The 104810-nt window shown below is 43.8% G+C and overlaps 5 protein-coding genes and 1 long non-coding RNA gene across 14 annotated transcripts; 2 read left to right on the forward strand and 4 right to left on the reverse strand.

Annotated features, from left to right (window-relative positions):
* Nucleotides 1-32489: 32489 nt before the first annotated feature.
* On the reverse strand, nucleotides 32490-34895 carry org (oogenesis-related gene). 4 transcript variants are annotated; one of them, XM_021603825.3, is made up of 7 exons: nucleotides 34340-34895; nucleotides 33828-33908; nucleotides 33385-33610; nucleotides 33144-33292; nucleotides 32878-32979; nucleotides 32735-32773; nucleotides 32490-32583 (listed from the first exon to the last, which is right to left on the reverse strand). In XM_021603825.3, exons 1-6 carry the CDS (start codon nucleotides 34388-34390, stop codon nucleotides 32753-32755), a joined length of 630 nt encoding a protein of 209 aa, XP_021459500.3. In that variant the 5' UTR covers nucleotides 34391-34895; the 3' UTR covers nucleotides 32490-32583; nucleotides 32735-32752. The 4 variants fall into 4 exon arrangements, with proteins under 4 accessions (XP_021459500.3, XP_021459501.3, XP_021459499.3 ...); XM_021603826.3 differs by having other exon boundaries at nucleotides 32726-32773; XM_021603824.3 differs by having other exon boundaries at nucleotides 32871-32979.
* Nucleotides 34896-39021: 4126 nt separating this feature from the next.
* Nucleotides 39022-50125, forward strand: peak3 (PEAK family member 3). Its single transcript, XM_021603827.3, has 4 exons — nucleotides 39022-41145; nucleotides 41379-41548; nucleotides 42449-42993; nucleotides 48530-50125. The coding sequence occupies exons 1-4, from the start codon at nucleotides 41063-41065 to the stop codon at nucleotides 49646-49648; spliced, it is 1917 nt and encodes a 638-aa protein (XP_021459502.3). The 5' UTR covers nucleotides 39022-41062; the 3' UTR covers nucleotides 49649-50125.
* Nucleotides 49643-54778, reverse strand: oaz1a (ornithine decarboxylase antizyme 1a). The gene is given in 6 exon segments (XM_090235544.1): nucleotides 49643-50948; nucleotides 51047-51132; nucleotides 51346-51521; nucleotides 51617-51703; nucleotides 51705-51762; nucleotides 54556-54778. Coding segments are annotated over 6 exon segments (654 nt in total). The 5' UTR covers nucleotides 54675-54778; the 3' UTR covers nucleotides 49643-50820.
* A 13444-nt stretch (nucleotides 54779-68222) lies between these two features.
* Nucleotides 68223-70053, forward strand: LOC110524307 (uncharacterized). Its single transcript, XR_002473571.3, has 5 exons — nucleotides 68223-68464; nucleotides 68851-68892; nucleotides 68989-69123; nucleotides 69213-69298; nucleotides 69430-70053. It is a non-coding gene; the product is annotated as an uncharacterized LOC110524307 (long non-coding RNA).
* amh (anti-Mullerian hormone) lies at nucleotides 69635-74463 on the reverse strand. Its single transcript, XM_021603833.3, has 7 exons — nucleotides 72792-74463; nucleotides 72110-72436; nucleotides 71838-72007; nucleotides 71391-71502; nucleotides 71195-71303; nucleotides 70656-71089; nucleotides 69635-70564 (listed from the first exon to the last, which is right to left on the reverse strand). The coding sequence occupies exons 1-7, from the start codon at nucleotides 72931-72933 to the stop codon at nucleotides 70143-70145; spliced, it is 1716 nt and encodes a 571-aa protein (XP_021459508.3). The 5' UTR covers nucleotides 72934-74463; the 3' UTR covers nucleotides 69635-70142.
* Nucleotides 74457-104576, reverse strand: dot1l (DOT1 like histone lysine methyltransferase). 6 transcript variants are annotated; one of them, XM_021603830.3, is made up of 29 exons: nucleotides 103849-104576; nucleotides 95161-95204; nucleotides 94967-95041; nucleotides 94509-94572; nucleotides 94093-94321; nucleotides 93858-93952; nucleotides 93688-93750; nucleotides 93533-93588; nucleotides 93311-93390; nucleotides 92847-92915; nucleotides 89630-89736; nucleotides 88896-88937; nucleotides 88636-88722; nucleotides 88312-88534; nucleotides 88039-88152; nucleotides 87842-87933; nucleotides 87461-87562; nucleotides 87212-87349; nucleotides 86953-87078; nucleotides 86367-86782; nucleotides 84982-85087; nucleotides 84707-84856; nucleotides 84310-84352; nucleotides 83650-84209; nucleotides 82417-82619; nucleotides 82240-82313; nucleotides 81453-82112; nucleotides 80022-80723; nucleotides 74457-79718 (listed from the first exon to the last, which is right to left on the reverse strand). In XM_021603830.3, exons 1-28 carry the CDS (start codon nucleotides 103927-103929, stop codon nucleotides 80164-80166), a joined length of 4659 nt encoding a protein of 1552 aa, XP_021459505.3. In that variant the 5' UTR covers nucleotides 103930-104576; the 3' UTR covers nucleotides 74457-79718; nucleotides 80022-80163. The 6 variants fall into 6 exon arrangements, with proteins under 6 accessions (XP_021459505.3, XP_021459504.3, XP_090091671.1 ...); XM_021603829.3 differs by having other exon boundaries at nucleotides 93311-93393; nucleotides 103849-104374; XM_090235545.1 differs by lacking the exon at nucleotides 80022-80723.
* Between the last annotated feature and the right edge of the window lie 234 nt (nucleotides 104577-104810).

Consider the following 104810-nt stretch of genomic DNA (forward strand, 5'->3'; position numbering starts at 1 on the left):
GCACAGAGAGCGCGTTTTAGAACAGAGAGAGACATAACTCCAAAACAGAGCGACACTGCCTCAAAACATGTGGATATTGTGGATACAAAGTGCATGGCGAACAAGGAAATTGCCCAGCTAAAGGCAAACCGTGTACAAAATGTGGAAAATGGAATCACTTTGCAAAAGTGTGCAGAGCTTACCGTGGAAAAACTGTACACACAATGAGTGAAGATGAAATGTCAAATCAAAGAGTCAAACGCTGATGAACTGTTTATTGATTCAGTGACACAGAAAAGTCAAATATCAGAGACAGAGCAAGCCTTTGCTGACATTGAGATAGGAACACAAGGCACAGAGCTAAAGTTCAAACTAGAAACTGGTGCACAAGTAAACATTATTCCTCTGAATAAGTACCACAGCTTGACATCTGAGTGCGAGCTACAGCCCACCACGTGCAGACTGACTAGTTATGGTGGTGAACAGCTCCCAGCAAAAGGCACATGCACTTTCAAATGCAAATACAAGGAAAGTGACATGATGTTGGACTTTTATGTTGTTGACACTAGAGCACCTTCAGTGCTTGGTCTTAAAGCATGTTTAGACATGGACCTCATCAAGCTAGTTTTACCAGTGACAGCACCAGTAGAGACAGACAATGTACTGGAGGAGTTTGCTGATGTTTTTACAGGAATAGGATTATTCTCAGGAGAATGTACCATTCACCTTGACCCAGACGCAACCTCTGTGGTCTACCCACCGAGAAAGATTCCCCTTGCACTCTGTGCCCATCTGAAGAAAGAGTTGGAGAGCATGGAGCAATCTGACATAGTCACCAAGGTTACAGAACCGACTGACTGGGTAAACGCGTTAGTGGTGGTGGAGAAACCACGCACAGGCAAGCTCCGAGTATGTCTCGACCCAAGAGACTTGAACAAGGCCATCAAACGCCCCCATTACCCTTTACCGACGCTAGATAGCATCACACACAAGCTAGCGGGAGCACACTACTTCAGTGTCATGGACGCTAGATCAGGCTACTGGGCTAGCAAGCTCACAGAAGAGTAATCTAAACTCACAACATTCAACACACCGTTTGGACGCTACAGGTTCCGTCGCCTGCCTTTTGGGATTCTCTCAGCCCAAGACAAGTTTCAGCGAAAGATTGACGAAGTGTACGATGGCCTCTACGGAGTTGTGGACATCCTTGTCTATGGTCGAACCAAAGAGGAGCACGACCGAAACCTCCGCGCGATGCTGCAAAGGTCCCTCGAGAGAGGAGTCCGGCTCAACCCCGAGAAGAGCACAGTCAGCGCTACAGAGGTTAGCTACTTCTCACAGCGACTGGAATCAAGCTAGATCCACAGAAGATCTTAGCCATAAAATAAATGGAGCCACCAAAGAACCGTGCAGAGCTGGAAACAGTGCTTGGCATGGTCAACTACTTAGCCAAGTTCGCACCCAGCCTCTCCAATGTTAATGCACCCCTGCGTCAACTGCTAAAGCAGTCCAGTGAGTTTCTCTGGGACAAGCAACACGACATTGCTTTCCAGAATGTGAAAGACTTGATCACAAGAGAACCGGAACCAATCCTTGCCTACTACGACCCCAACAAAGAGCTCAGACTCCAAGTGGACGCGTCGAAGTATGGACTAGGTGCAGTGCTACTGCAAGAAGGAAAGCCCATCGGCTACGCTTCCAAATTTCTCACAGACTGTGAAATCAACTACGCTCAAATTGAAAAGGATCTCTACGCCATTCTGTTCGGATGTAAACCTTTCCATCAGTACATATATCGACAACAAGTCATTGTGGAATCCGACCACAAGCTCCTTGAGTCAATTATGAGGAAACCACTAGCCGCAGCCCCGCCAAGGCTACAAAGAATGATCCTTCAACTACAAAAATACGACTTCACAATCCCTCACTGTCCAGGCAAAGACATCCCTGTCGCAGACACACTCTCCAGGAAGTTTCTTACCTATAAGGACAGCAGCCTCAGTGAAGGCATGGACATGCAAGTGCACACTGTGTACAGCAACTTACCAGTTAGTGACACAAAACTGAAGGCGATCCAAGCAGAAACAGATAAGGACTCGCAACTCACACAGATGAGGAAAGTCATACAGGATGGATGGCCTGAGGAGAGGAGAAAATGCCCTCAGAGTGTCTCAGAATTCTGGAACCATTGTGACGAACTATCACAGAACAGAATAATTTTCAAAGGAGAGAAAATCATTATTCCTACCAGTCTCAGAGAAGAGATTTTGACAAAAATCCATGCTGGACACATGGGCATGGAAAAGTGCAAACAGAGAGCACGGGACATTTTGTTTTGGCCCGGAATGTGCAAACAAATAAAGGACATTGTTGGTAAATGCGCCATATATCTTGAACGACGCCCCTCAAACACCAAAGAGCCAATGTTACCTCACTGTATCCCAGACCGACCCTGGCAGGTCGTGGCAACCGATCTGTTCATCTGGAACAACGAGGACTACATCGTAACAGTGGACTACTACAGCAGATACTTCGAACTCGACAAGCTTCACAGCACCACATCTGCAGCTGTGATACACAAGTTGAAAGCAGCCTTTTCCAGGCATGGCATTGTAGAGACTTTAATATCTGACAATGGGCCCTGTTACAAATCAAATGAGTTTGAATCCTTCACAAAAGCATGGGAGTTTACACATGTCACCACAAGCCCACATTACCCTCAAAGTAATGGCCTTGCTGAAAAATCTGTGCAGATTGCTAAATCACTCATGGACAAAGCAAAAGCAGACAAGAGAGACCCTTACCTCAGTCTCCTTGAATACCGCAACACTACAGTTGACAACATCAAATCACCAGCCCAGCTATTGATGAACCGCAGACTTCGCTCAAATCCTTCCCAGCACCAACCAGCAGCTGCAACCTGAGGTAGTCAGCTACAAGGAAGTGCATGAAAAACATGCACAGAGACAACAACAACAACAAAAGCGATACTACGACAGGTCAGCTAGACCACTGCCACCACTGATCGACGGAGAGTCAGTTAGAATCCAGGAGCATGGCCTCTGGAAGACAACAGTCGTCATCCAGCCAGCTGACACTGAACGTTCATATCACGTCCGCACCACAGAAGGAGCGGTGTACCGCCGTAATTGTCGTCACCTACTGAACACAAAAAAACAACACACTGATGAGATGAACTGTTCCCCTGTAAGAGAACGTGATGGACTAAACACACAGGACAACATACACCATACTTACCTGCAACACCACAAGAACTGTTGACTGACACAGAAGCATGCTCCGCATCATATCACACAAGGTCAGGAAGAGAGGTCAATCCCAGAGCTGTCCTAGTACTGTGAAATGTCAAAGGGTGTAGACAGATCGCTGCCCTAAAAGAGTTCCAGACTGTAAACTTGTTATTTGAAAGTTCACTTGAAATGCTTTGGTATTGTATTTGTTTGAAATGTTAAGATGTTATTTCTGCAGTGAAAGCTGAGTTGCTGAGAATCCCTTGTCTGAAAAGTATCAGTATGTTGGATCATTGTTTCAGAGTCTATGTTGATTCAGTTGGTGTAGTATGCAATATAAATGGTTACCTACCTTGAGTTCAAACTACAGAGCATGTATTGAAAAGAAACCCTTAGAATAGGTAAACATTTGTATTTTGTTTTAAAAGAAGGGGGATGTAATATTAATATGTGTAAACATACTGAATTGTAATTGGATGCATTTTACCGCCATATCATACTGTGCTATGATTGGTTAAGACCACCCAAATGGTTAGGTCATGGGCAGTTTGATCCTGGTTGGCGATATGTGAACATGCCAGTTATAACTAGCTAATAAAGAGCTACGTTAAGAAATATCCTGTAGTACTGCATTTTATTATTTTATACAAAGTGTGTTATGCACGTGAGTGAGGACCCAAAAGCGGTTTAACAAAAACAGAGTCCTTTAATGTCAAAACACAGGTAAGACATAGATCCTCTTCAAATCCACTACGATGGCAAAATAAACAACCCGCAGAGAGGGCGACAAATGAAACATAAAGTACTTCTGAATATCACAGACGAGTTCCCCTTCTAGCAGCAGAGGAGAATAGCTGGGTTAGAGTCCCCTTCTAGCAGCAGAGGAGAATAGCTGGGTTGTAGAGGACAGAGGTACCTGATCACACGTAGCCTCAGATGAACAGGCAGATTCCGACAGGACAGGACAAGGTTGAAGCAAACAAGACGATAGTTTGGTTCTGGCATGAGAAACTCAAACGAGAATCTGACAAAGACAGAAGCAGGAACAGAGAGAGAAATAGAGACCTAATCAGAGGGAAAAAAGGGAACAGGTGGGAAAAGGGTGAACGAGGTAGTTAGAGAAGATGAGGAGCAGCTGGGGGAAGGAGAGGGAGAGAAGGTAACCTAATACGACCAGCAGAGGGAGACGGAGTGAAGAGAAAGAACAGGAACAAGACATAATATGACAATACATAACAGTACCCCCCCACTCACCGAGCGCCTCCTGGCGCACTCGAGGAGGAAACCTCGTCCAGCACGTCCCGAGAGGGAACCCAACTCCTTTCCTCAGGACCGTACCCCTCCCAATCCACTAGGTACTGATGACCACGGCCCCGAGGACGCATGTCCAAAATCTTACGGACCCTGTAGATAGGTGCGCCCTCGACAAGGATGGGGGGGGAGGGAAGACGAGCGGGGGCGCGAAGAACGGGCTTAACACAGGAGACATGGAAGACCGGGTGGACGCGACGAAGATATCGCGGAAGAAGAAGTCGCACTGCGACAGGATTAATGATCTGAGAAATACGGAACGGACCAATGAACTGCGGGGTCAACTTGCGAGAAGCTGTCTTAAGGGGAAGGTTCTGAGTGGAGAGCCAAACTCTCTGACCGCGACAATATCTAGGACTCTTAGTTCTACGCTTATTAGCGGCTCTCACAGTCTGCGCCCTATAACGGCAAAGTGCAGACCTGACCCTCTTCCAGGTGCGCTCGCAACGTTGGACAAAAGCCTGAGCGGAGGGGACGCTGGACTCGGCGAACTGAGACGAGAACAGCGGAGGCTGGTACCCGAGGCTACTCTGAAAAGGAGATAGCCCGGTCGCAGACGAAGGAAGCAAGTTGTGGGCGTATTCTGCCCAGGGGAGCTGTTCTGACCAAGATGCAGGGTTACGAAAAGAAAGACTGCGTAAGATGCGACCAATAGTCTGATTGGCCCGTTCTGCTTGACCGGGGGTGAAACTGGGGGTGAAAGCCAGAAGAGAGACTGACGGAAGCCCCAATCAAACGGCAAAACTCCCTCCAAAATTGAGACGTGAGTTGCGGACCCCTGTCCGAAACGACGTCTGACGGAAGGCCATGAATTCTGAAAACATTCTCGATGATGATTTGTGCCGTTTCTTTAGCAGAAGGGAGCTTAGCAAGGGGAATAAAATGAGCCGCCTTAGAGAACCTATCGACAACCGTAAGAATAACAGTCTTCCCCGCTGACGAAGGCAGTCCGGTGATAAAATCTAAGGCGATGTGAGACCACGGTCAAGAGGGAATGGGAAGCGGTCTGAGACGGCCGGCAGGAGGGGAGTTACCGGACTTAGTCTGCGCGCAGACCGAACAAGCAGCCACGAAACGACGCGTTCGCCACCAAAAACGCTGGCGAATGGAAGCAAGCGTACCCCGAACGCCGGGGTGGCCGGCTAACTTGGCAGAGTGAGCCCACTGAAGAACGGCCAGACGAGTAGGAACGGGAACGAAAAGAAGGTTCCTAGGACAAGCGCGCGGCGACGGAGTGTGAGTGAGTGCTTGCTTTACCTGCCTCTCAATTCCCCAGACAGTCAACCCGACAACACGCCCCTCAGGGAGAATCCCCTCGGGGGCAGTGGAGGCTACTGAAGAACTGAAGAGACGAGATAAAGCATCAGGCTTGGTGTTCTTAGAGCCCGGACGATAATAAATCACGAACTCGAAACGAGCGAAAAACAGCGCCCAACGAGCCTGACGCGCATTAAGTTGTTTGGCAGAACGGATGTACTCAAGGTTCCTATGGTCAGTCCAAACGACAAAAGGAACGGTCGCCCCCTCCAACCACTGTCGCCATTCGCCTAGGGCTAAGCGGATGGCGAGCAGTTCGCGGTTTCCCACATCATAGTTACGTTCCGACGGCGACAGGCGATGAGAAAAATACGCGCAAGGGTGAACCTTGTCGTCAGAGAGGGAGCACTGAGAAAGAATGGCTCCCACGCCCACCTCTGACGCGTCAACCTCGACAACGAACTGTCTAGAGACGTCAGGTGTAACAAGGATAGGTGCGGATGTAAAACGATTCTTGAGGAGATCAAAAGCTCCCTGGGCGGAAACGGACCACTTAAAGCACGTCTTGACAGAAGTAAGGGCTGTGAGAGGAGCTGCCACCTGACCGAAATTACGGATGAAACGACGATAGAAATTCGCGAAGCCGAGAAAGCGCTGCAGCTCGACGCGTGACTTAGGGACGGGCCAATCAATGACAGCTTGGACCTTAGCGGGATCCATCTTAATGCCTTCAGCGGAAATAACAGAACCGAGAAATGTGACGGAGGAGGCATGAAAAGTGCACTTCTCAGCCTTCACAAAAAGACAATTCTCTAAAAGGCGCTGGAGGACACGTCGAACGTGCTGAACATGAATCTGGAGTGACGGTGAAAAAAATCAGGATATCGTCAAGGTAAACGAAAACAAAGATGTTCAGCATGTCTCTCAGGACGTCATTGACTAATGCCTGAAAGACAGCTGGAGCGTTAGCGAGGCCGAAAGGAAGAACCCGGTATTCAAAGTGCCCTAACGGAGTGTTAAACGCCGTCTTCCACTCCTCCCCCTCCCTGATGCGCACAAGATGGTAAGCGTTACGAAGGTCCAACTTAGTGAAAAACCTGGCTCCCTGCAGGATCTCGAAGGCTGAAGACATAAGAGGAAGCGGATAACGATTCTTCACTGTTATGTCATTCAGCCCTCGATAATCTATGCAGGGGCGCAGGGACCCGTCCTTCTTCTTAACAAAAAAAAACCCCGCTCCGGCGGGAGAGGAGGAGGGGACTATGGTACCGGCGTCAAGAGCTACAGACAAATAATCTTCGAGAGCCTTACATTCGGGAGCCGACAGAGAGTATAGTCTACCCCGGGGGGGAGTGGTTGCCGGAAGGAGATCAATACTACAATCATACGACCGGTGTGGAGGAAGAGAGGACCGACTGAACACCGTGCGCAGATCGTGATATTCCTCCGGCACCCCTGTCAAATCACCAGGCTCCTCCTGTGAAGAAGAGACAGAGGAAACAGGAAGGATAGCAGACATTAAACATTTCACATGACAAGAGACGTTCCAGGAGAGGATAGAATTACTAGACCAATTAATAGAAGGATTATGACAAACTAGCCAGGGATGGCCCAAAACAACAGGTGTAAAAGGTGAACGAAAAATTAAAAAAGAAAGGGTTTCGCTATGATTACCAGAGACAGTGAGGGTTAAAGGTAGCGTCTCACGCTGAATCCTGGGGAGAGGACTACCATCCAAAGCGAACAAGGCCGTGGGCTCCCTTAACTGTCTGAGAGGAATGTCATGTTCCCGAGCCCAGGTCTCGTCCATAAAACAGCCCTCCGCCCCAGAGTCTATCAAGGCACTGCAGGAAGCTGACGAACCGGTCCAGCGTAGATGGACCGACAAGGTAGTGCAGGATCTTGAAGGAGAGACCAGAGTAGCAGCGCTCACCAGTAGCCCTCCGCTTACTGATGAGCTCTGGCTTTTACTGGACATGAAGTGACAAAATGACCAGCGGAACCGCAATAGAGACAGAGGCGGTTGGTGATTCTCCGTTCCCTCTCCTTAGTCGAGATGCGGATACCCCCCAGCTGCATAGGCTCAGCACCCGAGCCGGCGGAGGAAGATGGTAGTGATGCGGAGAGGGGGGCAACGGAGAACGCGAGCTCCTTTCCACGAGCTCGGTGACGAAGATCAACCCGTCGCTCTATGCGAATAGCGAGTTCAATCAAGGAATCCACGCTGGAAGGAACCTCCCGGGAGAGAATCTCATCCTTTACCTCCGCGCGGAGACCCTCCAGAAAATGAGCGAGCAAAGCCGGCTCGTTCCAGTCACTGGAGGCAGCAAGAGTGCGAAACTCAATAGAGTAATCTGTTATGGATCGATTACCTTGACATAGGGAAGACAGGACCCTGGAAGCTTCCTCTCCAAAAACAGAACGATCAAAAACCCGTATCATCTCCTCCTTAAAGTCCTGATACTGGTTAGTACACTCAGCCCTCGCCTCCCAGATTACCGTGCCCCACTCACGAGCCCGTCCAGTAAGGAGAGATATGACGTAGGCGATACGAGCTGTGCTCCTGGAGTAAGTGTTGGGCTGGAGAGAAAACACAATATCACACTGGGTGAGGAACGGGAGGCATTCAGTGGGCTCCCCAGAGTAACACGGCGGGTTATTGATTCTGGGCTCCGGAGATTCGAAAGCCCTGGAAGTGGCCGGTGGATCGAGGCGGAGATGGTGAATCTGTTCTGTGAGGTTGGAGACTTGGGCGGCCAGGGTCTCAACGGCATGTCGAGCAGCAGACAATTCCTGCTCGTGTCTGCCTAGCATCGCTCCCTGGATCTCGACGGCTGAGTGGAGAGGATCCGAAGTCGCTGGGTCCATTCTTGGTCAGATTCTTCTGTTATGCACGTGAGTGAGGACCCAAAAGCGGTTTAACAAAAACAGAGTCCTTTAATGTCAAAACACAGGTAAGACATAGATCCTCTTCAAATCCACTACGATGGCAAAATAAACAACCCGCAGAGAGGGCGACAAATGAAACATAAAGTCCTTCTGAATATCACAGACGAGTTCCCCTTCTAGCAGCAGAGGAGAATAGCTGGGTTAGAGTCCCCTTCTAGCAGCAGAGGAGAATAGCTGGGTTGTAGAGGACAGAGGTACCTGATCACACGTAGCCTCAGATGAACAGGCAGATTCCGACAGGACAGGACAAGGTTGAAGCAAACAAGACGATAGTTTGGTTCTGGCATGAGAAACTCAAACGAGAATCTGACAAAGACAGAAGCAGGAACAGAGAGAGAAATAAGGTAACCTAATACGACCAGCAGAGGGAGACGGAGTGAAGAGAAAGAACAGGAACAAAACATAATATGACAATACATAACAAAGTGTGCAAAACAAGACGGTACTGATTTGTGTGTGTGGTGTGTGTGTGCAAAAACAATGTTGCCTCACCCTATTTGTAGAGAAACGCTCCTCTTTTATGTTGCCTAAACAGTCTATGACTCTGTCATACAGTACACACTTAGTTTTTGTTGTCCTTGGCTGCATGACTAAAATACTTTCTCGCTAGCATATCTTCCTTTCATGGGCAGCGATGCTGCGATTCCGTCTCTCACAGTTGAAGTGTACCTATGCTAAAAATTACAGACCTCTACATGCTTTGTAGGAAAACCTGCAAAATCGGCAGTGTATCAAATACTTGTTCTCCCCACTGTACATGCCCGTCTGAAGTTTGCCAATGAACATCTTAATGATTCAGAGGAAAACTGAGTGAAAGTTTTGTGGTCAGATGAGACTAAAATGAAGCTCTTTGGCTTCAACTCAACTCGCCATGTGTGGAGGAGGAGGAATGCTGCCTATGACCCCCAAGAACACCGTCAAACATGGAGGTGGAAACATTATGCTTTGGGGGTGTTTTTCTGCTAAGGGGAGAGGACAACTTCACCGCATCAAAGGGACAATGGACGGGGCCATGTACCGTCAAATCTTGGGTGAGAACCTCCTTCCCTCAGCCAGGGAATTGAAAATGGGTCGTGGATGGGTATTCCAGCATGACAATGACCCAAAACACACGGCCAAGGCAACAAAGGAGTGGCTCAAGAAGAAAGCACATTAAGGTCCTGGAGTGGCCTAGTCAGTCTCCAGACCTTAATCCCATAGAAAATCTGTGGAGGGAGCTGAAGGTTAGAGTTGCCAAACGTCAGCCTCGAAACCTTAATGACTTGGAGAAGATCTGCAAAGAGGAGTGGGACAAAATCCCTCCTGAGATGTGTGCAAACCTGATGGCCAACTACAAGAAATATCTGACATCGGTGATTGCCAACAAGGGCTTTGCCACCAAGTACTAAGTCATGATTTGCAGAGGGGTCAAATACTTATTTCCCTCATTAAAATGCAAATAAATTTATAACATTTTTGTCATGCGTTTTTCTTGTTTTTATTGTTATTCTGTCTCTCACTGTTCAAATAAACCTACCATTAAAATTATAGACTGATCATTTCTTTGTCAGTAGGCAAACGTACAAAATCAGCAGGGGATCAAATACTTTTTTCCCTCACTGTACATGTTAAACTTCCATTCTCTTAGGCCAGGGGCAATGTATGAATTTATGGTTGGATCAGAATCACCATTATAATCATTGGCCAGTACAGATAATTAAGTAAAATCACAAGTCCAAACCCTTATTTCCATCCATGGCTAATTTAGGAAAGGGCTCATTTTAGCTAGCTAGCCACTGGAAGACAACACAACAATTCAAGTTTTTTTCTGTCAATAATGACATTTGGCTTGTGATATGATTGGACTGAAGCCAAATCCAAACTGGCATCCTTGACACTTTTTTTGGTGTGCCAGGACTATTCACAGCTGAGCTCACTCAGTTTAGCTATTCTTTTTTCATCAAGGGAGGCCAAATGCTTGCTGGCTTCCCTTGCATTCAATACTACGGGCAGCAACAATATCATACTCTTTATGACCATACAGCATCAGATACAGTACATTCAGCCTTGTGCAAATTGAAAGGAATTTATGAAACACAAACATGAAGTATACATTTTCTTTTTATGTTCTTATTATCAATTTTTGGGAGAAGCCTGGCTTCTCTTGGCATCCATGAATACACTTCACTGAGTTGCAAAAATAGCTCTTTGGCCACGCACACCAGTGGAAGGTTTGGTGTCGAAGAACGGAAGCGTATGCAAGACAGTACCTCAACTACATTAAAATATGGTGATGCATCTTTGATGGGGCTATTTTGCTTCCACTGGTCCTGTGACCCTTTTTAATTTCAGTGGTATCATAAACTTTATCAAGTACCATGACATTTTAGCCAAAAACCTGGTTGCGCTCTGCCAGGAGGCTGACACTGGAAATGGCCATCTCAGTCTCTGGACTTGAAACTCATTTACAACCTGTGGTTTAAATTGAAGAGGGCAGTCCATAAGCACAGACAAAGAATATCAAGGATCTTGAAATATTCTGTATGGAGGAATGGTTTATGATCCCTCCCAATGTGTTCTCCAATTACATAAAACATTTAAAAGGGCTCGGTGTGTTTATCCTCGCAAGGGTAGGATGCTGGAGTACTGAAAACAGGTGCCAATAATTTTGAACCTTATCCTTACCCTACATCTCTTTCTCTGCATTATTATAAAATAACACTTTCAATTTTGGGGGGGGCATACAATACAGCTCAGTATTTGTATAATTTTATTTTATACAATCCTTTTTGCACATCTTTATCAAGGGTGCTAATAATTATGGGCATACAAGCACATTTCAACTTGAGTGAAGGTTTCTAATCAATTCAGTCAACAAGCACATACAGATGCTTGCAGTATGTTCATGCCCACCCACTCATTATTTTGTAATAGTCTATCTACTGGCCTTGAGCAACTTTAAGTACACTCACTCACAAACATCCTCCCACACCAAATACAAAAGACTGAGAGAAAAAAAATGAGAGACAGAGAGAGACTGGTGTGAGAGGAGTGTGTAATAAACTGAGAAAACTCATGGGACTGTATGAGACAGATAGACATAGTGCACAAAAAAAACATCAGAAATAGCCTAAATGGAAATTTTGCTAACCAGACATCAAAAGTGGTGGGTATGAATGATGGTGGATTAGACCCAGATGCCCCTGTAAATCACAGATAAGTGCAGCTTTTATAGTAAGATGCACTGGAAATTGTATGTTCCCATGTGTGCTTGCGCACGTTAGCCCAAACAGTGAGAATGCTGTGATCATCTGTATGTCTACCTTAGGGACGGTGCTGCTGTGCTCATCTGTATGTCTACCTTAGGGACGGTGCTGCTGTGATCATCTGTATGTCTACCCTAGGGACGGTGCTGCTGTGCTCATCTGTATGTCTACCCTAGGGACGGTGCTGCTGTGCTCATCTGTATGTCTACCCTAGGGACGGTGCTGCTGTGCTCATCTGTATGTCTACCCTAGGGACGGTGCTGCTGTGATCATCTGTATGTCTACCTTAGGGACGGTGCTGCTGTGATCATCTGTATGTCTACCCTAGGGACGGTGCTGCTGTGCTGGGGTGGTAAACCACTTTTGCGGCCTCACTGCAGCTGTGACTTGGGCTGAGAAATCCTGCCGCTCTCTCACGCCCTGCGGACCACGCCGACCTGCAGCGGCACACAGCAACACACTCACAGGACTGGGGAGTTGGGTGAATGCTGTTATCCACTAGTGTTTATGTGATAGTCCAAACACTGCCACATCAGGCAGTGTGGGAGGAGATGATTCTTACTATGAGAAAGAAGATCATTATCAGGTCACAGAAACACATGTATGCCAAGACAACCATTCAAATGTTTGGAGCAGAGAGGTGCAGTATCCCACACCTGTGAATTGCCGTTGTCCCCTGCCTCATGCATGAACTCATATTATACTGAACACATTTGTGTCTGCTCAACCACAAACCTCCCCTTGTAGGTGCTCTGGACCTGGTGATGAATGATGACTTATGATTAAATGCATTTCTATAACTCCTTGACTCTCAAATGCTCCCAGTTCACACATCTGTGAGTTTCTCTACTGCACCTCTGCTGCAGAATACTGCATGACGTCACCATGGAGAATGGTGTGCAGAGTCATGGTGACAAACGTGCCAGTGGAGGGTGTGTGTGTGTGTGTGTGTCACATGGTGGTGATGTGTGAAAGAGGGCTCCAGAGCCTCCTGTGCCCCTGGGCCCGGACATGGAGGTGGTGACTCACACTGGCCTGAGCTGATGCTGGAGACCCTGTGGTCTGTGAGGGGGGAGGGGGAGAGAGGGAGTGAAGAGTGGGTGTACCCTGTAGCCTCCATAGAGTCTAGGAGAGAGAGGTGATATGAGAGAAAATGGGAATAATGGAAGACAAGGGAAAGAGGAAAATATATGGAGAGTGGGAGGTGGATCGAAAGCTGAATGAAGTGAGTGCTGGAAGAGAGAGAGATGATAGAGAGGATAGTCTGTGGGGAGATAGTGGAGTCTATGCAACCTGCAGCATCCACAGAGACGGGTAGCCTGCAGAGAGAACGGAAGGGAGGTCTGTGGATCCTGTACTGGCAGAGCAGGCAGTGCTGTGGAGGGAGACAGACAACGCTAGCTAGATGTACCCGCAGGCCTACACGCTGAAGGAGGGCACTACGTGGGCGGGGGCCATGTTTACTGGTGTAAATACAGATCCCTACTGGGAGACCGTCTCTCTGTGTGTGAATGTGATTGCATACACCGTTTACCAACAGCAAAGCCCTATCAATACTGAATCATTTCTACTGCAACTGGAACACAGGGAGGATGAATGGCTACAGGTTATACTGACTGACTATGTTCTTATATTCATAATGAGGGTTTGCATGCAATTAGATGCGATTTTGTTGTAACTTATTATTTTAATTGGAGTTTTAAATTTGTGAAGACAGTGAGAGCAAAATATACTGTTCAACTACTCTTTACCTTCAGATAGGCCATTCCTACACAGGCACATAACCACAACTCTCTGCCAGCAGTCCACATGTAGCAGCTGCAGATCAATACGCCTTCAGTCCTCTACTCTGTGTGTATGACACTGGGATAACGTCAAGCTTGCTCTTGTGTGACAGTCCGTAGTCTGGAATTGAAGGTCAAAGGCATGCACAAATGGCCCAACCTTATGACAGCAGCATTATGCCCCCATAGCAAGGACACATGGCACACACATTTTGGATTATGTAAAGTGAGTGTGAAAGAGATGAACAAATTATTGCGTCACAAAACTTTCACACCTCGGGAAACTTAACAGGTAAAATATGTGGTTGATGCTTCAGAGGGGGTGGTGTGTATGTGTTGCCTTCCTCAGAGAACTTTATAAGCTTCCCTGAAGCACGTTTGTGTTGTACCTACTCCCAAATGAATAGGGAGGGTTGTGATTTCCCATTCATGTGTAAATGCAGGCTAGCGTACGCCAGTGTTTTCCATTGAGTAAGTGTATTAAAGTCTGAGTGGTTGGCAACAGCATGGAGGCGCCATGTGGACTCATCAATCATCTCATAGCTTGATAAGTAAATTATTTCCCATTTAGAGATGATTTCCCTGCAAGGGCACATAATTAAGTAATGCCAATTAATTAGAAACTACCCCAACATCCGTATGATTTGGTAACGAGGGTATGTGTAGACATGCACATACAGTACATACATATCTGTGATTTACTGTGGAGGAAATGGGGAGAGAGTGAGAAAAAAGGGAATTTCCCCATATTTCAATTTTGACATGGATATCCTCACTGCAGACATGTACATTATTTTGTTTCAATTATGGATCTAAAACATGACTGCAGCTATACATTCACACAACAGCATGAAACATCCATCACCTACAATTTTAGCGGGAAACGGCTGACCCAGCAAATAAAGGTGGAGGTGAATTTCAGTCAGTAGAGTGTTCCCCCGATAATGCTGAAGTCTACAGAAAAGGAAGAGGAAGGAGAGGGGCTGGAAAATGAATTGCACCAATAATACAAACACACTGAGACCACCATGAGAAATAGCCTTGATACCTGGCTGTATCTGTATTCAACAAGGCTACATAGTAACTACCATGCAAGACAACCACTGGCATAAAGACCACATGGGAAATAGGTTGCACTGTTTTGGTCTGTGGTTCTCCAGTCCCTGTGCGTGTCAGTAAGAGGGTGGATAGTGGCTGGAGCTTACTGGGTCAGTAACATCATCATCACACCTACCCCAGTCAGATACTGCCTGTCCCTTATCCCTGGCTTAAAACACAACTAAACTTGGCTCTGGCCAGCAAAGCCCTGTATTGGTAGTGGCTAACCCACTGGATCTCCTGCCCTCCTGCTCTGCTCAAGACAGTAGGGACAGTTCCAACCGGACAGCCGTGGCATTTAGATAAGCTAACATGGATTCTGTATAATGCCCATAGAGGATACACAGTTTCTCAACAAATCCCCAGCTAAGTGAATTATACAAGTGGACAGTGCCTTCAGAAAGTATTCACAACCCTTGACTTTTTCCACATCTTGTTGTGTTAGATCGTGAATTTAAAATGAATCAAATTAAGATTTTGTGTCATTGTCCTAGACACAATATCCCACAATGTTGAAGTGGAGTTTAGTTTTTTCTAAATCTTTACAAATTAGTAATGAATGAAAAGCTGAAATGTCCTAACTCAATAAGTATTCAACCCCTTTGTTATGGCAAGCTTAAATAAGTTGAGGAGATAAAGTTGCTGAACAAGTCACATAATAAGTTGCATGGACTCTGTGTGCAATAATAATGTTTAACATGGTTTTTTAATGTCTACCTCATCTCTGTATGCCACACAACTAACTGTAAGGTCCCTCAGTAGAGCAGTGAATTTCAAACACAGATTCAACCACAAAGACAGGGAGATATCCAATGCCTTGCAAAGAAGGGAACCTATTGGTAGATGGGTTTAAAAAAAGCAGAAGTAATATCCCTTTGAGTATGGTGAAGTTATTAATTACAGTTTGGATGGTGTGTCAATACACCCAGTCACTACAAAGATACAGGCAAATATATATAACTAAACCAAGATAGACCACTGCCTGCTTCCAATGGGAACAAATGAGTCATAGTGGGCAGAACAAGCAAGGAGGTGGGCAGAGCCAAGCACACGCTAGCTAGATCCTATTGGCCATTCCAGCATGTACCTGCATTTTTCCGTTAGGGAATGCCTACTCTGGGATGTGTGCATGTCCAATAACTCATTTCACCTTTGCACTCCTACACAGTGTGAATTTTTACAACTTTTGCAAAGGGTAAAGTCTACAAAACTTAGTCCACTCTGTTCATAGCAGATTTTAGTTTTGGGAACAGAAAACTCAATTGAGAGCAAATGTTTAATCAATGAGAAAATGTGCAGAATGTCAGACAAAATCCATCTGGTTCAATTTTCTTCCACTACCCGCCAGTGGGCTTCCTCTCACTGCAATATTTGGTAGTGAGTGGAAACGCCAAGCGGATGCTTCACATTTATACATCCAGTGAAATCTCTGTCTGATTGTTCTATCTGTGATACAGGCGTCCATCCTAAATCAGTTTCCGGAGAGGAAGGAAACCCCTCAGGGATTTCACCATGAGGCCAATGGTAACTTTAAAACAGTTACAGAGTTGAATGGCTGTGGTAGGAGATAACTGAGGATGAATCAACAACATTGTAGTTACTCCACAATACTAACATAAATGACCAAGTGAAAAGGAAGCCTGTACAGAGTAAAAAATATGTTATGCATCATGTTATGGGTATGCTTGTCATGAAAATAAATGGAATAGAGCTAAGTACAGGCAAAATCTTAGAGGAAAACTTGGTTCAGTCTGCTTTCCAACAGACACAAGGCCAAATATAAGCTGCGTATACAAAACATTAAGAACACCTGCCCTTTCCATGACAGACTGACCAGGTGAATGCAGGTGAAAGCTATGAACCTTATTGATGGCACTTGATAAATACACTTGAATCTGTGTAGATGAAGGGGAGTAGACAGGTTAAATAAGGATTTTAAGGCTTGAGACATGGATTGTGTATGTGCCATTCAGAGGGGGTATGGTAGTAGGTGCCAGGCTCACCGGTTTGTGTCAAGAACTGCAATACTGTTGGGTTTTTCTGTCAAGAATGATCCACCACCCAAATGAAATTCAGCCAAGTTGACATACACTACCGGTCAAAAGTTTTAAAACACCTACTCATTCAAGAGTTTTTCTTCATTTTTACTATTTTCAACATTGTAGAATAATAGTGAAGACATCACGATGAATAACACATGGAATCATTTAGTAACCAAAACAAATGTTAAACAAATCCAAATATATGTTATATTTGAGTCTTCAAATAGCCACCCTTTGCCTGGATGACAGCTTTGCACACTCAGCATTTTCTCAACCAGCTTCATGAGGTAGTCATCTGTAATGCATTTAAATTAACAGGTGCGCCTTAAAAGTTAATTTGTGGAATTTATTTCCTTCTTAATGCGTTTGAGCCATTCAGTTGTGTTGTGACAAGGCAGGGGGAATACAGAAGAGAGCCCTATTTGATAAAAGACCAAGTCCATATTATGAGAAGAACAGCTCAAATAAGCAAAGAGAAACGACAGTCCATCATCACTTTAAGACATCACCTTAAGACAGTCAATACGGAAGAATTCAAGAACTTTGAAAGTTTCTTCAAGTGCAGTCGCAAAAACCATCAAGCGCTATGATGAAACTGGCTCTCATGAGGACCACCACAGGAGTGGAAGACCCAGAGTTACCTCTGCTGCAGAGGATAAGTTCATTAGAGTTACCAGCCTCAGAAATTGCAGGCCAAATAAATGCTTTACAGATTTCAAGTAACAGACATCTCAACATCAACTGTTCAGAGACTGTGTGAATCAGGCCTTCATGGTCAAATTGATGCAAAGAAACCACTACTAAAGGACACCAATAAGAAGAAGAGACTTGTTTGGGCCAAGAAACACAAGCAATGGACATTAGACCGGTGGAAATGTGTCATTTGGTCTGGAATCAAAATGTGATATTTTTGGTTCCAACTGCAGTGTCTTTGTGAGATGCGGTGTGGGTGAACGGATGATCTCCGCATGTGTGGTTCCCAATGTAAACCATGGAGAAAAAGGTGTTATGGTGTGGGGGTGCTTTGCTGGTGACACTGTCTGTGATTTATTTAGAATTCAAGGCACACTTAACCAGCATGGATATCACAGCAATCTGCAGCGATACACCATCCCATCTGGTTATGGCTTAGTGGGACTATCCTTTGTTTTTCAACAGGACAATGACCCAATTCACCTCCAGGCTGTGTAAGGGCTATTTTACCAAGAAGGAGAGGGATGGAGTGCCGAATCAGATGACATGGCCTCCACAATCCCCCGACCTCAACCAAATTGAGATGTTTTGGGATGAGTTGGACAGCAAAGTTAAGGAAAAGCAGCTAACAAGTGCTCAGCATATGCGGGAACTCCTTCAAGAATGTTGGAAAAGCATTCCTCATGAAGCTGGTTGAGAGAATGCCAAGAGTGTGCAAAGCTGTCATCAAGGCAAAGGATGGCTTTGTTTAACACGTTTTTGGTTGCTACAAGATTCCATACAGTGGGGCAAAAAAGGACTCCAATGCGTCCCGCACTAACACTACCAGTCAAAAGCTTTAGAACACCTACTCATTCAAGGGTTTTTCTTCATTTTTACTATTTTCTACATTGTAGAAAATAGTGAAGACATCACAACTATGAAACAACATACAGTGGGGCAAAAAAAGTATTTAGTCAGCCACCAATTGTGCAAGTTCTCCCACTTAAAAAGATGAGAGAGGCCTGTAATTTTCATCATAGGTACACTTCAACTATAACAGACAAAATGAGAAATAAAATCCAGAAAATCACATTGTAGGATTTTTAATGAAATTATTTGCAAATTATGGTGGAAAAAAAGTATTTGGTCACCTACAAACAAGCAAGATTTCTGGCTCTCACAGACCTGTAACAACTTCTTTAAGAGGCTCCTCTGTCCTCCACTCCTTACCTGTATTAATGGCACCTGTTTGAACTTGTTATCAGTATAAAAGACACCTGTCCACAACCTCAAACAGTCACACTCCAAACTCCACTATGGCCAAGACCAAAGAGCTGTCAAAGGACACCAGAAACAAAATTGTAGACCTGCACCAGGCTGGGAAGACTGAATCTGCAATAGGTAAGCAGCTTGGTTTGAAGAAATCAACTATGGGAGCAATTATTAGGAACTGGAAGACATACAAGACCACTGATAATCTCCCTCGATCTGGGGCTCCACGCAAGATCTCACCCCGTGGGGTCAAAATGATCACAAGAACGGTGAGCAAAAATCCCAGAACCACACGGGGGGACCTAGTGAATGACCTGCAGAGAGCTGGGACCAAAGTAACAAAGCCTACCATCAGTAACACACTACGCCGCCAGGGCCTCAAATCCTGCAGTGCCGGGCGTGTCCCCCTGCTTAAGCCAGTACATGTCCAGGCCCGTCTGAAGTTTGCTAGAGAGCATTTGGATGATCCAGAAGAATATTGGGAGAATGTCATATGGTCAGATGAAACCAAAATATAACTTTTTGGTAAAAACTCAACTCGTCGTGTTTGGAGGACAAAGAATGCTGAGTTGCATCTAAAGAACACCATACCTACTGTGAAGCATGGGGGTGGAAACATCATCAAGGGCATTGAAGATGAAACGTGGCTGGGTCTTTCAGCATGACAATGATCCCAAACACACCGCCCGGGCAACGAAGGAGTGGCTTCGTAAGAAGCATTTCAAGGTCCTGGAGTGGCCTAGCCAGTCTCCAGATCTCAACCCCATAGAAAATATTTGGAGGGAGTTGAAAGTCCGTGTTTCCCAGCAACAGCCCCAAAACATCACTGCTCTAGAGGAGATCTGCATGGAGGAATGGGCCAAAATACCAGCAACAGTGTGTGAAAACCTTGTGAAGACTTACAGAAAACGTTTGACCTCTGTCATTGCCAACAAAGGGTATATAACAATGTATTGAGAAACTTTTGTTATTGACCAAATACTTATTTTCCACCATAATTGGCAAATAAATTCATTAAAAATCCTACAATGTGATTTTCTGGATTTTTTTTCTCCCTCATTGTGTCTGTCATAGTTGAAGTGTACCTATGATGAAAATTACAGGCCTCTCTCATCTTTTTAAGTGGGAGAACTTGCACAATTGGTGGCTGACTAAATACTTTTTTTGCCCCACTGTATGTTGTTTCATAGTTGTGATGTCTTCACTATTTTCTACAATGTAGAAAATAGTAAAAATGAAGAAAAACCCTTGAATGAGTAGGTGTTCTAAAAGCTTTTGACTGGCAGTGTTCGTGCGGGACGCATTGGAGTCAACATGGGTCAGCATCCCTGAGGAATGCTTTCGACACCTTGCAGAGTCCATGCCCCCAATGAATTTGAGACTGTTTAGGGAAGGGGGGGGAGGGGGGGGTGCAACTCAATATTAGGAATGTGTTCTTAATGTCTTGTACCCTCAGTGTATATATGTAGACTAGAAACACAATAAGGCCATATTGTCTTGCCCAAGGTGTTATTATGTATAGCAATGCCCACGGCAATACCAAAGCAACCATTGTAAAGTGATTTAGTTGTGCTCTTGGGTGACATGAGAACAGTGTGGAACTGAGCCAGCAACCCTCTGCTTAACGCCACACCACCTAATCTGTTCTCATGTCTTGGCTGGAGCACTAACAGGGTTAAATGAAATGAAGCAGTGGAGGAGGGGGGGGGGGGGTCTAGTAATTATTATGTCTAGCAATTATCAACATCGAACTTAACAGAGCTTGAAGACTATTTAAAAGATCAATGTGCAAATATTGTACAATCCAGGTTTGCAAAGCTCTTAGAGACTTACCCAGAAAGACTCACAGCTGTAATAACTGCCAAAAGTGGTTCGAACATGTATTGACTCAGGGGTGTGACTATTTATGTAAATGTGATATTTCTCTATTTCTCTATTTCATTTTCAATACACTTACGAACACGTTTTCACTTTGTCATTATGGGATATTTTGTGTAGATGGGTGAGAAAAAAATGATACTGTATTTAATCTATTTTGAATTCCGACTAACACAACAGAATGTGGAATAAGTCAAGGGGTATGAATACTTTCTGAAGGCACTGTATTTGCCAAATGTACACAAAGTGTGCAATTCTAGGCAATTCACATTCACACACAGCAATTCTCTATTGAAATGAGAACATTTATTTGGATTCAAAAGGTCATTAAAAGCTCTGTGGTAACGACTAGGTGTTGTGGGTAGTGAGCTAGATTTGTAGCACCGACAAGGAACAATGGCATACAGAAATTGATTATACTTAAATGAGGGAAAAACAGTCAACGTTAATTGGTTGTTTGTTTGATATGCAAATTTGCAGCATGTGTATGACAGAATGATTATTGGGCCCCTGGCAGCACAAAACCGCAGCATTATTAAAACAAACAAGCTTGACATTCAGCGCTATGGGAACGTTTCACCCCTTTCTCATTCCCTGCAGTTCTGCAACAGCAGTTCATTAAAACCTAATGGGAACAGCGATATCTTGGCAAGCTGGGGAGCACAGGCATGGCACAATCAACATGAATTAAACTCCACATACATTAACATAGGAGAACAGGATGAGGACCTCACCATATTTGCCAGGGCCCAGCTCACGCTGTCAACGCATGTTGTGATTGATTTGAGAAAAATATGTTGGCTGTACATTTCGTTTTTTTCCCTAGCACTACACATCTGATTCAAATAAATCTAAGCTTGATGATTAGCTGATTATTTGAATCAGCTGTGTAGTGCTAGAGCAAAAAACAAAATGGGCCCCAAGGGGGGTCCCAAAGCTGTGTTTGGGAAACCTGTACCATGAGATACAGTGGGGCAAAAAAGTATTTAGTCAGCCACCAATTGTGCAAGTTATCCCACTTAAAAAGATGAGAGGCCTGCAATTTTCATCATTGGTACACTTCAACTATGACAGACAAAATGAGAAGAAAAAAAAAAATTTCAGGAAATTACATTGTAGGATTTTTTAATGAATTTATTTGCAAATTATGGTGGAAAATAAGTATTTGGTCAATAACAAAAGTTTATCTCAATACTTTGTTATATACCCTTTGCTGGCAATGACAGAGGTCAAATGTTTTCTGTAAGTCTTCACAAGGTTCACACACTGTTGCTGGTATTTTGGCCCATTCCTCCATGCAGATCTCCTCTAGAGCAGTGATGTTTTGGGGCTGTTGCTGGACAACACAGACTTTCAACTCCCAAAGATTTTCTATGGGGTTGAGATCTGGAGACTGGCTAGGCCACTCCAGGACCTTGAAATGCTTCTTACGAAGCCACTCCTTCGTTGCCCGGGTGGTGAGTTTGGGATCATTGTCATGCTGAAAGACCCAGCCACGTTTCATCTTCAATGCCCTTGCTGATGGAAGGAGGTTTTCACTCAAAATCTCACGATACATGGCCCCATTCATTCTTTCCTTTACACGGATCAGTCGTCCTGGTCCCTTTGCAGAAAAACAGCCCCAAAGCATGATGTTTCCACCCCCATGCTTCACAGTAGGTATGGTGTTCTTTAGATGCAACTCAGCATTCTTTGTCCTCCAAACACGACGAGTTGAGTTTTTACCAAAAAGTTATATTTTGGTTTCATCTGACCATATGACATTCTCCCAATATTCTTCTGGATCATCCAAATGCTCTCTAGCAAACTTCAGACGGCCCTGGACATGTACTGGCTTAAGCAGGGGGACACGTCTGGCACTGCAGGATTTGAGTCCCTGGCGGCGTAGTGTGTTACTGATGGTAGGCTTTGTTACTTTGATCCCAGCTCTCTGCAGGTCATTCACTAGGTCCCCCCGTGTGGTTCTGGGATTTTTGCTCACCGTTCTGGTGATCATTTTGAACCCACGGGGTGAGATCATGCGTGGAGCCCCAGATCGAGGGAGATTATCAGTGGTCTTGTATGTCTTCCATGTCCTAATAATTGCTCCCACAGTTGATTTCTTCAAACCAAGCTGCTTACCTATTGCAAATTCAGTCTTCCCAGCCTGGTGCAGGTCTACAATTTTGTTTCTGGTGTCCTTTGACAGCTCTTTGGTCTTGGCCATAGTGGAGTTTGGAGTGTGACTGTTTGAGGTTGTGGACAGGTGTCTTTTATACTGATAACAAGTTCAAACAGGTGCCATTAATACAGGTAAAGAGTGGAGGACAGAGGAGCCTCTTAAAGAAGAAGTTGCAGGTCTGTGAGAGCCAGAAATCTTGCTTGTTTGTAGGTGACCAAATACTTATTTTCCACCATAATTTGAAAATAAATTCATAAAAAATCCTACAATGTGATTTTCTGGATTTTTTCCCTCATTGTCTGTCATAGTTGAAGTGTACCTATGATGAAAATTACAGGCCTCTCTCATCTTTTAAAGTGGGAGAACTTGCACAATTGGTGGCTGACTAAATACGTTTTTTGCCCCACTGTAGGTGTTAAACCTGCTCATTGTCTCCTCCATGAACTAGGGTGCTGTGCTGAATGACCATGCAAATTAATAATACTCCTCTAGCTAGTTATTAGTCCTCATCAGAGGCAGGTGAATGCAACAGGTTGAGGTAGACTAATGAGTGAGGAAGCTCTGATGCAGTCCTGCAGTGTAGAGAGAGGGAGGAGAGGATTTCCTCTTGACAGCTGTGCTGCCTGTCTGTTTGCAGCCTGCCTTAGAGTTGGCATGTGTGCCATTAGGGCATCTAATGAGTAAAGACAAACACGCTGCCCACTTCCACATGCTAGTGCAGGCCTCAGGCCAGCGCTCACAAACTGTCTGTCAAGGCCACCCAGATTATGCTCAACGAACAGGCCACGGCTGTGTATACATTGTGTCATCCCATTAAGCGAGAGTGGGTGTGTGTTTAGGCTGGATACACTAGGCTATAGTATAGTATTTGTTCCCATAGATACTTCCTAAATCTGAGCCTGGCATAAATCTGCCACTGTTTACACCTAGGGGTGGGCAATTCCAGTCCTCAAGGGCCTGATTGGTGTCACAGTTTTGCCCCAGCCACATCTAACACACCTGACTCCAATAATCACCTAACCATGATCTTCAGTTTGATTAATCAGCTGTGTTTGCTAGGGATGGAGAAAAGTGTAACACCAATCAGGCCTCCGAGGACTGGAGTTGCCCACCTCTGGTTTACAATTTAAACCAACTGTTCCACTAACACCACCAAAGATAGAGTGGCAGGACAAATGGCTATGGCTCTTCCCAGACACGGGTTCTCTTCCTCTTTACCTGCTATTAAATGGGAAGACTGGTTGTAGCCTTCAGAAAGAGAAATAAACCAGCACAGTGGAGGTGTGTTTCATTCCATTCCATCTACTCCATTCCAGCCATTACTATGAGCCATCCTCCCCTCACCAGCCCCCACCGCACCACCGGTGACTAATCCACCCCCACTGCACCACCAACACCGCAGTCCTCCATCTTAACAGATGAAGTCTTCTCCAAAGACAGCGAGAGGGAGAACAGAGAGGCATTCGGGTCAGATATTGATAGGGCCCTCAAGGCACATAGGCAAACAGCCAGGAAGAGAGAATGTGAAAATGTGACTTCTGTGTGTTCGGGAAGAGAGCTTATAGATTGAAGGTGGGAATGAGGGATGGATGTGTAACAAGTGATTACAGTTTCAATTTGGAGCTGTCAGGAGTAAATAAGGAGTGCATGGGTGGGATTAGTGAACCCCGCCTTGCCTTCTGAGGCAGCTCTTTCCGCGTGGAACTGGAAAGAGATGTCCAAAGGATGGAAACATATGAGCCAAGTGTGGATTTTTGGAAGAAATATATTTCATGAGGATTGTATTGCGTAAAGGCGCTCTGCTCAATCCAGATACAAAGCACTCTCTCTTATTATCAGCGCTATAGGGCACACAGTTAATGTGTTGTGAAATCTGTCAATGTCTTGTAATGTTTTTAAAATTGTATAATGCCCTTCATTTTGCTGGACCCAAGGAAGAGTAGCTGCTGCATTGGCAGCACCTAATGGCGATCCTTAATAAATACAAATAGCATCATGCCTGCAGTCAGCTTCTCAATTATACCATTCCTCCTCATTCCCAAGAACTTCTGTAGTCTGTAAAGAATCCTAAAAATTCTGCTCTAATATATTCCAGCGGCAGATGTGTCAGAGAATTATACTCAGCAGGAAGGTAAAGTCATACAGGAGCTTAGAAGAAAAGGGAGATGGGCTATTCCCAGCAACAGTTTTCTACAGTGACTAAAATAGATGGCTGTTTTTTCCGTAATACAAACTTTCTCTCAGTAACATGTGTATCCTTTATTTGAAAATGTTAGGTCAAGCATCATACTGCAGCTACAGTACGAGATGCAACTGGAGGGTAAGAATTGCTCATGCTGCCCACTCCTCCAGGGTTTATTTCAACTGTTAGAATGCTAATATCAACAAGCCTATTATGTTAAAAACTAGCAGAAATACATTAAAAAAAAAATGTTTAACTAGGCAAGTTAGTTAAGAACAAATTCTTATTTACAATGACGGCCTATTTACAATGACGAACAGTGGGTTAACTGCCTTGTTCAGGGGCAGTACAACAGATTTTTACCTTGTCAGCTCGGGGATTCGATCTAGCAACCTTTTGGTGACTGGCCCAAAGCTCTAACCACTAGGCTACCTGCCCTAAACAGCAATGGCATCTTACAAGCCTCAGCCCATGGTGGTGTGAGTGCCTCAGAACATGTAAAACAGAAACATAAAGAATTGTGCTCAATGTGTTTGGGAAATGAATCATTTGAAATTCCAATGTGCTCTTAGAACACAGGCTATCTATATGTACTGCATTAGATATCCTTAGCCTATGATATTTAAGGCTAAATATGCATGTTCTCTGTTTTGTAATAGAAATGTATCACCTTGATTATGGCTCCTAGTGTGTGTGTGTCTGGCTGTGTGAAAATCTACCTGAGAGTAATGTAACGATTTACATGGATCAGCGAGGCCACACAATGGCCACCCACACAGTATGCAGATTGAGGCAGAGCTGAGACAAGAGGATGGTGGGTGGATTAGAAAGCGTCAGCGACTAATTTCTCTGTGTTTTACAGGAGGATTTCACACGAGGACAGGAATTCACATGATTTCACATAATACTACTACCAAATGACTGAGGCTGATACAATACAAACCAATCAGATGGACACAAAGAAGACACGCTCTACAATCTGCATTTACTAGAGCAATGGTATCACTGGGTGTACAGCGCTGAAATTGGTTTTTATATTACATTAAAACTTCTTCAGGATTGGTGGGTCCCCTGCGGTACGGTTGAGCTAACGTAGGCTAATGCGATTAGCATGAGTTTGAAAGTAACAAGAATATTTCCCAGGACATAGACATATCTGATATTGGCAGAAAGCTTACATTCTTGTTAATATAACTGCACTATGCAATTTACAGTAGCTATTATAGTGAAATAATACCATGCTATTGTTTGAGTAGAGTGCACAGTTTTGAACATGAAAAGTTATTAATAAACAAATTAGACACATTTAGGGAGTATTGATACAAAATTTAACAGAAATTCAATGGTTTATTGGATCAGACTAAAAATGTGGACATACACTGCTGTCACCTAGTGGCCAATATCAAAATTGCACCTGGGCTGGAATAATAAATTATGGCCTTTCTCTTGCATTTCGAAGATGGTACAAAAAAAGACAGAAACTTTTTCTTTGTATTATCTTTTACCAGATCTCATGTTATATTCTCCTACATTCCTTTCACATTTCCACAAACTTCAAAGTGTTTCCTTTCAAATGGTACCAAGAAAATGCATATCCTTGCTTCAGGGCCTGAGCTACAGGCAGTTAGATTTGGGTATGTCATTTTGGCCGAAAATTGAAAAAAAAGGGGACGATCCTTAAGAGGATTTATTAAGTAGGATTCATGAGAATGAGAAACCATCTCACTTGCAGAATGCTTACTTTCTCTCTATGGATATACGCTGATACACACACCCATGCATGTACCGTACCGTGCACTTGTCCTCACACAAATGCACATGCTCCCATGCACTCACACATGTGCACTCACATGCAATATCCCTGACTGGCTTTTTTTGTGAGAGAATGTGTACTGTAGAGTGTGCTGACCACTGCTACATTTAATTTAAGCCTGTTAGTGCTGCAGCCAAGCCATGAGAAGAGATGAGGTGGTGTGGCATTCAGCAGAGGGTTGCTGGCTCAGGTCCACACTATTCTCACATCATCCAAAAGCACAACTAAATCACTTTTCAATGTCTGCTTTGGTATTGCTGTGGGCATTGCTATACATAATAACACCTTGGGCAAGACAGCTTTGTGTTTCTAGTTTATATACACAGTGTACAAGACAATAAAATCACATTCCTAATACTGAGTTGCACGGGAAACTGTATGAAATACCGAGTAGAGCTGCAGTTCTTGACACAAACAGGTGCGCCTGGCACCTACCATATCCTCGTTCAAAGGCACTCAAATATTTTGTCTTGCCCATTCACCCTCTGAATGGCACACATACACAATCCATGTCTCAATTGTCTCAAGGCTTAAAAATCCTTCTTTAACCTGTCTCCTCCCCTTCATCTAAACCGATTGAAGTGGATTTAACAAGTGACATCAATAAGGGATCATAGCTTTCACGTGGCTTCATCTTGTCAGTCTGTGTCATGGAAAGAGCATTCTTAATGTTTTGTACACTCAGTGTATAGTTTATATCAGCTATTGTATTGTCATAGCACAGTGCTCTGAATGACACCAACCTAAGAATACTACATTTAATAGAAGAAAAAGGAAAACAAACATGAAAGTAGCTGCTTGGAGTCAGAGTACAGAAAAAGCCAGTCTGATACCTCAAACTCCTCCTTCTGTCTCTCTATGGTCCACTGTGCTTCAAAAACACAATGCTACACTCAGATAGGTCCCTGGTTCTGAAGTCTGTAGTTTAAGTCTTAGTATCTGTCATAATTTTCCCATTCCAAAACAAATAGCATGACTGGCAGAGCATTAATTATATTCAAGATGACAAATACCAATGTTGGGAGCACACAAGCATAGATAACAGATTGTCTTGGCCTTCCAGAGTATATATCCATCACGCTTTTAGGGAGCCATGAATTCTCTCTTGGCTGCACAATGAAATAAATAGCTGTTATTATGTCAACTGCTAGCCAAAGCAGGGCAGGATGAAAACTTAAACACACAAGTCTTTTGGTGAACAAATTATCAAAAGGAGATCTAAGCTACAAAGCAATAAGGCTGTGGAATATTTCATTTTCCGATGGCAGAGGCCTACGTCCTTTGAAATGATTGTCAGAAACAGAAGCTGTTTCTGCTTGCTTCACAGAGAAACATCCTCACATAAATCTCACATCATCCAAGTTTAATTTCCTGTTGGCAGACCAATCAGAAATCTCATCTCCAGACCCTAGGGCAGTGAAAACCAGCTCTCGATGAGGTTATTGAAACATGAGTGTAACACTCCACTCCTCCACATGCTCTCCCCCAGCTCCATCAGATAAAACTAAGGCGATGCTCTCATCTCAGACACAAAACTTTGGGCTGTCACTGTGTGTACTTTGTGTGTACAGGGCCACAGGGGAAATCCATATTTGTCATGAGTTGAATCATTTAATCGATTGTCTCCCAGCATCGCTCAGGCAACTGGGAAATGGCCAGTTCTACCTCCTGTGCACAGACAGAACAGGGGTTTCAGGTTTCATTAGTCGTATGTATGTGATACACATGGTAAACACCATCCAACTAAATGCTTACTGGCAGGTTCCAACAACAATAAGAAATAATAAAAGATAAGAATACAAACAAAGTAAATAGCTCAGTAGAATAAATATTTTAGCATAAGTCTAATACAGGAAGGAAAAATGTATAGTGCAATATTTAAGTGTTTTGAGAAGGGGGAATTGGGGGGCTAGTTTTAAAAATGCACAGTATTTAGCAATCATAATATGAGTCTGGTAGCAGCAGTTGTGATGTGTGTGTGTGTAGCATTAATGTGTCTGTGTAGCATGAATGTGTGTATGCATGTGTTGTAAAGGTGCAGAGAATCAGAGCAGGTGGTCAGTCCAGTTCAGGCACATTAAGGCACCAGTTCAAGTCCTAGGCTGTAATCATCACCTGCTTCAAGGAGACCACCATCATCCCAGTGCCCAAGAAAAACAAGGTGACACGCCCATGGATTGATGTTTCAGCATTGTCTCAATGAAGAGTTCGGCGTTCGACTAGCCACGTGTGACATGCACGCGCAGTTACAAGTTTGCTAGAGTGAGCGGCAGGCGGACTAGCAATTTCCACCGTCGTAGTACGGCTGCACCCTGAGCTGGGATATGAAGCTAACTGAAGCTGTCTAACTTCGGAAAACCCTGAGTAGATTGAGCTTGAGTTCTAGAATACCCCACAGGCATTGCATTACCTTTGTTTATATTGCATAGACCCCATAGACTGAGGAATATGGCACTTCATGACAAATGGTCATAAACTGACAGGCTATCGACATCAGTATCCACCCCATTAATACTGCATTACTAGCATCCTACACCGGGCTGTCACATTGGACATCAATTAATCATATTCTATTATGGGAAGAAAAATAATTAAAGTGAGGGAATGAGATCTTCTGGATGATGCATCTCTACCCGGCTCTCCCTTCATCTTTCTGTAATGCATTCTGGAGTGAGGAGCACCTTCAAATCACTAATCCATAAGCAAGGGGCATATATAGTATGAAATTGTAATCTAGTAACTAATTGGACAATTGGATTGCACTCTGTGTGGTGCTGCGTATGTTAATCAGTGTAAGCCCAGAAAAGCCTGTCTAAACGCAGTTTTAAAATGGCTGTAATTGGCCATCAGATTAATAGGAGCTATTTTGGTGTTTGGATCCAGAGGCCAGAAGTTGTAAGCTACAAGCAAATGAGGTCTCTATACATTATTCACGGTAAAAATTCTAAAAGAATGAAACAGAAAGTAATTGTTTAAGGAGGTACTTTTTTCTTTTACACCAGGTTAAATGTACAATGAATAAAAACAGCAACATGTCATAAATTGTAATGATAAAATCAGCATGATGTAATCAAAATGACATGTAACTGCAGGTGTTATGGGCATACTGAATCAAAGAGTCTGTCCTCCACTCAAGCAAATGACAATAACAGGCCATCTGGCCCTAATTGGGAAATACAGGGACTTTACAAGCCATCTCCACTCTCAAACTGAGTTTGAGTGTGTGCTACTGCTCAGCCCTTCAAAACAGACAGTTTAGACATTATCCATGCATTCATACTTCACTCATCAACTTGAAATAATCTCAGTCTGGAATGTGTGCAGCAGGTGCACAGTGTCCTCTTATGATCACGGAGTCAGGCTGAGGAGGAAAGGTGTTACTGACTACATTGGATCAGCTACTTTCAGGACTGAAAGTACAACTAGACCTTTTATTCCTGTTTGAAGGTATGATAGCCACTAGGAGCACGTGGCTAAACCAAACCCAGACAGTCTAATGGCCTTCAGTGGATCCAGATGATTTTGTTTGGATTTCATTACAGTTTCTCTAGCTGGAATAAGGGAGACTGGGATTAAATCAAGGGCACCGCCATCTTTGGTGGCCTGATTGTGAGTGACAGGGCCCTTAGGTAACCGTGCTAGTCATCTCTGGAGGGTCCCATCACGCAAGTGCACTTAAATCAACATTGATGGCCGAAAATGTGAATTCTCTGCATTTATCCCGGTCCTTTTTATCCAGCCAGTGCCATTCCTAGCCTCTGGCCCGTGTACTTAGGGAAGACGGTCTCTGTCCCTCCTTACATACACCCAATAAAGCAGTCACACAGATGATGGATGGCTGCTTAAATCCAAGGGGACTGCTGGTCAATAGGGGGAGGTGAAGCCCTGTGTGTGTGAGAGGCATAGGGAAAGACCAAAATAGTGAGACAGGGAGAGTAAGTACCAGGACCTTTGTGGCCTGACAGAGTCACATTGTAATCCAGCAGATAATATCCTACAGGTCAGAGTGCATGGGGAGCAGGTAGCACCTGCTGTCATTCAGTCAAGGTGACAATGTGCAGATGGCTGCAGTGTGCTGTGCCAAGTTACAGGGGGCCTGAACAGTGCCTCTACATTAAGCATACTGTATGGAGGTTAGTGTGGGCATCTGGCTCATGTAAGACACAACACCACAGCAAACTGATTATCCTTGACACTGCATGTCATTAGAGGGACAAAGTGTCACAAAAGCACACAAAAATTGCCCACAACCTTGCACAGCTGATACTATGCATGGACTTTCACACATGACCCTTCCCAGTGCTGTTTCAAAGCACATTGCAGTTGAAAGGCAGGGTGAGAGTGCTGGTGGTGTAAAGCCATGCAGACTCCATAGCTGACTAGAAGCACAGGTGGAGCCCAAGACTGAGCAGGCGCTCCTGCAAACACCCAGAGAGCCAAGGGAATCCCCAGGGACCAGCAACATCTGCTTTGTGTTTAGCACGCATTGCTCGCAGCAGCAACCCCACCATCCTCTTCCTACCCACATCCAAAAAACAGCTTTTAATTCATTCCAATTCTCAAGGTCATGTCTAGCTCTATTTTGAAGATCACTGGGGGGGAGGAGAAGCCTTAGTGAGGCAATCTAAAAGGTTCTGTCAAACATATGTTAAACGTACAGTCTACATTTCACTAGTAACTAAGTTGAATACAAATTTGGTTCTCGGTTTCATATTGCATGTTACGTGTGCACTCACAGCTCATGTTTGATTAGACAGAACGAAGACTAACCCACTAGAGTCGGCGAACAGATGAAACGGGCAAGCACCTGGAATACATTGAAGGGGCTTCAAGTGCTCTACACCTCCTACCCTCCTTTTGCATTGACCACAGTCCTCTTCAGCCTAGAGTGTGGCACCCTGGATGGGCATGTGCCCTTTACTGACCCCCTCTGTCCTGTCAGACAAGTACCACAGAGCCATGTGGCTTTCCTCAGAGACTGGGATACTTTCTTAGCTAACCAAGCTTGTATTTTAGCAGGGACACAAAGCAGTTTAGCTCCTTCGGTTTAGCATCATGAATATTCGAAGCATAAAAGGTGATGGGCAAAGGTATGAATGCGCAGTAGATTGTCAAAGTAGAGGTTAGCATAATGAGTGGAGTCTTTAACCAATGGGTGGTAGTGGCATCATTACATGCACTGAACAGTTCTGACAGCCAACCTAGAAACTAGCCACAGACATTTGCAATTATATAGCCATTGGAAATATAAACTGGTTGAGATGAGGCTACAAAGTCACCAAGTACATGTACGTTTTAATATGCACATGTAAGTAGACTGAATGGAACAGGCCTTAGTCAGTGTACAAGTCCATTCCTGCAGCTCAACTGGGATCTTACTTGACAGAGACTTAAGGGGTCAAGCAGCAACTCACTGTACAGGTGTTAACCATGAACCTCTTATGTTTCCATACATATGGTGACAACCATCAAATCATCCACTTGTCAACACTGCTAGATGTTTCAAGGATAAAACAAGAATCTAGTATTGCCATCTCCTGGTCAGTTATTACACTGCATGTCTGAAGCTACTAAGCACAATAAACCTGCACATAAAGATGAATGTTTTATTTAGTAAATTACAAAGCAAAAAGTGAATACTGGCATTGGAGGCTTACAGGTGGTGATAAAACTGAAGGCGGCGCACCTAAGGACCAATAAATAGTACTGTGTCAATTTACAAGTGGGCCATAGAAGACAATCAATATAAATGGTCAAACATCATACCAGGATTACAAATAGGTTGACCCTCAAGCATGTTAAAAAAAAAAAGTAAATGTTTGTCACACCAGATGTACCTGAAATGCCACCTTCCACTATGCCGTCTGAGGAACATTCTGCAAACAAGGCAAAAAGACAACTAGATTCAATGCCAATCTTCTATAGTCAGAGTACTTGCAGAATGATGAAAGGCAATGCCAACGAGATGCTCACTCTGTACCGTTTTAAGGTCATCGATCACAACCTTCCCTGAAACATCAATGTCACTTTCTGTGTCATTTTGAGAGTTATACTCCTCACTGTCAGTATCCACTGCACTCAGCTGTCAAAAAAAAGAAAGGTCTGGATAGTCAAGTATCAAATCAATGTGCCACAGGAAACTGAAGAAATGAGTTTAATGCGTGCATGTATTTTAGAGACCATATACTACTCATGTGAGATGAAGGGTTAGGCCTATTCAAAGGAAACCATAACAGGAGAACCCACCTCATAGTCAGGATCAACAGAAGGCTCCTCATCCTCTAGTTCCTGAGAGAGTGCCTCGACCCAGGTCTGCTGCTCCTCATCGTCATCAATGTCATCCTGCTTCCTCTTGTTGCCTTTCCCACAGAGCTTAGTGGGGGAGCAAAGCACCTCTGAAAAACAACCCAAATGAATAGTAGAATTCCCCCATACCATTTCAAGCACATGTCTCAATGCTGTATATAGAAACCATGACTATACATGCCTGGGGATACAGCACAGCCGATGCTGGTGCACACAGGGTAGCCCAGGGCGCTCTGCAGACGGCGAGGCAGGATGGCCAACAGGATGCGTGTGGCTCGACGCAGACGCTTGCGGCCTGCTAGACAGTGGCGGGCTGGACTAGGATTGTCATCCTCTTCTGGAGGAACAAAAGCCTCATCTGAAGGGGAGAAACCCAACAGCCACCAAAACCCACGGAGAGCACGCATCTGCAGACAGGAAGTATAATCACTGAGCTTTAAAAGCCATAATTCACATATCCAAGACAGATGCAAAGTGAGGACAGGTGCTTGTGGGATTAATATGGTGGCACATTTATGGAGGCCAATTATGGACACAAACTACTGAAACACAACCATCCCATGTCCAACATGTAAAATTCAAACTAACCAGTGAAGATAAATGAAGCTTAGGGAACATGCTTACCGCTAGTCTGACAGGCCAAAACTGTGACAGGCGACAGAGTACAGTGGTTAACACACTGTCTCTCTTCACCACAACTTTGTCCTGTGAAGGTAAAAATGGGTCAGTTATATATATATATATATATATATATATATACACAATTTTAAAAAACAAGCCACAAGGTAAACATAAAATATCAAGGTGTGCAGACAGATGGCTAGTTAGCGCATTGATGAAACACTTCGATATGAAATGTACTTTCATAGCAGGCTAGGACAATTAACGTAGGTTAGGAAATAAGTTCGCGAAAACGCTGTCCTAACATGCTACGAAAGTCACTTCGTGTCGTGAAAGGAGTGTCACAGAGCATTTCGTTAGTGTGCAGCCACTTGTGATGACAGATGCAACAGAAGCTAGCAGGCGTTCAAAGTTTCCCGCCGCAAAGAGCTCAATGTGTTAGCAAGTTAAACAACCTCAACAATAAAAGTTGCCGTCAAGTTCATCGGAGTACAAACATAATTTGCCCATATTACCTCAACACCGTCGTTGTCCTGTTCGATGGCGACGCTACATTCAGAGGTCATACTGCTCAATGTGGCGATAGATTGGAAGGAAGCTGATAACAGCGGTATGTGATCAGTGTTCTTATGAACCCCGGAATAGCAGAAGATGAGCCAATCACCCCACACAAACAATTAGGCTAACCGTGACCATTTATCGAATCACTAATTAGCGAAATTATGAATTATGGCAGCATCTGTAGAAAGGTATGGGCCAACATCAGATAGGCCGACAATAGCCTGTCACATTCGGTAGGCAAAATGTGACTAGTTCATATGCTATTCGGAACTAAACTCAGAAATGTCAGACTTGCTAACTCGTTGAATGCGGCATGTGTATAACTAGGTAACCAGTTAGCAAGTCGGACATTTCAGAGTTACGACTAGCACATGAACACAGCATTACACAGGCAAGGCAAAATAACTGATCTGTCTGGTCAAAAGAACAATTAGTGGAATAATAATCCGATTTGGGCTGCCTGTGTAAACACAGCCTAATGTTATTGAAAGTGAGAATTGAATAAATATAATAAACTGAACGAAAATGACAACTACTAATTATAATATTTACAAGGGAAAATATTGCTTTGTTTTGTTTTATTTTGTAAACAGTAAGGTGTTTATTTTATTTTGTGGTGTCCATCCATCTGAACAGGGATAACCAAACTTGGTTAGAGCTTCCGCCACTAGGCAGCACGTCACATTTACGCACGCACTTGCCACGTTCAAAACAACTGGGAAGTCGAAGACAAGAAAACAAGCGCCGACTGCGAAAATCGTTTTGGACGGTCTTCCAACTCGTAATTAAAAGTCGGAAACTCTGGCATTTTTCGATGGACCGAGTTTCCGACCGGAAGATCACTGATGTCATGATTTGACCTCGTTTTTCCCCCAAATAGTTGTCTTGAAAGCACCAACGGTACTCCAGGGGGAGTCACAGGTATAAAGCCCCACTGTTTTCTCTCCAGACCAATCTAACCTACCCAAGACACAAACTAATAGCACTGCTGAAAGGGAGAGAGAGAGAGAGACACATAGGCTAGCCTACACACACACGCACACAAACAACAGCCACAACGAAGAGAAACATGACAGCACCATCAGCATTGGAACTATTGGCAGTAGCACAAAACACTTTAATGCTGCAGAAATGTGGGATTTCTCCACACTGTGCAGGCACAGTTGCGCTCCAGCATGCGCTCTCTTGGGAGTTCCAGTTTACAATTCCCAGTCTTCACCATTCCCACAGCAATGATGGAGAGGAGGCATAGGAAGGCTTTGGGGGCCCTGAAGTGGACACCTGCTGTCTTCACCTGAGCGAAAAGCCCACTGGACCATCTCAGACCCCTTCACCTACAAGCGTTCTCCCCTCCTGTCCAACGCCTGTCCATAGAATATAGTATCTCACAGACTGAATCAGCACCAAAGGAGGAGATACTATGAACCATCTCCTCAGGCTCATCCTCCACCTCCTCATTGAAACATTTGTATGAATATGAAAGCTGATCCTTTCATAAACATTCTCCTCTAAAGACAGTTCAATATCTCATGAAATCCAGAATACTATACTGTAGATCCCCGCTATGGCTAGCCTTACATCTGTATGTTTTATTTAAGGGGCGTAATCTAAACCTTAATCCTCTCAACTGAATTTAACAGAAATCCTAATCCACCATACACTATCATTAACAACACATATGATACCTGAATATATTCAATGGTGTATTACACGCTTCAGATGACAATTTAAAGTTACATATCATAAAAGGATGATGTATTTCAGCATGTCCAACAGTCTGTAAAGCTTAAGTGCATGTTATTCAATGTGTGCTGATGCAACATCTGCTGTATGTGAGGTAGGGAGACCCTGTTCTCTGTGGCTCTTAGCATATGAAGGGGCTCTTAAGAGAAAGGACACTAGGGCCTAATTATGTTTACTCTGCAACCTTCTACTGATACTCATTATGCCTCCTCTCTCATAGATCATGAAGAGGAATTGTGCCTCACTGTGGAATAAATACGAAACCTACTTCTAAAAATAGATCACAAAAACCTTTTTGTCTGAAGAGCACTTGACCTAATATATTTCAATAATATAATGGAATAAGATATTCATATTCAGAATAATGCTTACCGCAAAGTAAGAAAGTATGGTAGCAGGAAGCCTAGCGTTGGGCAAGTAACTGAAAGGTTGCTGGTTGGAATCCCTGAGCTGACTAGGTGAAAAATCTGTCAATGTGCCCTTGAACAAGGCACTTAACCCTAATTGCTCCTGTAAGTCGATCTGGATAGGAGCGTCTACGTAAATGTAGGAACTTACAAACCTTATTGTTTAAATCTATTCATGCTAACCAATAGGCCTACAGTGTGCTATTATTATAACTGTATGAATTCTAATCCCTCTCTGCACAACAACAACCTTCCACGTCCCAAAGACTGAATGTCCAAGTAGGGTTTAACGCCTCCTCTCCTACTCAGCCTCAGGTTTGGGCCAGTAACTGTAAAGGTTGCTGGTTCGAATCCCCGAGCTAACTAGGTGAAAAATATGCTGATGTTCCCTTGAGAAAAGCACTTAACCCTAATTGCTCTGATAAGAGCATCTGCTAAATTACTAAGATGTTAAAATGTACTCACCTTACCTGCTGCATTGTTACTTTGATCCCACATGGCGATCTTTTCCCCGACATCTGCCCTGGCTTGCCCCCGCCACATTCCCCCCTCTCTCCTGAGCTTTTGTTTGCCTCCAGTGCACATACAGTGGGGCAAAAAATATTTAGTCAGCCACCAATTGTGCAAGTTCTCCCACTTAAAAAGATGAGAGAGGCCTGTAATTTTCATCATAGGTACACTTCAACTATGACAGACAAAATGAGAAAAAAAATCCAGAAAATCACATTGTAGGATTTTTAATGAATTTAATTGCAAATTATGGTGTAAAATAAGTATTTGGTCAATAACAAATGTTTATCTCAATACTTTGTTAAATGCCCTTTGTTGGCAATGACAGAGGTTAAACGTTTTCTGTAAGTCTTCACAAGGTTTTCACACACTGTTGCTGGTATTTTGGCCCATTCCTCCATGCAGATCTCCTCTAGAGCAGTGATGTTTTGGGGCTGTTGCTGGGCAACACGGACTTTCAACTCCCTCCAAAGATTTTCTATGGGGTTGAGATCTGGAGACTGGCTAGGCCACTCCATGACCTTGAAATGCTTCTTACGAAGCCACTCTTTGTTGCCCGGGCGGTGTGTTTGGGATCATTGTCATGCTGAAAGACCCAGCCACGTTTCATCTTCAATGCCCTTGCTGTTGGAAGGAGGTTTTCACTCAAAATCTCACAATACATGGCCCCATTCATTCTTTCCTTTACACGGATCAGTCATCCTGGTCCCTTTGCAGAAAAACAGCCCCAAAGCATGATGTTTCCACCCCCATGCTTCACATTAGGTATGGTGTTCTTTGGATGCAACTCAGCATTCTTTGTCCTCCAAACACGATGAGTTGAGTTTTTACCAAAAAGTTATATTTTGGTTTCATCTGACCATATGACATTCTCCCAATCTTCTTCTGGATCATCCAAATGCTGTCTAGCAAACTTCAGACGGGCCTGGACATGTACTGGCTTAAGCAGGGGGACACGTCTGGCACTGCAGGATTTGAGTCCCTGGCGGCGTAGTGTGTTAATGATGGTAGGCTTTGTTACTTTGGTCCCAGCTCTCTGCAGGTCATTCACTAGTTCTGGGATTTTTGCTCACCGTTCTGGTGATCATTTTGACCCCACGGGATGAGATCTTGCGTGGAGCCCCAGATCGAGGGAGATTATCAGTGGTCTTGTATGTCTTCCATTTCCTAATAATTGCTCCCACAGTTGATTTCTTCAAACCAAGCTGCTTACCTATTGCAGATTCAGTCTTCCCAGCCTGGTGCAGGTCTACAATTTTGTTTCTGGTGTCCTTTGACAGCTCTTTGGTCTTGGCCATAGTGGAGTTTGGAGTGTGACTGTTTGAGGTTGTGGACAGGTGTCTTTTATACTGATAACAAGTTCAAACAGGTGCCATTAATACAGCTAACGACTGGAGGACAGAGGAGCCTCTTAAAGAAGAAGTTACAGATCTGTGAGAGCCAGAAATCTTGCTTGTTTGTAGGTGACCAAATACTTATTTTGCACCATAATTTGAAAATGAATTCATTAAAATTCCTACAATGTGATTTTCTGGATTTTGTTCTCATTCTGTCACAGTTGAAGTGTACCTATGATGAAAATTACAGGCCTCTCTCATCTTTTTAAGTGGGAGAACTTGCACAATTGGTGGCTGACTAAATACTTTTTTGCCCCACTGTACACACACTGTAGACTTTGGACTGATCATAATTGTATGTAGGTGAATTAACTTGTGATGCTTATTACATGAGCTTACTCAGAAACACTAACTACTATAGGCCTACTATTTTTTTTTTTTAAATCTCAGACTTTTATAGCATATTGGACTCATAGAGAGCTACTCTCAAGTTATCTTGTTGAGGCGAGTGACTCTTTGAACTTACAATGGGATTGCCCCAAGCTGTAAACATTTTTTCTTGTGCTTTATCCTATTTGCCCCATGACTTTTGCGTGCTTTGTTGACTATGAACTTAATCGTTTACCCAACCATGGGACTGAAGTTTTTTCCCCCCACACTCGCGACACAGACTCTATTGGTTACATGAACTCTTGGCCTCCCATCCTATTCTAACTACATCTCGCCAGCTTTGTATTCATGTTACCTGATGAAATTGCAGTACAATAGGATCTTGTTGCCATCTGATGCACATTGAAATATCGTAAAAAATCAACACTCTCTCCCTGTCCTCTGCCGTGCCCTGATTGGATTACTGCTGATGATAACTGGAAATGTGCATGTACACCCTGGCCCGTCTACTGTTGCTAGCCCCAATTCTTACTTGTGCTCTGATATCTTCTTCACTGATTTCTGCTCTTGTAAAAGCCTGGGTTTTCTGCACGTTAACACTAGAAGGTTATTACCTAAAATGGATCAATTGAAAGCTTGGGTTCACAGCTCTAATCCAGATGTGTTGGTCATTACTGAGACGTGGTTAAGAAAGAGTGTTTTGAACACTGATGTTAACCTTTCTGGTTAGAACCTTTTTTGTCAAGACAGATCTTCCAAAGGTGGTGGAGTGGCAATCTTTACCAAAGAATGCCTTCGGTGCTCTGTTGTCTCTAACAAGTCTGTCCCCAAACTATTTGATAGCTGGTTTTAAGCATTAAGCTTTCAAATAGCTCTTTGTTGACTGTTGCTGGGTGTTATCGTCCTCCATCAGCACTGGCCTGTACCCTACCTGCCCTAAGGTCTCTCCTGGCCCCTTACACATAGTCTGAATTTGTCCTGCTAGGTGACCTAAACTGTGACATGCTTAAACCACCTGACCAAGTCCTAAAACAACTCCCTAAATCCTTCTCAGATTATTACCAATCCCACAAGGTATGACTCCAAACACCCAGAAAAGGCTACTCTCCTTAAATGTTATCCTCACAAATAATCCTGATTAGGTATCAGTCTGGTGTTTTCTTTAATGACCTTAGTGATCACTGTTTTACAGACTGTTTTCGTAATGGCTTCTCAGTTAAACGACCTGTCCTGATTTGTTATAGACGCTTGCTTAAAAACTTTAATGAACAAGCCTTCCTTCATGACCTGGCCCTCTGTCAAAGACACTTGGACCTTCTTTTTTGATATTTTCAGTGGTATTGTTAACAGACAACCCCCATAAAGAAAATGAGAATTAAAAACAGGTTCAACCCCTGGTTTGACCGTGATCTGGCAGAGTTACTCCACCTCAAGAACACCATTTGGTGAAAGGCTCGGCACACAAATGCTCAGGCTGACTGGCTCTCGTTCAGGTAAATGAGAAATAAGTGCACTCAGGCTATCCGGAAGGCCAAAGTTAGTTACTTTAAATAGCCGTTCTCTCTCTGTGGGTCTAACCCCAAGAAGTTCTGGAGAATGGTGAAAGACCTGGAGAATAAACCCTCCTCCTCACAGCTGCCCATGTCCCTCGATGTTGATGATGGGGTTGCTACTGACAAGGAGCGTATGTCTGAGCTGTTTAATCACCACCTCATTAAGTCAGGATTCCTATTTGACTCAGCCATGCCTCCTTTCCAGTCCAACATTTCCTCATCTCTCAGCCCTTCTAATGCAATTAGATTGATCACACGTGTTTGACCAAGAAGATGCATCATAAAGCAATTGGGGGCTAGCACATTGAAGAAGAAAAATGTGATTTGAGATCCAATCCATAAAAGACAAAGTACCAGGGAGGCAGAGACCAAGTGTGTGATGGATGTAACTTAAAAGGAAAGTGAGAGAGAAAAAAAAGAGTGTGTGAAGTTGGGTGTCTTTTTTGGTGTTCTTCCTCATTTTGTAGTTGAGGTTACTGCATAAGTACTGATATGCCCTCACACAGGCACTACTTTTCCGGTACCAACCTCAGACTGCAAAGATCAGAACAGCAGATAATTACATTCTCACAAGAAAGAGAGACAGAGATAGACAGACAGACAGTAAGAGAGAGAGAGCGAGCGAAAGAGAGGGAGAGAGGATATTAACGTGAACCTAAGCAATAATATTAGAGACCTCAAGTTCCATTTGAGTTTGACAGACTGCTATTTTGAGTGAGAGACTCCGTAACCAGGCAATGGATTGTGCAGCGATGGATTGTGCAACTCAGGGAGCAGAGAGACAGAGTGGACCCCCAGTGTTGCCTATCAAACAGCGCAGGTAAAACAAAAACATACAGTACAGAAACTGCATAGCACTCAGACTCTATGCAGCGTCTTGACAGTTTGACTGAACCTTTAAATGTGAGCTTCGTCAGAAAAACAATCAAGACACTGCATAGAGTCTATCTGAGTGCTATGCAGTTTCTGTACTGTAGGCGCTTATTTTAGGTAACTAGTTCAAAGGACAGCAGATCAATTAATGAATCTGATTGTGTGTGTGTGCGCGCTCAGGAGTCTCTACTCGCGAGGCTCTAGTATGGGTTCCAGTGTGGACCTGGAGTTGGATGGGAGTGTCTCTAGCCCATTGGGGCCCCATCAGCACCAGGGCTCTACCTGTACAGATGTGTTCTCTGCAGCCACTGATTGCCATGCACTCCAGTGTCCCATTCACCAGCGCTATGGTGAGTACAACACACACCTTTATCAGACACTGTAGTATTATATTATCCTGAAGATTTCAATTATAAAATGGATTAGGATATAAGTTCTTTAGGTATTTGCTTTTTCCCAGCTGAAATATTAAATAGAAAGTACTTGTATTTTACCCTCTCATTTTCCTGCTTCCCTTTTCTCATGTGAATTGAATGGGAGGAAGTGACACCTGAAACCAGGCCTATGCTGATAAATAACCACAACGTTTGTGTCCACATGTTTGTCACAAGCTCAACTGAATACAGTAGCTCTTGTCAAATATTTATTTATTTTTACATTTTACCCCATTTTTCTCCCCAATTTCGTGGTATCCAATTGTTTTAGTAGCTACTATCTTGTCTCATCGCTACAACTCCCGTACGGGCTCGGGAGAGACGAAGGTTGAAAGTCATGCGTCCTCAATCCAACCAACCAACCTTGGTTAGCGCACACTGCGCCCGGCCCGCCACAGGAGTCGCTGGTGCGCGATGAGACAAGGATATCCCTACCGGCCAACCCTTCCCTAACCCAGACGATGCTAGGCCAATTGTGCGTCACCCCACGGACCTCCCGGTCACGGCCGGTTACGACAGAGCCTGGGCGTGAACCCAGAGTCTCTGGTGGCACAGCTGGCGCTGCAGTACAGCGCCCTTAACCACTGCGCCACCCGGGAGGCCCCTCCTGTCAAATATTTAATCTACGTATCCAACAACAGTTTGAGATAAACATTGGCCGAAATGTTTTTGTTGTTGCAGAGTATTACTATTCTGTAATTTCTCTACCTTATTCTAAAGAAGTTCTCGATAATCATAGAGATTCAAAGCGTGGAAATAGGCAATGACTTCTCTGGAAAGTCTATTACATGTTCTGTATTTCCCTTTATCTTTCAGACCCCTCTTACTGTCATCAAGAGAGGTTTTTCTCAGATAGCACCACCCCTCCACCAGTGCCCAAGAAGAGGCTGGCTCGAACCCTTTCCCTACCAGGGGTCTATCTGTGTCCCCTTTCCCCACTACCCTGCAGTCACCAAAACTATGACAACCCTCTCTACATGCTGGTCCCCAACGCAGGCACTCAGCCCCATGTAGAGATAGACGAAGAAAGACCAGTCCAGAAGAGCCCTCTCAACTTGCAGCCGCTGTCTCAACTGGACTTCGATACACCTGATGAACAGCTTACCTACTTCTTCAGCAGTTTCTACAACCAAGGGGACATTTCTCAAGGTATTCAGCATCGCCACCTACTGTTCCTGAGGCGTATGGAACAGCGCATGGAGGCTGGGGTTCTCCTGATGAGAGAGTCTGGCGAAGGCCTTGTTGCATTTCAGCCCCAAGATTTCCTACTGTGTGAAAACTACCAGCCCAAGCAGATAGCAGGTTCACTGTACTACAGCCTGCATAGCCCAAAGTTTCCAGGGAGGATAATCGCAGCTAAGGTAAGGTTATGCTCATGATCTCAGGGCATTAGTGATTTAAGCGGCCGCTAGGGGGCCCTCGACCCAAATTATTTTAAATGTTTTTAGGAACTCTGTTGAGAGTTAGAATAGTAGAATACCCAAGGTGCAGTTTCACAATTCATGTTTTTCATTAGATTATAAATTAGTCTGACCAGTTATCTAAACTTGTAGCTAGTAATCATGGTTTATTACTGACAGGGCACACGGGGCACGAGCCCAGGGACCGTGACCACCAGTGGGCCCCCGTTGATTTTGTTAGTCACTCTCACTCAGATATCATAAGTCATGGCAAAATGTGTAGAATTGCAGAAATGTGGTTTTAAACTGCTCAAATATCTCTCCACCCTATGGTTCAATTTGTAGAATTGCAGGAAGTTCGCTGTAAAACTGCACATTTTTTTCTCCGCCCCATGGCACAATTTATAGAATTGCATAAAATGTGTTAGAAAATTGCGAAATCTTCTCTCCACCCATGGCAAATTGTATATAATTGCAGGAAATTAACTACAGCAAAAACTCTGAAATCGCGAGGGGGGGCCACTTAAATGTTTTATCCCTGCCCCCAAAAGCCAAGGGCCAGCCCAGCCTACTCTATGCGTAAACCAGTTTGTGCATCATGCTCAAGCAGTATTCCAAATCAAATCAAAGTTTATTTGTCACGTGCGTCGAATACAACAGGTGAAGAAGACCTTACAGTGAAATGCTTACTTACAGGCTCTAACCAATAGTGCCAAAAAAAGGTATTAGGTGAACAATAGGTAAGTAAAGAAATAAAAACAACAATAAAAAATGACAGTGAAAAACAGCAGCGAGGCTATAACAGTAGCGAGGCTACATACAGACACCGGTTAGTCAGGCTGATTGAGGTAGTATGTACATGTAGATATGGTTAAAGTGACTATGCATATATGATGAACAGAGAGTAGCAGTAGCGTAAAAGAAGGGTTGGAGGGTGGTTGATGCAGATAACAATGCAGATAGCCTGGTTAGCCAATGTGTGGGAGCACTGGTTGGTCGGGCCAATTGAGGTAGTATGTACAGTGCCTTGCGAAAGTATTCGGCCCCCTTGAACTTTGGGACCTTTTGCCACATTTCAGGCTTCAAACATAAAGATATAAAACTGTATTTTTTTGTGAAGAATCAACAACAAGTGGGACACAATCATGAAGTGGAACGTCATTTATTGGATATTTCAAACTTTTTTAACAAATCAAAAACTGAAAAATTGGGCGTGCAAAATTATTCAGCCCCTTTACTTTCAGTGCAGCAAACTCTCTCCAGAAGTTCAGTGAGGATCTCTGAATGATCCAATGTTGACCTAAATGACTAATGATGATAAATACAATCCACCTGTGTGTAATCAAGTCTCCGTATAAATGCACCTGCACTGTGATAGTCTCAGAGGTCCGTTAAAAGCGCAGAGAGCATCATGAAGAACAAGGAACACACCAGGCAGGTCCGAGATACTGTTGTGAAGAAGTTTAAAGCCGGATTTGGATACAAAAAGATTTCCCAAGCTTTAAACCTCCCAAGGAGCACTGTGCAAGCGATAATATTGAATTGGAAGGAGTATCAGACCACTGCAAATCTACCAAGACCTGGCCGTCCCTCTAAACTTTCAGCTCATACAAGGTAAAGACTGATCAGAGATGCAGCCAAGAGGCCCATGATCACTCTGGATGAACTGCAGAGATCTACAGCTGAGGTGGGAGACTCTGTCCATAGGACAACAATCAGTCGTATATTGCACAAATCTGGCCTTTATGGAAGAGTGGCAAGAAGAAAGCAATTTCTTAAAGATATCCATAAAAAGTGTTGTTTAAAGTTTGCCACAAGCCACCTGAGAGACACACCAAACATGTGGAAGAAGGTGCTCTGGTCAGATGAAACCAAAATTGAACTTTTTGGCAACAATGCAAAACGTTATGTTTGGCGTAAAAGCAACACAGCTGAACACACCATCCCCACTGTCAAACATGGTGGTGGCAGCATCATGGTTTGGGCCTGCTTTTCTTCAGCAGGGACAGGGAAGATGGTTAAAATTGATGGGAAGATGGATGGAGCCAAATACAGGACCATTCTGAAAGAAAACCTGATGGAGTCTGCAAAAGACCTGAGACTGAGATGGAGATTTGTCTTCCAACAAGACAATGATCCAAAACATAAAGCAAAATCTACAATGGAATGGTTCAAAAATAAACATATCCAGGTGTTAGAATGGCCAAGTCAAAGTCCAGACCTGAATCCAATCGAGAATCTGTGGAAAGAACTGAAAACTGCTGTTCACAAATGCTCTCCATCCAACCTCACTGAGCTCGAGCTGTTTTGCAAGGAGGAATGGGAAAAAATGTCAGTCTCTCGATGTGCAAAACTGATAGAGACATACCCCAAGCGACTTACAGCTGTAATCGCAGCAAAAGGTGGCGCTACAAAGTATTAACTTAAGGGGGCTGAATAATTTTGCACGTCCAATTTTTCAGTTTTTGATTTGTTAAAAAAGTTTGAAATATCCAATAAATGTCGTTCCACTTCATGATTGTGTCCCACTTGTTGTTGATTCTTCACAAAAAAATACAGTTTTATATCTTTATGTTTGAAGCCTGAAATGTGGCAAAAGGTCACAAAGTTCAAGGGGGCCAAATACTTTCGCAAGGCACTGTACATATGTACATGAATGTATAGTTAAAGTGGCTGTGCATATATGATAAACAGAGAGTAGCAGCAGCATAAAAAAGGGCTGGGGGTGGCACACAATGCAATTAGTCCAGGTAGCCATTTGATTACCTGTTCAGGAGTCTTATTGCTTGGGGGTAAAAAACTGTTGAGAAGCCTTTTTGTCCTAGACTTGGCAGTCCGGTAGTAGAGAGAACAGTCTATGACTGGGGTGGCTGGGGTCTTTGACAATTTTTAGGGCCTTCCTCTGACACCACCTGGTGTAGAGGTCCTGGATGGCAGGCAGCTTAGCCCCAGTGATGTACTGGGCCGTACGCACTACCCTCTGTAGTGCCTTGCAGTCAGAGGCTGAGCAATTGCTGTACCAGGCAGTGATGTAACCAATCAGGATGCTCTCGATGTTGCAGCTGTAGAACCTTTTGAGGATCTCAGGACCCATGCAAAATCTTTTTGGTTTCCTGAGGGGTAATAGGCTGTCTTGGTGTGTTTGGACCATTCTTGTTTGTTGATAATGTGGACACCATGGAACTTGAAGCTCTCAAACTGCTCCACTACAGCCCCATCGATGAGAATGGGGGCGTACTCGGTCCTCCTTTTCCTGTAGTCCACAATCATTTCCTTAGCCTTGGTCACGTTGAGGGACAGGTTGTTATTCTGGCACCACACGGTCAGGTCTCTGACGCCTCCCTATAGGTTGTCTCTTCGTTGTCGGTGATCAGGCCTACCACTGTTGTGTTGTCTGCAAACTTAATGATGGTGTTGGAGTCGTGCCTGGCTATGCAGTCGTGGGTGAACAGGGAGTACAGGAGGGGACTGAGCACACACCCCTGGTGGGCTCTAGTGTTGATGATCAGCGTGGCAGATGTGTTGATACCTACCCTCACCACCTGGGGGCGGCCCGTCAGGGAGTCCCGGATCCAGTTGCAGAGGGAGATGTTTAGTCCCAGGATCCTTAGCTTAGTAATGAGCTTTGAGGGTACTATGGTGTTGAACGGTGAGCTGTAGTCAATGAATAGAATTGTCACATAAGTGTTTATTTTGTCCAGGTGGGAAAGGACACGGTGGAATGCAATAGAGATTGCATCATCTGTGGGTCTGTTTGGGCGGTATGCAAATTGGAGTGGGTCTAGGGTTTCTGAGATAATGGTGTGGATGTGAGCCATTACCAGCCTTTCAAAGCACTTCATGGCTACTGACGTTAGTGCTACGGGTCGGTAGTCATTTAGGCAGGTTGCCTTTGTGTTCTTGGGCACAGGGACTATGGTGGTCTGCTTGAAACATGTTGGTGCTACAGACTCAATGTTGGACATGTTGAAAATGTCAGTGAAGACACCTACCAGTTTGTCAGCACATGCTTGGAGCACACGTCCTGGTAATCCATCTGGCCCCGCAGCCTTGTGTATGTTGACCTGTTTAAAGGTCTTACTCATGTCGCCTACGGAGAGTGTGATCACACAGTCGTCTGGAACAGCTGATGCTCTCATGCATGCCTCATTGTTGCTTGCCTCGAAGCGAGCATAGAAGTGATTTAGCTCATCTGGTAGTCACTGGGCAGCTCGCGGCTGTGCTTCCCTTTGTAGTCTGTAATAGTTTGCAAGCCCTGTCACATAAGACAAGCGTCGGAGCCGGTGTAGTATGATTCAATCTTAGCCCTGTATTGACGCCTGTTTGATGGTTCGTCGCAGGGCATAGCAGCATTTCTTGTAAGCTTCCAGGTGAGAGTCCCACACCTTGAAAGCGGCAGCTCTACCCTTTAGCTCAGTGTGAATGTTGTCTGTAATCCATGGCTTCTGGTTGGGGTATGTACGTACAGTCACTGTGGGGACGACGTCCTCGATGCACTTATTGATAGAGCCAGTGACTGATGTGGTGTACTCCTCAATGCCATCGGAAGAATCCAGGAACATGTTCCAGTCTGTGATAGCAAAACAGTCCTGTAGTTTAGCATCTGCTTCATCTGACCACTTTTTTATAGCCAGAGTCACTGGGCTTCCTGCTTTAATTTTCCTGCTTGTAAGCAGGAATCAGGAGGATGGAGTTGTGGTCGGATTTACCAAATGGAGGGTGAGGGAGAGCTTAGTGCGCGTCTCTGTGTGTGGAGTACAAGTGATCTAGAATTTTTTTCCCTCTGGTTGCACATTTAACATGTTGATAGAAATCTGGCAGAACTGATTTAAGTTTCCCTGCGTTAAAGTCTCCGGCCACTAGGAGCGCCACATCTGGGTGAGTGGTTTCCTGTTTGCTTATTTCCTTATACAGCTGACTGACTGCGGTCTTAGTGCCAGCATCTGTCTGTGGTTGTAAATAAGTTCATGCAGTTTATGCATCATGCTCAAGCAGTATTCATACTCGAGTCATGTGCACAATGCAAAAGTCAAGCAGAATGCAAACACAGCTGCACCAAATGTAAAAAGCCACGATAAGGCCAAAAGCCAAAGATAGAGATAGAGATAGAGATAATCAACAAAAGGGCTCATTTCTAAGCTCTACCTCAAGCAACAGTCATGTTTTGCACCATTATATAGCAAGTTTGGCAACCCCCGACTCCAGTGACACATTTCCTCTGAACTGTCAACAGGTGTTGAGCAACCCAACAGACTGTACAGACAACAGCAAACATCCATGTCTTAGAAAGGCTTATTAGCATTAGGAAGAGTAGCTTCTGTTTTAGCAGCAGCTAATGGGAATCCTAATTTTAGATTAGGGGTCTTTTGTTAGACTGTGAATGAATCATATATGACTGTACAATAGAGGAGAAAAACAACTTTTAATGTGACTAAGCCTTGTTAAGGAAGTGAAAGGGTTTTTTTTGTTCTAATTTCCTCCCCGGTTTCATTCCCAGGTAAGCAGTGAAGTTGGCCCCTTGTCTCAACCTACCTCAGTGCCGCCCAATGTCAACATTCAGCAGGTCATTGTATCTTTCCCATTATGCCCAGCACTGGAGAAAGAACCTGGAACCAAAAACACAACCACTTCAGACTCCTCACAGTCTGATCAGACAGGGACAGAATCACCAGATGAGAGCAGAATTGAGGCAGACCAAAGTCAAGCGGAGTCTGAGGAGAGCAATGGACCCACAGTTGCTTCACTATTGCTCAAGGGATATGCAGTGACAATTGAGAGAGACTTACCACAGGCTACTTTGGAAGACTTTGTACAAGAGGGAAGGTTCCTGCGGAGCTTTAAACCATTAGTGTATGAAAGGCAACTGAGTATTCTGCTGCTACAGTTAGCCTTGGGGTTACAACACCTGTGCAGTAATGCAGCCACCTGCGCTGAGCTGAAGGCTCAAGGCATCTTGCTGGTATGGCCAAGGGAGAGAGGGCAGGAAACAGAGGCAGACAAAGCAGAAGAAAGTGGAAGAAGTGAAGAAATTGAGTTATTGGAGAATGAAAAGATAAAAGGAGAGATTCAGGAGCTATGGAGAAAGTGGGGAACCCCTCGTGTGGCGTTGACCAATCACACCAGTCACAGTGACCCCAGTCTCTTTCAGCCTGCTCATGCACCTCCATCCATACAGTCTCAGTTCGGAGTGTTGCTAGAGTACTGCCTGTACCTCTCTGACAATGCTCCCTCTCAACATACACAGAGTTCAGATGGCGCCATCCAGAGCTCCCCATATCTACCAGGGCTTCTCCAACTAGCCTCCTGGCTTCAGGATGAGGGTAGTGGGCTACAGATAGCAGACGTAGTGGGGGTCCTGCAGGCTCTGCTCTGGGGTCCACGTGTTGAGCTCTTCAGGGTAAATGCCAACGTGCCTTCCACTCTGCACAACTGGCTGTCAGTCAAGCAGGCCCTTCTGATGCTGAAGCTGGCAGAGAGAGGGCTGATCCAGGACCTGCCCAGTCTGGACTGGGAGCACTGCCTGTGTCTACAGTACATCTCCTTCACTGACTCTGAAACTGTGATGAGGGCCACAGCTCGACTAGGACTCCACAACACAATGGACAAGAAGTTGTGATTACTCATATCTGTTTATTGAAGTTAACACCGCTTGAATTAATGATTCTCCAATCAAGGGTTTCCCAAACTGGGTCCTGAGCCCCCCCCACCCTGGGTGCACATTTTGTTTGTTACCCTAGAACTACACAGCTGATTAAAATAACTACTCATCAAGCTTTGATTATTTGAATCAGATGTGTAGTGCTAGGGCAAAATACTAAATGTGCACCCGGGTGGGGTCCCAGGACAGACTTAGGGATACCCTGCTCTAATGTAAAATGTGGATGATATTTAACGTTCATGTTGTCAGAATCTATCTTGAACATCTGGAATGCATTAAAGGTTTGCTTTTTTATTAGACATTTTTCCACAGTATTGCTTTCCAAGGATATTGAGCAAATTACATATCAGCTCCAAATCAAATGTATATGCACTGTGTTCTATAATTAACATTTCATGGATCCAAGGAGCCCCATTAAAGATTTTAAAAGATCAACTTAAAGTGCATTATGTTAAATTCAACACAGAGTTTAAACAGATACTTCTACAACTCTGGTACGTGTGCCCACAAAATACAACGTCTTGTAAATCGTTACACATATTTCAATGCCCTTTCCCCAATTCCTACACACATAACAAGTGGATTTATGCCTTATGGTTAAGGTGAGCACTTTTATTCGGGCACTTGTTACAACATGCAGATTTCAGTCAAGTGGATCAAAACTAGAAATCAAAGTTCATGCACACATTAAAATCAAATCAATATAAAACATGAAAATCAACTTGAAATACCCAAGGAAACATAACTAACATAACATGAATATGCAGCATGGACATTTTCACCATAAATTGTACAGCCTAGAGATGATCATTGTAGTGGATGGGGAAGGAGGAAATCAGTACTACACATGGAAATTAGTACAGTGTTGAGGAAACATTTCCCAGATTTAATAAGGATACATTCTTGGTTTAACATTACACACTAGTTCAAATGTCATTGTAATACATCACATCAAAGTAAATCAACTATTTCACAGGAAATCTTGACCTTAATGAATTTTGATCATATTTATTTTCCCTAAGTGATGAAGTGGGATGGGGAAGGGTATGTAAAAGCTAACGTGTGTGTGTGTGTGTGTGTGTATATATATATATATATATATGCATTTGTGGCATGTGCATGACCCATTATTAATCGTCGAAGGAGTCTCGTTCGATTCTGTAAGCCATGAAGAAAGCATCGGGGCGGGTAGGGACGAGTGGATGACCCGGTCTCACAATCTCAAAGCCCAGGAAGCTGAAGGTACGCAGCAGAGATGCTGAAGAGAGAAAAGGACAGTGAGAGAACTGCCTCATAACAAAGCACATAAAGTATTAACAGAGGTGTTTGACTGAAAGCAGACACACAGTGACTTACCTCTGTCGTCTCGGTTCTTGTGGAAGCAGATGAAGACATGGTCAACCTGCAGCTTCTCTTCCGCACATTCCAGCAGGAGAGCGAAACTGGAGAGATTAAGTAAGTCAATGAGTTATGAAGGTAGTGCATTGCAGTCAGCAAGTTTAGATGGTACAATGACTCTCCACACTAGTTGTAGAATTTTACACACCGGCAATGGCAGAGTGATTTCTGCACATTGCGCCTTTAAAAGACAACAAAAACAGTGTAAAGTAAAACCAGAGGACAACGAGAGGTTGTACTTGCATTGGATCACTGACCTGTCTTTGCTGCCCTCGGGCAGAGCTCCAGGGGGGATCTCGATGTAGATGTTCCCCCCTTTCAGCACCCCCCTCCAGACACAGTGCTTGCCCTCTGAGCAACGAGGCTCAAAGAGCAGCAAACGCACTCTGCCATTGGCGGGGGGCGGCTCCTCAAGAACCAGCAACCGAGCATCCTGCAGGAGAATGGAGAAATTAGCAGGTATGAAGAGAGGTTTGATACAGGTAGCTTAACACCAGATGATGGAGAAAGAGAAGAGAGTGGCCTCACAGAGTAGAATAGCTTAGCTGAAAGATTGCGATCCCGCTGGTCATTCCCTCGCCCACCTGGGATCTTTAGGGGTGGGTGAGGGGCATCAGGAACACCACAGAGGCCCCGGACACGGGTTACTGCAACAGCGGGAACACCGCCTCGGACTGGAGGACACAGAAGAACTGAGCCATTATTCCTCAAGGATTCACTGACTATGAGCTAGCCTAACTGGAGACCAGGAAAAATGTCCCTTTGGAAGTCTATGTATCATCATTCTAGTCCATGTACCTCACATGACTAATATGGTAAAACATTGTCATTTGAATAGGTACCCTAACCAGGACAAAGGATTGAAGTTCAAACTGTTCCACTGACTAAATCTTTACATGTCTGAATGGAACACTTTGCTTGAGGCTAAATAAGTAACAGGCAGGAGATATTTTATTTGCTTTGTTGGCAACAAAGCACATTCGGTAACAGGATGTCCCAATGAGTTATGACAAAATGACTGCCTTCCCTCAGGTTGCTACCTTTGTAATGCTACCTTTGTAATTGATTCCCAGTTGACATCACTGATTAATCAGAGAGGACTGTCACAGTAGGAGTAGCCTATGGGGAGAGATGACTGCTACGTGTGGCAAAAAAGGTGGTGACAATGTCAATGGAAAAATACTGAGAACAATTTCAGCTAAAAATGGTGGTAAAAATAGTGTGTCGTTTTTTGGCCTAATTTAAGTCTGCACGGAGGACAAAAACACTGACCTCTTACGTCATTGAGACATGTGCCAGATTACCCACTCCACCGATCAGCCATTTTGCATAAGCCACAACGTGAGTGTGTGTTCTAGTTAAGATTCAGAATAAGCTTTTGTGTGGGGGTTGCGCTAGCAGAGGTGAATATGCCAATTCTCAGAGGTCGAAAAGTGAACAACCCCCATTAAGGGTGGCATACTGCTCACGGACGCGCTCTTACGCAAACACCACTCCAGCGTTATATGTGGAGCAGGCATGTGAAAGCAAAGTAAGAAGCATTGTGTCAACCTTGGAGCTCAACCTCTGAGTAACAGTGATATACCTCAACCATCGTCAAGATGGCGTCATAGGCTCTTCATTTGTGCGGCATATTGACTGGAATCCCTAATAAGTGGTCCTAGTGAATAAGGTTCCTTTGGAAACTGCATGACCAGATCGCAAATAATATCCAACTAGCATCCTTATGTCAAATCCCTGTCCGTTCGCATTCCACCTGCACGTTGTTCCCGCAGATTCAACAGCACTGCTATTCTATGCCAAGTTAAGCCTCTTCACAATACTCCTTAAAATCCCCATTACACTCTGCTACACAGTAGGCAATATTCATGAAGAGGCTTAAATTGTGACAACTGGCTTAGTCAGGTGGGAGATGAGTCTCCACCACTTGCGTAAGAGCCATTAACAGTTGAATGAATGCGATGTGGAAAAATACTGTCTCGCAGAGAAATACAAATAGATATTAGGCCAAAGGGAAATAATTTTGAGGCATTCATGGACACCTAACCTCTACTCAAATCACTTAAAATGGTGGGGACTAAGTTTCAAGAGGCCTCTTCATCTAGTAAACAGACTGCTGCTCAATGTCCCACCAACATAACAGACCATAAATAACAGCATTTTACACCCATTGGGAACAGACTTGACCAAAACAAAATGTGCAAATAGCTAGGTTGTTTTTAGCTAAATGACCTACCTTTAGAGACTGTACATCCGGTACTTTGGTTTTTAGGCACAAGTACTGACTGGGAACTGACCAATAGGTAAGTTAGCTAGCTGTCACTCATGTTATTCTTAAACTAGGATAACAGTCATTCAAGCCATCAAAGCTATAAATTGGCCAAACAATTATTGGCTAATAAATCACATTGAATGTGAGTGAACAGATATGATCTTGATACCGGCAGGTGAGCAGCTAACAAGTGTTGAAGGGTTGCAAGTTAAATATTTGCTGTAATGGCTAGTAACAGTAGCTAGTATCCTTTTCATATACAGACAAAAAATCTGTATTTAGTGAGTCTGCTCGATCATTAAGTAGGTGAACTGGACAATTTTCTTGTCCTGCTTTCAAAATGTAACGAGTACTTTTGGGTGTCAGGGAAAATGGAGTAAAAAAACAAAAATGTATTTAGGAAACATTGCCTTTTTTTTAAATATTTTTTTACTGGTAACATACCACATCTTGTCTGAAATGGGTATAGACAACGACATGGCTATTGCTTTAAAATCGCGAGCCAGCTGGCTAACTAGTTTACTAACATCTCCCAGAACATTCGACGAAATAACATGGGTCAGTCCATTAATTCCGCCATTATTGAGAAACATATTGCCGTAACGTTAGATCGTTTGTTTCTTAATCTCACATATGAAGCAAGTAAACAGTACATTGTCGACAAAGCTAGTAAACGAACATTAGCTGGTAAACTGGCTAGCTAGTTAGCTACCGAACACCTGTCCTTAGCCAGAAACATCCGCAGAATGCTAAATTACAAATTATTGTTCGAACCGCATCCAACTTTAATAAGCACAATTATACAGGCATCGATCAAAGCTAAATACAGTTATTCAACTTTAATAAGCACAATTATACAGGCATCGATCAAAGCTAAATACAGTTATTCAACTTTAATAAGCACAATTATACAGGCATCGATCAAAGCTAAATACAGTTATTCAACTTTAATAAGCACAATTATACAGGCATCGATCAAAGCTAAATAGTTATTCAACTTTAAGATAAATAACGAGTTTAGAACAATATTGTTCCACGTACTCGTTATTAGATACATAGCTAATATCCCCTGTAAACAAGTGGCATGTATATACTAACGTTAGCTGCGTAGGCCTCTGTGGCTAATGAATTAGCATAGCCCTTCTGGAGTTAGCTAAATATAAATTACTAACTAAATTACACTATCATAACTCACCTTTCACTTTCTGGGTTATTACTGGGCAGTTCGATAACTGGCATTGTAGATATCGTTTTCTCTTTTTCTCTGACAAAACAGTGGCTATTTAATATCGTCTTGCGTTTGGATTTAACCATAAGGCCAACGTCCAAGCCAGCAGATCCCTCTTGACTCTCTCCTCACCAAATGATTTTACGTAGGCTCAGGCTGCCAGAGCACAAGGGGAGGGCTGCTCGAGACAGAGGTCCCAAAGGAGAGGGAGTGTACCAAATACATGACGTTTGATGAATTAAAGGTCCAATGCAGCCGTTTTTATCTTGATATCAAATCATTTCTTGGTAACAATTAAGTACTTAAGTACCTTACTCTGATTGTTTTAAATTAAAATGGTCAAAAAGAAACATAAATAGCTTCTTAGCAAAGAGCAATTTCTTGAGCAAGAAATTTGCTAGGACTATTTGGGAGTGGGGAGGGGAAAACTGAAAACTAGCTGTTATTGGCAGAGAGGTTTGGAACTCTCTTTCTTATTGGTCTGTTAAAGTTATCCTAGGTACATAAAGCATCATCCATTAAGGCTGCAACGGCATAATTTCCATTCTTAAAGCAGCCTGTTACTCAGGCCCTGAAGCCAGGATATGCATATAATTGGTACCATTGGAAATAAAACACTTTGAAGTTTGTATAAATATTAAAATAATGTAGGAGAGTATACCACAATGGATATGGTAAGAGAAAATCCAAAGAAAAACCAACCAAATTGTTTTTTTTTTTGAGAGAGAGAGAGAGAGAGAGAGACCATGCTCTTCCAATGGCCGGTATAAGGGCATACTCAATTCTACCTCCCAGGATGCAATTCCTGTGGCTTCCACTGGGTGTCAGCAGTCTATGTTCAAGGTTTCAGGCTTGAAACTTGAATAACGAATAAGAAATAACAGTTTTAGTACAGATTTTGGAAATCCGTGTTGGCGCGCACCAAGACAAGACGCAGCTGCTAAAAAAAAGTTTCCTATTGAACATACTTCTTTCCGTAAGAAATATTATAGTTTGATTACATTTTAGGGTATCTGAGGAATATATAGAAATGCATTTTGACTTGTTGAAACAAAGTTTAGGGTTAGATTTTCGGACTCCTTTCTTTGTATGTTGAATGAGTGGATTACTCAAATTGATGGCGCCAACTAAACTGACTTTTTGGGATATAAAGAAGGATTTTATCTAACAAAACGACACTACATGTTATAGCTGTGACCCTTTGGATGACAAATCAGAGGAACATTTTCAAAAAGTAAGTGAATATTTAAACGCTATTTGTGAATTTATGAAACCTGTGCAAAAATATTTTGATGCGGGGCGCCGTCCTCAAACAATCGCATGGCATGCTTTCGCTGTAATAGCTTCTGTAAATTGGACAGTGCAGTTAGATTAACAAGAATATAAGATTTCAACCGATATAAGACACTTGTATGTACCTAAATGTTTAATATTCATCATTTGTATGATTATTTATTTGAATTGCATGCCCTCCAGTGTCACCGGAAGTTGGCGGACAAGACTCCCTCAGTGTGGCAGACTATGCGGTGGATTTCTGCACGTCAGCAGCTGGGAGTGCCTGGAACCTGGAAGCGCTGTTCGACATGTTTCTGCACGGAATATCAGAGGAAGTAAAGGACGAGCTTGCAGCCCGGGAACTACTGACGGATCTCGACTATCTCATCACCTTGACCATTCGGATCAATGGGCGACTACGGGAATGAAGGAAGGAGAGGAGATTCAATTTCCCTCGGCCGCCCAAGGATTCCAACTCGCCTCCGAGGTATCCCGCAAGTCCCCAACGGCTCCATTTCCAAGAGAACCTTAGGCTACCCGAGTTCCCCGAGAGTCTCCGAAGTGTGCCAACTCACCTCTTCCCGAGCCAATGCAATTAGGCACAGCTATACTGTCTCCAGCCGAACGGCTATACAAGCTTCAGACTAAGAGTTGCCTGTATTGCGGGACTACTGGTCATTTCGTCTCCACCTGTCTACTAAAAGACCAGGCTCACCGGTAGGAGCGAGTACTCTGGTGGGCCATACTGCGAAAATTTCCTCTCCCCTTACTCGCACCCCTTTTCATGCCATTTTGCTGTGGGGGAACAAGTCAAAATCTCTCTGGGTATTCATCGACTCTGGGGCTGACACAAGCTTTATGGACGCTACCCTGACGTCCAAGCTGGGCATCTCTATTTAGCCTTTCTCCATTCCCATGGATGTTAGAGCACTGGACCAGCGCTCTATAGGCCGGTCACCCACAATACGACCCATATCAACATACATGTGTCAGGGAACCACAGTGAGATGATCCAGTTCCTGCTCATTAAGTCTCCTCAGGTTCCCGTGGTATTGGGATTCTCTTGGCTCCAGCGACATAATCCCCTTATTGACTTTGTCTACCTTCACGACATCCTCGCCTTCTCCCGCTCTGCCCAAGAACATGTGCTCCACGTCCGACAGGTTCTCCAATGCCTCCGGGAGAACCAGCTTTTTGTGAAAGCAGAGAAGTGCGAATTCCATCGCTCCAACATCCCCTTCCTGGGTTACATCATCGCTGCAGGGAGTGTACAGATGGATCCCGGGAAAGTGAGAGCAGTGTGGGTCGAATACACCCGCAACACCCTTCCTTTCTCTGCCACTGATCTCTCGCCCTTTGAGTGTTCCCTGGGTTATCAGCCCCCGCACTTCCCTGAGCAAAAGGCAGAGGTCTGCATACCTTCAGCCCAGATGTTTGTCCGCCACTGTCATCGTACCTGGAAGAGAGCACGGTCGGCCCCTCTCAAGACCACCTCCAGGTATCAACGACAAGCAGAACGCCACCGGACCCCGGCTCCCCGGTATCATAAGGTATGGCTGTCCACCCTGGATCTGCCGGACAGTCCCGCAAACTTTCCCTCCAGTTTATCGGGCCTTTCCCCATCTCCAAGGTCATTAGCCCCTCCAAGGTCATTAGCTGTTCATCTTCTGTTGTTAGTTCCTGTTTTGACCTTTCTGCCTGCCCTGACCCTGAGCCTGCCTGCCCTGACCCTGCCTGCCTGCCCTGACCCTGAACCTGCCTGCCCTGACCCTGAGACTGCCTGCCCTGACCCTGAGAATGCCTGCCGTTCTGTACGTTTTGAACTCTGATCTGGATTACTGACATCTGCCTGCCCTTGACCTGTCGTTTTGCTTGTCCGCTGTTCTAGTAATACACTTTTGTTACTTTGACACTGTCTGCATCTGGGTCTTCCCTAAAACATGATAGTCTTGGCATTAGGGCTCTGCTCTTTCAGGGTAGCTCACTGCCAGAGCAAAGGATCATATAAATATGATAAAATAACTACAGGCAGTGAGCACGATATTCTATACCAAATTCCCCGAAGGAAGAAACACAGAACCTAGACAAGTGGAGAATGGGGTGGTGGGATATCAGAAAACAGCAAGCATAGTGAGCAACACCTAGTTAGAGCAGCAATGCAATGGCAGCAAAAGACACCCGGCATCGAGGAAGCACATGTAGAACTTGTCAACTTAACTAGACTACATCAGCATTTCCCAAACTCAGTCATCGGGACTCCAAGGAATTCACATGTTGTTTTTTTGCGCTAGCAACCCTGGACTACATGAGGGAGAGCTCGGTTTAATGTTTTGAAATTGTATTGAAAAGTTTCTTATTTTTTGTTCTAACCTTTATTTAACTAAGCAAGTCGGTTAAGCACAAATTCTTATTTACAATGACGGCCTACCAAAAGGCCTTTTGCAGGGACGGGGGCTGTGATTAAAAATTGTAATATTTGACAAAACAAACATCACGACAAGAGAGACACCACAACACTACATAAAGAGAGACCTAGTAGCTCGCTAACTTTCAAGTTTGGCTCAAATGACATTTTATTTGTCACATGCTCCAAATACAACCTTACCTTGAAATGCTTACTTACTGTTGAAGTCGGAAGTTTACATACTTAGGTTGGAGTCATTAAAAATAATTTTTCAACCTCTCCACAGATTTCTTGTTAACAAACTATAGTTTTGGCAAGTCGGTTAGGACATCTACTTTGGGCATGACAAGTAATTTTCCAACAATTGTTTACAGACAGATTATTTCACATACAATTCCAATGGGTCAGAAGTTTACATACACTAAGTTTGACTGTGCCTTTAAACAGCTTGAACATTTTTAGAAAATTATGTCATGGCTTTAGAAGCTTCTAATAGGCTATTTGACATAATTTGAGTCAAATCAAAAGAAATCAGCCAAGACCTCAGAAAAAAAATTGTAGACCTCCACAAGTCTGGTTCATCATTGGGAGCAATTTCCAAACGCCTGAAGGTACCACGTTCATCTGTACAAACAATAGTACGCAAGTATAAACACCATGGGACCATGCAGCCATCATACCGCTCAGGAAGGAGACGTGTTCTGTCTCCTAGAGATGAACGTACTTTGGTGCAAAAAGTGCAAATCATCCCAGAACAACAGCAATGGACCTTGTGAAGATGCTGGGGGAAACAGGTACAAAATTATCTATAGCCACAGTAAAACGAGTCCCATATCGACATAACCTGAAAGGCCGCTCAGCAAGGAAGAAGCCACTGCTCCAAAACCGCCATTAAAAAAGCCAGACTACGGTTTGCAACTACACATGAGGACAAAGTCTGTACTTTTTGGAGAAATGTCCTCTGGTCTGATGAAACAAAAATAGAACTGTTCGGCCATAATGACCACTGTTATGTTTGGAGAATAAAGAGGGAGGCTTGCATTCCAAAGAACACCATTCCAACCGTGAAGCACAGGGGTGGCAACGTCATGTTGTGGGGGTGCTTTGCTGCAGGAGGGACTGGTGCACTTCAAAAATAGATGGCATAATGAGGAAAGAAAATTATGTGGATATATTGAAGCAACATCTCAAGACATCAGTCAGGGAGTTGAAGCTTGGTCACAAATGGGTCTTCCAAATGGACAATGACCCCAAGCATACTTCCAAAGTTGTGGCAAAATGGCTTAAGGACAACAAAGTCAAGGTATCGGAGTGGCCATCACAAAGCCCTGACCTCAATCCCATAGAAAATTTGTGGTCAGAACTGAAAAAGCGTGTGCGAGCAAGGAGGCCTACAAACCTGACTCAGTTACCTGACTCAAATTCACCCAACTTATTGCGGGAAGCTTGTGGAAGGCTAACTGAAACGTTTGACCCAAGTTAAACAATTTGAAGGCAATGCTACAAAGTACTAATTGAGTGTATGTAAACTTCTGACCCACTGGGAATGTGATGAAAGAAACAAAAGCTGAATTAAATCATTCTCTCTACTATTACTCTGACATTTCACATTCTTAAAATATAGTGGTGATCCTAACTGACCTAAAACAGGGAATTTTTACTAGGATTAAATGTCAGGAATTGTGAATAACTGAGTTTAAATGTATTTGGTTGAGGTGTATGTAAACTTCCGACTTCAACTGTATAAGCCCTTAACCGGCAATGCAGTTCAAGAAAGAGGTTAGTACAGGTTAGTCGAGGTAATTTGTACAGTGGGGAGAACAAGTATGTGACACACTGCCGATTTTGCAGGTTTTCCTATTTACAAAGCATGTAGAGGCCTGTAATTTTTATCATAGGTACACTTCAACTGTGAGAGACGGAATCTAAAACAAAATCCATAAAATCACATTGTATGATTTTTAAGAAAAGCAGAACATAATATTTGGTACAGAAACCTTTGTTTGCAATTACAGAGATCATATGTTTCCTGTAGTTCTTGACCAGGTTTGCACACACTGCAGCAGGGATTTTGGCCCACTCCTCCATACAGACCTTCTCCAGATCCTTCAGGTTTCGGGGCTGTCGCTGAGCAATACGGACTTTCAGCTCCCTCCAAAGATGTTCTATTGGGTTCAGGTCTGGAGACTGGCTAGGCGACTCCAGGACCTTGAGATGCTTCTTACGGAGCCACGCCTTAGTTGCCCTGGCTGTGTGTTTCGGACCCATCTTCAATGCTCTTACTGAGGGAAGGAGGTTGTTGGCCAAGATCTCTCGATACATGGCCCCATCCATCCTCCCCTCAATACGGTGCAGTCGTCCTGTCCCCTTTGCAGAAAAGCATCCCCAAAGAATGATGTTTCCACCTCCATGCTTCACGGTTGGGATGGTGTTCTTGGGGTTGTACTCATCCTTCTTCTTCCTCCAAACACGGCGAGTGGAGTTTAGACCAAACAGCTCTATTTTTGTCTGATCAGACCACATGACCTTCTCCCATTCCTCCTCTGGATCATTCAGATGGTCATTGGCAAACTTCAGACGGGCCTGGACATGCGCTGGCTTGAGCAGGGGGACCTTGCGTGCGCTGCAGGATTTTAATCCATGACGGCGTAGTGTGTTACTGATGGTTTTCTTTGAGACTGTGGTCCCAGCTCTCTTCAGGTCATTGACCAGGTCCTGCCGTGTAGTTCTGGGCTGATTACTCACCTTCCTCATGATCATTGATGCCCCACGAGGTGAGATCTTGCATGGAGCCCCAGACCGAGGGTGATCTTGAACTTCTTCCATTTTCTAATAATCGCGCCAACAGTTGTTGCCTTCTCACCAAGCTGCTTGCCTATTGTCCTGTAGCCCATCCCAGCCTTTATCCCTGATGTCCTCACACAGCTCTCTGCTCTCTTGGCCATTGTGGAGAGGTTGGAGTCTGTTTGATTGAGTGTGTGGACAGGTGTCTTTTATACAGGTAACGAGTTCAAACAGGTGCAGTTAATACAGGTAATGAGTGGAGAACAGGAGGGCTTCTTAAAGAAAAACTAACAGGTCTGTGAGAGACGGAATTCTTACTGGTTGGTAGGTGATCAAATACTTATGTCATGCAATAAAATGCAAATTAATTACTTAAAAATCATACAATGTGATTTTCTGGATTTTTGTTTTAGATTCCGTCTCTCACAGTTGAAGTGTACCTATGATAAAAATTACAGACCTCTACATGCTTTGTTAGTAGGAAAACCTGCAAAATCAGCAGTGTATCAAATACTTGTTCTCCCCACTGTACATGTAGGTATGTGGTAAAGTGACTATACATAGATAAGACCGCCGTAGCAGCATTGTAAAAAAAAATGGGGGAGGGGTTGTCAACTCCGCAACGCAGTTGGTATCAGTTGCTGGGACTGCTACTCTCTGTTTAGTGATCCTGCCGACCAAGGCAGGGTCTGAGGAGCTATTTGGCGTAGCAGCTAACATAGCTGCTAGCTAGCTGCCTAACAAGATAGCAGGGTTTTCTGGAGGGCTTGAACGCGGCATGCGGCGAGGTTAGCCATTGTGGCTGGAAGCGAGGATTGTCCCAGATTTGTGGCTGTCAAAATCTCTGCTGTTGTTGTTTTCAATCTGTAACCTGCCCTGTCTGGTACTACGAGAAGTAACAGCGTAACCTACATTGCTAGCTACCATGACAAAGACCTAAGCTGGCGGTAGTAATGTTGAGGACAGTGGTGTCTCTCTATCACAGGTGAAGGATATTTTAAACTATATTTTAAACAAAAAGAGTTCTACAAGCAGTTGTTGCAACAACAAGAAAATAGCTTCAAGTGTTTTGTCCAAATATTAGTGGAGTCAGTTAATAAAAGAATGGACGACCTGACTAGAGAGGTCCAGGACCTGAAGAACAGTTTGCAGTTCTCCCAGGGTCAGGTCGATGAGTTGAAACAGGAGAACGGCAAGATGACAGCAATCTGTAAGTCTTTGAGAGAGGACATCAGTTCTGTGTGTGAATCCATGATAACAATGACAGAGAAATCAGAGGGACAATCAAGGTGGAACAACATGGTTGTGGATGGAATTGCAAAATCTCCACATGAGACCTGGGCCGAGTCTGAATGAAGGGAATGATCTCTGAGAAATTGAAGATGGACCATCGGAAGATTGTGGTGGAGCATGCCCACATAACTGGAAAATCCATCCCCAGCCCAGGTGACAGGCCCAGGCCGATAGTGGTCAAGTTCCTGAGGTTAAAGGACAAGGTAGCTGTTCTGGAAAGAGCCAAGAACTTGAGAGGAACGTTTATCTTCCTCAACGAGGACTATCCTGAAGCTGTGTGCCAGAGTAGGAAAGAACTTCCCAGCCATGAAAAAAGCTGCCAGAGCATGCGGGGACATTGCTTACATCTGCTATGACAGGCTCATTGTCCCCCCCCCCCCCCTTCCTCCCAGAAGCCTGGCAGGGATGAGAGCACCAAGCCTATGGGTGACATAGCTTCAACCCCGCAGCACACACACCAATTAATTAATGGAGTGCTGAATGTATATTTTTTTCCACTTGCTTTGTTTGCATATTAGGTCTATCTCCGATAAGCTACTCAGGAAATTAGCCCATATTAATATCCAGTGCCTTCGGAAAAGGGGGATACCTAGTCAGTTGTCCAACCGAATGCATTCAACTGAAATGTGTCTTCCGCATTTAACTCAACCCCTCTGAATCAAAGAGGTGCAGGGGGCTGCCTTAATCGACATCTACGTCTTCAGCGCACAGGGGCAAAATGACAGATTTTTACCTTGTCAGCTTCGGGATTCGATCCAGTAATCTTCTGGTTACTGGCCCCACGCTCTAACCTTCAGACCCCTTGACTTTTTCAAAATGTTGTTACATTACATTACTTATTCTAAAATGGATTAAATAAAACTATTTCCGCAGCAATCTACACACAATACCCCATAATGACAAAGTGAAAACAGGTTTTTAGAAATTTGTGCAAATTTATTTAAATAAGAAATAACAGAAATACCTTATTTACATAAGTATTCAGACACTTTTCTATGAGACTCAAAATTGAGCTCAGGTGCATCCTGTTGGATGTTTCTTCAACTTGATTTCGGTCCACCGGTGGTATATTCAATTGATTGGAAATTATTTGGAAAGGCACACAACTGTCTATATAAGGTCCCACAGTTGACAGTGCATGTCAGAGCAAAAACCAAGCCAAGAGGGTTGAAGGAATTGTCCGTAGAGCTACAAGACAGGATTGTGTCAAGGCACAGATCTAGGGAAGAGTACCAAAACATTTCTGCAGCATTGAAGGACCCCAAGAACACAGTGGCCTCCATCATTTTTAAATGTAAGAAGTTTGGAACCACCAAGACTCTTCCTAGAGCCGGCCAAACTGAGAAATCGGGGAGAAGGGCCTTGGTCAGGGAGTTGACCAAGAACCCGATAGTCACTCTGACAGAGCTCCAGAGTTCCTCTGTGGAGATGGGAGAACCTTCCAGAATTACAACCGTCTTTGCAGCACTCCACCAATCAGGCCTTTATGGTAGAGTGGCCAAACGGAAGCAACTCCTCAATAAAAGGCACATGACAGTCCACTTGGAGTTTGCCAAAAGGCACCTAAACCAGATTCTCTGGTCTGATGAAACCAAGATTGAACTCTTTGGCCTGAATGCCAAGCATCACGTCCGGAAGAAACCATGCACTATACTTACGGTGACGCATGGTGGAGGCAGCGTCATGCTGTGGGGATGTTTTTCAGTGGCAGGGACTGGGAGACTAGTCAAGATTGAGGCAAAGATGAATGGAGCAAAGTACAGAGAGATCCTTGATGAAAACCTGCTTCAGAGCGCTCAGGACCTCAGACTGGGGCGATGGTTCACCTTCCAACAGGACAACAAACCTAAGCACACAGCCAAGACAACGCAGAAGTGGCTTTGGGACAAGTCTCTGAATGTCCTTGAGTAGCCCAGCCAGAGCCCGGACTTGAACCCGTTCTAACATCTCTGGAGAGACCTGAAAATAGCTGTGCAGCAACGCTCCCCATCCAACCTGACAGATTTTGAGGATCTGCAGAGAAGAATGGAAGAAACTCTCCAAATATCGATATGCCAAGCTTGTAGTGTCATAACCAAGATCACTCAAGGCTGTAGTTGCTGCCAGAGGTGCTTCACCAAATTACTGAGTAAAGGGTCTGAATACCTATATAAATGTCATATTTCAGTTTTAAAATATATATAAATGACCAAATATTTCTAAAAACTTGTTTAAGGCTGTAACATAACAACATTTTGAAAAAGTCAAGATGTCTGAATACTTTCTGAAGGCACTGTATGTCGCCTTAGAAATAAGGTTCATGAAATCAATAACTTGCTAACATCTGATAACATTCATATATTAGCCATTTCTGAGACTCACTTAGATAATTAATTTGATGATACAGCAGTAGCAAAACAAGGATATATATAATCTACAGAAAATACAGAAATGCTTATGGGGGAGGTGTTGCTGTGCATATTCAGAGCCATATCCCTGTAATACTTAGATTCAATCTTATATCAAGTGTTATTGAAGTGTTGTAGTTGCAGATTCATTTGTCACATCTAAAGCCTTTCTTTTGGGGTGTTGATGTCGGCCACCAAGTGCTAACAGTCAGTATCTAAATAATATGTGTGAAATGCTTGATAGTGTATATGATGTAAACAGAGACATCTACTTTCTTGGGGACCTGCATATTGACTGGATTTCATCAAGCTGTTGGCTCAAGAGGAAGCTTCTCACTGTAACCAGTGCCTGTAATCTGGTTCAGGTTATTCATCAACCTACCAGGGTGTTTACAAACACTACAGGTACAAGATCATCCACATGTATCGATCACACTTTCACTAATATTGTAGAACTTTGTTCTAAAGCTGTATCCATACCCATTGGATGCAGTGATCACAATATAACGGCTATATCCAGGAAAGCTAAAGGTCCAAAAGCTGGGCCTAAAATAGTTGATAAGATCATACAAAAGATTTAGCTGTGCCTCTTTATGTGGATGAAGTTAAAAATATTTGTTGGTCTGATGTGATTAATAAGGAGCATCCAGACGCTGCACTTGATTCATTTATGGAATTGCTTCTTCCAGTTATTGATAAACATGTACCTGTTAAGAAACTGACTGTTAGAACTGTTAAGGCTCCATGGATTGATGAGGAATTGAAGAACTGTATGGTAGAAAGAGATGGGGCAAAAGGAGTGGCTAATAAGTCTGGCTGCACATCTGACTTACTGCAAATTGAGAAATGATGTGACTAAACTCAACAAAAAGAAGAGGAAACTGTATTATGAAGCCAAGATCAATGATATAAAGAATGACGGGAAAAAATGTTGGAGTCCAATACATTTTATTATGGGCAGAAAGGGTCATTCAACTCCATCTTTCATCGAATCAGATGGCTTATTCATCTCAAAACCATTTGATGTTGCCAATTATTTGAATGATTACTTAATTGACAAAGTGGGCAAGCTTAGGCAGGAAATGCCAACAACGAACAGTGAGCCATCGTATTTATGCATACAAAAAACAAAAAATGAAAGAAAAGTATTGCAAGTTAGATGTTAGTTAAGATGTTAGATGTTAAGTTAGATTTTGTAAAGTTAGTGTGGAAGAGCTGGAAAAATTGTTATCGATCAAAAATGACAAACCTCCTGGCATTGACAGCTTAGATGGAAAGCTACTGAGGATGGTAGCTGACTCTTTAGCCACTCCTATCTGTCATATCTTTAATCTGAGCCTAGAGAAAAGTTTTTGTCCTCAGGCTTGGAGGGAAGCCAAAGAAATTACGCTACCCAAGAGTGGTAAAGCGGCCTTTATTGGTTCTAACAGCAGACCTATTGCTGACAGCTTTTTGCAAACTGTTGGAAAAGATTGTGTTTGACCAATTACAATGCTATTTCTCTGTAAACAAATGTGTTATGGCTTTTCAACCTCAGCCATATTGTGGATTCAGAGCTATCTAGCTAATAGAACTCAAAGGGCTTTCTTGAATGGAAGCTTCTCTAATGTCAAACATGTAAAGTGTGGTGTACTGCAGGGCAGCTCTCTAGGCCCTCTACTCATTTCTATGTTTACCAATGATCTGCCACTGGTATTAAACAAAGCATGTGTGTCCATGTATGCTGGTGATTCAACCATATACACATCAGCAACCACAGCTACTGAAGTCAGTGAAACCCTTAACTGTCACGTTCTGACCTTTATTTCCTTTGTTTTGTATTTATTTAGTATGGTCAGGGCGTGAGTTGGGTGGGCAGTCTATGTTTGTTTTTCTATGTTTTGGGGTATTTCTATATTTAAGCCTAGTATGGTTCTCAATCAGAGGCAGGTGTCATTAGTTGTCTCTGATTGAGAATCATACTTAGGTAGCCTGGGTTTCACTGTGTGTTTGTGGGTGATTGTTCCTGTCTCTGTGTTTTGCACCAGACAGGGCTGTTTTTGGTTTTCCACGTTTGTTGTTTTGTAGTGTTCGTGTTTATCCTTTTTGTTATTAAACATGAATCAATATAATCACGCTGCTTTTTGGTCCGCCTCTACTTCACCACAAGAAGACCGTTACATTAACAAAGAATTGCAGTCTGATTTGGAATGGGTGGTAAGGAATAAACTGGTCTGGTAATGAATGGTGTGGCTGTTGAACAAGTTGAGGAGACTAAATTACTTGGTGTTACCTTAGATTGTAAACTGTCATGGTCAAAACCTATAGATCCAATGGTTGTAACGATGGGGAGAGGTCTGTCCGTAATAAAGAGATGCTCTAATTTTTTGACACCACACTCCAAAACGCAAGTCCTGCAGCCTCTAGTTTTGTCTTATCTTGATTATTGTCCAGTCGTGTGGTCGAGTGCTGCAAGGAAATACCTAGTTAAGCTGCAGCTGGCCCAGAACAGTGTGCCACGTCTTGCTCTTCATTGTAAATACTATGGATGCTAGTCTCTCTTGGCTAAGAGTTGAGGAAAGACTGACTGCATCACTTCTTTCTATAAGAAACATTAATGTGAAGAAAATCACATTGTTTGCACAGTAAACTTACATGCCACCAGGGGTCTTTTCACAGTCCCCAAATCTCGAATAAATTCAAGAAAGCATACAGTATTAAATAGAGCCATTATTGCATGCAATTCAGTTCCATTTCATATTGCTCAAATGAAAAGCAAATCTGGTTTAAAAAAACAGACAAAGCAACACCTCACGGCACAACACCTCTCCCCTATTTGACCTAGATAGTGTATGTATTGATATTTAGGCTACGTGTGCCTTTAATTATTTTTTTAATGAGGTTCTGTCCTTGAGTTGTTCTTGTCTATTAATGTTCTGTATAATGTCATGCTTCATGTTTTGCCTTTTCAGCTTGAATGGAGGATGCTTTCTGTACAAGCCAGTCCACGGTAATGCACATCAAGCCTAGACAGAGACTCCCTAGGTTATATTAAAGGTAGACTCAGCGATATGACGTAGAAAATAAACAGCATAGTGGATTAATTTCCACAACTACTAGCGTTGAAACGTGACGCTCAACTTCTCCACAGTTTTTTTTATTTAACTAGGCAAGTCAGTTAAGAGCAAATTCTTATTTACAATGATGGCCTACACTGGCCAAATCCAGACAATACTGGAACAATTGTGCGCCGCAATTGAATCACGAATCTACAGCCATCAATATAATGTTGTCCTGCACAGCTAATGTACTTCCTTGTGTCTATCGTCAGGTACTTACATTTATTGTATTTTGTACTATATTTGTTGTTGTTATGATGATTTTAATGACCAAATACCCAGTCTGATAATTCATGCAAGCAACATGTAATGCCCTTTAATGGAACCATAGTTATCACGTCTCTGGCATACAAACTGTAGCTATACTGCCTAGTTCCCCTCGCCATAGCCTACAATGACACACTTCGAAGATAGGGATCAGAATGGTATGGTGTTTATGAGGGCGGCCACGCCATAGCATACAGGGTGTATAGCAGCAATCCCTCCAGTGATGTATTTTTACTTTTGTCATAAGCTCTCAGCTGTGCCTGCCTGTCAGGGACCATGTCATCTGAAGCAGGGCAGGCTATAAGACACTTTCCGACCCCAGTGAACGGAAATCAATTGCTTTCCATAGGAGAAAAAGGTCAACCCAGGTAAGACTCAATCTGTCATGTATGGGTTTTTAAAGGTTTGCATTATAATCTAGTTTGGGAATCATTTATTTGACAAAGACTATCTGTCTGTATATTACTCTTCCTCTGTTGATTCAGCAAGATGTCTATTTCTAGCAATGCTACATGGTCTATGCCACATATGCTTTAAATCGGACTGAACCGCCTCAGCATAAACATGCAATGTAACCCAATGCATGTGTGTACTCAGCTCTATCCTTGTAGCCTGTGGTTTAAGAGTGAATTTTCAGTTGAAAAATGTAGATTTAGTCATAACCTTTACTGAGATGCAGAATACACAATGTGTTAGTAGTTTCCTCTTTAAATATCTTGCAGTAGCAAAACCTCAATATTACCTGACTTTACAGGACGCAACAGACCCAGAACATTATCATCTGAGAGCCTCGGCAGTAATACAATCCTTATCCAATATATTTACATTTCTACATTCAGTAATAATATATTTTGTCCCATGTTGACTTATTACTCTCTCTGTTTACCTCTAGTGTCATATGAACGCATTTTGTCCATCCAAAGTTTGAGTGAGGTTGAGAACCCATGGAAAAGCATTACTCTGAACCGTTGCATAGTGTTTGCCATCATCATTGTGCTTGTGAGCTCAGGCGTGAATGAAATACATGGTGAGTGCTGAAACATTGTGAAACATTTGTCAATTTCTCATAACCTCAATGCACACAGACTAGCTCATGCACTATCTGTTGTGGTTCAGATGCTCTGGATGTACTTCTAGAGGAGAATGATCTTCCTCAGATGTTCCTTGGAGGCACGGGTCTACAACCAGACGGCATAGCTCAGGTATTGGAGCTCATAGCTTATTTCCTTCACGTGTCCCTCTTATAACTAACACAGTGAATAACAAATAATTACGTGCTCGGCTTTGGAACCTTATGTAATGATCCTGTGTGTTTCCTGTTCCCTCCCTACAGCCTGCAGCCTCTCTGTGGGACAGCTTGCTGAGTTGGGGCTCAGACGATGGAAGAAAAGGAAATCCAAAGAGAAGAGGGGGAATCTTGAGAATCAGAAATAGAGATGTGTCTGACAAAGGGCTGTTAAAGGAATGATAGAGGGAATACATTATGGAGAATGGTAAAGGAGGGGAAGAGGAGGATAGTACAACAAAAAAGGAAAACATTTTCTGAAGGACTAATCAAAGTGTGTTTATTATGTTGAAATATAAGGATATATTGTAGTTAAAATGTTACTACTGTAAAAAAAAATAAAAAAAAGATACATTACATCACAATGATCTTAAATGCACCATACAGTCTTATCTGATCATGTATAAATGTTCATATTTAAAGGGTATACAGAAATCAATAAGATGAGCTGGTTCCTAACTCGTATTTGATGATCAATATATTCTTTCAGCCTTCAATACGATCATGTGGTGCAAATTGATAATGCACAAATCGTACTTGAAAGAACCAATGAGTTTTCTATTTACATAACTGAGTGACAAAATGTGTATTAAATCAGCTAATATTGTAGACAACTAGATGTGATAATGTATTTACAATAAACAAAATAAATGCACTAGATGATTTAAAACATGCAATTCTACTTGACTTTTATTGAGTAATGTTGCAACAACCCAGGTGCCCTGGCCCTTTAATACCAATCATTGCACCACATGGAGGAGTCAGCGGCATCCACACTCCTTGGCCACCATGTTTGGTTTGTAGCAGATATTGGTTCCATGCTCATCCAACTCCACCACCTTGAGGTCCTCATAGTCCACAGGCACACAGCAGGGCGAGCGCTCCAGGGCCAGGCCACTCTGGATCTGGCTGTTAAGCAGGATAGCATGGTTATTCCCGTTGGTCAGGGGAAAGCTGCAGACTCCCTGGCAGTTGTAGATGGTGGCCTCAGGAGGAGACAGCAGGTATTTCTCTAGGGACACGGTGAGACTGTGCAGTCGACAAAGGTGCCGGTTCCCTGGGCCCTTCTGGCCTGCTCTGGCGGCCCGCTGCCCCCTCTCCACATCCCAGGCTCCCACTACTGTCTGCAGGGCCTTCAGCAGAAGCAGGGCTCGGTACTGCGTCTCACTGGGGCTCCCAACACCTATGTGATGAAAGAAAAAAAGGTTTAAATGACTTAGCAATTCAATTAATGCCCAGACATTGATGATGAATTTACATTGAGGTCTGCTCACCTGCTGGTGCTTCCTCGCCCTCTTTAGGAAGGACACTGAGTTCCTGGAGTCTCCTCAGTCTGTCCATTCCTGCTTTGCCCACCTCCTCCACCCTCATCTGGACCAGAACCTCCTCCAGCCTCTGCCTGAGCACCTCCAGTAGGGCGGGCTGCAGGGACAGCTCCCCGCGATGCCCCCGGAGCACAGAGCCCTGTGTGGGGAAAGAGAACAGGGTGGGAGCTGAGGAGTTGAGCAGCCTGGCAAGGAGGGTCTCACTGGACGACACCCCAAGGGACAGGGGGGGAAGAGAGTCCAGAGAGTACAGAGGGACCGAAGCAGCCCATGGTTGTGACTGCGTCTGTGGTGGCATGACGTCACTGAGGAACTTCTGCAGCTCACACAGAAACGTGTAGGTCCCAGAGGGAGCAGGGGAGGGACTCAGCTTTTCTGTCACTCTGAGGAAGACAATTACACTCATTTAAGAATCTCTATGGCTTCAATCACTTAAAGAAAAAGACAGTAATAGGTACCGCATTTGAAAAAAGACAATGCTAACTGACCTTTCATCAGTTCCTCTATTTGTTGAGAAAAGCATCAGGGGAATGACACTGACATCACTTCTTGTTCCGTCACCAATCAGGATACCTCGTAGTTCAGACAGCTTTTGTCCTGCCGAAAGGTGAATAATCTTGAGACATGTTGATGGAAGGAAAGCATATTAACTTGGACACGATAAGCTGTACAAGATGTTCTTACCTGTCTCTGGTGTTTTTGTGTCAACATTGAATCTCCATCTCAGTTGACTTTTGCCCTCGGGTTGCTTTCCTGTTAGGATGAGGAACTGTGTTCCTTCTGAAATACATACTGTCTGGGAGAAGTGGGAAAAGGTGGAGTCAGATAATAGCAGAACATCAAAAACTAAAGAAGCAAAATGTCACCGGCCACATTATCATGGTGAGAAATGCATCATCGTGATGATGTGGCCAGTGACACTGCTTCGTGAAAGCACAATATCTTGAAAACTTGACAGCTGACATACAAAACATTTGGGACTGTATCAACAGTGGACTTATGAAAAAATAGTTTTTGAGTGGTTTTCCTTTAATGGTCTGTAAACATCATGGTAAAGACAAGACTTAGAAAATGTGAAAGACAAGTAAGAAGTTCAGGAATGTTGTTCTTGAGCAGGTAATGAATTCAAACCTGTTTGTAAGGCTGCAGAGAGTGACTGGTGAAAGTGATGGCACCGAGCGCTCCTGTTCTGGGGTTTCTAAAGGCAAGGAGCAGTATGGGCTTGATATTGGAGAGGGGAGGCCGGGGGAGGTGGAAGGTCAACACAAGACCCCCTCCCTCCACTTCACCCTCCATGAGCTCTGATAGACAAGACATAACATCCCATTTCAGTACATTCAGAATCAGATCCATATCTGTGCCATACCTACAAAGCTGAAATCTGGAAAGAGACAAAAATGTACCTTTGGTTGGGTGCCAAACATGTAGCCCATGTTTCTCTTTTTTGGCTTCTTCAGCTAGTGTGGATAAGGCAGGTACTGGAGCACCATCAGAGTGTGAGCAAACGCCAAATCGAGTCAAATCCTCCTTTCTCAGGTCACTTTCCTGGCCCCAACCTTCACGAAGTGCTGAAAACATATCCTCAACAACCTCTCCATGAGACGGTATCCTTCCAAAACATGGAGTGTCCCCAGGTAGGTGAGGAGCGCTGGGATGGGAGTTTATGGTCTCCTTCACTGTTAAGGCATTCTCTCCCAAACCTTTTCCAACCTCCACTGAACGGTTGTCTCCTTGGATGAAAGAACAGACTAAATGTAGTCACAGAAGGCTGTATTCCCATTACAATATTTTGACAACTGTATAATTTGTTGGCCAAAAGATGACCTTATTCAGAGATGATATTGCATCATTCACAATGTGATAAATTAAGTTACAGAAAATTCTAATAAGCAGTTAGTTAATGCAATTAACAAATAGAGCACAACTGTGCATTACAATGCATACAATATTTTCTTGCAAATGCTAATGAATCCATGTTTGGTCACAGCTATGGCCAGGTCCCAGGTATACAGATTCATATCAATGCAACAAGTTACAAACAGCAGTACGGACAGTGTAATTGGGATGGTGAATAGTGTGACTGACCTGGCCCTGTTCCTGGGTGGTCTGGCGTGGGGTCCTCCTGACACCGGCCTAGCAGGCTGTCACTCAGTCTGCCCTGGTGTGGCAGAGTGACCATTGTGCTGGGCAGCAGCAGTATCAAGCAGAATATGCACCATAGCCTCATGGTAACCCTGTCTGTCCAGTCACGTCTGGATGGAACACTTGTTTTGGGTCAGGTCAGCGAGGGAGATGAGTTTTATGTACCGCCCCTCTTTCAGCTAAGGAGGACAGGCTGCCAAATACGCAGCTCATACTATGTGATGTGTCCTTGAGAAAGTTGTAAGATGTGGAGGGACAGTGAATACTACGGTGGGTTGAGATAAGGCTAGGGAAAGGAAGCACAAGACAGACAATGGAGTGTTTTGTGTGTGGCAGACAGACACCTGCCCTCCCTGTGGGTGAGAAAAGACTGGTGATTTAAGCACCTCCAAAAAGGAAGGGAGGATGTTTGAAGGAGACAGAAAAACCATGCGTGTAATGACAATTCTATAAAGGCCTTTCATAGGTAATGTCTGGTCTATTACAGTATATCAACACTATCATTGCTTCTGTGTCCTGCCATTTCTTACATACAGTTCTTCTTCAGGGATGATCAACTAGATTCAGCAACAAGACAGAATATACACAAATTACAAAATCATTTGTAGACTGCAAATTGACTGCAAGAAGCCCAAACAGGTATATCTGACTAAAACATGCTAACTTCACACCTTGCGTAGGAATACTTTACAGATTTCCAAAATAATAAATACAAGAAAATGCTTAGGAAACTTGGGGGCCAAATTCAGCCCACCAGTTGTCTCTCCCCCAATACACAAACAGATATTGGAGTGTTCTTCATAAAAGTAGCCATTTGTGATGCAATTCTAAGGATGCGATTGCAAATTGACGATTGATTACAGACACGTTGGCTTTAAAAGGTTCTCTCAGCAGTTATTGGACTAAGTACAGTGGATGGAATATGAATGTGCTGCATGCCAGATAGATACAGAAGAAGTGTTGGCTAAATAAGAGTTCTTGACGGATTAAAGGATCTATGGACAGACTATGAGATGCTGCTGTTGAGACTTCTCAGGTTGAAAAGTGCCTCACGGCCTTGGTTTCATGGAGAAATCCAACAGCTGCAGCTTTGTTTTGCACACGATCAAGGTCGTTCAGTTCAGTCTGTCCTGCTTGGTGGACAACAGCGCCAAGTGATAAAGTCAAGGATTCACAAATCATCCACAAAAATGACAAGAATTGTTTATCATTTCTAAATGGCTTGAAAACATGCACGTAACATCACAGAACACTATTTCAGAGAGTATTCATAAAGATGACATTGAATGTTGAATTATTCCCCAATAGTGGACATTTTGGACATAAATGTGTATTCCACACTAAAGACAGAACTGAAGAACAATTCTCAAAACACTACTGTCCATCTTTGGTCAAAACCATGATAAGCCTAGCTTTATTACAGAATGTACCATAACTACTATAATGATAGTAGAAATCCCACCCCTACATAGTCTGAATCCTTCACTGAAAACAAACTAAAATATCATGCACCATATACAAATCTTACAATTTTTTGAATAAAAAGCATTAATAAAATCACCTTTTCAACATGCAGAATATCACCAATAAGCAGAGATGCAAATTAAATACTTTATAAGAAACCACTTTATTAATAATTATCATAAAAAGGCAAATAAACAAAAGCAAATTTCAATTTGTCCTTACACATCTAAGATAATAGCACCAACACCAGACAAGAGTTCCCATGACAGCCCAAGGCGTTTTGAAACGTAGGTTTGCTGTTATTGCACCTCAAACCTGCCCTTAGTTCTACTGATCCACATAGAGTTCAAATTCAGTCCAACTACACAGCGTTCTCCCTATGTAGGGATCACAACACAAAAAACAAAAAAAAGGACATTAATTCCTTTTCAGAGAGAGGGAGTGAGACGAGGCATTTGTGAGAGTGTAAGAAGAGGATTTCCACGACATTGTCAGATCAGTCGAACACAAAGCTGCAATCTTTTGCTGGAGTGGCTGGATGTGTGCGACAGTGAGAAATTGAGGAGACAAACATACATCTTCGAGGAAGTTTGTCAACTCCAAGCACCAATGATTTTTCAAGTTACATCAAAATATAAGAGAGGTCCCTGGTCCTGAGTTAGGGAAAGAGATAATGAAGTCACAGTTTATAGATAAGTGTGACGCATACAGTAGTGTTATATAGTTTTAAGATATCTGCTATGTTCCTGAGCGAGATCTTTGGCAGGATTCAGAGTCTTGTTATGTGAAACAGTCTTAAGTGTAAAGTTAATAGAGCAGTATACTGCACTACGGTATTAAATATGTATCCAAATTTGCCAGAGATCATGTGTACTTCTTTAGGGGACATATTTAAAATGGGGTACGTCGAAGTAACAATATTCACTACACAATATTATTCTCTCTCCCACACACATTGCCACTCCAGCCAACTAGGAAGTATATTGTCAGACGGTACATTAATAATAAGTCAACAAGCGAGCTTGTGTTGAATTTTATTAAACCTTTTCCCTCCTCTAGCACAACAGGAGAGGAAGTGTATTAATCAGTAGCTGCATTTTCCTTGTTTTAAGTGTAGGAGAGCACCGTACTGTCTGTCTAAGAGTATTCCAATTTGATCTGAATCTTATGTCATAATAAAAGCATAATTGATACCAACTGCAATTATATCAAACAAAAAAATAATGAAAACATCAACAATAACAGTAATTACAAAAGACCTGTCAGTGCTGATAACAGGGGACTAGCTTCTCTGGTCATGACCGACATGAGCAAATCCTTGTCCTCATTCCTGATTGCAAAGCACTGTTGTCTACTGGACAACATTGTGACTATAAAGCTGTGATGTCTTATTTCTCCTCAAAGATACAGATGAAACAAACAAAACAATGAAGATAAATTAATATCCTGCTTCACATCCTCAATTAGTAAGGACTGGCAAATGACAACCAGATCAAAATGGAGCCTGGTTGTTGCAAACCCACGTAACGCATACTAGTTATTCTACTAACAGTTATATTGGAACAATTAACTTGTAACTACAACAGATGTGTTATGCTCATACTATGGGAAGGAGGTGGCTTTAAGACATACCCCAGGACAGGCAGAATTGAAAGATGTGTTTTGGCTTTTGAATGCATCCATTCTTATCTGAAATCAGTTTGTATGGTTGAAACAGCACCTTTTCTAGTTTCAAATATTTTTTTTTACAATGACTGAAAGGCATGTTGTTTCACAGAGTAGAAGTTTCTCTTTAAAAAGCATGAAGTAAATCTGATTACAATCCAGAACAAATCAAGACAGTCTAGTTGCAGCACAAATCTGTATGTGTTAACCACATAATAGTACAAGCAGAGTTTCCCTGTGTATATCAGAGGAGACGGTGCCATGTGACAGCGCCATGTGACTGGCATGCCCTCATTGACACTGAACAGTCATGGTGTTTCACTCACTCTATTAAGGCCCTGATTTAAACAACTCTGCACTGCTGTTTCCCTTGGGTCCAAGCCCAACCTGTTTGACAGGCTTGTAGATGTGGGTCACACATCAGCACCAAATGAAAAAACAACAACATACAAATATAATACCCCAAAATCAATCTAGGCATTTCTTATTCACCTACACACCATTCTTAACACAAACGTATCTGTACAAAACACAGCGTCACATGCATTTACAAATAGTCCTGAACAATTTGCAAGTTTCTGAAAGCAAAAGGGTGTTTCGCAGTATGCCAAAAAAATACTGTGAAAAATCACATCTAATGAGAGCGTTACCTATTTTCATAACTCTGAGTCAGCCGTAGGTTGAAGATAGCTTTATCAAATCGTGCAGTGTCTACAGTTGTACGCTAGGCTTAAAACAATTCAATTGGATAATTGCATTTTAATTACGAGAAAGAATGCCAGAAAATAGCATTTAAAATGTCCCTGTGGACAAGCACCAAGTATTGACAGTAATTGATGTTCTTAATATTGTATAAATAATATTAGGCACAGTCCAGAGTTATACAGATTGTAGCACCATTGTTTTCAGAATGTGAGTCAAGTACACACTTAAACCTATTGCATTCTACACTGTTACACATGTTTCAGGAAAACAAAAACACAACTTTACAAAATGGAGAAACTTGACAGCATAAATATAATAATCTAAATTATACACAATTATACAGTCAGAGAATGTCTCTTATTCACAGTACAATACTGTTTACAAAAATGAAATAGAAAATCCAATCAAAAGCTGTGAAAATGGCCCAGTAGTTTTTGTTAGTCACGCATTTCCCAGTGTGTGAGCGGTGTTTGTATATCAGTGTGTGAGCGGTGTTTGTATATCAGTGTGTGAGCGGTGTTTGTATATCAGTGTGTGAGCGGTGTTTGTATATCAGTGTGTGAGCGGTGTTTGTATATCAGTGTGTGAGCTGTGTTTGTATATCAGTGTGTGAGCGGTGTTTGTATATCAGTGTGTGAGCGGTGTTTGTGTATCAGTGTGTGAGCGGTGTTTGTATATCAGTGTGTGAGCGGTGTTTGTATATCAGTGTGTGAGCGGTGTTTGTATATCAGTGTGTGAGCGGTGTTTGTATATCAGTGTGTGAGCGGTGTTTGTATATCAGTGTGTGGGCGGTGTTTGTATATCAGTGTGTGAGCGGTGTTTGTATATCAGTGTGTGAGCGGTGTTTGTATATCAGTGTGTGAGCGGTGTTTGTATATCAGTGTGTGGGCGGTGTTTGTATATCAGTGTGTGGGCGGTGTTTGTATATCAGTGTGTGAGCGGTGTTTGTATATCAGTGTGTGAGCGGTGTTTGTATATCAGTGTGTGAGCGGTGTTTGTATATCAGTGTGTGAGCGGTGTTTGTATATCAGTGTGTGAGCGGTGTTTGTATATCAGTGTGTGAGCGGTGTTTGTATATCAGTGTGTGAGCGGTGTTTGTATATCAGTGTGTGAGCGGTGTTTGTATATCAGTGTGTGAGCGGTGTTTGTATATCAGTGTGTGAGCGGTGTTTGTATATCAGTGTGTGAGCGGTGTTTGTATATCAGTGTGTGAGCGGTGTTTGTGTATCAGTGTGTGAGCGGTGTTTATATATCAGTGTGTGAGCGGTGTTTGTATATCAGTGTGTGAGCGGTGTTTGTATATCAGTGTGTGAGCGGTGTTTGTATATCAGTGTGTGAGCGGTGTTTGTATATCAGTGTGTGAGCGGTGTTTGTATATCAGTGTGTGAGCGGTGTTTGTATATCAGTGTGTGAGCGGTGTTTGTATATCAGTGTGTGAGCGGTGTTTGTATATCAGTGTGTGAGCGGTGTTTGTATATCAGTGTGTGAGCGGTGTTTGTATATCAGTGTGTGAGCGGTGTTTGTATATCAGTGTGTGAGCGGTGTTTGTATATCAGTGTGTGAGCGGTGTTTGTATATCAGTGTGTGCAGGTTGAAGTGGCTGCAGAAAGCGCCACTACAGTGTTAGTGGACAAAAGGTGACACGTACAGACAGCATTTCTACCCTGTGAACTCAGTGAGATATGACTCCAGAGACTTGCCTGAATACAACACAAACAACATTTGAGTCCCAAAATTACACCTGCATTTTCATCATATCAGTGTTTCGGCAGGGATATAAAAACATAACAAAGAAGCTTAGATTAAGGGTAGTTGAGATTCCTACTTGTGAAGAATGCACATTGCGTTGCGGGTCCCTACGCCCCTAGCACTCCAGCTGGCTCTATAAGTAGTGATTATAAACGGACTGTCTCAGTAACTGAATCCTGTTTCCGCTTTCTATCCTCCAGTCCTTCTGCTGTTCACATCATGCATGTGTTGACGCACAGCTCAGCCGGCAGCACTTAAGTGAATGAGAACCTCTGTGCCTACCATTTCATGTCCAGACACAAACGTTATTCACATAAATGATCCCTTGACTTGACACGGACCATAATTACACCAATATAACTAAGAACCTTTTACTCTGGGCTGACGGCTGACTATAGTGCTGTCCCTGCACCAGGGACATTGTCACAGGGTACACAGATATGTTACCCAGTGCATTTGAACAAACAGCTTCCCCCTGTTTTATACTTAGCCAAAAGCTAATGTGTTCAAATTATATTTCATTCACTGAACAAATGATCAGGGTTCAAGGTTAGGTAGCAGGGTGCTAGAGATGCAGTGAGGCACAGCTGCATGGTCCCTAGTCCTGATCAGAGCTGGGTTAGACTGGTCTAGCGTGTGTGTGTGATGGTGTGCGTGGAGGGTGAGGTCTAACATAGCACCCGGTGGTCAGATAATGACAGAAGAGGAGAGTGCTGTCTACTAGGATGACAGACCCACACGAATCTCCCACTGTACACACTGTCTGCCTTTACTAATATAACGGCACCAGTGATATGTAAAACTACACTGCTGACTGACTTCTTCTGTAGTCAAATGGGTGAATTGAGTCTTTAACAAATAACTATGTATATTTAGTAAGTCTTATTAGCACCACGTTACATGGTGACAGTGATGTACCTTTACAAGTTACTGCCATGGAAACAGTGCGTTTCATGTGTCACTATAATGTTAAGAGTAGGCAGCATACCAATTCATTAAGGATGGGATGAACACAACCCAGTGATTACTATCAGCCTCAACCCACAACACAAACACCCCCGTGACCGCTCAACTCTGCTCAGGACGCCATGCTGCGAGTATGTGTCAGCGTGAGTTGCCGAAGCAGTGTGTGTATGTGTGCTCAGCTCTGTGTGTGTGTGTGTGTGAGTCCCAGTACAGTGGCGGTTTAGCAGGCTTAGGAGCACGAGTGAGATAGTATTGTCCATTGGTCCACACCTGTCCATTTGCATAGGTTACGTTGGGTTGAGGTAGATATTCTTCAGTTACCTGCCAGGCAGAGGAAAGAGCCAGGGTCAAAACCAAATGCTGGCAATTAGCATATATAAAAGCAGGACAGGAGACTGCTCCTGAAGAGTGGATTTGTCAGAGTTAAAAAGCACCAAAAATAAATGTTTATATTATAACAGGTATTGTTATGATTTATTCACAAACCTACAATAATGATAAATGCCATTTAGCAGACGCTTTTATCCAAAGCCAATTTTCTCCAAAGCTACTTTTAGCCAAAGCGTCATGCATCATACATTTTTCGTATTGGTGGCCCCAGCGGGAAAGAGGAGTATAACTCACCTTGTTAGAACTGAATAGCAGCTTTGGAAGCACAGGAAAACCAGGTTGTCTGTGTGTCTCTCCCTACCAGTCTCTTCCTCTTATCCCTCTGATTGACCCACACCCCCCTACCACATCCCCCACCCGCCCCTCACCCTATGCCCTATCTAGGCCGGGAGCCAGGGTGCTGAGAGGACGACGTGTAGGAAGCAGGCAAGCCCAGAGTCCTCCACATGCTGACCCCACCTCCTGAGCTACTGGCCTGGGTTGGAGGGGGCAGATGAGGGGGGTAGTGCACTGTGAAGCTACGAGAGGAAGGTGAAGAAGAGGAGGAGACAGAAGCAGAAGAGGAGGAGACCGAGAGAGAGGACTGTACTCTCTGTTGCTGGAGAGAAGAGGGGAAGGCCTCAGAGCGAGACGAGGGACTGGGGTCAGAGGACGAGACTGAGGAGGAGGAGACGTTGAGATATGGTGGTGGGGGGGGCAGGGAGAGCGTGGGGGGTGGAGGGGTGTGCAGCACTGTTTGGGTGCGGCTGTGCTGGGAATGGGAGAGGGGGAGGGAGGAGGATACAGAGGCCAGGAAGGAGGAGCCTGACTGGGGGGCAGGATGTTGGTGCTGCTGGGAGGAGGACAGACTGAGCAGAGAGCTGAGGCCTCCTGAGGCTGGCAGCGCAGCCCCAAACTGATGGGAGGACACTGAGGGCACCACGTGGTGAAACATGCCTGTGGATTAAACAGCGAGAGACGGAGAGATGGGGGAGGACACAGAGAGAGAGACACTCAGCCAGGATTTGTATAGCACCAAGCGAGTCTTACAGACAGGCACACAGAAAGCAGACAGAGACATGTCACTATAAAAGGGTCGACTGAATCAGCTGTTATAGACCAAAGGTCGTTCCTCTGAAATTAACTAAATGTTTTGTGCAAATAAAACAAGTCTAATCATAGTGAAACGTCTCTGAATTACACACACATGACCAGCAGCATTAACACCAACACCCAAAGAAAATGCAGATCAAGTTCCTTTAATTAATTAATAATCACTGTAATTTGTAAATACTTCAGAGTATTACAGTATAGCTAACCAACACAGACAATTGTAGGCTATATCACAGTATACAGATTGAAGGGCATTATCCATGCCCGTGGCCAAGTATATCATTCTTAAGATCTGCTCTCTTCAAAATGTTAGGCATTTTCCAAGGGTGTCCAACTCAGCATCTGTTCAGCCAGTCCATGGCAAAGCAAAGCAGCAAGGGCGTTCAGACAGGCAGCAGGACAGGGCTCCCACTTACCTGTGTCCATCAGTAGGCCTCTCCGATTGACTTCCTCTGTACCACTGTCTAACACACCCAATCTGAGGACTCTGATCTCAGTCTACCCCAAACCATACCCAATAGTGTTGCTGAATGGAAGGAGACTGGTTAGAGTGGGTGTGTCAGTGGGCCTCACCTGCCAGCCCAGCGCTGGAGAAGCTCCCCAGGGAAGAGTGTCCGTTGACCAGGCGCGGGGCCCCGCTCACAGAGGTTCCGGACGTCTGGGTTCCGAACAGGGACTGGAGGACAGAGGCGCCCCCAAGGCCCAGGTAATGTCCCACAGAGGCCCCTGAGGCTGAAGATACAGGGCTGCCCCCTACCTTACCGCTCAGGATACCCCCGCTGACGGCTGCAGAGATGAAGAGATTCTGGCTGTTGCCCATGCTGCTGGATGTCTTCAGCTCCCACTCACCCCGGGGCTTCTGTTTGGGCATGGCCTGCCTCTCAGAGCTGCTTCCTCCCTGGACCCCTGCCCCCGGCCGGCCCCCAGACTCCTGGCTAAGGAAGGGGTTAAGGGGGATGTCCTGAAACCCTGAGGGCTCGCCCCCGGCCCCCTCGCACCCCCTCCTCTGCTGCTGCGGTTTGTGATCAGAGTCTGAGTCCGTACCCGTGCCCAGGCCCCGCGGCTCTCTCCCTGTGCCAAAGGGGGAGCCCCCATGCCTCACCTCGGACAGGGGCTGCTTGAGGTCGGAGATTGGGGAGAAGGTGGATTTCCACTTGCTGTTGGATGAGGAGGAAGATGAAGAGGAGACCTCACTTCCTGTGCTGTTACTGCTGCTGCCTCCTGACTTCCTTCCTGTTAACCCAATAGAGAATTTTATTTTATTTTAAAAAGAGCACAAGAAAAAGCACAGTAGATAGCAGACAGTGATATCATGTTAATTATGCAGGCTTCAGCAGTCACATTTTGGGATGTTCCTTACCGCGCTCCCTGTCCCCTGGTCTGCCTGGTCCATCTCTGCTCTCCAAGGAAATAGTGGCAATCTTCCTTTCAATTCTAAAACAAGACAAATACAAGAAAATTCAACTTCAAAACGTCCTGTTCTGTAGAAATGAGTGTGCAACCACACGTTATTTTTTTGCTTCACCGTTTACTATACCTTGAGCTGGAGCTGTCCGCGGGGTAGCCAGAGTCATCATCAGAGCTGGGTGCGGAGGAGTAGCATCCTGAGCCATTCATCTCCAGAGGGCGTTCTCGCTTCAATACAGGGGGCTGGTCCATGTCTGGACCACAGGGGCTACATCCAGACTGCTCCGGGGAAGAGATGGCAGCGATCTCCAGAGGCTGGTTAATGTTGTTCACCTGACACGACAAACACAGAAAACAGGGTTAGCCCTTTTTTCCCCCTACCTTTATTTAACCAGGTAGGCTAGTTGAGAACAAGTTCTCATTTAACTGCGACCTGGCCAAGATAAAGCAACGCAGTGTGACACAGACAACAACACAGAGTTACACATGGAGTAAACAATTAACAAGCCAATAACACAATAAACAAGTCAATGACACAGTAGAAAAAAAGAAAGTCTATATACAGTGTGTGCAAAAGGCATGAGGAGGTAGGCAATAAATAGGCCATAGGAGCGAATAATTACAATTTAGCAGATTAACACTGGAGTGATAAATGAGCCCTAACCCAGGGTTTCCCAAACTCGGTCCTCGGGACCCCAAGTGTGGCACGTTTTGGTTTTTGCCCTAACACTACACAGCTGATTCAAATAATCAACTAATCATCAATCTTTGATCATTTGAATCAGCTGTGTGTTAAGGCAAAAACAACTACATGCGCCCCCATTCAAGTCCCAAGGACCGAGTTCGGGAAACCCTGCCCTAACCCTAAAGCTACAATATGTACCTTTTTGGTCGACCTGACAAAATTCACAAAGAAATATGAGTTATAGATCTGTCATTCTCAAAGAAAACAAGTCTAAGAAGCGGTAGATCTGTTCTATGCTTCCGTTTTTAAGTTTTGTTTTTGCATCTTACTTTCGGTTTTGCACACCAGCTTCAAAAAGCTGAAAAACACATTTTTGGTTATGGAAAAGATACTTCACAGTGGTTTGGATGGTACAATTATTGTCTACTCTATACTTCCTTGTTTTGTCATACAAACTGAAATTAGGCGAACTTAGAATTTTAGAAACCAAGAATTGGTGGAGAGATTTGCACATTGTGCATCTTTAGCCTACAGTTAAAATATGTATTCAGTAGGGCCTAGATATTAAGGAATCCAACAACTCTTGTAGCAAGTACTGCATTGCAACCAACTTAGCCATTGAAGCCGTGTACCACGTTTTAAAGAACAGGGAAGCAACCTGAACGTAGCTTGACTCACCATGGTGTTGATGTTGAGTGGGGATCCTGATGGGTGATTGGTGGAGCTGAGCCCAGGAAAGGACTTCCTCTTTGGGGAGCCACTGGCAGGTTGAGCCCCCGTTGAGCTTCGCTTCCTCCTCCCACGCTTGCGTTCCTCCTGAGACCCATGGCCGTGAGAGTTTGTGTGTTTGGAGCCCGGCGAGTGGTGGTGGTTGTTGTGGTTACTGTGGCTACCTAGGTGATGCTGGCTCTGTCTGGCCGAGCCGAGGCGGAGGCGAGAAGCGGCGCCCCCAGAGGAGGAGGAAGACGATGAAGAGGAAGAAGAGAAGAACATGCGGCGTCTGGACTCGCTGTCCTGGGGCTCAGAGTCAGACTCGCCCTGGCGCTCGGCCCTGTCCTCAGGGAGGATTCTGGGGGTGCCGTCGGCATACTGGAGGACCCCTCCGGTGCTGAGGGGGGGGCTGTGGCCTTGTGTTGGTCCCATTGGAGGGGCACCATGAGGGGGAGGGGAGGGGGCAGCCCCGTCCTGTTCCTCAGAGTGAGAGCCTCCGTTCATCAGCCCTAAGCTAGAGGAGTACCCTGAAGAAGGACAGAGGGGGTTGGACACTGGTCAGTCATGATATGTCTCAACACATGCAGGATTCAATGGATGATAGAGAGTGTATTTGGGACTGCTTACCGTTGGTCTGGCCTGTCTGGGACACAGGACTCGGTGTGCTCCTCTACAAAAACAAACACGGAGCGCTTGAATCAACACAGTGGTTTATTACAGCAAACAGGACGTTACTACCCAGTCGGAAAGCTACCTGTAGCCCTGCCATTCTCTAAGCCAGTGGTTCCCAAAGTCAGTCGGCCTTTCAACTTACTTTGGTAAGTTGTAATCGTAGAATGCACAAGGTACAACTTCGAAATTGGATAGTGAATCAACAGTTTCCCTCGTGTCATGTCAGTCATTGCAGACCTTCGTGAGCTACAGTATTTATAACTTGTCAGAAATATCCAGATCAACTGTCCAGAGTGAAAAAGTTTGGGAACCACTGCTCTAAGCCAGAGTTATAGGAGCCATATGTACCCACCAGTCTCTCTGCTCGGCTGGGCAGCACCACACTGGCCAGGGGGATGCTAACAGGGAGTTTGCTGGGGTGCACTGTGCTGAGGGGGATACTGATGGGCAGGCTGGTGATGGCTTCACCCGGACCCCCTGCTGGACTCTTCTCCTTACCCCCCTGGACATCACACACACACACACACACACACACACACACAAGTCAGACAGACTGAGTACATACTGTGTGTGAATCAACAGGGTAGGCTGTGTGTCAGTGTGTGGACAGAGAGGACAGACAGTTACCCTCTCAGCACTCCTGAGTATGTTGTTCTGCTGACTGTCTGATGAGTTGGGAGACAGGCAGCTCAGTTTAGCGCCTAGTGGAGAGGTGATGGCGCCCATATCCCCCCTGCAGGAGTAGAAAAACAGTCAGGAATACTGTCCTCAACAAACATGGAACACATCTCCATGTTTTCAGGACAATCTACTATGTCAGTCTGTTGATAACTAACCTGAGACTAGAGTCCTGCATCGGGTCGGATACCCACGGTTCCTCGCGGTTGATCCGAAAAAAAGAAAAAAAAAATCTGCTGGCGGGTGGAATGAAAACATTCTTTCAACCAGCGGGTCGGCTCGCGGTTCAGAACAATTATATTGCGTTTAACGTTTTAAATCAAGATAATATTTTTTTGGAGCTGTTAAATTGTGTCTGGTGAATTCAATTAGGCTATGTGAGTGGTGAGGCAGACACAGCCTAGGCTACCAGCCATGCAGCGAGAGAGTGGAGCAGGAACTGTCCATTTGTTGTGTGGTGCTGAAACGTTCCTAATTTGTCCACGTGCAGAGAGCTTATGTTCCCTTCTGCCACACAACGATACATTGGCAAGTTTATTTTCCCGGACTCCTAGCTCATGGGAAAATGGTTAACGTAACAGGAGAAATAAAAAGAAAGGTTATGATGAATACACCATCGTGGAAACAGGTGCTGCACGAGTGAAATCCTCGGTTTTGGAAGGCTTTTGGAGTCATTGTGGACAAGGAGGACAACAACCCAGTAGATGGATGCACAGCCTGCAAAAGTGCAAGCAGGTGTTTGTTAACAATAATTCAGTTAACTGTCAGTTATATTATTACATAAATTCAGGCTTTCGTGCATTTAGACCATACGCAGGAAATTTTACACCTGTGCGGCTGGTAATAGTTTGAGTTGCCAATAGCCTACTAAATAAATGTAGCCTATTTGATTCTGGGAAATATTCATTTAAGTTTCAATTCAACTACTTGATTATCGAAACAATACTCAATGTAAAGGTATTGTTTTGTTGTGTTGGCTATAGACTTACATTAGATAAGGAATAAGGAGGTTACTTAGAAAGCTCTTTTTCAAAGCGATTTGAGTTGTCAATGTGCCGCATCGCATTGTGCATAGTTTCCTTTTATAAACATTTTTAATAGACATAAATAGACACAAATGAATTCATGCAGGGAATGGGAATTGTCTACAACTCTGTTAGTTGTCGATGTTATTTTGGCGGGTCACGGATCGCTTCTCGGAACAATTCTACGCGGATGGGTCAGGTTGCGGAGAAAAATCTGTCCTGATGTCGGATATCGGGTGAGGCTCCGAATTGATGTGGCCAGCGCGGGGCGGGTGCGGCTCCAAAAAACGGACCCGTGCAGGACTCTACCTGAGACCAGTGAAGCCCAAGCCTCTGAAGTGTGCAGTACTAGAGTCCTGGTTCAGGTGTCTGCGCAGGGCGATCTTGGCTGGGGAGAAGCGGGTGTAGTCAGGGAGGGGGTGACCCAGCTGCCTGTGCCGGGCGTCCGGGGTGGGGGGCACAATCTCGTCGTCAGGCGAGATGGGCAGGTAGCGGGAGAGGAGCTCTCCCTTGGTGGCCCTCCTGTCGAAGCAGGGCGAGGCGGTGCCGTTGATGGACAGTTCGGGGCTGAGGCCGGCCACGACCAGGCTCAGTTTGGGGGTGTCGTGGTCCAGGGTAGGGCGAGGGAGGCCCTTACGGTAAGGGGAATCCTCACAGGGACTGTAGGACTTGAGCTGGAGCAGCTCCTGTTGTCTCTGACTCTTCTCCAGCTCCACGATGCTGATCTGAGAACCAACACCAGGGGGAGCCGTTACACAAGGTAAGGAATAGGAACATCACTTTGCTAACAAAAACTATGCTTCACAACAACAGTAGATGACCGATTCCTCCACTACTTCTAAGTTTGTCGGTAGAGATAGGTGGAACAGAGAGGAAGGGGCACAGAGGTGTGTACCTGTAACTCGAGACAGTGCCGCTGTTTTTCGGAGATCTGTCTGCGTAGGGCCTGCTTCTCCTTCAGCAGGCTCTCAAGACACAGAGAGCTCCAGTCCAGCTTCAGCTCTTCACACCGAGACTTCAACTGAAACAGACCGTTATAGTTAGTGAGTTGCAAGTCTCTGGCTATATGTCTGACAGAATGCCCAACACGCAGATCAACCCCAATGTGAAAAGGGCCAGAGAGATGACACCCAGGAGTAGCGAGGTTGTCTCACCAGGAGCAGGCTGTGGTCCCTCAGCTCAATCATGTCTCTCTCCAGCTGCTTGGTCTGCTCCTTCAGCTGATGGTTGTGGGCGGAGATCTCCTTCTGGGCCTGCAGCAGGTCCTCCACAGTTAGGGCCTTCACTCCCAGCTGAGGGGAACACAAAGACAGGGTAAGATGTTTAGCGATCGAGTACTCTCCCAACATTAGTTTCTCATTACCAGCTGGTTTCATTAGACATTCACCACGTTATCTGCCTACCTCATCCAGTTTGGTGTGGAAGAGGCCTTTGATCTTCTCTTTGTGGGTCTGACACACAGTCTGCAGCTGCTCCGCCTGCCCAGAGAGCTCTCTGTGTTTTAGCTGCAGAGGTGGAGGAGAGATGGAGGAAGAGGGAAGGAAGAACAAAAGAGAAAAGCTTTAGAGGTTGAGACTAAAGCAGAGGCAACATTCCCAGGGGGTTAGTCTCCTTCAACATGACTGATAAAGGGAGGGTTGAGAGTTGAAGTTTGAGCCTGAGGGAGTGAATCTGAATGCAGTAATTTAATTTATGATATCATCTATTACTCTTTAACGAGGTGGCGATACTGTTGTCACATGGATTATTTGCATTGGATTGAGTGATTTGGACATTCTATTTACCTTCTCCTGCTCCAGGACTTGCTGCAGGTGATTGTGGTACTGAGGTGTCTTCATGTAGGTCATGAACTGGAGGTACTGGACTTTAATGTTGTCTGTGGGGGGAGAGACAGAGAGGACTGGCCTTCAGCTCTGCTGGCTGTGACTAATAGACAGGTCTGTGTGATAAGGAAGGGTGGGGTCAGGGTAGCGAGGCTCACCTAGAAGCTGTTGTAGGCCAGGAGGAGTGGGGCCCAGCAGCAGTTGCCCAGACGCATAGTGCTGAACTTTGGGAGGTAGCTGGTAGAGGGGACTTTGAGGTGACCTGTATGCATCTGTAGAAACAACAAGGAAAGTCAACTAAACAAACATTGATCAAAATGAAGAGTTTAAGGCTAAATAAACAGAAATGCACAAGGGTATATGGACTCAGCCCTGGGTAGGAGTGTGTGTGTGTGTGTGTGTGTGTGTGTGAGAGTGAGCAGATGGCTCACCCTGAGGGGGTGCTGCAGAGATGGTCTTGGCGTGCAGCAGCTCCAGGGCACTCTGGCTCTTCTTGCTCTTGCGTTCGGCTGCAGTCACGGCAGCCTTCTTGGGACGCCCGCGCTTCCGAGCGCTCAGCTTGCGGCCTTTGCTGAGGAGTTTGGCGCGGCGGGGTTTGGGTGACGCCTTCACGACTGCCAATAGCCTCGGTTGCTCATCCTCGCCGCAGGAATCCTGAGACAGGGAGAGGCCAGCGTGAAAACAAACCAAAGTTCTTCTCCTGATGAGATCACCACTCTGAGCATAGAGACGTGAAAGACGATAAAGGGACTTACCTTGTGCTCCTTTGCCTTGGTTGGGGTGGTGTTTTTACTGTCTTTACTGTTCTTTTCTTGTCGACGCCTAGCTGCTTCTTGCTCCTCCTAAAAACACATAGGAACATCTTAGTGTTGTTTTACCATGTGAATAGTTCAGGAGGGCATATAAACTGGGTGCAACTGCAAAGACAATCCGGAAGTGACTAAGATTGTCATTACACATACTCTGTGGGCAACATAAAATAATACAGTGACCAAAGGAACAAAAAGAAGCTTACCCTGAGTTTAGGATTTTTGAGACTATGAAAATAGTTTTCAAGCTGAAAAAGAAAAGAAAGTATCAAGTACTGCACATGGACACAGAGGCAAAGACAGCAGAGGTCACACTCTCCCCTCTCTCTCTTTAGTGCAGTCACCTTGTGTGACACTATCCATAAGCCCTCCAACACGTGCATGTGAGTGGGGGATACAGAAACAATGCAGCGATGACCTCATATGACCGCATATTCTAGGTTATATTGGCAAAATATGCCCTCCAACAACAGACAGGCAGAAAATGTTAGATTTTCTGCTTGCAGTTAGGCTAACTATTTGCAAAAAATGTACTAAGTCTTGTTTTTAGTGTTTCTAAACAAGTCGAAAACACTCATGGTACAACATGTAGTAGGAATGCTGGTTGCTCCATCACCTGTCGCTGTACCACATCTCCTCTGTCCACTGCAGGGCTATACCAGCAGTTGCAGTTGTTTCCTGCAGGGATATGGCCGACTAAACATGTTCTGAGTACTGCTACCGTACGCATTGTCAGAAAATATCACGTGGGTTTGTTATTTACCATGGTATTTGATACACATACAGAATAAGGACAGATGAACTGATGGAGACCTTTGAAGCGTGGGCCATTCGTTCAGTTCAAGGTTACCCTTCTTTAAATGGAGCAACTGCCATTGCAACATTGTGTGTGGGACAGAGAAGACGTTTTGTGAGTATAAAAGAGGAGAGCAGGACTCACTATGGTGCGGTCTATTGTATGAAGGTAGTAGGAAACTGGCTTCCCTGTCCAGGACACTGAACCCCTCAACGGAGACAGCTCAACGACTCTCATTATTGTGCCAATGTCTTTAGGGAGAAACAAAGGAAATCAACAAAATGTTTTAGTTCATTGAAATACACACTAGGATATGTTGTCCAAGGGCCACCCACCAAAAAAAGATATCAGAAAAGGTGTTGTGTCCCAGGTAGGAAGCGGAAATGCAAAATGTCAACATCATTTGGTAACAGTTTATTTGGACAGTCCATCTGTAGATTCTCTACATCTTCAGACTATCAGGAGCCTCTCCCGAGTTCCCAACAACTGGATGGTTTGGTTCTCATGGGAAATAGAGTGAGACATTAACAAAGCCACACTCCATCTTAACTCCTCCATATTTACTGAATTGGTTGAACGGTGCAGAAGAGAACCTCCCCAGTCTTTTCTTCTTATCGTCAAGACCAGTATGAAATGCAGCATGCAACAATTTCAACGACTGACTGAGTTACAGTTCATATAAGGAAATCGTTAGGTCCTAATCTATGGATTTCACATGACTGGGAATACAGTTGGTCACAGATACCTCTACCTAAAAGGTAGAGGCGTGGATCAGAAAACCAGTCAGTATCTGGTGTGACCACCATTTGACTCATGCAACCCGACAGAGTTGACCAGGCTGTTGATTGTGGCCTGTGGAATGTTGTCCAACTCCTATTTAATGGCTGTGAGAAGTTGCTCGATATGGGCGGGAACTGGAACTCGCTGTCGTACACGTCGATCTAGAACATCCCAAACATGCTCAAGGGGTGACATGTCTGGTCAGTACAGGCCATGAAAGAAGTGGGACATTTAGTACGGATCCTTGCGACATGGGGCCATGCATTATTATGCTGATACACGAGGTGATGACGGCGGATGTTTGGCATGACAATGGGCATCAGGATCTTGTCACGGTATCTCTGTGCATTCAAATTTCCATCGATAAAACACATTTTTGTCCGTTGTCCGTAGCTTATGCCTGCCCATACCATAACCCCACTGCCACCATTGGGCACTTTGCTCACAACGTTGACATTAGTAAACTGCTCACCCACACGACACCATACACGTCTGCCATCTGCTCTTCACAATGAAACAGGGATTCATCGTGAAGAGCACACTTCTCCAGCGGCCATTGAAGGTGAGCATTTGCCAACTGAAGTCATTTACGTCGCCTAACTGCAGTCAGGTCAAGACCCTGTTGAGGAAGACGAGCATGCAGATGAGCTTCCCTGAGACAGATTCTGACAATTTGTGCAGAAATTCTTTGGTTTTGCAAACCCAGTTTCATCCGCTGTCCGGGTGGCTGGTCTCAGACGATCCCGCAGGTGAACAAGCCAGATGTGGAGGTCCTGGGCTGGAGTGGTTACACGTGGTCTGAGGTTGAGGCCGGCTGGACGTACTGCCAAACTCTCTAAAACAATGTTGGAGGCCTTTTATGGTAGAAAAATTAACATTAAATTATTTGGCAACAGCTGTGGTGGCCAGTCCTGCAGTCAGTACGCCAATTGCACACTCCCTCAAACCTTTAGATCTGTGGGTTGTGTGACAAAACTGCACATTTTAGAGTGGTCTTTTATTGTCCCCAGCACAAGGTGCACCTGTGTAATAATCATGCGGTTTAATCAACCTCACCTGTCAGGTAGGTAGATTATCTTGGCAAATGACAAATGCTCAATAACAGGGATGCTACCAGAGAAATAAGCGTTTTGTGCATATGGAACACTTCTGGGATCTTTTATTTCAGCTCATGAAACATGGGAACACTTTACATGTTGCGTTTATGTTTCTGTTCAGTAAAGTTTATAGCGTTTATTTTATGCCTGCTACATTAGGATAGACTATCAGTAACATTTTAACTAACTATGTACTAACCCTAATCCTAACAAGCAGTTGCTTATCAACAGATAGTTTGTTATTGGTATGACCATCTGTAGAGCATCTACAGAAGGACTATCCGGACTATCCAAATAATGTGTGACCCATCATTTTGTGTTCTCCAACTTATAAAAGTTACACATTAATTAAATATTATACATTTTTAAAAGTAGCATTTTGGGTAATTTGGGTAAACCTTAACATGATGTTGTCATGTTATATCTTGGATACAATTGTTACACTTCTGTTGTCCATGCTTGCAGAAAGAAAACGCATGCACCGGATAAATTCCCAAATAATACAAGATAAGAAGTTGAAACATACTAAATTGATGTATGTGGTAAACCCCTCAAATGAGTGGATTTGGCTATTTCAGTCACACTTGATGCTCACAGACATAAAATCGAGCTCACAGCCATACAATCTCCATAGACAAACATCGGCAGTAGAATGGCCTTACTGAAGAGCTCAGTGGCTTTCAACGTGGCGCCGTCATAGGATGCCACCTTTCCTACAAGTCAGTTCCTCAAATTTCTGCCCTGCTAGATCTGTCCAGGTCAACTTTAAGTGCTGTTATTGTGAAGTGGAAACGTCTAGGAGCAACAACGACTCAGCCACAAAGTGGTAGGCCACACAAGCTTACAGAACGGGACAGCAGAGTGCTGAAGCTCGTTAACATCGTCTGTCCTCGGTTGCAACACTCACTACCGAGTTCCAAACTGCCTCTGGAAGCAACTTCAGCACATTAACTGTTCGTTGGGAGCTTCATGAAATAGGTTTCCATGGCCGAGTAGCCGCACACAAGCCTAAGATCACTATGCGCAATGCCAAGCGAGTGGTGTAAAGAAGAGTGGAGGCTGCTATAGCAGCAAAAGGTGGACCAACTCCATATTAATGCCATAATTGTGGAATGAGATGTTCGATGAGCAGGTGTCCACATACACTGCATGACCAAAAGTATTTCCTCATTTCGGGGTTCATCTCGATCAGTGAAGGCAACGTCTTATTTGAGCTGGCAAAACGACAAACACCGGTGTGCAACAAATGTAACCAAGGTTGAACATAGCAACATCGGAGCGTTGCAAGGGAAATGACCCAAGATGCACTATAATTGATGCTAAATACTTCAACTCTGATTAAAAAGAAAAAAATGTGCAACTTTTAGTTTTGAATCAGACAGACAGATGTTAATAACATTATCTACATAATTCTGTTGACATTTCTGCAGTTCCATTTCCGGGGTCTGCCCAGAACATAAACTTGTTCCATGATGAAGACTTACCACTCAAGTTTCGACTGTTGATTCTAAAATTTAGAGGTGCAAAAGGTTTTGATGATACAATTTTCGCACCTAAGAGAGAGAAACAAAGATGAACTTTTCATGAAGGCACTTCACAAGAGGTTGTTTGAAATTGACAGATTAAAAGAAAACAACACAAACACTGATCTATAATGAGTCCTAGATCAAACCATTGATCTGCGTGTGTCTGCTATACATTATCAATGGTAGCATAGATCATCCTCTCATATCTGTCTTTTAAAAGACGGGGTCATGTGGAGGTCACACAGCTGAGGTGTCAGAGGTGAAGTGTGTGGAGTTGACACAGCTGCCATTAAGCTACAGCATGCATGAAAGCAGCTGAATCAATGACATATTGAAATGATCCCAGGTTCCTCATTCGCTGTAACAACAATACGGTAGGGTGTCCTTGACACTGGGTAACAAAAGGGCCATTTTCTACCTACCTTCCTTCATGTTAGCAAAGCGCTCCTTCAGCTGGTGATCCACTTCTGGACCAAAGGCAAAGTTGTTCACAAAAATAACACTGCTAGACAAACAGGGAACAGGAGGAAGGGAGGAAGAGGAAGAAAAAGATTTAGAGTTGAAGCTGTGCTGATGTTTCTCTTCATGTTCAGATGTGTGTAAATACACAGTGGTATCATCCAGTGTACATAGAGGTAATGCACCTTGTGTTGGCGATCCTGTCCTTCCACACTTCAGACAGGAAATCCCCCCTCTCCAGCTTTAAAATGAAATAAAGAGGAACATGAGTTGCACATCGATTACTCAGGGACAATTTGTGAGTGACACACGTCTGTCATGACAACAGAATACCACATACCGTGTAGTCCCCGTGCTTCTTCCCATACCACTTCATCCACCTCTTAAATTCTTTATCCATAGACTGAAAGGCAAACCGCAAACACTAGTCGTTCTAAAAATCTGTTCCTTCTCCGTTGACTGACAATCATCAAGATAACCAAGACTCTTAAGCTAGATGTGGAAACTTACCTCAGCATAAGTGGCTGGAATGTCTGCCTTCTCCACACCAAAGTAGTGTTTACAGTTTGTTGCTGCGGCAACCTGCAGCACCACTTGTCCCACCCCTGCAATTACAGATAATTGCGAGTCAAAAATAGCACCAACCTGCTCATTTAGACACATCCCACATCAACACACAGAGACACACATTAAGACTGGTTATCTCATTCAGAAGTAAACATCGACGTCGTAAACAAACACAGACCGCTGCCGAGGTCTACGAAGGTGTCATCCTCCATCATCTCCATCTCGTTGATGATCTGGGCCACCAGGTCGAAGGAGGTCTCGCCGTACACCTCGGGGGAGAAGGGCTCATAGTTGTTGAGCTTCTCGGGGTCCGTGACCGAGTGGTTGTACACCTGCTGCAGGATGTGTCTAAGCAGCCCATTGGACGGCCGCTTGTTCAACTTCAGGGGCGGAGTTGTGCCTTTCCACTGTGACACACATACGGGACAAGAGGTTTAGAATGAGTATATTACATAGCTAGGATATAAACATATTGCTGGGCTCAAGTGAGCTAGGTTTAACCCACGGTGACAATACGTCTACAAGAAAGACGTCTGTTTGAATTAATGTGTGGACAAATAAGCTTTCGACGCATCTGGAGATATTCCAACTTACCAGCTGGTGGATGCTGTCAATGGCTCTATTGTATTTGTCACAAAGTCTCTGCATACTCTCGAAGCTGTAACAACACACGTAGAAATAAAGAAATAACATCAACATCGTATGACAAGAAACCAACAGCCCATGACTTTGTCTGTGCTGATGTTTGTGAGTTTGTCCAGCACCCTGGACACAGGAATGCTAATTGCATATCAGTTTGCCATCCCTCTACGTGACTCCTTCTCATCTCTTTTGGGCTGCCGCCACAGGAAACAAAAATATTTCTAAATTAGCATCGCTGCCATTAATATCTTTATTACCTTCTGGGAATAATTATCCTTCAAATGTGAAGTGGAGGGGAGGTCCATTTGGTTCATACTCTGGATGTCTAAGTGTTATGTTACTATGGTGTTAGACTGTGCTTCAGAACAGCCTCATAATCCTCGTTCCTCATCGTCTGACCCTCGGCTCACCTCTTGGTGTCGTAGTCGATGAGGACATAGTTCTCCATGGCCAGCTTAAGGTCTGGGATCTCCTCACACACCCACCTGGGAACAATGGTCAACACATGGTGAGTTCACTTTGATCTAATCTAACTCAGCCAAGAAGTGCAGTCACTCACTGCACCATGCTTTTGAGATTTAGGAGAAAGGTACTAGTTACTTACCGAATGGTCTCAATGATTTCATGAGCAGCATCGTGGTGTTTGTCCTGAAAACAGAAAGTGAACACAGGAGAGAAGAGAGATTGAGTACTCTCAGTACAATTTGTTTATGCAAAAAGCATTTCTTGACAGGCAATAAAAAGACTGCCTTACTGCAGTATATAACAGACTGGCAGCAACCAAAAACTAAATAAGGATATCCCAAAAATGAACACAAATATGCTACCAGCTACCAACACGAGTTCAGACCGCCGGGTCAGATAAGGCCAGCAGCACTCAATTACCTAATAATCCACACACAGCGCAAACCATAGTCGTTAGTGTGACGCACGTAGTATGACTGCCAGCATAACAATTCAGGAGACACCACTGAGTGTATCACTGTTATCAAGCTGACATTCTCTAACTGGATATGGTCTGGGAGACTGTGAGCATGTGAAGCACTATCACTTAGGATAGCTGAGTTTTGTCAGAGCACTGCTGCAGCATGGGAGGAACTGCAGGATTTCAGTCACACTGGCTGCTGGCAGCCTGAGCTGACCCAGTGACCCACTTTCTGTGTCCTGCTCCGGCACCGGGCCTGGGAGGGGCTCGGACGGAGGGAAGGAGGGTGGGAGTGAGGGAAGGTAGAGAGCAACCTCCAGTCAGCTAGGCCCAGCTGCTTTCAGCTGGATTGGTTTTGGCACAGTAGCAGCCTCCAGTTACTAGGCTCAGCGTTTTCCGCTCAACAGCGCTACAACTCCCGCCATGGCACCGCTGCCAATAACACCAGGCCTGAGATTATAGCACCACAGAGGGTATGAAATAAAATCTCCCACCACAAGGAAGGCAAAGCGTTTCACAAGAGGAGCAAACGCTGCTATGAATAGCCTAGTAATGCAACCATCACAGAATACATGCAGCCAAAACGAGGGTTAACGCGCTAGTCCCAGACTGACAGCAGTGTGTGCGGAGGCGGCGAGAGGGGGGTGTTCCTGCCGCTCACACAGACGGCACGCAGCAACACCCACTGTGGTGCTAAAAATAAACTCTGGCTAAGAGAAAGAGAGCGTATGGCACGTGAGATAGGAGCTCTCAGCCAATCCCACACTCTCTCTTCTCCTCCGCTCCTCCTGACCCCCTGCTGTGGGCACACGACGGAACTGATGCAACCACCCACTCCCTCCCTCCCTCTCACGCTCTCTTCACCTCACCATGACACACAGCCGGCCGGGCATAACGCCTGCTTCCCTACGCATTACTAACGGCCAATAATCATATAACTAACCGTGTGCAACAGTGATATCATTACCACAGAGAAAGATAACGGACTCCGTCAAAAGCCTTTTCTTCAAAGCGCTGCCTGTCCTAGAACATGGTGACAGGCTGCTAAAGCTTTGGACTATGGTCCAGTGACTTATTGTCCTTATCAGTATCCGTTGTCACCCGCATGTTGTTCAGTAGGTGAGGGAGGCAGGTGGAAGTGCCTTATACATGCCTGTCTGCTTTATCCTATTCACTGATAACACAGGTCACATGGTTTGTCTAAGGAGTGATTCGCTTGTTACAAAGTTGAACTTCAAAACACACTTGAGAGGAACACATGAACACCATTAGCTAGGCTATCGACAACACAAACTAGGCAAGATGACATTGATTCAAGTAGTGTCTTATTTAAAGGCATTCTGGCTTTAGTTAAAGCACCAAGAAACAAAATGAACAAAGGCCTCTGCAGTAGAAGAGGTGTACTTCATATGGAACCAGTTACAGATGATTTAAATCTGCAGATGGTGACTGGATGTGTGAGAGAAAGAGTATTCAAGCATGTGGTGGTAACAGCGTCGATGTGGTGAGACACGCAGGCAGCATATATCACAACTCTGTTGTTGTTCACTGCACAACACAAGAGCACAGTGTGCGCTGTTTATCTGTGGGTGAATGGGGCGTTTTGGGTTGCACTTCGGGAGTCAGAAGTACTGGAATATGTGTGATGTATCTTTTGTGGTGGAGAGCAGTGGGCGGCATTATTAATACAACTTCATCTGAATAGTGACATATTGCACAGTAACATACTCATGGAAATGAAGTAGTCTGCTCAAGCGTCATTACAGTCCTCTTCCATAGATCAAACTGTGCAAAAATAGCCACAATGAAACATCGAGGGCATGTGATTTGGAGACTCAAGTAGAATCAAGTGTGTTGTAATCCTACTCTTATTTAACGCCCCTTCATGTCCTCAAAGTGCATAATGAGGAATTGTCTAGGTCCTTATTGAAAACAGTGCTGAGACTCCACACATACAGATAATGAGCACTGGCTGCCACGTTACTCAGTACATGACATGCCTATGATATTTAAGTCTATATTTATGATATCAAGACACCAACTTCGACAGAATAACTGAGGCACCAGCAGCTCTAAACAGTTTGCAAAATGCCCTTTCCTGAGAAAAAACCAGTCATGCAACAGTGCTCTTATCGGTCTCTGGCGTAATGGAGTGATGTCAGCCGAGTCCAACTGTGGAGGATTGGGTCAGCAGCAGCATTGCCTAGTTCCTGTACTCTGACGTAAAGGAGCATTACCCAGAGTGACACTACAGGCCCCAAACAGACAACACTCCACCGTGCTGTTCTGAGAAATTCTGCTTCAGGTTATTCATTTTTTTTAGCACAGTCTTACCACAATTTACTATAAAATGAGAAATACACCTGAAACACATTTGAAGCCACCAGAGAAACCACAACCATTTAATCTGCTTCCATTTCTGTTCTCGCTTGTACAATCTGCTAAACTTTAGCATTCAGCTAAAGGATATGTTGAAGGCATGCTGCACATGCAAGGTCTAAACACACTCAAATCTGCCAGCAAATGTGTTGTTGGAGTTGTACTAGGGCCCAAACTAGGATAAATATTTTCAACATATGTTCTATCTAGTAAGTCCGACATAGGTTAAAATATTACAGCAGCATGTTGTGCAATTTTTTTAAACTATATTGATGCAAAATCTAAATAAGCTTGGTAATGGTCCAAGGGCTGGGTGATATGGCCAAAATACCACATCACGGTACAAAAAACATACAGGACGGTTTGATGGTATTTGACAGGATTTTATGTTTTAATTAATAAAAGCTCTACATTTACTTTATGAGTAGTGAGTGACCCTAGGGTGTTAACACATACATTCTAAGTGATTTCCATGGGTCTTTCTCCATTCTGATGGTTTTATACTGTTCAATTCAACTTCAACCAAAATTTATTTTTAGCATTGTCATACATTTCTGCATTTTAGGCACTCATTTGAGATAATTTCCACACTGCTACCTAGGGCTGCACGATATGGGCAAACAATATAGGCCTTATTTTTAAGCAAATATTTACTTGCGAATTAGATCAAAAAACTTGGGTGAACAGTTGGAATCATGGAAATAGAATGTTTATTCAAATTCTATAGTTAGAATATAAATAGTGGGCATTTTGAATACAGTGTTGTTTTACATGAAAATGAAAGAAAATGCCAGGGAGGAGTTTTTGTGACAGGGTAGGAACCAAAGTGTTGATAAGTGTTAACTTGGGGACCCTATCATTTTTGGCTACATTTAATGTTCTCTCAGATTCTTCATGTAGCTAACATTCATGCTTAATGTATTCCTCTTTGATTAAAATGATACTGTTGCACAAACAAAATACTGATTTAGGTTTACACCATCACTGGTATTATCAGACTGTATAGCTAATTATGTTTGCTCGAATTAAATTTGACTCAAGTAGTGAAGTAAACTATAAAAACAGAAGTTTTTATCACATCACATTTAACATACCAAACATTCAAATAGCATTATAGAAAGTAAAGTAAAAACCCAAACCGGTCCGTGTATCCATACCGGTATATCGTAAAATACGGTATACCGTCCAACCCTACATGGTGTTAACATCATAAAGAACACTCAGCATTGATTCATTGTTTTTAATCAACTGTTTTTAAAATCTACCCAGGATCACCAGTCTGCAAAAGCTTTAAAAAACCCATTGAATGCAGTAGACTATTGTCCACATTCAACCTACCCTACAGGTTTATTCAGTGGCATTTCCATCTAACAACCCAAACGTAGCCTAGTCCTTCATATATTCTTCAAGCTATATAGGCTATTTCTGGATCCCAAAAGAGTTGTAATTAGTATTCAGTCTAACACACCCTTGCTGCTGGCTGTTAGTAGTCGCCTCTGCACTAAAACATGTTTGAGTAGACTAAACTCCGTTAGCAATATTGTATTGGATGTTTATGTTTGTGACTAGGTTTCAAGTTCAACTCTTTCAGCTAATTCCCTGAATTTGCTGCACTTGTTTCAAAATTGGGATGGATATTTGTGATCAAACAATTTGAGATACACGTGGGAGTGACATGGGATGGTATATCCCTAATTTTCATTGTTTTCTTGTGACCCAGTGGAAAAGCTAAATATAACCATAGTGGGTGCAGACTTTTGCCATCCACAACTTGCCTTTTGAAACACAAATATAAGGAAGTACAGTTGGGGAATTGTGTAGCGTTCCTTCTATGCAGTTGCAAATTATAGCTTCTGATGTGCTCATTCTTCCTATTGGCACAGAAGGTGCTTTGTCTCATGAGTGCAGGGGTGTAATAATTCATCCAAACAAGTTGCAAAACGGTTCAAGCCCAGTCGCCAGCTATCCCCCAGATTCCCAAAGAGTGTGCAACAATCTTTCTATGCAATAACAGGAACAGTAGACGTCATTAAAGGCAGTGACCACCATGCAGAGCCATTTGCATTTGGATTCCAGCTAGCTGACTAAATTCAACTCCATCGTGAAGGAAGTTTCTAATAATCTTTGTGAAATTCAGCTCCGACTACATCTATTCGCCCAAGGTCAATATTTTAAATAAATGATATTATGAAATGCATACCCTGTACCTAAGTTTGTCCTCTGTAGTTGCGTGCCTTTGTTGGCTGGAATTCATACTTTTTAATAAAGCGTTAATCAAATACAGCCACTAAATGTTTCCTTGTTGAGATTAATTTGGCACATGTACATTCATGCTGAGTTGCCCCCTTAGAGCAACAGCAATGATGAAACAGTAGGTGGTTGTATTTGATTAACATTTTATTAAAACGTATGATTTCAGCAAACAAAGAAAGGCATGTAAATACAGAGGACCAACATAAGTAAAAGGAAATACTTTTGACCTGGTCTCTGATCAACTCTGTTGGTGGAGTTCATCAGAAACTTCATTCACCATTGTGTTGAGTTTAGTCAGCTATAGACCAGCTAGCTACTACAGTGGCTGTCATTTCTCTGCACAATATTTTGCTAAACAAACCCCCACACCCCTTTTTTTTATAGCTAACATTACTGAAAGTTTTGGCAAAATGAAATGCATACATGAGTTGAATTCCACATATTGCAAATGAGAGGGGGGGATTCCAGTAGTGGAAAAAGTACCCAATTGTCATACTTGAGTAAAAGTAAAGATACCTTAATAGAAAATTACTCAAGTAAAAGGGAGTCACCCAGTAAAATACTACTTGAGTAAAAGTCTAAAAGTATTTCATTTTAAATATACTTAAGTATCAAAAGTAAATGTAATTTCAAAAATATACTTTAATACCAAAAGTAAAAGTATAAACCATTGTAAAAAATATAAACCATTTCACCACTTCATTAAGTCAGGATTCCTATTTGACTCAGCCATGCCTCCTTGCCCGTCCAACATTTCCTCATCTCCCACCCCTTCTAATGAGACTATCCCCAATGCTTCTCCCTCCTTTTCCCCTTCCCCAAAACAAAGTTTCTCCCTGCAGGCAGTCACTGAGTCCAAGGTGCTAAAGGAGCTCCTGAAACTTAACCCCCCAAAAACATCTGGGTCAGATGGTTTAGACCATTTCTTCTTTAAGGTTGCTGCCCCTGTCATCGCCAAGCCTATATCCAACCTTTTTAACCTGTCTCTCCTCTCTGGGGAGGTTCCCATTGCTTGGAAGGCAGCCAATGTTCATAATTTATTTAAAGAGGGAGATGAGGCTGATCATAACTGTTATAGGCCTAATCTTATTTTACCCTGTTTATCGAAAGTGTTGGAAAAACTTGCCAATAGTCAACTGACTGGACTTCTTGATGTCTATAGTATTCTCTCTGGTATGCAATCTGGTTTCCACTCAGGGTATAAATGTGTCACTGCAACCTAAAAGGTCCAAAATTATGTCACCATTGCCCTTGATACTAAGCAATGTTGTGCTGATATGTTTATTGACTTGGCCAAAGCTTTTGATACAGTAGTCCATTCCATTCTTGTGGGCTGGCTAAGGAGTATTGGTGTCTCTGAGGGATCTGGTTTGCGAACTACTTCTCTCAAAGAGTGCAGTGTATAATGACAGAAAATATGCTGTCTCAGCCACTGCCAGTCACCAAGGGGGTACCCCAAGGCTCAATCCTAGGCCCCATGCTCTTCTCAATTTTCATCAACAACATAGCTCAGGCAGATGATAGTCCCTCCTAGGATGTTGTGTTAAACGCTCTACAACAAAGCTTTCTTAGTGTCCAACTATCTTTCTTTACCCTTAACCTTGTTCTAAACACCTCCAAAACAAAGGTAATGTGGTGTTGTAGGAAGAATGCACCTGTCCCCACAGGTGTGATTACTGTGATTTATGTAGTTATGTTGACTCTTGTCGTGATGTGCGTTTTGTCCTATATTTATATATTTTTTAAACATAAAAAAGTATCTCAGCCACCGTCCCTGCAGGAGGCTGTCATTGTCAGGCAGTCATTGTAAATAAGAATATATTCTTAACTGACTTGCCTAGTTAAATAAAGATGAAATTAAAAATATTCCTTATATTAGAGAAACCAGGCGGCAAGATTTTTAATTTTTTTACATGCCAGGCTGTCATTGTAAATAAGAATATATTCTTAACTGACTTGCCTAGTTAAATAAAGATGAAATTAAAAATATTCCTTATATTAGAGAAACCAGGCGGCAAGATCTTAATTTTTTTTACATTTATGGATAGTTAGGGGCACACTCCAACACTCAGACATAATTTACAAATGAAGCATGTGTTTAGTGAGTCCACCAAATCAGAAGCAGTAGGGATGAGCAGGGTTGTTTTCCTGATAAGTGCGGAAATTGGACCCTTTTCCTGTCCTGTTCAGCATTTAAGTACTCCTCAAGTACTTTTGGGTGTCAGGGAAAATGTATAGAGTAAAAAGTACATTATTTTCTTTAGGAATGTAACGCTAGTGGAGTAAAATTAAAAGTTGTCAAAAATATAAATAGTAAAGTACTAGTAAAGTAAAGTACTTAAGTACTTTAACATTACACCACTTGGGGTCTCGCTAAAAACATTCCAGAGTCTGACCCACACGTAAAAAAGATTACTTGCTAGCTAACATAAATACATGGCAAGTAGTTAGCAAAGAAACCTACTGGTAACCAACCCATTTTTATGCATGTGCTAGTAAGTAGGTCAGGTGCTAAAGTTTACAAGCTAGCTAATGTTTGTTAAATGTTTAACTTTACATGCTGACCACACCGCCCGTGTTGCGTGCGTGAGCATTGCAAAATAAATATACACATACATGTTATTCAATCATTGCAGCAGTCGCCAGCCGCTAAAATAGAACTTGGTTCTATTTGTGACACTGCAAGTCCGGCCTCTCCCGTCACCTCATTGGTTTTTAGGAGCATATACCCACGTGCCATCTACTCATTGGTTTTTAGGACCAAATACCTACATAGGTGATTGAAACAGGAATTGAGGTACACACTCCAGTCAGTAGTGGTAATGCACCTTAAAGTTAGTTGCCAACTGCCATATAAAGTCCAAAGAAGAAGCAGCAGTAGCTGCTTGAAGGAGGAGAGATTACTAGAAACGAACTTGGTTTACCCTTTTATCTGTGGGTTAATTGTCAGGGAAGAGGACTTGTCCATTTCTGGTAAAATAACCATGTTTATCTCATCACAAATTCGCTAGCAATAGCAAGCTAGCTAAATTGGCAAATATTTTATGTTTTTCGACCTGTCCCCAAATTAATATAGTTGGTTCAGAGTTGATATTTCAACCTGCGTGACCTGATCGCTTCTGTGGGTAGACAAAAATCAACATCCGCGCGTTGTACGGGGTCTGGTCAGCATGTTAGACAGAATTATAACGCGAGTCAAATAAAACTGTTAAAGCCAACTTAATGACCTATCGTGGAATGTCAGCTAGATTTATGAAAACGAGGAACCGATGTAGTTAGCTAAGTGTGCAATGTTTCTCGTGTGATTTGTGAAATCCTCCTGTCTACTGATTTGTGTACACTACTACAGTAACGTTAATTAGCCTTTTGGTTTTAGGTTCAGTCTGTAGCCACATTAGGTGCCTATCCTACTTAGTGGATGGATAACGTTATACCGTAATGCAATATCTACTTTCACTCCAAGTGCCCATTTGTCGCTTCTGGATAGCTCCGAAAATGTATTATCTACACTGTATGCTAACTCAGTGATGGTACACTGGTGGGCCGTCTGTCTGACCTGCATGTCTTGCCGTGGCTTCGTAAGTAACCTTAGCTAGCAAGCGGATCATTAGCTAGTAGCTACCGTTAGCGAATTATCGTTAGCTAGCAACATTATAGATTAATAAATCCAGTGCTGACTTGGTTGCCCAAGTTATAAGTTAACTGGCAAATTGTTTGGTCTGATGGAATACTTACGTATACTGGTAACGGCCACGGATAGCCAGCAGCTTCTGCTCCAACCGGCGACTTCAGCTTGAGTTCTAGCTTTTCTCCCATTCTACACTTTCTCCTGCGTTTGCTACGGTGGTAGGCTGGCTATGCTTGCTAGTTTAGTGAGCTAGCTACTACAATGTGATCATGTTGTCAGAAAGAAAATTCTTAACATAATATAAAAAATGGCGATTATTGTAATGGAGTGAAATAGTGCACGACCCTTGTAGTCCGACGTTCAAATATTTCCGTTTGATTTTAATAAATTTATTTCAAAAATAAATGTTCATGCCGAGCGGCTACTACACCTCGTCCTCGGCAGTACAGCCGCCATCTTGCTCCGCTCGGCGTGAAAAAAAGGCAAAGCGGCCTCTACCAAAGTGACAAAATCGTCAGGGAGGGGGGACTCAGAGCAGGGGAAGTATACGGTTACCGGGAGTGTTCAACCGGATTGTTACATTTCGAACAGTGACCATGACGAAAACAACGAGTCATTATCTTCTGTAAGTCTGGGATTTCCCGGGAGCAATAACGGCCAACTGGCGGGAAATACAATTTTACTTGATTACTCACTGTGACAGTGAATTTCGAAAGTAATATTTTTGTTGTTATGGAGCAGAGGGGCAGACCTCGAAGTAGTTTGCGTTCCTTATTTCAGGTTCAGAGGTGGTGATGGATCTTGTACAAGAGACACTCAATTGGGTGCTATCCCACTTCTTACACCAGTGTTTCAAATTCAGGGTGGGTGGTGGTGGGGAAGACTCAACCATGGTCCCTGTCACCAAAGATTACTGTATCTGTGCTGTCACTGCAAATTATGCTAAGAGGTCCAAACCTCTTGATGTTGCTTGACTTTAGGCACTGTAAGGTTCTACACAAACGCCTATAGGCATCCCTCTGCCGCCACCAGCGTAGCCAACCAATGTAGAGAGAGGGAATGCTGTAGT

The sequence above is a fragment of the Oncorhynchus mykiss genome, chromosome 5, assembly GCF_057628025.1.
Source record: "Oncorhynchus mykiss isolate SJ-2025 chromosome 5, ASM5762802v1, whole genome shotgun sequence".
Classification (NCBI taxonomy): Eukaryota; Metazoa; Chordata; class Actinopteri; order Salmoniformes; family Salmonidae; genus Oncorhynchus; species Oncorhynchus mykiss.

What these genes read in the sequence shown, in the direction of transcription:
- peak3 (XM_021603827.3), top strand. Translation starts at nt 41,063, where the DNA reads ATGGATTGTGCAGCGATGGATTGTGCAACTCAGGGAGCAGAGAGACAG. An exon ending in TTGCCTATCAAACAGCGCAG is followed by an intron (nt 41,146 to 41,378) that starts GTAAAACAAAAA and finishes GTGCGCGCTCAG; the next exon opens with GAGTCTCTACTCGCGAGGCT. An exon ending in TCCCATTCACCAGCGCTATG is followed by an intron (nt 41,549 to 42,448) that starts GTGAGTACAACA and finishes TTTATCTTTCAG; the next exon opens with ACCCCTCTTACTGTCATCAA.
- org (XM_021603823.3), bottom strand. Translation starts at nt 34,390, where the DNA reads ATGACCTCTGAATGTAGCGTCGCCATCGAACAGGACAACGACGGTGTT. An exon ending in CGGCTGTGCTGTATCCCCAG is followed by an intron (nt 33,293 to 33,384) that starts GCATGTATAGTC and finishes GTTGTTTTTCAG; the next exon opens with AGGTGCTTTGCTCCCCCACT. An exon ending in CTGTTGATCCTGACTATGAG is followed by an intron (nt 32,980 to 33,143) that starts GTGGGTTCTCCT and finishes TTTTTTTGACAG; the next exon opens with CTGAGTGCAGTGGATACTGA.
- dot1l (XM_021603829.3), bottom strand. Translation starts at nt 103,929, where the DNA reads ATGGGAGAAAAGCTAGAACTCAAGCTGAAGTCGCCGGTTGGAGCAGAA. An exon ending in AGAAGCACGGGGACTACACG is followed by an intron (nt 93,589 to 93,687) that starts GTATGTGGTATT and finishes TTCATTTTAAAG; the next exon opens with CTGGAGAGGGGGGATTTCCT. An exon ending in GGCACTGTCTCGAGTTACAG is followed by an intron (nt 86,783 to 86,952) that starts GTACACACCTCT and finishes GTTGGTTCTCAG; the next exon opens with ATCAGCATCGTGGAGCTGGA.
- amh (XM_021603833.3), bottom strand. Translation starts at nt 72,933, where the DNA reads ATGAGGCTATGGTGCATATTCTGCTTGATACTGCTGCTGCCCAGCACA. An exon ending in CTCTGCAGCCTTACAAACAG is followed by an intron (nt 71,503 to 71,837) that starts GTTTGAATTCAT and finishes CACTTCTCCCAG; the next exon opens with ACAGTATGTATTTCAGAAGG. An exon ending in CACAAAAACACCAGAGACAG is followed by an intron (nt 71,304 to 71,390) that starts GTAAGAACATCT and finishes ACCTTTCGGCAG; the next exon opens with GACAAAAGCTGTCTGAACTA.